This window comes from Cinclus cinclus, chromosome 3, assembly GCF_963662255.1.
Source record: "Cinclus cinclus chromosome 3, bCinCin1.1, whole genome shotgun sequence".
NCBI lineage: Eukaryota > Metazoa > Chordata > Aves > Passeriformes > Cinclidae > Cinclus > Cinclus cinclus.
Window position 1 is genome coordinate 97,961,811 of NC_085048.1, and position 144,179 is coordinate 98,105,989.

The window sequence follows — 144,179 nt, forward strand, 5'->3', positions numbered from 1 at the left end:
AAATCAGACTGTCTCAAGCTTGGAAGCAGCATAAGAAGACTTGTGCACCCCAGAACAGAGAGCTACGAGCAGTGTTCTGGTCTTCCAACTGCTGATTTCTGAAGTAGTTGTTTCTAAGAGATGTGGATGTTGTTCCTTACATGTCTGCAGGTAAAAGTAGATCACGTCCAAGCACAGACAGCACAAACCATCATTGTGGAAAGGGACAAGACGGGGCAAAGCTGAGGCAAGGAAGAGGCAAGAGTATAGATGTCTGAGGGGTAACGTGCCTGTCCACACAGCACAGCCAAGAAAAGAAACTGTGAGCATTTAAAGCTAACCAGGCATTTGTAGCTCACAGTGAATACACAGAATTGCAGTGCAAAGGTGACTGGTGCTGGTGCAGTGTGGCGCCTGGATAGCCCCTAAAGGAGCTGCTATCTCTTTTTTCAGAGACAGCACAAACTCTCTCCTTGTATCATCTTTTTGCTTTTAAAACCCACTGACTTCAATTTTACCTTTAAATTTTATCTCTCCATAGGATTTTTCCTGCAATTTTTGATTGCTTTCTTCCTGGAAACTATACTTCAGCTAAACTACCCCTTTAATGCAGAATTTTAGCATTGGATATTCAAATGACTCAACAGAAGTGTCCATATTGTTCAGTTGTGCCCTGCAACCTTCCACCCACTCACAAATACAGCATGTTCCCATCTGTGCACTGCTCTCATTGTGAACTTGTTGATTTTTCCTGTTCTTTTTTGGTGGGGGTACAACTTAGTGCAGGTGTCCAGGCTGGGGTAACAAAGACCCAGGTAACACATGGGAAACTCTGCATGAGACGGAAAACAGAAAATACAGTATTTTAGTTACAGCAGGGTTAAACAAAGCATATATCTGATGAGTTGCTCCTGGAAACATATTTTTGTCTCACCCAGTGTCATTTCTGTTGGAAAACCAATGCTTTGCAAAAGATTTGCAATGGACTCTGTGAACTGGAGGGAAAAGGGCTCCTCTGCAGTTTCTTAATGTTTGAAATCCATTCCTGAGTACTTTCATCCCTAATTAAAGGTCACCTACTGTTTTGTGAACAACTGTTAATGAAGAGTTTAATTATCCAGATGACAGCTATAAAATCCTACTCCTGTGCTTGAATATTTTAAAGCAACAATGCCCAGATTTTAAAACATGTGCTTGTAACCAAGTACTTAGACAAAAGCTCTCACGGAAGAAGAGTGTGCATGTGCAATTCCCATTTGCATACACAATGGGAGTTTGCATATGCTCATATTAAAGATGCAAATCTGTGAGGTGGTTTGTATATGCTTACTTGACCATTTGAACCAGACCTATCTTTCTTTTCTGTTCTTTCATTCAGGAATGGGAGGGATGGTTAAATTATTCCTTGAGGATAAATAATTTCACATTATTAACTCTTCTTAACAACAAAGCTGCATAAATTAAATGTAAGATTATCTGCTGTGTCCTCAGTGGAATGATTAGGAGGGAATCTACAGGAAAGAAATGTGGTCAAATTATTTGAAGACTGGCTAAATGGAATGCAAATTTCATCTTGAATTCTTAACAAGCTCAAACGCAGACCTGCCTTCTAATGAGCAATCTCTGCTTGGCATATCTGTGCAATCCCAGAGCAAAGCTGTAAAGAAAATGGATCATGTTTCATTTTCTCTACTGAGTCAAGTTTTTGTTTTTATTGGCACTTTTTACCAGGTCCTCCTGGTGCTCCTATTACCTTTACCTACAGTGACAATTTTCATGATGCTGCCTTTAGTCTGCCAAGTTGAAGTGGTCCCATTTCTCATTTCCCATCACAATACCTGATGAATGTTTCTTGGGGAGGTCAGGTTTGGGTTCTGCACAAGGGACATGCCTGAAGGAATGATGCTTCTATCAAAAATATCAAGAAGCTGCTTTTTGTGTCCTCACTACCCGTACAGTCTCTTAGTGTCACTCTGGTGATGGTATCATAAGGGCAAAGAGAATCGTAACTCTTTGAGTCAGCATTTTTGGGGGCTTGGTGAAGACTAAAATGCAATGAATGGCCACAATGAATGGCAAATTCTACCCATAATAGACCAATCCTCAGGTTTTCCCTGTGAATCAGAGCTAGGCTTTGATTCAGTTTCCTTGTTACCATTGTCCTGTCTCTCCTACTCACAAGACCATATGTGAACACACAGACACACATTTATTTGTCTGAACAAAATACTGAACAAAAGAGAATTACAAGCCCTGGCTCTAAAATTGAGGGGGAAAAAAATAGAATGCATCATGTAAGAAGAGCCATTCATATGAATTAAAGAGGAAAACTATGCCTGAGTGAATAAATGATTAATATCTTATTTCACAAGAAATATGGGTTAATACAAGAGATTTGTTAAAACAAAGACTGGTCAGTCTTTCTGGTTTTTTTTGTTTTTTTTTTTTTTTTTTGCTGAAGAGGTCTCAAGCACACCTTTCTGTGCTTTGTTAACTCTCCAGGAGGCTACAGGAGGGTTTTCTCTGCAGAGTCTCTCATCTGTAGGTCACAGTGACCTGACTGTGGGGGCTGCACTGCATAAATGGAGCTCTCCAGATAAGCAGCAACATTTATTGCATACCTTGTCAACATATCTCTGGCTGCACACTTGTTCTCAAGGCACTCTGTTTTGATATTGGTTTTATTAAAATAGATTTCAGGAACGGAAATATAAAATAGTTTAGAGATTGCAATATAAACATGTTATTCGAGAGCTGAGAAAATCCACACCAAACACCAGCAGTCTTTTATGTACATAACAAGCATGGACAAAATGTATCTTGATTTGTTTTTCTTATATTGCTTTCTTCAAATAAAAACACTACTAAAAAACTTATATGAAAAGACCAATATCTCATACAGGTAATGATACAGGTCCCACAATGTCCCTCACAATTTGGAGGATTATTAAAATTAAAATCAAAAGAACAGCTAAAGCCAAAGAGATCTAAGGACTAGGTGAGGGAGAATTTTGTCTTGGTAACTGCACAGTCAATCTCTCAGCTTTGGAGCTGCTACCAGAGTTCCTGAGCAGCATGCGTGGGCAGGATGACATGTCCTCCATGAGGCAAGGTGTCCAGTTTTGCAGGCTGTAATTGCTCCTCAAGTATCAGCTCATGTGTCCTCTGGAGGAAAACCCATGGGCTTGGTGGCTCAATCCCTTGGGGCCTGGTATGGCTCTGGCTACAAGACACAACCCTGCAAGGTCTCTTTACAGAGATGTTAATCACAAAAACATATTTTACTATATCTGGGAAATGGGTTTGCATGAAGCAGATGGTCTGGATCAAGCTCATGTGCCTGATGTATCTGTCAGAGGATTTACTAGACTGACTTTTAGACTACTGTGCCTGTGCTTTCCTGAGCTGCCAAGTCTCATTCTGGGTAAATGGACAGAGCTTAGGCAAAAAAGCGTGACATGACACACTGAAAGAATTTTCCCTATTTATAATCAAAAGTGGAATAGCATTTGCCAAAGAACATCCCTCATTTTTAGCCAAATAATAGATTCAGGACCCCTTTAAAAATATAACTATATTATTTGTCATTTTGGAACATCATCATTCCATTGGGATGGGTTTTAATGGCTGCACACCAGCACACTGTATATGATAAAAAGCATTTGTGAAAAAAAAATGATTCCTCTGAGTAGTCAGATGATCTTCCCAGAGATGAAGTGTCTTTCCCACTTTTCTCTTTCATTCTTCCTTTTCCTGGATCTTGGAGGGAGTGCTACTTGTGTTGAGTAATGAAATTTCCCCTGCCAAAACACACTGTCTTTGATCTCCCCTGTTTCATGCACTAGGGAGCTGATAGTTCTTTCCCTGGCTAGGACTGGATGAATAATCACCTCCTGTTGTTATTCACATAAGACTCAGATGCTGAAATGTGAAGCTGATGACAGGGGAAATTATGGATAGAAGCATCAAGATTTGCTACTGAAATTTTATGAGCTGTAGGTAGGCAACATTCAAAGCACATCACATTTAACCATGAAGACTCCAAGCTTTTATAATTTCATTGGGCAGAACTGTGAGTTGTTTGTGAGATGGGAATGAAGCCCAGACTGCTCCCCTGGTGGTTACTTAATGCCCACATATCCACACACAGACACATAATCATTGTGGGGAAACCCTACCCATCCATGAATCTTTGTTGCAATTTGGAATGATGAACCATGCAAAAATTAGATATTCAAATAATGTAAAAAGTCTGTACATTCATTGAGATGTTAGTAAAAGCCCCTGTAAAATCAGGAAATCTTGATTAAATTTTTCTTTCTTTTTTTTTTCTTTTCTTTTTTTTTTTTTTTTAGTAATTGTTGTTATTTCAACATATGCAGCTTAGGATTTATTTCAGGTCTTCCAATTTAGACCAGCATGTGATAATGTGTATGCGAAGGATTTAAAAAAAAAAATTAAAAGGGAAGGAGAAGTCCTAGAAAGATTGCACCAAAATTTAGGATTTCACATGAACTTTTGTGCAGGGATTTAAAAGCCACATCTAGATCCATTGCTCTTTGTGCAGCCCAGGCAGTATAATACACAAATGCTGTTGTATGGCAAACCTGACTCACATGACTTGATGGAGCAGCCCATTGGCCCATGCTGGCATATCCAAGGCTCCCAGCCACACAAATGAATTCAACTTTGTGAAGACAACTTTAAAGAACACCCCTTTTATTATCTTGCCCTCATTCTTGCTCTTTCTTACCCTGAAAACAAACTCTATACCTAACCAACTCTTTGATACAAATTCGGACGAAACAGGTTTCTCTGAGCCTGCCAATCTAAACTAACTCAAATACCACTTTGTGCAGAGTAAGGCAGGTCCACACAGTGTGGAACAGCAAAGATCCAGCATAGCTGGAGATGCCTCCTGCCTCCCTGCTGTGCTCAACAGAAATGGAAACATCACGAGATATTCTCATTCTGAGCAAGCCTGTGCTGGAGAAGGGCTTAAACTGGCCTTCTGTCTCCTGTAAGCAGGAGATACGATAAATGAAAAAATCTAATTATCTGTATTGTTATAACACAATTCACAGGAAAAGAAATTAATTCTACATATTTTTTGAAACTGTATATAACCACTGCTTAATAAGTAACTAACATGTCCTTAGAATGAAGGGAATCTATGCCTGCATGGTGGGAGATACCAGTTTATGATCTCATTTATTTCTTGAGACAGCTCTACATGAACACTTCGGCACTTTGTTCTTCAAGAACTGATGAAAATTATATGTCTGTCATCTCTGATGGTTGTTCATTGAACAAAATAGGGAAGCAGAAATATCTTTTCCTCATAAAACATAAGTTTGCATATTATGCTGAAGTCATTATTCAGATTCACATACTTGCAAGTGATTAGCACACTGTCTCAGACACAAGTTTATGCAGGCGTTTCAGTTCAAGTGATTCAAGGGAACCAAAGAATAAATAGTGCCCTCATTGTTTTTTGACACAGGAGGGCAATGGCCATTTCTTGTGTGGAAAGTATGAGCAGATGAGGAGATCTCTGTTCTGTAAATCTGGGCTTGCATTTCACAGCAACCAAACTTGCTCAAGAGAATAAAGAAATCCCTGCGGAAAGTCTTCGTGAAAATGGCGTAGAGGAAAGGGTTAGCGCAGGAGTTGATGGGGTAAAACAAAACCAGGAGGATCTTGGAATTGGACACTGTGATGAGAGGAACTTTGAGTGAGGCTGATATGGCAAAGAAAGATATTGGTGCCATGCAGAGGAAGTCGGTGAAGATCAGTATGGCCATGCGCTTGGCAATCTTGGTGTCACTGTTGGAAGAAATGACGTTGGGGTTTCGCACAGTAAAGTAGATGCAGGTGTAGCAGACACAAATAATGACAAAGGCAAGTACATTCAGCACTAAGAGAAATATAACGTAAGCCTGGGCAAACGGTGTTTCTATATCCATGGGAAGACAGATGCTGACCTTCATGTAGCTGCTGACCCCAAATATGGGAAGGAGTGCTACTGTGAAAGCAAACACCCAGCCAAAAATCATGATGATCACGGCATGGCGCAAGCGCATCTTGCGGTGCAGCTGCATGGCGTAGGTGATGGTGTGCCAGCGTTCCAGGGTGATCACTGTCAGCGTGTACACTGAGAGTTCACTCGCAAACACTGTGAAAAATCCTGCAGCATTGCAACCTGCCCCAGTCTGCCAGTCTATGGCGTAGTTGTAGTACTGGCTTTTGGTCTGGATGTCTACAGAGGCGATAAACAGAAGGTAGATCCCTATGCAGAGGTCTGCAAAGGCAAGATTGCACATTAGAAAACGAGGAACAGTGAGTTTGTATTGACTGCTTATTAAAACAACGAGGACAACAGTGTTCCCAGTAATAGCTAAAATGTTGATGAACCATATCAGGACTCTCAGAATGTTGTATCCCATGATATCTTCACATGGGTTGAAAGCATCAGGTTTAGGAGAGCAGGCTACATTAACCACTTCATTGCATAAACCATAGTCAAATTCATTCTCTGCCGGATCAAATCCTATGCCATAGTTGGAAATATCATCTTCAGCTGCAGACCTTCTTTGCAGTATTTTGCCAGGCTTCTCTTCGAAGTCTTGCTTCACCTGAGATATGCTACATATGGGATGTAATTCTGTCCTGAAATTGTAAAAAGAGTAGAGTTGGAAGATAAGACACACAGTGTGAGGCAAAAAAACCCACAAAATAATCCAGTTTCTAATAACAGCTCAGTTTTACTGGTTAGCTGATTATATAGATTACCCTGGAGCCTGAAATTGGTAGTGTGGCTGGGTCCTATTTATAAAATATTACAAAAACATGTAAATGGCTTGGAAACAACATAAACTGCACGGTAAAGGAAAACCTAATGTTTGCCTAACACTCACGATGCAGTTATCCACCTGGATAACACACTCTGTAAGAAGCCTCCCTCATTTGAAACAATTTTTTCACCTAAACTGTCACTGACAAGCCGATCTGTGCATGGGGGAAATGCATGACAATGAACACCTATGTACAACTGAGCTTTGAGGAATGAGTCAAGTCAGCTATGCTTATAAGGAGTCTGTATAACCACAATAATGCTACTGTCTCTTAGAGTTATTCTCAGATTCCCAAATTCCCTTTCTCCTAAAGGTTTTGGTCCCATCATCTTGTAACTGTGTCAGGGCACATACCTCCATTTTGTGCTGTTCACTTTTAGTGCTTCATATCATATTAGTGACTAGCAAGTAACACAAGTAAATAGCACAAATAAATATATGCAGCATTCCAAATAATCTTTAGACGACAGATGCCAACAGAAACAAGGCACAGGAGACCATTCTGCTTAAAAACTGTTTTTAAAAAGAAGTGCATTAGAAATCAAGTGAAGTGAAGCAAAATGAAACCAAACCAAACCAAACCAAACTGAATGTTTTAATGGAAATAGTAGTTGCTTTTGATTATGTGAGAAAGTACTTTTTAATAATTTTAAGAATTTTTAGTAGCACCGGTAAATACTATCATTTTTTATAGTTTTGTGTTTGGCTTTATTTTGTAGAGTATTAGCTCTGTGCCCTTCTCCGTGCCTAGACCTACAGAAGAAAAAATATTTTGGCTGAGAAAATAGAATGATGATCACCTCCAATAAGATTGTAAATATCAAGAAGTATGAAGTATAAACATGAAAAATACAGTGAATTTTTACAACAGCTCTTTGGCTGCCTTAGAATTTGGCTGTCCCATGAACTTCCATCCACAGTTTTGGATGCAGACCTAATCTGAGTTACCGAATAAAATAGCTGGCATTCTGTTGTAAAACCAGTGCAGTTCAGCTCTTCCTACATTCAGCTACAACCTAGACTACAGTGTACAATTTCTAAGACAGGACCCCAGCTTACCTTCCACCCTGACTCAGAGTACGGTTGAGAGAAGAACTCTCTGGGCAAGTAAAGTTAAAATTTTGAACAACTGGTAGCAGCCTAAAAGGAAGAATTCTTCTTTGTAACCTAATTCTACCCTTTGACTTTCTGCACTCACTACATCTTTGGAAAATTGAGTTTAGAGGGTCTGCAAGAAAGGAAAACTAATGAAGGTCCAGCACCAGAAGGTGAGGAGCATTTCCTATGAGATTCTAAACATCCTCTACTATTATCAATATTTTTTATCTTGCCTGTCAACTGAGTCGGAAAACTGATTTTCTGTGAGGTCAAATATGCACTGTGAAGGTCACAGTAGCAATAAGAAGGCATTACATTTTGCTCTCCTGTGTTCTACTCGCATAAGGATCAGTGAAGGGTCCAGAGTATTGATCAATATATCAACAGTTCTCTGGCTGAAAGGAAATATAGGCTTCCAAGGAGCAATAACAAGAGAAAAAGTCCCTCATGTTTTAGTGCAACAGGCACTTGGGGGCACTGAAAGCTACAGCAATTCATGGCTCTTTGAAAATGAACTGAGGGAAACGTTTGTAGCCAATCATTTCTAAGCATGAGGTAAAAAAATAAACTTTTTCTAAAATTTTGGAGGCACTGCCTAGACCTAAATAGCAAGAGTGCTATGTAAGGACAACTAAATACCTCTGATTGTTACAATTCATTAATTCTTGCCTTATTTTTACAGCCAGTGTCCAAATAAAACCAGGGTCTCAAGGAATAAGGTGTTTGCTCCAAGGAAGGGTAATGAGGAGTGTCCTGCTGGCTCCCTGTATTGTGAGCAGGTAAGATGAAACTCCCAAGGGAAGGAAGAACCATCCTCTGATACTGACTCCTTGTCATATCTTTGCCTGGTGTTTCTTACCCTTTGCCTGTGCAGTGCGCTCAGAGCAACAATTTAAAACATTATTTGCCATGAGATGTGTGGGTCCTTGCTTCATGTTGAGACTGTGGGTGTCGTAATGAAGTTAACTTATTCCCTCTCTTTGTGAACTTTTCTTACTGTTTAACATTATTTTGCTCAGGTAAACTAGAAAAATAAACTAGAGAAAGGGCAACTTAGAGAACAAAATTGAAATTGGCAGAGTGGTCTGACAAAAATAAACAATAATTACTACATTTGTAGGAGTTGTTATTTAAATTATTTTATTTGCCTCATCTAGATCTGGTGGCAGCAGAATCTTATGTGCTGAGGAACATGCTCAGCAGAATAGTCTTGACCTGTGCTCTGAAATAAGTCCTATTTCAAACCAATCATCCTCACCAAAGAGTGCCATTAAGTGAGTTGTGAGGAACTGATAGTATGTTCTTGTGAGACAAGGCCCAAACACCATTCCTGATGCTGCCACATTCTTTGAAAAAGTAGGATTTCAAGTGACAGCTCCTCCAAAGAATAATGATCAAGTGTAAGGAAAGAGTCATATCAATGCCATTCTTTTGGGCAGAAGGTGATCTTTATGTCAAAGAAAGCCAAAATCTTGCTGAAGTTCATAACGGTCTATGTCAAGTTGAGGGTTTTAAGATCTAGCCTCTGCCCTATCCACATTTCAAGGATATTATTTTCCAGTCACAGAAAAACGTGGGGGGAGTTCAACATACTGTCTGAGACTTGTCTTAGAAATGCAGCTTACCTTCTTTTAGGCCAGCACCACAATATTCAAACTACAGATCAATATTTAGAATGTAATCCTTATTGGAATGAGAAAAAGCATCAAAACTGTCTTATGTTTTAATGTGTGTCTCAGACTGGTGGAGCCATGCAGTTTTGTGGCATATGGCATCCTCCAAAACTTAGAAAGCACTGTTGCTGTAACAGGTTTAAGCTTTCCATTATCACAACGGCACCTGTTTGCTGGTGCAGTTTTGGAGAGGTGATTGAGTATGATCACTATGGTAACTTATTTTATCTAAGGTTCTGAGTGCTGAAAAAGTCGCAAAACGGGGAAATCAAACATGAATGGACAGCTAGAAAGGGGCTGCACATTCCTGTCTTAATTCCTTCCCAGAGTTCCCATGTGAATGCCAGCTGCTGCTGTGATCCTTAGAAATGCACTTCTGGGGGTGATGAGGCAACCTTTTTATACTACCTGGACTACCTGGAAGTATTTTGTGAGCCAAATGGCCACAAGGAATGACTGTCTCCTGTGAAGGTGCACAACAAGCCAGGTCACACCAGGGTTCCCACCACAACAAGCAATGCCTGCTGCTCTGAGCCAAGCACAGCTCTTACCAAAGGAATATTACACATTGTGTGATCAAGCACTGTGCAAACTATTAATAACTTTTAAACAGCCTGAGCAGCCTTCAGTGCACACGCAGCTTGTGCCAGCTGTCATGAAAACTGCTTTGAAATGAAAGAGGGTGTAGCTACTGTATGTGTGACTAATCTCTGCTGAAGTGTATGGAAATACTTTCAGTCTTCAAACCAAACACATGAATCCACTTTCTCTCTTTAATCTGGAGAGAGGATCTCAGTTTCGCACCAATTTTAGTACAAGAGACATGACTGTATGAAAGAAATGACAATTTTTAATTATGATAAAAAGCTGACTAGAAGGGTTCATCTAAATAATAGGTTCTCATAATTTTGCATTTATGCTTAATGTTTGGTAGCAAATACATCTGGTAACTATTTAAGATATGGTTAATATGTTCAACTTTGTTCTGTTGACCAGGGTGGTAGAGTTGTGACCAGACTTCCTCCAGAAGCAGCCCCACCATGGCATGGTGTTCCAGCCCAGCCTAGAACATCCACACTGGGGCTATGTGAGCTCTTCACAGACTTTTGGCATTTCTTTGCAAAATTACATTTACCCAGCCTATGGAAAGGGCTGTATTATGTTCTCCTTGCATTCTTGCTAACCAGAGAAAGGCTTCCAAAAGTGGGGTTGTACTAAGGGGGAAGTAAGTGCTGTGGACTTCAATTCTGTGTACTGAGTGTGTGGCATGGAAGTTTTTCAAAGCCCAAGTGAGAGGACTAGATACTGAAAGCTTACCACAGGGTCAGGGCTATTTCCTCCTGTAGATTCCCTTTAATAGCAACTTTTTGTTTTTGTAAAGTCCAGTTGCCTAACTTAAGGGGTAGATTCTGGGATTTGGGTCCTGATTTGGCCCAAGCAGCCCAGAAGCCAAGTACCATCAAAAATATGTATCACAGTGATATTAGTGTTCCTTTCCAGATCCAGAACTAAACATGCTTTCACTGGACTCATTGGAAAGTTAACACTTTGCCACCAGTTCTGGAAGGACTGGACCCATTTCTGCTTAGAAGCCACCAGGCACTATGTCTGCATAAGACTGCACAAGTGTGTCAAAATGTCACCTGCTGATCAACTGTTCTAGTGGAAACTTAGCATTTTGGATCAAAAGTGGGTGATAGGGGATGGATTCTTCCAGATACTTCTGTTATCACTACAGTCTCCACCATCACACTTGCACTCTTTACACAGTTTTGTAAACACACGTAGATGGTATTTATTAACTATCAGCAAACTCAGTTATTTTCCTTTGTCTGGTGACAATGCAATGCTAAAAGTAAAATAAATGGCTAATAAGGGTATTAATATAGAAGCAACTAACAGTTTATGCTTTCTCTGCATGGTTTTACTTTTCTTTGAAGTTTTATGCCACTTCTGAAGATGATGTCTTGAATTGTAACAATGATTCATAATTTTTCTTCTGCCATGGCAAAGTCCAAGTCTTTCAGGACACCCAGTAAAGGAAGAATTTCAAGCAATAACAAGGGTTTTCAAAGGTTACAGTTCCTCATGTTTTCCAGTGGCACTGATTCAGGAAGTTTATTAACTACTAAATATGGACATTTCAAGACTATATGACTGAGGTGAAAATACTTTATGAGAACCAATGATACCTAAAGTCTCACTGCAACTTGCTAACGGAAAATTAAAAACAACATGAAAAATTACATTTGGAGTCTAAAAAGACACCTTAGCTTCCTACCCTGTTGATTTGTGTGAAATGGATCTACTCAGAAAACATGTATGTCCCAAAATGCTGTAAATATGAACTCAACAAATAATGTATCTGTGATGCTTGGCTGGACAGTGTTCCAACATCAATGGGGCTTTCTGAAAGAAGAGTTTGGGATGACTCAGTGGTCCTGTTGCCCTCCTGGACTGATGAACAAGTGTTGACCAGCTTCTCTGCAAACACGGACTTCCCTCTTGTTACTTTCTGAAAAAGTTATCAAATGTTTTCTGTTTAATCTCTTTGGTGTGGTTCCAGGCTGGTGCCAGTGAAAGACAGATTTATGACAAGTGAGGGCAGAGTTGTGTCTGGGGAAAGTGCTGATGCTATCAAAATTTAATAATTCCCTGCAAGGGAGAGGCAGTGCACTGTGTAGCATGCATAAACCTGTAGGTATTGTGTATTAATTTACTTCCATCCATTTACCTACCTTCACTGAAGAGACCTTCTCTATCCACATTTTGAGGAATTTTATTTAATTCACTATCAACTGCTGAAAAGCACCAAAAAGAAAAACAAATTAAATCACTTACTTTTGTCTTTTCCAGTTTGTAAATGCACAGCAATGGCTAGGATAGGTGAAGTTTGCCTCAATCAAAGATCTAAATTTGCTTAAGTCAGGAAGCTTTTTTAAATTGTATGTAGACCTCGCTCTTAGCTTCTTAATGAGTTCTAATCCATGACTTGGCAGGAAACTGATTTTCGTGCTGGAAATATCCCTTTAAAAAAACATATGAAAATCTTGGTAAAAAGCAAATTTACTTCTGCTCAACAATGGATATGTGTTTTAGGCTGTCCTACTCTTTGTCAGAGTAGTGACTGGAAACAGATCAGCTGGAAATCCACACTGAAAAGATGATCCAGTGCTAAACTGGGTGCTCCTCCAGCAAACTGAGCTAATATCCATTGCAAAAAAAAATAAAAAAAAAAAATCAAGTGATGTTAGTCTGTGAGAAAAAAAAAAGTAAACAAATATCCCATAATGTTCAGGACAAAAATTAGCTGGCATATAAAATATTACTGCCATATGACACTGGGTTTAATAAATACACAGTAACTGCAGCAATAATCCCAGAATACTGTTAAAGGACAAAAAAAGGCTGAGGAAATCACAATACAAGTTTGTTATATGAACATCACACCATGGGAACGCTGCTGTGGAAAAGGCAATAAAACACAAAGAAAGAAGCTCACATGTGGATACAGATGTGAGGACAGGTTGGGGATATCAGATTTTGTACTCATTAGTAAGAAAAACAGATTAAAGAGAGACAAGGGTGGCATTGTTCAGGCTGTTCGGAACAAAAAAATGCCAACAAAACCTACTCGGAGGTTTAGAAAACAAATATAGCACAGACTGAAGCAAAGAAAGGGGCAGGATTGCAGGAGGTTAGGAGAGATGTGTTTGTGTGGAAGGCAATTACTGAGAGACAGGCTATCAGAGGCAGTGATGGAATCAGCAGTCATGCATGTACTAAAGAGAGCATTAGAGAGGCTTTTAAAGGGAAACATGTTCTGCAAACACTTAATCTTGACTTGTGCCATGCAAGTGAAGAAAGCGGTGAAGGACCAAGGGTGCTCCATCTCCAGGCTAAGAGATACTTGGGAATCCATTCCCATTGCTCCAGACTGTAACAGCTGGGGCAAAACATCTCCACATTTCCCTTACTGGGACACAAACTGTGTCCCTCAGATCATGACAGTCTGAGATCAGCTCCTTTCTCTGAAGAGCAAAAGTAAAAACGAAATGCACAAAATCACCTTCCTTCTTTAAGCCCCGTGCTCTTGCAGTCTGAGACTGATCCAGGATGCCGTGTTTGTTGAGGCTTCTCTGCTCTTTATTCTCCAAGAAAAGAAAAGAAAAGATTTCTCCCCAATCAAGGAATTGGACTGGCAATATTTGCAGTTTTCTCAATGTCCTCTTGAAGGTACAGTTTCCAATTCATCTTTGACAGTGTGATGTCAGAACGTGTTATTTGATCTCTACCACCCAATATGCACAGATTGTTTTTATTATCACATTAATACAGGAGAGTGAAGCCATGTGTGGCAGAGACCAGGTTTTAGCAGTATGTAATAAAGTGTAGACAGTTGCTATGTATCTCACACACATTTGCACCTCTGTTCTTTGGTCTAGAAAGCAAAATTAATACCAGGAAAGGGCCCTGCTTGAGTGCCAGCCAAGCCTAAGAAGTTCATAGGCAAATGATAAAGCTTGTAAAATTGGTAAAGCTGATCTTTGTGTCCCGGCTGTGCCCACAGTTAAGACTTTACATCAAGGCTCTGAAGGAATGTGCCACCTGCAACAAGTGGAAAATGGGCTGTGGCAGCAGAGGAGCAAACACAAATTCCACTCTGCTGCCCCAACTGGGGACTGTGAGTTTTACTGGAGGACATACTGGCGTATTCCAAAGTGCTGTGAACCTCTGCAAGGCAGGCTGAGAGGAGCCACACCTCTGACAGAAGAGGTCCTGAGGTCCTAGGCCTGTTTCTACAGGAGCTAAACCCGGCAGGGGATGAGAAATTTTAGCCTATGGATTTCTACCTTGGACCCTTGAAGAGGTAATTAGGTTGCAATGAGCAGCCTCAATTTTCACTTGTGCTGACTACTGCCCTCAGTGCTCTGCCTAATGAAAACTGCCACCCAGAGTATATGCTCATGTGTCAGAAACTAAACAGCAGGTTTCTGCTTAAATCTACAGACAGCATCACTCATGGCATCATTAAGAGAATGTGTAACTTCACAGTTTTGAACAAGAGCATAGAAAATGTTTTCTTTGGCTTGTTAGCTAAAAAGCATCACCGCATCCAAACTGGTTTTACACTGTGTGGAAATAAGCAAATATGATTAGGAACAGCACTTAAAATACATCTAAAAATTCACTGAATCTCTCACCATCTCTAAATAGTTTCAAAGTTATTAAATATTTTGTCCACAATTTTTTTTCTTCTTACTTAAGAAATTTTTCTTTTATGCAAATTATCAAACATAAACATAATTGAGTTAGGGAAAGTGCCTTGCATACCCCTGTGGGGTATTTTCAATATGTCTGTGAAGGATAGCTATGGATACACCATCGACAAGCCCTGAAAAGCAAACACAGACATTGTGCAGGTGGTTTAGTAAATTACTCCACTGAGTTACCCCAGGCACACACCTCAGCACAGAGGTTCTTTGGCATGCTGTTCTCTAGTTAGAGTCTTGATAAACTAAATAAGCCTGATGGACAAGATTATAAAGTGGCAGTAGGAGATCAAACCAGAAATCATCAGCAACTGAAATACATGTTCTTGTGTTATTTTTGCTTGGCTGTGAGACATCAACCTTGACAGCAGCCAGTGCAGGAACAGCAAAATTAATCTACCTTCTCTTCCAATTATTTCCTTTTCCCACTGGGAGTCTCTGTTGGATTAGCAAAAGTACTGACCAGATGATGAGGTCTGAAAGGCACCTACAGAAATGGCAAAAAAATAGCTCCTGGAGCAGAAACGAGAGCAGTGTAGGTGGATCAGGGAGAAAAATTTTCTTTGTGCTTGCATCTAAACTGATCTCTGGCTGCGCTTCAGGGACTCAGCTGTTGAGCTGGGGATCTACTGGAGCTCTCCTGCAGCCTCCATATGTGGGATTACCAATGAAGACAATTTACAAAGGTGGGATTGGCCACAGCCATACCTCACCCTGCATTGAGTCAGGACACAGCCAGAGAACTAAGGACACCAGCAAAGGCTGGTGCAAGCCACTACACATCTGAGAGGAGCACCAGACAGTTAAATGAAATAATGCGGCTGAAAATTGAAGCTATGAAACTCCAAGTTGGAAACAGAGTGCATATCTGTATAGACGGAATATGTATAGTTGTGGGATTTATTAGCTATTTGATTTACTGGCCTACTGTCAATGCCAAAATCCTTTAACTCAAAATCTGATGTCTTTCCCAAAGAGAGATTGTAATTCAGCCAAGAGCTGTAAGTCTGACAGAGGAATTAATTTATGAAACTCTGTAGCCTGTACAAGGCTATGATCAGTGCTATTTGGTTTTCTTGTGTTTCTTTCACATTAATATGATGAATTATAAAATAGAAGTTGGCATTAATTGACTCTATAACACTGGTTCAGGAAGATCAAGAGTTAAACCACTTTGATGTTCATTCTGTTAAAACACTGCAGTGTGCAGCATAGATTTGATTGCAGCAACGGCAAAAAATATGATTTGTCCCAGCAAAGATATGATTATGGGTCGATCATTTCCACAAGTGAAAGCACATCCCTGGTGTACACTACAGTGATGGATGAATAAGAAGGCTCTTCTTTCATGATCTCATCCAGGATAAAAAGGTAATTTCCCATCCACGGAATAGTGGATGTATTGGTAATGGAACAGAAAACTTTTTACACAAATAACTCAGTGTTAGAAGGTGAACTATCAAATGAATCTCAACTACAGGCAAATCAATTTGATAAACCTCCAGAATATGATTGTATCAAGTATAGCTTGCAAAGAAAATGCATTTACTTTTCACTACAGGAAACAATGATTTCCCAAAGAAGCATATGTGACATTACTGATGAAAAGATGCTCCAGTGTCAGTCAGTCTTTTTAAAAAAAAAAAAAAAAAAAGCTTTGAGGAAACAATAGAAGTGGAGCAGAATGCAGTAAACCCAGAAACCCAGGTCTTTATATCATAGGTACACTGACCATCACACAGTGGAAAATGAGGCCTTCAGAAGAACTCTGGACTCAACTCATTTTTTTTTCCCTCTTTTTCAGATTTGGAACAACTCTAGCATCTGTGTAAAATCTTCCAAGAGTTCCAGTGGCCACCTCTCACTTGTTCAGGTTGACTTTTAGACCTCCCTGGACAACCAGGGTAAGATGCAAAGAGAGAAAGGTTCTGATGAATCAGTGACACAAAAGAAGAAACCCACAGCTCTCTTGCAGCCCTTACATGTGGCAGCTTGTGCTCAGAAACACAGGCAGCTGTGCAAAGTCATATATTTTTGGACCCTATGGCAAACTGTGCCTTGACGTAATGGTGGCTGAGATCCATGAGAATTCTACTGCTGAATTTTCTACTGCTGAGTTCTCAATCCCCAGCTCTTCACCCACCACGGACATCCTGCAGTAACTCTGTGGGATGCATCTCATACCTATCCCAATCCCCATCCTCATAGGGTGGAATTTTGCTTCAGAATTAAGCAGGGACATATTTTCAGTTGCAAGTCATTCAGATTTCAGCACTAAGAACCACTCACCAGGTCTTGATTCTCCTCAAACAGAAAACCAAAAGCAGATTTTTCTAGAGGAAAAAGCAAAGCAGAACGACTCCTCTCTTGCACAGTTTAATAGAGTATGGAGAGGAACCTGGATCTAAATCTCTCACCCTCAGTACTCTCAAAAACTTGAGGACAAAGTGAAAATAAAGTTCTAGATTGAAATTTCAGTTATGGCTTCCTTTTATTTTATTCAGAACTAGACTCTGGTCTTGAACTCCATGGTTTGCAAGATGCTGAAATCCAGACTGGCATACATGTGTTATTCTCTGACCTTTTATAAAGAGTCAATAATGAGAAAAATGTTATCCAAGAACTACTTACAAAACAATGGGTCCATTGGCTCCCTGGAAGACCTCACTTGGTAATTTTTCTAGGTTGTGATTATCACTTAGATTTCTGAAAAACACAATATTTTATGTTGAAACAATCTGTGACTAATAAAAAAGTCTCGCAGAAGTTACTCCATTTTTCAGAATTGCAAAAAGCAGAAATAGTTACAGCTCATCCAGGTATGTTCCATTAAATGCATGATTCTCTATGTTCTGAATGCCATTTTTATTGAGCCATCTGCAATAGAGAAAAGAAAAAGAGCGTTGTGTTCTTATTTATGCTTCGTGACTAAAATGTATGCAATTCAAAACAGGGAATCTCAAACAAACAAAATTGTTAAATGGACAATGAAATGGTGAAATTTCTACAGATCCTAGCCCGTAAGATCCCAGTAGCTGGAGGAAGGCTTTGGAGGAGGAAGACATGAACAGGGTGGATGAGTGCTACCATGAGAGATGGCAGCAGGAGTAAGCTCCTGAAGTAAGGGCAGAGCTGGTGAAGATGCTGGCACTGCTCATGGCTCCACTGGGAAGGCAGCAGAGGAACCAGGGAGACCAGGGTCTTTCCTGTTGGTGCTGCCGGTGCCACTCGGTTTTACTCTTAGCAAGATGCTTTTGAAATGCTGGGCCACGGCTTCATCTTTGCCAGTTATTAGGGGAAAAAGCCAGCTGTGTGCTCACATCCACAGCCAGGCAGGTAGAGGGAGGGGGCTGGCGGTCACTGAGCCATGCAGGACGGCAGGAGGGGGCAGAACTGCCCAGAAAACAGGTGATTTCTCCTACACTGCTGCCTTGACAAATTACACTTCCTGTCTGCTCTGCTGCCCAGTCCTACCTCCCCAGGCTCCTTTCCTCAGGAGGAGACCACAGGTAGTGAACCTGGCAGTTGAAGCTCTTGGGGCTCTGCCAAGTTTTTACTCTGGTGCATTACGTGATTAATATTTAATGACCTTCCCTCTGTCCCTTTGCGGTCCTAAAAATTTACATTTAGGTCAGTTATATTTATCATCTTTATGGTGCAATCTTTCATCTCGCCTTAAACGTCACTTCACAGCTCACGCCCTCTCCAACAGGCAGTGACAGGTCTGATTGATGGCAGAAATGGCCTGATTTAATTAAACTGTCAGCAAACCTGGGCTCTTTTCTAATTCAGTTTGAAAGCTGAGCATGCAAGTGACCCACTTATCTGAGGTCTGAGGTGGTGAGCTAAGGTCAGCATGGAAATCAGTCATGGGTCTGGCTGAAAGGATTGCTCTTTTGACCATGACAGGCAGATGCACATAGTTCTGTGTCTATAATGTCTGTCAGGCTAGATCAGGAGAACTGTCACCGTCCCCTTCACTTGCCAGCACTATTAGACATGAGTGAGCAGGCACAGAGGAGAGACAGGTCCCTGCTTACAGCATTTGAAACATTTATTATATTACATTGATCTTATAAATTTGTAGCTGCCAGGCTGATAGATATGTTTTTAATCACACTATTAGTACTTAATGCATTCTCTCACTGAACATGATGTTAATGCAATGATACTAAGGTTGTAAAACAGAGTCACTGTAGCCACATGGTATGGACTATACAATCCTGTCACCTGGCTAATAGCATCTGAGTAGTAAGAAGAGCAAAAAAAAATACCCGAATCTCAAGACCTCATTAGAGTACACATATATAAATTCCTGTTATGCAAATTCTCCCCTCACTTCAAACAGCCTCCTTACTGACTCCACTAACTCTTACATTAGCAAGGCAACAATGGAAGTGGAGATACGGAGCTTGGACATCGGGGCTTTTCCTTATGATTTCATGGCTAGAGCAGATTTTTAAAACACTAAAATTCCCCCAGTGCAGAGGTCACTGCCCCTGAGATACCACTTACACTCTATTTCACATCTGGAAAGATCTACCTTAAAGCCTAAGTTGCATGCAGACCTGGAACCAAGGTGAATTTCTTCCATAAATTTCTGGCAATTCATTACCAAATGTCCCTCAGTTCCCACCTGTGATGATCCCATGTGCAGTGTAAGATCAGATGCAATCCAAATTACTGATGGAAATATGCTTCGAGCCTGCCACAGCTAAGCCTATTAAAATGGTTTCTCTCTAGAATGTGGGGGGTTCAGTGGGTTCTGGGTGATTTTAATAATTTTGATATACCTGCTTTCACTAAATGATATTGCTGTGAGTCTGTTGAGTTGCTGCAACTTCAGTTTTGTATAGAAAAATGGCAAATTTGTGCCTAAAATGAAGTAAGTTCACCACAGCGCAAGGAAAGCCTAATCAGGGACTGTCAAAGGACACACGCAGGGCCTCTGTCCCGAATTGCTCTAGGGAGAGCTAGAGCAAAGCCAGGACATTGTCTGACTATGGTGCTGGAGGCCCGGTCTGCTCACAGAGCTCCTGCTGCTCCTGCACACACTGGTGAGGAGTGTGAGGAGCCCGTGACAATGGGGAGCTGCAGGAGGAAAGGTGAAGCTGATGGAAGTGGACATGATCCCCCCGACCAGGACAATTTGGCTAGCAAGCCAGTCACCAGAGAGATATCCTTCAATACCCAGACAATAATTGTATCACAGAATCATAGAAAGGTTTGGGCTGGAAGGGACCTTAAAGATCACCCAGTTTCAAACCCCCTGTATGGACAGCAACACCTTCCATTAGACCAACCAGCACAAAGCTCCATCCAACCTGGCCTTTTGCACTTCCAAATGGGCAGCCAAAACTCTTCTGGGCAACCTGTTCCACTGCCTCACCCCCTCACAGTATAAAATTTCATTCTGATATAAGCAACAAAATATTTTGGGGAGAGAGGGGGAAACCAAGCTGATCAAGTGGCCCAGAGATGTCAAAACACAGCAAAACTGTGGGATATTTAGTTCACCCTTCGGTGGTATTATGAAAATAAACATAGTATTTGTTGTGCAGTACTTTGGAAATATATACTTGAGAGAAGTCTGCATGTATGTGTGTGTACGTGTTTAAAACTTCAGAACCTGAAGTAGAGAGAGGCTGTGCATAACTGATAGGGAAAAGTGAGAGATAAAGCTAAATGACTTGTTACTGGCCTCTCTTTATTATTGATAGTCTGACCTTGCTCCCCCCAAAATCGACGTGAGCTCAATCAGTCAATTCAAACCTTGCTTTTCTCTCTCACTGTGCCAGGTAAACCACACAAACACAGTGGGAAGTTTTTTCCAGTCTGACCACTGGCTAAGTTAAGGGAAGGCAGCTTGTTAGCAAACAAACAGTATGTTTTGATATATGGAGAGAAAGGATCAAAGAAGCCAGCTAGCTCATTAAAATAAATGACTGTTCAAATCAAATGTAGTCATCTAACCATGCAGCTCCAAACTGCATTGTGAACCCACCCATACCAACGCATTAACATTGGGTATAAATAAACCACATTTCCACAACATCTTCATACATTCTGCCCAAGTAATAAACGTCTTTGAGTGATGTGTCTGACTAAATATTTATGAGTCGTGCCATACTTTTGAACACAATTTGTATCACAGGGAACTGTAGCTGTAGATGTTTAACCCTGGCATTGGTAATTACTAAATTGTCTCGCTGATGTGCTTCTAAAATAAAGAGCAGGACGAGAACACAACAACAACAACAAAAACAACCCAAAAGCATTTATTTGTTTCATGGCAGGGAAACAGAATACAGAGATCTCAGGGGCAAGGAGAAATGTAAAATCTCAAATTGAATTTGGAAGTGTATGAAAAAGTGCCCAACTCCTGGTATCTTTGACCCTGTTCTGCAAAAGAAATGAGCTAACAAGGAGAATAATGAGGTTGCTTTGTCTACTCACAGAATCACACTTTCAGAACTCAGGCCCAAGAATGAATTTCTTTCTATTGTATGTATATTGATATTGTCTTGAATATCTCTGAAAAATAAAATACAATAGAAATGACACCTTTTTGTATTTCTGTGAGCCTTTCAATACAATATGCTGCTTCAAACACAGTATTTTTGCCTTATATTCAGTCTGAGGAAGTACTACAGACAGAGGGTAATAACCAAAGTTTCCAAGACATTTTTTTCCTGCAGAGCACAAATCTTCCTGATAAAAAAGGCTGGAGCAAAACATTTCCAACACCCCCATACTTTCCTCCCAAGTAGGCTGAAGACATTAAAATGCATAAAAGCTCAGGTCTATAACCCTGAGGTGGATGAAATAGCTCCTCCAGCAAACATACTCCCCAGAAAATGCAATTGGAGGGGCTGCAAGGCCACCCCTTCTCCCAGCCTCCCAACCAGAAGGAGGAAAGCCATTAGCCTTTTTGGCCTGATTCAGCAGGGTACTTGCCAGCCCATGAATCATTCCCTAGCTGATGTCAACAGGGTTGCTTATAAGCTTTCTATGTGCTTAAGAACTTAAATGCAGGACCCCTGTCAGTGCAGTTTGTTGAACGGACAAGAAGGAATCTCCGTCTTTCCTCAGTCATGGCTGACACAAAAGAAAAAAGGAACGTCCTGCTGCTGGCTCAATATAGGCTTCAAAGAAGTTAAATAGTGCTACTCATAATTTAGTCCAGGGATACGGCTGTTTCCATGCTGTTTCTGTTGGGAAGCATGGAACAAAATTAGTTATCTGCAAAGATTGAAATTAAGCGTCGTTCCAAAATTATCTCATGCTGACAGCTCCATACAGCCACAGCTCTGCACTGAGTGACACTTACACAGACGCTTCATTCAGCAAACTGAGGGCAGCAGAGGCAGGAATAGGGAGGGAACACAGCACCCATGCAAGTGAACTGTACTCCTCTACTAAAGATGTGCCCTTTATAAATTTCAAGACCTGTCTTTGGACTTAAATATTTGGCACAATTGAATCCAAGGGGAATTTTCTTACTGACCTCAGAGGGACCAAGGTTTGAACTGAGGTCTAAATCGGGACTCAATCAGTATCGAGGTCGATTTATTCTTACAGGGAAGTGAGAAGTTGCGCTTAAAAACTTAAAAGCTCCTGCTAGTACAGGACACAGTAATTCCAGTCTAGTTAAGACTGATGATAAACACAAAGGTGTACAAGTGAAAGTCTCTCTAGTGCCATAGCAATTGCATTTCCTTGATGGTTTTGATAAGCAATGAACTGATGTTCTCAGAATTACCTACATCAAATGTATTCCTGAAATGGATTTCTTATATATCTGTATACTATATTCAGGCATCTGCCTCTATGTTCTATACACATTTTTATTTATATTAATGACTATTACTAAGATAGTTATTAATAATTGAAGGATTAATGTTTCTGCAGGTTGAAATCTTCTAATCAAAGATCTGAGGATGCAGAACTTTGTGTGTGAATTAACAATAAATCTTGTCCGAAAGAATTCTTTCAGTTATACTAGGAACTGATTAAGAAATGTCAAAATATTTTTCAGTGGAAAAGAAACCAAGCTTTTCTGAAATGCATTTTTTATATAGAAGGAGAACTGCTTTAGGAAATCAACAGCCTGTTTTCACACAAAATTTTGCACAAATATATTTTTTCCTCGTTGGCACTGGAATGTTCCATAGTTAAAAAAAATAAAAATTCTCTGGACAGTTTTACTGCCAGGGAAAACAGAAAAGTGTATGGTAGATAATTCCCTGAGTTTGGTGGTTTTTTTTTTTTTTTCATTCTTTCCCCTTTGATGTGGCCACTTCTGATGGAACTCAGCTCTGAGACCAGTGACTCTTCCCAGGCAGGTCAGAAGATTTTCATGAGGTGGCAACAAATTTCTGCTGCCACTATCCTGGTTTGGATCTCAACTTCTGAAAGAGGAGTCCAAGGCTCTTATCTGTCCCCTGGGCCACCCAGACACATGCTCAAACTACAGTCAAAGAAAGAGTTTGAATTTTGCTTTGTAGAAGGGAGACCTAGAGAGAACTGAGACCTTCTGAGCCACATTATCATCAATGCCTGCAAAATTACAATCAACCCACCACTGCAGAGCCAATAGATGAACACGTGGAGAATCAGGTCTTGAGAGGATTTGCTGGAGCAGAAAAACACCCAAAGGCAGCTTTTAAAAATTGAAAAGCAAACGTTCAAACTTACAGCAAAACTTTCTGGAAAGAGTGAATCTTGTGGACAGCAGGTAAAAACCGAAGGCCAGTGTTTGATATTAACCTAAGGGGAAGAGAAGATGAAGATTATTCCATCTGTCCCTGGAAAGAAGGCAGCAATTAATGAAGAAGAAAGAACACTGGACTTAAAATGGTGGTCACAAAAGGCAAAATTTAGCCACAAAAGTGGGTTTTCCCAGTAGGAAACTTGACATTTGTAATTTGTAATTTACAAAGGTTTTTTTGCCAAAGTACAAGCTGAATTCTGCCCCACAGAGGTAAAGGGAGAAACCCTACCTTGGATGATAACACAGTCCCCCTGATGATCTCAGTCAATTGTCCATATTAATTTCCCAACGATATTCTAAGAAATCAACTGCACTGACATGGGATAATTATTTTCATAGTAGCTGTTTTAAGACAAAAGTATCAACCCACCACAATTTTAACCTTCTACTATAATAGAGGACACATTAATTCCAGGGGAAATTAATTGATGAAATTAGGAGAGAAATAGGATGTTTTACTCCCCAGCACCTTTGATAATGAGGACCCAAAACCATGGTAATGTTTCAGCAGTTTGTGCAGCTGGAAATGGACCCAAGCCTCTGTCCTTAAATACCTTCACCCTCCCGCTGCACTGTCCACCACTGGCATCTGCATTGTGGTTCCCGTCCATGAAACACCACCCCAGAACTGCTGACTCTGAAGGACAACCCTGTGCTCACAGCCAGTGACATCACAGGTATCCACAGAGCTGGACCACGTCTAATTTAGTAAAATTTTGTTGTTCAGAGCAGTGGCAAGGATAGGAAAAATGTGATGTAGCCAGGCAGCAGGAGATGACTGGTGGCTGCTGATGGCTGGAAGGAGAGCTGAGTGCTGGAGGGAGGAGTTGGACTGGACTGGCCTCTGAACAACTGGGAGCTTTTTCCAGACACCAAGAAGTCTCATGCTTACCCAACCAACCAAAGAGAAAATTTGGATTCTTGAAAGTTGGACTGTATCTCCCTATCTTTTTGTTTTTAATACATGAGATGGTAGAGAAGGTAACCTTTCACTGAGAATATTATTTTCTTAAGGAACATAGGTTTTTTTAATCCTGGCACTTAGAACAATATTCTTTTGTTACTGAGTATGTATTTTTCCTCTTTCTTTCTTTCTTTCTTTCTTTCTTTCTTTCTTTCTTTCTTTCTTTCTTTCTTTCTTTCTTTCTTTCTTTCTTTCTTTCTTTCTTTCTTTCTTTCTTTCTTTCTTTCTTTCTTAACAGAACCATTCCTGAATAGCTGAATTGTGATCAAAGGACTGGTTGAGACAGGAAAAAGGTAACATTGTTCATATAATGTTTTTTTATGAACCTAGATTATTTCAGGAGAGTTGCAGTCTTCCAGGTTTCATAATTTGAACTGAAACTGAACGCCTCCATGTGACAACCAAATCCTACATTTGGGAACTCAGGGTGACACGTAAGTCCATAAAAAAGTCATTCACTTGCATAAGTACTGCTCTGAGCTCCCTGAGATGGTATTTGGGTATCCTCAGATGCTGAAAAGCCAACTTTGATCTGTCTCATCTTGTAACAGAATGCAATACTTCATATGCAGGGAAAAATTACAGTAGTATTAGTGAATATTCAAGAAGCCAATTTGGGAAAGTTGCTGAAATATCAGGACTGTTTCGTCTCAGGATTCAGAGTGGTCTGACATTGCATCAACTTAAAGTAACAGCTGTCACACGTGACAAAGAAAGCTCCACAAAAATGCCTTTGAAAAACTATTACATATATTTAAATAGAAAGCATGATTAATGAAGCAGGTGGATTACACAAGGCCCTTGTTTCTTAAAACATTTCTACACTCACACTTCATAAAAGGACTTTGCTGAATAAAGTTAGAAGCAATAGGAGAAGAACCTGTAACTCTCCCTTACAGTATTTTAAAATACACTTTCTAAATTACTGGAGATATACAGGGTTTTAGTGGAAACGTGCCTTTAATTTTAAATGATTCACATGATCAGAATTCATGCAATCCTCTTTTACAAGCCCCTTTTAAACAAAAATTATGGCATACAATTCTCTTAGTAGAAAAATGAAGGAGGAGACTGCTGCCAAGTAGTGCGTAGAGACTACAGGACACAGAAGACATAAGAATCTTTTCTTTCTACAGTCCTTTCCTGAGAAAAATCTCAGTCCTCATGGAGCAGCAATGAAAGGTGACAGGACTCTAACATCTGCTATTCAAACACTGCTCCCAAGGGTAATTTACTTCCAGCATATCAAAATTCCACATTGGTTATCAGGGCTTTCACTATACACATGAGAAAAAACATTCTCAATGCCTTGGGTTAGTTCTGATCTTTCCAGTAATTCCAAAGTGTTCAGGGCTCAATTTTCACTGGTGTCAACTGAGCAGCAGGAGTTGAAGAGGAAAGCATCTTTGACAAATCATTAGATATTGAAGTAAATCTACAGGTGGTACAAGGCACTGATTGCACAGAGGCATGGAATGCTGTCTAGGAGCAGGAGAGAATGGTCTTTTAATTAAGCACAGAAAAAGAACTGAAAAAATATTTAGCTAGACTGCAGCTTATATCTTCCTTCTCTTTTTATTCCACCAGCAAATCTCCAGAGGCATTTAAGTGGATAATCTTTTTAGAATGCAGATAATCCAATTTGCTGAATATCTTTCCTGCAGGACAGCTTTGTCAATATATTTACCATACAATGTATACATCCTTAGTAGTCTCACTTTAAACAAGTGTCCTCTTTAATCTGGGTTATAACTGAGTTCCCCCTTGCCATGCATAAACAGCTTGGTGAGAACCTTTTTTGCAGATGGCTGATGGCTGCTTTCCAAGGTATTAATTGTTTTTCTGAAAAGGGTTACTGGAGTCAGCACTTAAAAAAACAGAGCACCACAATCAGCAGAGAAAAAAAAAAATCAGAAACTTTCCTGCAAGATTCTGGCTACTTATCTCCAGATATAGCAACATGACTGGTCTTTTTTGTGCCAAATTGTAGGAGCTATTCTGACAAATCTGGGAACGCAGTTTACCTCATCAGTTTACTGTGGGTATTTGCTAAATTGCAAACTCAATGCAGCCAGAGATAAACACAACTTCACTCAGGAAGCATTATCTTTGTGTCCCTTAATCACACTGGTTACTTGATGGTGTGTGTGAGCCTGATTCCAGGGAGACATTCCTCTGCTTCATGTATCCCAGGCTTATTAAATCTGCAGCCCCCATTCCTGGGGGAATGCTTTCCTCACATTCTTTAACTGTGAGGCTGCCAGGCCAAATGAAAGAGTGGACCATCACTTCTTTTAATTGAAGAATCAACTCTGAGAAAAGGGTTAGTAATTCTGTGGAATTGTGCACCTGCAGCAAATGCAGATTTGTGTTTAGGAAGCACTAGGCAGGTACCTGCAGCTGCAAGACTGGAGTAGGGCTTTGCTCCTTCTGCAGGCAAAACCCATAGTTTTGGGACCTACATATCCCCTTCCCTCCAACAATTCAGCTGTATGCCCTCGAAATTAACCTGAAAGGAGTGTTACGTTCAAATTTTTGTATTTTGAGATTGCTTAATACAGAACATTGACACCCCTCAAAAATGAACCAAAGGACATAGATTACATATGAGAACTAATTTTGGAAAGAAAATGGGTTTGAAAAGCCATCACTACATTATTAAAGGGACTATGCCACAGGTCTCCCTAATGAGAGCCAGATAAGTAATCTTATAATGAAAAGGTCAGTAAGTTACCATTTTGAAGCAGTCTGTCGGTCTGACATATACCCAAGAAGACCAATTAGCAATTCTCTTCAATGCTTCTGAAAGACTGGTGAGAAAGTTAAGGTTACCTGTTTCTAGCAGGTTTAGGCTATTCAGCACTGCATTTATACAGCATTTTCCTCTCCTTTGTGTTTTTTGCCATACTGGTAATGATGATGCAGAAGACAAAGGGAGTGGGCTGAGGAGGAAATATATCTCTCCAAGTTGACAGAGATAAAAGCATGTTAATATTAAACAGCTGGTGGACATAATGAACCCATGAAGATGATGAGGGGACTGAAAAGGCTAGCAAGAGCTTCTTGCCTGCCCATAAACATGACCTAGTGGCTATACAACTATTTTTGTAGAAACACAGAGAAAGCCTTGCAAACAATGTGTTGGAAAGGTCATTAAACTAATGGGCTGTAATACTTGGGCTCAATTTTGGGTGCTGAGACTGAATAATTTTTTTTTCTCTGTGTTTTCTAAATGAAAAGCACCAGTAAATACAATTATTTTTCTGAAAGATTTTCTGCATTGTGTTTTAAGAGTTCTTCTACAGCCACAGAACTGTGTAAGGAATCAGAGTGTGTGTCTTGTACCCTGCCAGACGATTCCCATAGCTGGGAGCTTCAGAAGAACCACAATGGTCCAGGGATGGGCAGGTACCCAGGTCCTTGTGCTTTGAGATGCTGGTTGCAGCTTAATCTCTCTGTACCTCCTTTTACAGTCAGACAGAATCACCTAATCTATTATGTGACAAGATATTGACAAAACCATGTGCTATTCCTTCCTAACTTACAGAAATTAATGTGAAAATTAGTCAGTGATGTACAGGTTTACAAGTTTCTAGGTTTTACAAGTTTCCTTTCATGGCCTTAAAATTTTTATCATTTCTGCAACAGCTGTTCCACACAGATGCTTTACCCTTTCATGAATTATTTTAAACTGTAGTCCCATGTTTACAACCTTTTGATTGTGTATTGTATAAAAAGCCCTGAACAACCACCACAACCCCCCCCCCAACTGAACTGAAAAACTATCAATCTATTAACCTCCTCAACATCTTACCTTATATTTTCAGTATTGCCTCTTCCTTGCATGTCACAGAAAGGTAAATACTAGGACTGAGTTACGTTTACCAGATGCTGTTTCACAGCCTTCCATCAAGGTTTCTGCTTTCTCATTAAATTAACTATCCTACCCTTTCAAACAGCAAAGCCTTCTGCTTTTTCAGTTTCCAAAAGGGCATGCACCAGTGAGTGAAACTGGAGGATGGAGATAATGGCATCTTTCCTCCAGAAATGTAGGAGAGAACACAAAGGTGTGGCTGTACATAGAGAGATGATCCAGGCATGATGTTAGCATCACGCCTGGCTCATTGGATGTAGGAAGTCCCCAATAAGAACTTTGTCTCCTGCTCCTGGTCCCTGTGTTGGGAAATGATGTAGCTTCACTGAAGCCAACAATATTGCACAGATTTATACCCCCAGCACACCTTCCTCAACCCTTGTTATTAGAAAGAAGCCCACATTCATCTGTTCAGATGTTCTGAGCCACGAAACCTGCACCTTTTCTACTATCTACAGTCATACAAGACTGAGGGGTTCTACCTCCTAAAATAAAGGCACAGAGGGGATGCAGCATAAATCCGTTAGTGGAGTAAATACCAAAGATTGATTTTATGGACGTAATTTGATAAAAGCTTTGGCACAAGGATGAACATGAACTAAGGGGCTGTGAATAAAACTAGAGGAAATCTAGTCATCAAATCATTGAGTTCCTGGAAAAGACTCTCCTGAAAAATGGAGGAAAGAAGGGAACAGTAAAGAGCATCAAGAATGTCAAAAAAGCACTTAATTAATGGGATATACAACATGGATCTGGGAAGAAATAGGATACAGCAGCTGAAGTCTTCTCTAGCCCTCCATGCTCACAAGAGAAAAAAACCTTAAAAAATTCAAAATGCGGTTTTGTCTGATATCAACTAGCAAGTCAAACTAGCTGAAGAGGAAAGGGGAATGGTCAGGTTGACAAGCAATCCTCTTCATTTTCAATCTGTTGCTTCTATAGGGCATAGGATTATTGCTGCAGCTGAATTTTTACAAAGACGGAATCTCTGAATGTTGAGTCAACATGCATGGAAGTGTGGAATGACAAGTGTTCAGAAGAGGTAACATCCATTAGTGCCAAGAGAAAAACTTTCACTATTTCAGATATTTAAAGATTTAAAGTGTGAATTTGCCTTCACCTATGATTTCTGTATCCCATATTTAAACAATCACTGAAATTAGTGTGTTCTTTATTGTGTCCACATTTCTTCTTCAATTTCATGTGAGATAAATGTTCTCTCATTCTTTCTACCCATCGGTACATCTGACAACTGTACTGTCCATGACAGCTTGTTCTGTGGATTTTGCATAGGATAAACAAATGCTGTGGTTTTGTTCTTAGGTAGCCAAAGTCACTGCTGAATGACATAGACTTGAATGGGGAAAAAAAAGGCATGTGATTTCTCCTCATGACAATGCAGACTTAGAGCTTTATTTCCCTGTCAAGAGAAAATCTGTGTTTTCAGTTTTGTGTTTGTTTCAGCAAACACAAAAGTTAAAGTCTACTAAGGTGCCTGATGAATTTGATAAAGTGGGAATAAGTCAAGATACTGGGAAGAGTGAAAATCCTACTCCAAATCTTGCTGCATATTCCAGTTCAATGAGGGTTTAAACTATAATGGCTTCTGTAGTGCTAAATACACCTTATCTCCTGAAGTCCAAGTCTTAAATCTCAAATCTTAAGGTACAAATTCAAAGCAATACCCATTGGTGCTTTTTTGAGCCCAGACCTGTCAGATACTAGTGATTTTCAGAGAATTTAAACACTCCTTGGCTTACTGGGAACTATGCTTATCAGACCACTGACCTGATTTCATACTGTCGTTATGAAATCTCTAACCAGACAATTAAATGCTTACTTTTATGCAGTGAAATGTAGAAACCATGACCAGGCTTCTTGCATGAGTAAGGAAAACAAGGCTTCTTGTATGAGTAAGGTTTCTTTTGTCAGTAAGGAAAATCAGACAGGGTTTATATGCTCAGGTGGATGGACATACAAAAGTTAAGTTGGTATCCTGCTCACCAAAGGGCAGGTACTATTTGAGCTGTATAAGCTGCTACCATTTAAACCAAATAGTTTTAAATGGTGTTCATTGGACTTCATTGGGGTTCTAACACAGAGGAGAGATTATCAGTCATATTAAAACCATGTGCTAAAAAGCTGTGAAAATGTATCTGAGTAACCAGCTTATTTGAAAGATGCATTCAGTCAGCACTGAATTTTGATGGCAATGCCACAGAAGCAGACGTGGCAACCACAGCGGTGCAAATGACATTCTTGATGAGGCTGGCTGAGGAAATAAAGCTGTACCATACATCAACATGTTTGTATTTTGGGGATCCAATCATCTCACATCAGGCATTTACGAAGACCTTTGCCAAAGAAAACAATAATACTACCTTTGTCAAAGAAAAATTAATTTGAATGCTTAACACCATGTATGTGACACATAACAGAAGGCAGAACCATAGAAAAGAGAAATGAGAGATTTTTCTTTTTGTCCCTAAGCTCTTAGGAGGAATTTCAGCCTACATTGGTTTCTATAAAAGTAAGAAAGGTCCAGCTCCTCTTCTCATCACTCATTTTCAACCTGTTCCTTAGAAAGGCTGGAGGAACTTGTGTGTGGGACTCCTCTGTGGAAACTTTTATCTTCAGCTTTTCTGAGGACTGTGCAGGCATGAAAATGTGTATTGACAATGTGCAACTGGTAGTAGGGAGAGGGAATCATCCTGTCTTATCACCCAAAGTGCTCAGCACCAGCTGGACAGATACACAGGTATGTAATTCAAAGTGAGTCTAGGACTTGTAAAGAGCAAAAGATCTTACAAATATCTGAGGCTCGGAAGGTGTTGGAAGGCATCTTTATCGATGTACACGAGGTTGTTGGCTTTCTCAATTCTTCTGCAGAGATGAAATGAAACATCAGAGAAAAATATATCAATATATTGATCTTAAAATTGTGTTTGTCCCACGATGTAGTGGAACAATATGCTGAGTTTCTCTTTTTGACAGCAGAATATCTGGATGATTTCAGAGAGCAGCCTACCATAGACAGGCAGACCCCACCACCTTTTGATCCTGGCAGTGATCTGAGGATAAATTTTCACCTGAGCAGGTAAAGAAAGGGACAGCTAGATAAGAAGATGAAAAAGACAAAGGGAGATTTCAAATGCTCCTACAATGCTACAAATTCTTCAGTGCTTACCTGAACCAAACTGCAAAACCTTTGATACTTGCCTATAATGAATCTTTATAATTGTCTCCTTTGCATTTAGATTGCTCATTACTTACATTTCATGTAGTTTGGGAAGGTTGGAAAACACATTTGCTTCTATGACCTCCAAGGCATCATTCTGTGAGATCTCTCTGAAAAATAATTTAGAAGTCAAGATATTTCAAGTCATGGTGAAGCAGAAAATGGAGAAGTAAAAAATTCACAAGGAACTTATTTTCAGATTATTGATGAGTTTTAAAAACAAGGGGGATGTCAAATAAGAAAACAGAATCACTGATGTGTACTGCTGTGGCAAGAAATACAACAGTAAGGAACAGAGATCTGAGGCTGCAGTTTGTATCTGCAGCATCAGCCCTGCATGTCCTGCTGCCACCATTCCCTGTGCTTCAGAAGTCAGGGTCTATCCATCATGGGCTACTGGACTTTTGACATTACTAATTACTGATAGAAATTTAATGAAACCTTTCAACTCGGTGAAGAGAAGAGGGGATGAAGGTGACTGAAAACAAAGACAGCTAAAAAGCTCCCAAAAAATATGACATAACTTCAGCAACAGGACACTGCTGTCTTGACCCAATGGGAAGTACAGAGATCAAAATTAAGCCACCAGCAGATGTACGCTTGTTAAAAGCAGCTGGAGACCACAGAAGTGAAGAAGTCTTCCACACATTGGAGTAAACTCTATTTGACATGGTCTGTACACAGTTAACGCCCACTTACAGCCAGAGAACTGCAGAATAATAAAAATGGCCAGTGTACTGCTATCACCACACCAGAATGCATCTCCTGCCAGTCCAGAGCACGTATTTCTTTGCTTGCCTAATATGGGGAATGGCAAAGACAGGGCTCAGGCTCTTGTGCAATTTAGAGCTCAGGAATTCTCCTGGTGAATCAAGTGGACATTACTGCAGTATCCCCTGTCCCAACCACATCACTTACCCTGGCACTGACCAGGAAGGTCGAGGTAAAGACAGCCATGCCAAAAGATTTCTCACTGCCATTTTGTTTTTGAAATGGTGCCAAAATGTTATTTTCTCAGGCTGAGGTCAGTTGTGGGAGGTAAAATTTGTAATACAGCTGTAATTCAGTGATAGTGTCATGGTCTATTGCATTTTAATCATAAGGTAACTCTACACATCTTTGGAATGAAACCTGGATAAATAGATTGCAAAAGGATGACACTTGTTCCTGGATATCTTGTTCTTTTGAAATTATGATGGTTGCAAATAGATTCAAATAGGCCTGAGGTAAAACAAGACATTGTAATGGCAGGTGCACAGCCAAAAAAACTCAAAAAAATTAATCAGTGAAATATAAAGGTATTCCACTCTCTTCTAAGTAACAGCTGAACCATACCAGACAGATTGCCTGCCCATTTAAGACAAACAAAAGCTTTGCAAAAGAAGATATGCTTTTCACCTGACCTTTTCGGTTTTTAAAAAATGCCTTAGTGGTGGCTTAAATATTTTTTAGTTTTCCCTCCTGTTTCCTCAAGTTTTTTATGGAACAAATCCAGTTCTGATCTGCTCCAGGAGCTCTAAACTGACCGGAGAATAAGAAAATAAAAGTACCTGAGTACATGAGTGCATGAGGACTGACAATAATGCCTGGTGCATTAAGGAGTGGGTTTGTTTAGCAGTGCTGAACCACCAGCTCACGTGTGACTGTGTTCCTCTCTATTACTTAATTTTCAGCAGCAACAAAATGTTTCAACTGAGACAGGGATTCTTTCATGCCACACGAGATACGCAGCCACTGCAAAGGATGCTTCAAAGACTTTTTATCATCTTCCTGTTTTCTTTAAAAATAATTACAGGGCATAAGTAGAAATGTCCGGAAGAATAGAATAGAATAGAATAGAATAGAATAGAATAGAATAGAATAGAATAGAATAGAATAGAATAGAAACAAACACTCCCTGTGAGGTATTTATATGACGGTATAAAATTCACTTGTCTAACTGCAGTCTCGAAAAATTAACAACATGGGAGGTGTCTTACACTTTTAAGGTTTGGTTTGATTTTCCTCATGCTCTTTTTGGGTGGTCAGGCATGTATTTGCCATTCCCCACAATCTAAAAATCAGTTGTCTAGAAAAGAATAAAAGTTTTGGAAAAAGCAACACGTTGAATACCAACAAATACATTTACTCAGAAGATACTTCATGCCACTGAGAAGTTCAGGGAAAAAATGTTGCAGATGTGCTGGCTTTATACAGGGAAAAAAAAAGGTTATTAAGAAATGATAACACAGTCCTTGCCCAGCAGATAGTGCTGCTGAGGGTAATAGATTTTTATGATCCAATCTGCTAACTTTAGAACAACTTGGATGACACAGCTTTTTTAACGGATTGCTTAAAAATGAATGTTTCTGCATCAGAAGAATGTTGGCTTCCTAGGTGTGTGATAGGTTGTTGGCTTTGTTTCGATTCAAGAAATGGAAGATACAGATCTGAATAAGGTAAGGCAGTAGCAGGCCATGGCACTCTGGAGGGCTTGGAGAATGCATGGTGAAGGAAAGAAATGAAGAGAGGTAGGAAGATAGGAATCTCTAAACTGTTTTTGCAAGATTAGGTTTTTAAAATAGTAAGGTTTTTAGAGATTAAGTTTTAAACAGAATTAAATAACACCTTTGTGAAGGGGCTTTCAGAGATGTGGGAAATGACCTGGCTTTCATTCTAACATTCCCATTCACAGGTACAATGCTGACAGTCTTCTATTTTTTTAAACAGGTAATGAAAATACAGACATATATAAATATGTCCATGTACAATGACTTTGTTTTGTCTTCCACCTGAAGAAAACCCTTTTTTAGCTGTTGAGGTTATGAGCATCTCAAGATCAGTAAAAAGAACAGAAGGGAAAATTGTCAGTGGCAAAAGGCAGTAACCCTTCTGGTGGTGGTCTGCATCCTCTGTGTTCAGGAGATTGCAGTGGTGAGGGAAAAGACCCTCTGTCCCCTGCAATGAACTGTACCTTCTGCTACATTCTCTCCAGGAAATCGTGTTGGTGATGACCTTACTTATCATTGTTCTTTGCAGATGAATCCCAGTTTTGGGCTGCACATAAACCTAACAGGGCTGTTGTTCAGGTAAGAAGGATAAATAAAATAAAACTTTTCTGTTTAGGAGATCAGTCACACACCGTGAACAATAGGCAGTACTAATCTGGGGTTTGGTTGCATAATTTGTGTGAACCATTTATTCCTACCTAGCAAAAAGTGCACACCTGCTCCTGGAAATCCCAAACAACACTGTCTTGGATACAGGTATCCATGATATTAAAAGTGCAAACCACTGCTGCTCACATCAAACAACCAACTCAGCAGATTCAGATCCTCTGTAGAGGAGGGCGAATAATACCTGAGGCAGCAGCTACAAAGAGAAAAAAGGGATTGCTGGCTAGTGTTTGTGCAAGTGATTTGTCTTACAGTATAAATACACAGAAACAGATGATTGCTCATAATGCAGATCTGATTATATGTCATCAAGAGAGGAGATGGGGCTGTTATCATGTCATTTGTTTGGAATGAATGACACTATTAGTGCTACTGGTAGCTATGGGAGGAAACCCAGCTGGCAATCCCAGCACCACCTATGAAACAGACAAGCCTTGGAATAGATGGTGTGCGAAACAGTCAGGGACAATTTCTTAAAAAAAACCCAAACATCCAAACCACCCAGTGGTTGCAAAGTGCTTAGGCATCTGCCTGAGCTTAGTTTTCACTGCATGCAGAGTTGTACTGAAATCAACAGTGATCCTTAAAAGCATAAATTCTTTATTCAAATACAGCCTAAAAGGTGAAAAAACACTCAGTAAACGCATTTTCCAAAGGCAAAAAGCACACCTGTTTTTATTTTTCTGCAAAAACAATGTAAGACTCTAAGATGTGACATCACACGATTAAGGGATTTCCTCTAATTTTCCACTAAAGCAGCAAACTGGGATAGATATTACCCATTCCCCAGCAACAGAGTGCACTGTATCATTTCCACGTGTGGCAGTCAGAGCCCGTGTTAGAAGAGAGAGAGATGGAAAGTCATTTAATCTGCCTGCAAAGCTGCCCTTAGGCAAGGCTGGGGGTACAATTTCATGACATCTGTGGCAGAGCCCAGTGCGATCCATAGGAAGGATCCCTCTTCAAACCAGCTGCACTCAGAGTGCAACCAGTAAAAATCAAGATACATTGAAATGGCCTTTTAAACAATTCTGTTAGCAAGGGACTTAGAGTTCATGGCAGTTTCTTTGTAGTCTACTAAAGAAAAAGTCTCTTAGACTAACAAAGGCTTACAGAAAAAAACAAGAATGTATTAAACCCACAAACTAATGACCTTGGGGCCAAGTGGTCCCATATTTCAAAATAATGAAAGAATAACAGACTGGAAGTTTATATCTTTTATGATAGGAATTCCTTTCAGGATCAGAGTGGAGCACACAGGGATAGGGTATAGGGTAATTTCTTCTCCTGCTTGGAAATATGACTGTTTTTAAAAAATGAGCATTTATATATGCATGCCTATATATAAATACAGAAGGTTAGTAGAGATGAACAATTGGTAAGTGGTGTCAAAAGAAAAGCAGAGCACATATGAGGCAGAAGAGAGCATAGACCAGCATTAGCCCCTTACACGATGCCCAGGGAGATGTGATTTCAAGCACGAAGACCTTGTCATTCCAGCAACAGGAATGACAGAAACTGCTGCCCACCTGGTGAGCTTGGCTGTCTGATGGCCACAGTAATTTATCCCACAGTGGGATTTATGGATTTCTGAATTTCCTCTCCCAGTGGTGGACTAGCAGAAGGGACTGTCCTGTCTGTCAAGGCTTCTCTGGTCCTTGCTTGGTGTGTGCACCTTGCTCACAGATGTGGCACATGTTGTGAAGAAGGGACTTCCACCTCTCCAGGGACACGGTCCTACTCTGTGGTCCTGGTGGTGACTCCATCTCTGTAAACTCCTACAGCATTCCTTAAATTCCCTTCCAGAGCAGTATGTAGACAGGCGGTACACTTGATCTGTTCACCCTGTATTTCCTGTGATACATTATAATTGGGTCTTTATTGGCTATTGTCCTTCACCTTTGATGCAGATTTTTTGTGGCATAGCTATCCTGTGGATTCCCGTGAATGCTTTTCTTTCACTCTATAGGTACCTGCAATCAGCAGCGATACTGGAGGTTTAAGGGATTGATCCCCAGAGCAGGTGGCCTCACTGTGCTCTCTGTACTGCTACAAATCAACAGCATTGTGTTCATTTAAGAGAAAAGAGAAGGGAAAAAAGGCCAGCAATGCTTATTTCCACCCTTTCTACAAATATAAATACACTTCAGAGCAATTTTCCAGGTCTGTTTTACTCAGAGGTTTGACTGATGCCACAATTTATGTCAAGCTTCAGAAGCTAAATGTGGTGTTGCCCAGGCAATCCTGCCCAGCATTCACTGGGTGAGTCCCCAAGGGACCAGCCTGAGACGTGTCTGAACTGAAAAATTAAACACCTCGCTACCTCTGTCTCCTCTGTCTCTCTGTCACGGATGGAGTGGCTCTTTTCTTCAGCCTGATCAGAAACAAGCTGGTCTAAAATCTACTTTTGAAAACTTCCCTCTGAAGTGTCAGCAAAATGCTACTACATTGATTTAAACAGGTTACAAAAGAAAAGCCATTTTTCTTAAAAATATTAGAGACTTCTGACCTTTAAAAAATAGATAGTTGACACTTTCTCCTGTCACTTTTCCTTGTGAACATGAAAAACTTGTCTCCCTACCATGATTTATTGAACACCAGGGAGTTACAGGGTAATATCTCTTAGCAGATATTGATGTTTCAGAAATGAAATCAAGGACTGACTCTTCTCATCATCTCTTTACTTCGCTGAAGATACACACACGTGTTGTACTGGCCTTACTAAATAAGTGGAAAACCCATTTAACCAACTGAACACTAATAGCAACTCCACTCTGAGAGCCAGATAGTGAATGCATCAGTGTTTGAGGGAGATTATTAGGAGATGCCAATGCTGTGCCTTCCTGTCTTCTCCAAAGGGCATGAAACCATGTTCTCAAACAAATCCCTGCAGGCATAGGAAAAAAATAAAATGCAAATTTCTGCATGGTAGACAGAAGTAAAGGGGATTTTATTTCTCTCGGTGCTTTAGCACCATGCCAGCAATCCAGATGAAAGTCTGTGGAGAGTTTGGTTGCATCAAATTAATTGTCCATGTAATGGTTTTAAATTGGTCTCTCTAATCTGAAAAAGCACATGATTAGTCTGTAGAATTGGGACTGATAACAACCAGATCCAACAGACAAAGCTACATCATTATAAGAATTGATTTTATAATCAGTATAGTTTGAGGGGATAGATATCTCCTCATACTCCAACACTATGGGAGTGTAATATCCTCCTTTTTATTGCTGAAAATGCATGAAACTTTGTAGGGTCTAACAAGAAAAAGGGTCTTTGGAGGAAATGGCAGCTTTCCACAGAAATCTGTCTCCACACAGGCAGCCCAGAGAGATGGTGCATAGAACTCAGTGCCCTCCAGCCCAGCCCCTGGGACAGACATATCTGCAGCCCCCAGCTTCAAGTATTACTAAATTTTATCTTTGACTTTGAAAGCTTGCAGGGAAGACAGAAAAATGTGTGTAAAATAGAAACACCCTCTTGGTCAGTGGCACTTTTCCCCTCAGGCATTATGGGCTCCTGAGGACGTTGAGACCATGCTGGCAGACAAAGATGGATGTTCAGGTGAGGAAGGGACCTTCTCCTTCAGAGATGCTGATATTCCTAAATTGCAACTCCTCCCATGGAAATGGACAAGCAGCATTTATTGCCACTTATCTTTTATTACCCCTCTCTTAGCCTTAGTAGGCAGCTAATGATGAATAATTTATTAAGATGACCTGGGCAGATGAAGAAATTACATTTGAGACAATCATTCAGGAGAGCAACTGAATGAGGAAGTGCAGCAAATAATTTCTGGGAAAAATCAATAGGCAGACTGTCTTGGACTGGGAGAACATGTGGTTTCCAGAACCCAGCCTTTCCAAACAGATCATCCTGAAGCAGATCCTCACAGATTCTTCAGCACACAGTTTTGAAATGCTTTAAGGAAGCACACATTCACTGGAGTCCTCTGAAGGACAGTTCATTACTAATTCAAATACATTACAGAAACAGGAATATCCAGAATAACAAGTTCCTGAGATAGGCACAATTAAACATTTTAGCTAAGAGACGAAATAAAAAAATCATTCTTACTCCTCAATTTTTGCATTAAAAATCCTCTCAGAACACTGAGTATTATTCACCAGAGCAAATCATATAGTACATACACCCACTTCAGTGAAAATAAATCTCCATGACTTGACCCATCATAAGAAAAATATTGGCATTTCCTAATGTTAAGCCAAATTATGAATATAGACATCATTCAACAGCTGCCAGCACCATGCACTACAACTTTCAAATGTTCTCCTGAAAGGATATAGGTTTCTCTTATTCAGTGTTAAGAGTTCTCCCTGTGAAATATTCTTTTCCAGAACAGAGATTTCCTTGTCTCTTTTCTATTTGAATACATTGTTCCCTTCCATAAAAGCTACTTACTATTCTTATGTTTTGTGTCTAACTGAAGCCTTGACCCTATAAACTCTTATCCTTGAGCTTTGGCACCAGGCTCAGCTAAGACGGTACGGCATAAATGTTTGCATGATTACATATAGCCTAACCAGGGAAAAGGATATTCTTTTATGCTTCCAAAATTAAATCCAAACCTCTGCCTTGCAACAGACTGCCAGAGAAAATGCATGCACCACCAAGAAGCTACTAAATCAAAAGCTTTAAAAACAAATGTGCAACAAGACTTGTATATCTAATTTTGATACCATCATGAGCAGAAAAAATTACCCTTAACCCAAAACCTGCAGGTTCTATATTAGAGGATGCAGAGATGACATGTGAACATGGGAATTACACACAATCCCTAACCTTTTGCCAAGTGGCAGCAAAAGGAGCCTGAATCAAAATACCTAGAGTCTTATTTTACAAATAACTGAACAGCTGTCCACTATGAAGCCTTGGAAAATCATATGCTTCCACCTGAGTTATAACCCTTATCAGCAAACACTGCAAGGCTGCACACAGATAAGAAAGTCTTAACAGGGGGAAGCGAAGATGTCATAAAACTTGGGTCAAAATTCACTATAATAGAATGCTTCTGTGTTTGTGTGTGTATACACACAATATTCCAATAAAAGCAATAAAAAATAATAAAACCATGCCACAGGATGGTTCTTATTCACTGAAAGGAGGCAGCAGCTGTCTTTCTTCACATCTCACCCTATTTACAAGGACGCTGTTGCCACCACTGCTCTGTAACCCACTCTGGAGAAGCACTAAACAAAGGCTTTCTGCTCTTGTGGGGTTTTCACAAGGAAATCCTCAGGCTGGAACCAGCCCTTTGATGGGGAGCCCTCAGGAAGAACCATTCCATAGGAATGAGGCAAAACCCTTGAAAACCCAGAGGCAATTCTCAGTCACTTGGGAAGAACTTGTTCCTCCTATGTCAGAGTACTTTGATCTACCTGGGACCCCTTCTCCTCCCCCCTCTACACGGTCATATATAACTTGGGCATATCAGGAAATCTGACCTAGAGATGATGCAAAAAGCCTTATTGGAATTAGCTGTTCCTTCTTCATCCAGAGAAAAGAGAACTCTTTCCCCCTATCCCCAGCAATAAAGAAGGAGGCTGAAAAAGAAATGTGGTTTGAGTAAAAAAAGTCATGTTTTCCTTGGATGTTGCTGTGTGTTCCTTTGCTGAATAGTATTGCATATAATTATTTTTTTTTTCTGTCAGACTTCCTGTATTGACGTAAACAAAATGGAACTTACACTGTTTTCACAGCATGCAAGCCTGGCAAAACATTTTTGTATTTGCAGTAAAACCCTTTGAGAAAATACTACTGATAAGGGGGAAAAACAACTCCTGAAGAGATCCCAAACCACAAAAATTACCATTTGGAAAAGTCATGCTGATGAAACACACTTAAAAATAAATAAAGAAAATTTAATCCATAATTTCTGATAAATATCATTGCTTTAGTTGAAACTGAAGATTTCAGACTCTGCAGCAGAAGGAATGAAAATCCATTGATTTTAATAGTAGATCTCTATTTGCATTAACATTCTACATTTTAGAGGAGTGCGTATTTTCCTGCAATTTTGAGTAAGTGTTTTCTCTAGAAAGCACACAGCTCAATATACTGAACATAGAAGTACACAAAGTTAAAAGCAATCCTTTGACAGTAAATTAGCTCAGATTTAAAGGAATGTTTTTTGCATGTTAAATACTGAATAAAAACTAAAAGAAAAATTATATCCTGTTTCTTTTTCCACCAGACTGGGGGGAAAGCATGCATTTTAAAATTATTTTAATAGCAAAATGAGGAAACAAGTACAATATTATGGAACATGATTAGAATTCCCTCTGAAAAAAGCTTTGTCTTGAAATTACTCAAATTTGGACCTGATCCCTGGACAGAAGGGCGTTTTTCTTCCATGAAGAAAGATACAGCAAACAGAAAGCAACCAGCAGCACCAGCACACACCACATTTTACACAAAGGTAGTAGAGTTGCATTATCCTGTTTCCACCAGTTTCAAGATGGCTCTGCTAAGAGATTCTGGCTCTGGCTAAGAGATTCCCCAAGTGAATCCCTTGTGCTCCACGTGAATGCCTTTTGTGAGGACAGATTATGCAGCATCTTAAGTACATGGGGTTTTTAATTTCTGTCTTTGCCCTGGGGGATGAACTGCTGAAATCATGCAATTGGTACTTCAGAATGGTAGGGTCAGGACAGTGACACCTATTTAACTTCAGGACCACACAAAGCCCCACATCAGATGTTTGAGATTTAGTTGATCCTAATGAATCCAAACATACTTGTATATTTTGATATTTTTGGGATGTGTTTTTTTTGTGTGTGTGTTTGTTTGTCATTGTTGTCTTTTTTCAACTTCTAATCAATTTTATAACTTATTTTCAGTTAAATGAATGAACATCTGTGAGCATGCAAGTCTCAATAAGCCACACAGAGAATATTTATCTATGAGACCTGTTAAAAGAGATTAATGCTACAAAATTACTCTTCTGCTCGCTTTTTTTCTCTGTGTGGTGCTAAAGACAATTTAAGTCACTTTCATCTACTGAAGACTGAGAGGGGCAGAGAAACTCCCCTGGAGTTCAAGTTATGACCTTGACTCAGGACAGGACTCTCCCATCTATGCCTGTGATTCTCCTAGATACATTTTGCCTTCTCGTTCAGAGTCTAGAAGGGTAGCACCAGGATGCATGCCCTTATATCCTCCTCCTTAAAGATGTGCAGATGGAGACCTGTTAGGAGAGCTCAGATTTGTCAGTGACATGATTACTTAGGAAGGTGCCAAAGGAGAAGAAGGAAGGCCCCCATTAAACAGGGAGAATGCACTTGACTTTCTTTTGGGTCACATTTAGCTAAAAGTGAGGTAAAAAGACTTTATTGATGCGAATGGCAAAAATCTTCCATTTATCCACAGATGAGGCACAGCACAGCCAAAGCAATCAAACCTTCCCACAGTGCCCCACAAAGGAGTGTGAACACCCACTGAGACCCCATTTCAAAGTCTGGCCAAAAGAGGCTGCTGCTGCTGACAACCAGCTGTGGCAGCCTCAGCTTGCAATGAATCACCATCTCCTGAGGGCACAGGCTGAGATCACCCTCTCATGGTATGCTAGCCATCAGCCTACCCATGTGAAAATAAAACATTCATCACACACATGCGGACTGGATATGAACAAATGACCCAGAAATCTGGGGGGTTCCAAGTCCTATTACCCTCTGCCTGAGCCATTCTCCTGTCGCATGAAACTTCTTGTGACATATTTTGTGTGGGCTGCCGGGTGGGGGTGGAGAACAACCCAAAGCCTACTTTGTCATTTAGTCCTAAAATTATGTATAACTCATCCAACATACAAATAAAAGAAAAAAAATACCATGAAAGAAGAAAATGTGGTAACAAGGGAAAAGCTTCCTTGTTGCATATTAGGTCTTCATTTGAATTCAAGCATACATCTGAATGAATTATATTTTTTAATTTGTTTAACTATGCTAATAGTCAGCATGCACTGGTGGTTTTAGCAGTATTTTCTCTTTATATGTCTGACTCAAGAATTGCCATAGCAACTCGCTTCCTAATTAGCCTTCAGTTACTAACAATCAATATGATTAGACAAGGTCAGTGCTGGAGTAAGAGTAAGTTGGAGTAAACTCCACAGATTTTTAAAAAGGCTACTGAGAGTGAATAACAGCAAGAAGAGGAAGAGGGGGCTCCTGGATGGTCTTTCTCAAAGAATGGTGGTCTTCCCCCAAAGAACAAATGCTCTGCCATTACTTACTCTCCTGTGAACCAAAGCAGTCGTGCAAATGAGAGCTTGGCAACTTGAGTGCAGAGAGCTTTCAGCCTGCCAACAGATTTACAAAATACAGGGAATAGAAGCATCCTTATATGTGCAGATAAAAAGACACCTTGCTGTCACATTGCTGGGACTGATGTTGACTGCACACCACCAAAATCAAGAACAAATACATCCTAGATTTTTAACAATAAGAAATCAACCTCCCTGTGTGGGAAAGGTGCCCGAAACCTGGAGACTGTCCAGTTCACAGGAAGGTGCTCCCTGGGAGTTAAGCCTGTGCAGTGCTTAGCTGAGATCCCATTAGAAGGCCCTCCCTGTGGAGACCTGAGTGATTGCCCACTGCTGACACAATTCCCCCTTCATTTTTACAGCCTGTTTCAGCTGTTAACATGTTATCTGTTACCCTGAGAGCATAGTGCCTGGCAGCACAGTAGGATGGAAATATAATGTGGTATTCAGAGCTACTCTAGGTCCTAGGAATACAAAACAGGATCCTTGATACTGACAGATGAAGGCTTGTGAAAAGCCACTTTACTTGTTAGTGTGTTTAGGTCTGCTACCAAGAAACACAGGCAAAATCGAGCTTATTTTTAAATAAACAGTTTGTGTTGTCAGTTATGCCTGGGCACATGGCTGTTGCAGATGAACTGAAATCCATTTACTTTCCTCTGCAGAAATTCATTGCCTCTTGGCTCTGTCCTCTGTTCCTCCCTGGAGGTTACTCCTGTGCTGCAACTGTGTCTCCAGCCTCAGCTCATAGTATCAGGTCTCCCAACAGAGGGTTGGGATCAGGGAATGGAGGAGCCAGGATGTGGCACATGGTGAAAATATAAAGACAAAACAGTCTCTGGACAGTGCTGTGTGAGTGCACTTCAAGCCATGAGTTTTGAGGCAATATGTCTTGACCTTCCTCTTCACAGGATGTCTCAAAGAAGGATGAAAGGGTTTTAAGCTCAAAAAGGGTAGCTTTTATTAGAATATCAACTAGGATAATTAAAGCAGAAAAACCTTACAGGATAGTGGAAGAGAACTGGTAAGAATTTATATCCTCCCTACCCTGACATCCACTACCTTTGGAGGTTTGGAGTTCACAGAATAGTCCAGGTTGGAAGGTACTTTTCAGTCATCCAGCTCACCTTCCCAGATGGACATCTACTAGACCAGGTTGCCAGAAACCAGAATAACCTGACCCTGAATGTTGCCAGGGACAGCTCATCCACCACCTCTCTGGGCAACACATTCCAGTGGTTCAGCACTCAAACAGTAAAAAGCTTCTTCCTTATATCTAATCAAAATCAACCCTCTTTTAGTTTAAAACCACTACTCCTTGCCCTGTTGCAACAGGCCCTGCTGGAAATGCTTGTCCCCCACCTTTGTGCAGTCCATCTCTAAACACTGAAGGGCCAAATTCCTCAATGGTTTGTTCCTAGTGGCAGTAAGCTATGCTCAGACCTCCTGTAAATCCTGTCCATGATCCCTGGGGCTGCTCCCTGCTCTCCAGGGCAGACCTTGAGTGACACACATTCATCTCTGGCCTCTAACTCTCTTGCAGCCCCTCAAAGCTGCAAAGCCCCTTTATCCCACACAGGAAATACCCAAAACCCCTTCCTCCAGGGACCTCTGCTGCTGCCAGCTCTCCTAAAGGGTCTCATCTAATTGGAAACAGAAATAATAAATAAGTAATAAATAAACAAATAAGATATTTTCACTGTGTCGTGCTCACCCCTGTTCACAGCACAAATGTGAAAAACATAAATCCAGCACAAGAAGCCTTAAAAATGTGGGGAATAAAGATGAAAAACATCAATCACTACGAAAACCTAATTCCAAATAAAAGATAAGATTGACAAAGGGATTAGGCATGTCTAATGAGCACCTTCACTTCATAATTACACTAGAAAGCATAAACATTTCCAGATAAAGATGTAAATCTTTGTGCTCTTCAGCAGAAAAGCAAGACAGAAGTAAACAATGCTTCCAAATAACAAAAACTGGTTTAATTCTGTCCCCCGATGAAATTCTGCATTATTCCTGCTTCTAGTGAGGAAACTTCTAAGCACAAGACAAAATGGAGAGACCATTCCTGGCGTTTGTGCTGAGAACCCCCCTATTTATTATGTGCATTTCTTCTCCTCAGAGGAGGAAACACCCTACGAGGTAGACAAAATATATTCTCCATGTGAACGAGCTATTCCATAGCTGTTCCAGAAATGTCCTCTCAGAAATGTCCATCCTCCTTCAGAAAGTGACATCAGCAGCTCTCAGAGGTGAGGTTCTGAACTGGGAAAGCCAAAAGACTGTCCTGTCCTCAGCTCCCAGTCTTCTGCTGACTACTCTGGGAAACTTAGAGACACCAAGAATTCTCTGGCTTTTTTCATTTCTCTCACAACCGTTTGTAATTTCCATCTGTGGTTTTGGCTCCCCAAGCATTCAAAATATTTTCTGGCTTAGTATCTGTCTACCATTCTAAATCCTAGCAATTTAAATGTTTCCCAGACTGCTCTCTATGTATATAGCAGCACACATGCCTGTATTTAAGTATATAAGTATATATACTCTGCCATGTGGTGAATAGTTTAGTCATAACAGGTACACCATTCCTACTTATTTTTAAAGAATCATACACATATATGGAAGTTTTTATCCAAAACAGGTTCCTGCTCTAGAAATCAAAACAAATATTCCCAGTGTTTTGTTAGCAAATTGTTCTTGGCTTGGTCACAGAACAATGGGAATGGGCAAAATGAATCTCTGGTTTTACACCTGGGATGAATTAGGGCCAGCAAAGCCTTTGATAGAAAAATCAAAATGCATCTCACTAATAATGATAAAATGCTCAGTTGCCTCTCCACTGAGAAAAGGAACCATCAAACTAATGATTAAACCCACATCAATCATTTGACATAATAAAAATAAAGGCTCTGTGATATAATGTTGTCAGAGAATCAACATCTCCTGCTTAGAAAATAAATGTCTCGACTTCATGTCAACATTTGTTTTCCATAAATGCTGAGGGCTATATCAGCATTTGTGTAGCAATGAGAAACACTCCTTCATTGCAACATGTCAATTCCACAAGCATTATTCCTAAAATAAACAGAAAAGCTGGATAAAATTAATATGGGAAGGTGTTCCTGAAATCCTCCTGAAATTGAATTGCCATTTCCAAGCTGGTGCCAGACTTTTTCTTTCTACAAACAATATTTAGTTGTAGCAGTAATAAATACTGAAGCAAATCCTATTTAGAGCAAACTGGGCACAATTTCAAGGAGGTCACACCTTTTGCATTCACTCACTGATACAGTTACAATACATTCAAAAGATTAATAGAAAAAAATCCTATAAAAACCTTTTTTATAGTTAGAAAATGCCTAATTTTTTATTTTTTTCTTAAAAAACCTTTATTTTGCATTTACAGTTCTGTTTTCAAGTCAGTACATTTTAAGTCTGAATTCTATTGAGAAATTTGGGAGTTAACCTGTAACTAACACACAAAAGGGAACGTATTTTGCAAATTATTTAGGGATATTAGAATGACTATACTGATTTTATCAAGAAAAATATAATTATTTAATTCAGGACAATATTCTGGCACATGACATGTGGAAAAGCCATGTATTTTGTCATGTATGAGTGATGAATTATATTTGATAATGTAAAATGCAAATAGAACCAGCAATTCTGGGTTCTTAGTTCCATGGTATATGCAAATAAATTTAATAAATTTACCACTCAACCACCTTAAGAATAATTTTATGTTAATTAGTAAATATGTATTTTTATATTTACAAAGTCACTTAGTCATTCATTCTAGCTTGAAAGCACATGAATCTCATAATAAGATACAACTTGAAACTTCCTTTATTTCCAAATAGAGTGACTCTTCTGGAGGAAACAGATGAAAACTGAAGAAGTGACAGATTTTGGGCAAAAAATTTTGATTTTACCAGCATTCATTCTTCCCCCTTGGACCACAAAAGCCACCCAAAAGTGCCTGAGATGAATGACAAAAAGCTGGCCAGAAAGCAGACATAGCAGCCTCCTCAGCATGCAGTGAACATATCCATGGGAGACAAGAAGAAAGATTATGGGATTAATTCTGCACCACAGGATGGCCATCAATTCTGAGGCTCCTTGCTAGGTTTGCCAGTCACAATAATCAGCTTCATGCCTCTAATGCAAGACCTGGAGTGGGGCTGCATTGCAAAACTTAATGATCCAGAGGAAGGAAATATCTCTGTGTGACACTGAAACTCCAGCCCGTCTGGCACAGCTCCCTGCTCTGGTGATGGCAGGGGAAGCCCAGCAAACTGTCCAAGAGCAGGGCAAGCCACCTGAGAAATAATCTTACTAATTGAGAAAAAAACTTGATAATATAATTCACAACACTTACAACTGCAGAGTTTGTTTGTTTGTTTTTGTTTGCTATTTGTTTATTGTGGGGGTTTTTTTTTGGGGGGGAGGGCTTTTTTGTTTGTTTGTTTGTTTTTGTTCTTGCTTTGTTGTGTTTTGTTTTGTTTTTTACCACTGGGCTGAGACCTTCTTTAAGAACTGCACATTTCACCCTCGAATCTCATTCTGGATGAATGAGGCACCTTGAGAGCCTACATTTATACAAGCAAAATGGCTATCTTAATTTAGCATGCACTTAGCTTTATCTGTTTTGTTAGCATGGAGGAAGGCAGAAGAACACTGGATAAAAGTTTCCTCCCACAAGAGAGTGGGAACTCACACAAGCATTTGCCCACATTTCATGTTTTATGAATTCAGGTAATCTGAACAGTATGTCACTGGGGAGAGGTATTAAAGCATTTAGCATACACTCAGACAGGTTAGTCCCCTTTTTTTTCTCTCTGTCTCTGTCTAGACAGCTGTAAAACAGGGACCTAAAATGATGTGCAAGATGATTCTTCCATTAAATACTTCAGTCTTTAATGCTGGCTTCACACCGATGCAGTTAAAAAATAAAGATTCTGCTAACAGCTCATTACCACAAAGCTCATTCTTGCTCAACAAAAGCAAGTAATGACAAAATGTATTTTCTTTCTAAATTTATTTTATCAAAGAAAGCAAGCATCAAGATACTAAACCACATAGAAAGAATTAGGGAATGTTTCTTTCTTGTGCTCTGATGTGTTTCAATTAAAATATGCAAATATTAGCGTGTTTTTCTGAGACATTTTGAACAGAAATTTTAGAAAATGTTGATATGGACACTATTAATTGATTCTACATTTTCTAGCTTCTTTTCCTAGTGGTTTTTACTTTATTTGTAATTTTGTTCCACCCAAGCATTAGCAAAAGACTGAGATCAGATTATCTTCCCTGAAATGTAGAAAAACTGTAATTAAATTTCTGCTCTTTGACATTGGCCACAACTGACATGGATAATAAATTTCTCCTTCAATTTTGTAATTGTGCAAGGGATGACAACAGTAACTGTAAGAGGAAGATCCTTCCACAGATAAGCTTTGGCAGGGCAAAGCAGAATACCAAGTGATGAGGCAGCAAAAGGTTTATAGATTATAATAATGCCACCCTGTCTTCATTCATAGCTTACTGTGTCTAGAACACAAGGCACAGCTTTTAGTAGCATGAAATAAATTGAATTTAGAACAGCAGGCTTCCTATATTTTCACACCAAGCACAAAAGTTTGCTATTCAGGGGGTGATGTTTCCAAAGGCTGCAGGAGGGTCACCTGAAACAATGGCACTGCCTGGATGTGCTGGTTTTGCCATAACGCTGGAGAAGCAGAAGTATTCCAGCAGCTCACAGAGAGACAGAGACAGGAGGCACTGCTCCATCCGGCTCCTCTGCCACCATGGGATACAGGACCCCTGGGAGAAGCTCCTGCAGCTGCTGTTGGGCTGTGACATGCACGTCTGGCAGAGGACAAGCTTTCTGACGTGGTTTTGCTGCTGAATTGGAGGCCTGAAGTGCCACCAACCCCTCCACTGAGGAAAAGCCTGTTCCAACCTCCTGATGAGCTTCAAACACAGACTGTCAGCTGGGGTGGGGGCATCTGGGATTTGCAAGTCCAGGTACAGGAGCCAGGAAGCCTCCCGTGATTGCTCCCTGCCCGACCACCAGCCTACTGACTTGTACAGAGCTGCAGGGAAAGCCCCACATCACAGTAATGGCCCCATTGAAACATTCTTCTTTGGGATAACAGGTTGAATTTCGAATTTCTTTGCCTATGTTGGTTACTTGCCTTATTGTTTTTGAACTGTAGTTCTCTGTTCCCTGAGAGAAAATGCATAGACTAATTTAAATGCAGTAAGTAGCATACTTATTTGGACGGCGTGCCCTTAAGATGCAGAAAGTTACACAGAAGTTCCGATAATGTAAATTAGAATTTAATATCCGTAGAGTTGCACCTTGAGAATATACCCTGGAGTATTTGCTACCAAAGGATGACTTTTACCTTACTTAGTATGTATTTTGGTACACAGCATGGTCTGTGTACCACTTTCACCTTAGGGATGTAAATAAATACTTTTATAAGCATGCACTATTTAACTTATATATCACAGCAGATACTAAAAATCCATATTTTTCTGCTTGCAAAAGAAAATATGGCAGGTTAATCCAAATGATGCAATGAAAGGTAGAAAGCAACTCTTGCCTAGATACAATTTCCAACTGCTTTAGCCACACTGAATCGTAACCATTTTCTCAAAATAGCTTTAATGAACTTATTTAAGCCCAGTCTTTTGCATATCAAATGAGGCAGCATACAATACAAGAAAAACTGGAGAAGCTGAGAAATGCTGAACAGCTTTCTTGGTAGCAGAAGCCACAGACTGCTCATCCTTAGGTGATCCTGTGATTCCTGCCTCCCCACCCTTCCCTCCCATGTCTTTGGGCTCTATGCTGAAAAGGGTCACAGATTCACAAGCAAGGGCTTAATGAAGCTGATTTTAGGAGCACATGGGAGGGGTTAGCCATTTGCTAGCCCAGGCAGCCTGACGGCTACTGCTGAAGAAGATCTGAATGATGAATGCATCAATTTGCCAGGCTATTGTAATTTGCTAAAGAAAGTGAAGTCTCTACATTATGCCAAATTTTCTAGGTGAGACTTACAACCAAGCCAAGAATTCTGGTCCTTCCCCAGACACAGAAAGAGAGACACCCCTTGATTCAAAATTCTGTCTTCTGGTCTCGTTGCCCGCAAGTAACTCCTCTGTTTAGATAAAACATAAAAGGTAACTCAGTGTGATCTAAATGAGCCAAAGGGAAGTGTGACTCACCTTTTAGCCTATGGGGCAAACAGGAGAGATTTTAGCATCCTTTATCAGGTTGGTTTTTGTTTATGAAGCTGGTGCTTGTGTATCTAGGCCACACAGCAGCAGCGTTTGTCCTTAGGAACTATCACTGGATCCACAGTCTCAACAAAGAGAAAACCAGAAAATTTGAATGAACTAAGTAATTGAGTAAATACATGATTCAGGGCTATTTTTCTCTACAAATTAGTGAGGAAGCAAGCAGTAGGTAGCTGCTGTCTTCCATGGGCAGAGAAGTTTTGTTTCCAGGAATGTCCGCTCTGGTGGATTCCTTCAACCCTAAAAACTTTAGCTGTCCCTGATCTCCAGAGCTCTTTAGCTCATCAAGCTCTGTCATCCATACCATACTTCATGCTCTTAAAATGGGACTTTGTCAGTATCTGTTAAATAAAGGTCTCCCTCCAATTACTCCAAAATAAAAACAGGGCCAGCAATGGTGGGTTTCTTCTCCCCTGTGGCATCTTCTAGTTCAAGAAATACTTCATCCTCACAGCTGAGTTGCCTTAGGCTGCACACAGGATGGGTTTGAGAGCAAATGATGAACCAAAGCGTTATGTTTTAGCTTAAACTCTTCAAAAAGAACAAGTAACTGATGATGAATTTTCAAAGGGATTGTGCCTCAGGGTACAGACATGAAGCCTCTTTTGCTTGCACAGGGTAACACAATCAGACCAAACTTCTATAAATATGATGCCCAAATCAGGCCTTGTTGGATCAAGATTCACAAATCTACTTTGCAACTGTGTAATAACAGCAGAAACCTCAGCAACAGAAAAAGAGAGACTTAGTGTTGCTTCTGACTGTCTGTACTCCAAATTAAGCTCTTTCTGTGCAGGTTGAGGATGACATAGATGCTGCAGAGCATGTCAGATTGATTTTGCCAGGTATGTGCCTGCATGGGACTGCTTTTTAATTTAGTAACTGGAATGTTAATAAGTTCTGGGAGAGTAAATAAGTTGGGTAAGCAGAAGTCCAGAAGAAGTGCCACGTTCCAGTTGACTAAGATCTGGGAGTAGACTAAACGTAGCAAAATTAACCAATCTGCTTTCCTGAACATCTATTTGCTAAATTAACATGAAGCCAGAGTTGTGCAGGAGTTGGAGAGCTCCTGGCAACAAGATGGCAAGGCTGTTCCACAGACCTGTGTGATTCTGAAAGAGTTTTCTGCAGGAAAATTCAAGTTCCATGTTTAGCAAGAGAAATCTCTGATAAATAGAGCCCATAAGTTTATTTCATAACTTTAAACATTTTATTCAAAAAGAAAAGATCCTTCTCCCAGAGCATACTTCAGGAAAGTTTTTGCACCATATTAAACAAATAAAAAAATAAAATTTAAATAAAAACATTAAATTGTTGCCAATTAAGCAACAACAACCCAAACAAAAACACCAAAAAACCCACCACCACCACCACCACCACCAGAATAAGATGAAACCCAAAAGATTTTGTCTTGGTAATTAAAACTGAAGCTTCACCAGGGAGCTCAGATCAACACCTCCATGCCAACATTTCCAAGTCATACTAGTTCTTCCATTATGAATCATGGTCCATAGTGTCCATTCTGGAAAGTCCTTGGACAGTCCAAATAGAAAATATATGAGACCTTTCCTGGATACCCTGACTGAGAAGTATTTGACATTTTCTGGAAAAATACATCTATTTAAAGATCTCAGTAGTTTGAGTGTTTGGGAAGATACTAAAATGCACAGTTGAAAGCAGGAAAATATCAAGGAATTATTTTTCTTTGAAAACCAGAAAATTCAAAACCCTTCATTCAATTTGAAGGGAAATATAACAGAGTTAGGATTCTTAGGGAGGACTAATCTCTGATTTAACCTAGAATCATAGAATCATTAAGATTGGAAAACCAGATATTTCACAGGATATTCTGAGTTCAGAGGGTCCCTCAAGGATCACAGAGACCTCCAAAATCATCATGTCAAACTTTTGATCAAACACCACCATATCAAGTAAACCTGTGGTGTCCAGTCATTTCTTGAAAACCTTCAGAGGTCGTGACTTCCAGGGGCAACCCGTTCCAATGCCTTAAAACCCTTTCTGGAATGTCTGAAATTTTCCCTGGTCCAGCCTTGACCTCCTGTGGTACAGTTTGAGGCCATTTCCTCTTTGCCTGGGAGAAGAGGCTGAGCCCCACCTGGCTACAACCTCCTTTCAGGAGATGTTCTGAGGATAACCAGTCTTTCTGTTAAAGCCTGAGGCAAAGAAAGCATGAAGTACCTCAGTGTTTTCCTCATCCTTGGTGCCAATGTTTCCCCCTGGGTCCACTAAATGAGATGTTCCTTGGCCCTTCTTTAGTTGTTAATATACTTGTTAAAACCCCTTTTATTACCTTTCAGAGCAGTGGCCAGATTGAATTTTAACTAAGCTTTTGCCTTTCTAGTTTTCTCTCTACATAACATAATGACATCCTTGTATTCTTCCTGAGTTGCCTGACCTTTCCAAAGGTCATAAACTCTATTTTCCCCCAGATTCCTGAGAAAGCTCCGTGTTAGCCAGGTTGGTCTTCTTTCCCAAAAGCTCATCTTTCAGCACATAAGGACACTACTTCTGTGCTTTGAAGAGCTCCTTCTTGAAGCATATTCAGCCTTTCTGAACTTCTTTGTTATTAAGGACTCTTTCCCAAAGGACTCTCTGAACCAGTGTCCTAAATAGGCCAAAGTCTGCCAAGACCAAGACGGCCTCTGACCATCACATTTCCAACTTGTAATCAACTGTCTCATCCCCTACGGATGAATCCAAGGACCACAATTTCCCTCCAAATTCTGGGCTTTAACACCTACCCTGTTCTCAGAAACACACTTAGGAATGATGCATTAGTGATGAAAATCACGAGTACAGCTAAGATGGACTGCAGAAGATACTGTTTTTCTTCAGTAACACATTCAGGAAATATTGTCACTCTTCATTTATATCCTACTCAGTTCTAGGGGAGCACACACATACACTACATTGGAGTGTCTCATTTGTATACATCAGGCCATCCACATTTTACCATATGGAGGTATCACATCATTAATAGCTGTTTTCTTTAAATAGGCTACAGTTTGCTTAATCTCTCTTTGTGTGCATGATCTTGCAAGAGTAAAAAGGCTTTCATAGGAAGGCTGTGTTTTTATATGCAAATCTATTATTTGCTTACCCACTTTTTTTGTCCCTGCATTATCATGAATTTCTGATGAATGTTTTATGGGTTAGGTTTAGGATTTGTGAGCTGTCTCAAATTTGATCTGTTTGCTATATCATCTGCAAACACCACAGGGTTTTTCTTATGTTGATTGGTCTCATTTACATATTTATCACACTTTTATTTTCAAGGATGTTTTGTTATAAACTGACTGTCCCCGTTTCTCATTTCTCCTTCATATACTACTAGTAGATGGATGTATTTTCAAATTGAACCCATTTCCATACATTTTTTTTGGTTAATACTAAATGACCACTTAGAAACATCCCATTCAATGCCTTCATACACATCTGACACATGGTTTCTGAGTAATTAAAGATAACAGAAGCATTGCACAATACACTTTTCAACCCACTTCACAGTCCAAAGTGCTCAATGATTTTCCATAAGGACTAGGCTAAAATGAGCCCTCACCACCTTCTCGCTAAATTCCTTATTCATGCAAGAGTACAAGGGAGAAGATGCAGAGAAATGTTCTTTGGATTTTTTCCCATTACACACACAGCACTGAAAAAGATACTACATTTTAAGTACATTTCCCCACTTCCACTCAGACTGCTCTTGGGTGAACAGCTTGTCTCTGACCCTCTCCTATCAGGGTGTAAATGCTGCTCTGTTTCTGAGCAAAATGTGGTTTGCCCATATATGAAATATTTCAGAAAAATCATACACAAGGCAGAATAGTTAAGGTTGGACAGTGAGGGTTATAATTTCTGGTGCTAGTGCCAGCTAAGCCATAGATTTTCTGTCATTAAAGAGAAGTAGGAAGCATTACTAAGGGTTTCCCTTCCAGTGGTGCAACTGCAATACCTCCACAATAGTGTACTAATGAATGTGAGAGACATCTGTTCATCACAGGTGCTCACAATGGTATCTCCAGGCTGATCACTAAAATTAACAGAAATGAGATGCTCACACTCTTTGTGTACTAAGATTTTTTGATCTTTCACCCATAAGAAACTTCTCTGTCACATCCTGCCAGCTATCTATTCTTATATAAATAAGATTCTAAACAATCCTATTTATTCCTTAGTGAAAAGAGAATTAGCTGACCTATTATTAACAGGAGCTCTTTCCTCCCTAATCTTTCCACTGTTTCATTCCAAAACTCACAAAATAATCAGTTTCCTGTGATCTTCTGTTATGGCACTGTATTTATTAACTGCAATGACACTCCATGCTCAACCAGCCCTTTGACTGAAGACTGATTGTTGATATGAAAGTGTATTTATGTCAACATTGTTCTGGAAGGTGTCAATGAAAAAGCAGTCCATTTTTTCTTTAATCAGAAAGAAAAAATGATATGAAGCTCAGTGATAGGGACTTGCTCACAGGCTGTAAAAGGAGCTGCAATCAGAAAGTGCTGCTTGGAGTAAAATAGTTGTTTCCTAGTAAATATTGACAAAATACGTACATTTTCTCTAGGTCAACAAGTCCTGCAAAAGATCCTTTGGGAATGACTCTCATCTTGGTGAGGACAAATCTCCTGAAAATACAGAAAATGGGGTGATTATTTACTATTCACAACATAGAACTGTGCAGTAGCCTTGCCAGCACAGGAGAGGCCTTTCTCACAGGCATAAGAATGGTCTCCAGGCTGAAGGCTTTGCCATCTAAATACAGGTGTAACATCCAAAATTACAGCACAGCACTGGGGCTCCTCGGGGGAAAAAAACATCCATCAGTAGTTGCCATTTTCCCATTTGCTTCAGGAAGAAATCCAGACTTGCAGTTTCTCTGCTGAGAGGGAACAACACCTTGCTCATCTCAACTCCTCTTTTGAGTGATGCTTAAACACAGGATGAAGCACCCCTGTGGAGCCAGACTGGGATGAGGTGCTTACTCAAGGCTGTAAAGTGGTCCATCCGTGCTCATGCAGGAAAAGTCTTTAACCTGCTGCAGAGATAATTTAAGGAGTCAGATACTGTCTCCCATCATTGCAACTTTAATAACTTTATGGCTTTTCACATTCTCTCTTCTAATTAGTTTAATATTTATGCCACAAATTTGGGCTTTGGAATACTCAATTACACATTCATCAGGACAATATTTTAATCATTTTTAAAGGTCACGGAATATGCTTTACGAAGAAAACCCATTTGGAATACCATGTAAGCCTTTTTGTTAACTTGGAGTCATCTCCTTTAATTGCAATAAACAAAAAGGACTAGAAAACTTCTATTGACACTCAGCAAATGACATGTAGGGTTTCTACTGCTCCTCAGAGATATAAGGTGTTATATGCATTATTGTTTTCTTTCACACATTTAATCATTGATAAGCAGCTAACACAAACAAATGCATATATTAACATGACCTGCTCATCACAAGACAGCAGAAAATATTGGTTGCATTGAGAGACAGTTGTTAAAAAGTTTTTTTCCCCCTTATTTTAAAAAACCCCACTCACCCAAGTTACACATATGAACATGTTACATACATACATACATCACACCCTGTGATTCTGTTTCTCAGTCTATTTTTCCATGGAAATGGAGACGCATTTTTTCTGCATTACCATGAACATATCTGCCAGACAACCCCAAATTTTCATAATCACAGAACTGGTTATGCACGGCTGTTTGGGATCACTTTTCAGCCCATATGTTGTCTCATTGTAAGGTCTGCAGGAGGACAGGAATGAGAACTCAGCCTGATATTACCTGCTGTGCAGTCCTGCAAATTTTAACACAATGCCTCGAAACTAGAGACTTACTTCCTTACCATTCACATAAAGTATTCATGCAATCTTCATCTATGTTTTATTTCAGATTATTAGCTGAGAATTTTCATGGGAAATCATCAGGTTTTAATCAAAATTTTAGAGGAAAATCTATTACTCTGTCACAGTACCAATGTGACAAGTTCACATTTTAAAATTGTACATTTTTAATAGAATCTATCCCCCCCTGAGTTAGTATTTACTTAAGCAGGACAAAGTCAATGCACACCTCACCTAGTTCTAGAGATGTCACTGTGATTACACCAGGAGTGAATTTGATTCCACACTTTTTTTTAAACATTGAACTTTATGGTATTCTCAGTTGTGAAAGATGATGAAGTCAACTTGGTATTTCATTATTCTTGTACTATCGTTAATGTAAATCAGAAAAAGCTTCAACACACTGTCACACAAGAATTACAGTATTGAGATCATTATGCAAATCTTAGAAGGATAAAAGAGCTTCCAGAAAAGGGCTAACCTGGATTAGGCAATTTGTAAAACCCGACTGAAAACAGGGCTGGTGTAAGGCATGCAAAGCTGTGGCTGTGCTTCAGAGTGGATGGGTACAATGGATCCTTGCAGAACACCCAGCAGACTTAGTGCTACAAAGCTGAACCATCAGGAAACCCTTTAACTTTGATCTGCTTTGAAATCTCTCTCAAACTCTGCTTTGTAGAAATGCACGCCTAATTTCTGAGCCCTAGAAAAAGGGCTTTGTCTGAAAAGCCACCTATCTTTTCTTTTTTTATGTCAATGCGCTAAAATGAATCCTCTCTGTGCAGGCACAGGTCATCAGGACATTTGCAATTTTTAATTAAACACTAGCCTATGCCATGCTTCACAACAGCAAGAAATTGCAGTCTGATACAGAAACTAATGAAAATAGGAGAATCTCATTCACAGATGGGGTTACTGATATGAGAAAAGCCACATCTGCATAGAACTAAAAATCAGACCTTGAATCTTTTGTTGAAGACCCTGGTATCCTGTGTTAATAAGGTGTCAGAATTCAGGATTCATGTGTCTAATGCCCTGAAGCAGTAAAAACAGAATTGAAATTTAATAGCTGAAATCTCATATTCCACTTAAAAACAAAATTAATTAAGGTTAATTGTTTTTAAACATCTATGAGTAAGCTATATAAAGCCAGACTTATAGGCATAACTAACAGTGAAAATTAGAATCAGTTACTCGTTGAATTATCAACTGTATAATGAATCTATTATAACTAGAAAAATTCTCTACTGTCAATAAATCTCACCAATTAGTCTCCAAGAATCAATCTGTACTTAACATGAGATAGTGGCTGTTCAGTATCAATTCTTTCTGAGGTACATGGAGAAAATAAATGAAAAGCACTTCCTCGGTTTTGTTTCTGGCACTATTTTAGGGTCAAATAAATGGATACAGCGCACCTTTGCAAAAGCATGTTTCATGTCAAGAGAAGCAAGTAAAGAAAAGCTTCCTTTAAAAAAACGTGTAGTTAAGAGAGAGATGCAGTATTTGGTCCTAAAAATGTATGCTGGCACTTAGGTACCAGCAAGGAAAGTAGTGAAAGGCCTGAACATTCAGCTAGCAGTGTGGAACTGAAAACCCAGAGGCAGATGCCCAACATAATGCATGAGAAAGTCCTAGAAAGGACTCCACTGTTGGAGCCACCCAAAACTTAACAAATAACACAGCAGGAAGCACAGAAAAAGGAAACAAGCCCCAGCTGGTTACATGGTTATCCTGCATTGTGTGAAGGCAATATACATAGCTGGAAACAGAAAACCAGCAATATTAACTACTGTCATTCACTATGTAAAACGATAGATTTAAGTCTGGCCCATTGCTTCAATACATGCCCTGATGTCCAGAAGAGGTTTCTAAATCCTGACTTAAATATCTGTTGAAAGTGATTATTGAAGAGTTTTTTTGGGAGGGACTGAAGCTGTCTGCTCCAGTTTTGCAATCGCACTCATACTTTCTATGTTTCTCTGGACTGAACATGTAAAATTCCCACATCCTTTTTCCATTTCTGACTTTTAATTGTTTTACATATCTCTTTATTGTATTATTTTTGTCTGTCCCATGAATGGGTGTGAGTAAACTCCTCTATTATGAAGCTACTAAAAATGTTGCTACTTAAAGCCAGACCTGTCAGGACGAGGACAGAACTATCTCCTGTGGACTTGTTTATTTATACAGGGGCATCTAAACCCGATGTCTAAAACAGTGGCATCTTGGTTAATATGAAACCACTGACACAGATGACTTGTACTTTATACCACTATGAAGAGCAAACAATTGACATGCAAATGCATCTTGTCTCAGTATGGCTGTGTCCAGTATCACAGAAATATCACAGAGACAAATTAAACTCAAAGCCTACAGGGGACATGATGCAAAGAACAGAAATTTGCAGGTACTGCTAAAATGTTCCTGAATAACCCTCTAACATTTCCAGTTATGACGAGATTTATTGATCTTTTCTTAAAATAGAGTCTTCTTCAGCTGAATTAGTTTAGACAGGCTGAGTATAAGACATGAAGGAAAAAAAAATCTTCAGAAAAATTAATATTCTCTCATGCAGCCCCACATGATTCCAGTGATAGAAAGGAGATTGACCTCATCATGAAAGGATGGAGAACTGGAAGTCATTATTCAAATATCTGATGCTCAAGGTATGGGTGATTAAAAAGACTTGTCGAGGTAGAAGATAAAAAAAAGTGGACCTATACAGGTCATTTCTGCTAATTGTCTCTGAAAAAAAAGTGCAAAGGACACCTGCAAAGTAAAGCCAATGTAACCTCACTGTGTTTGTGAGGTTAGCCATTTGTGTTCAGAATGCTGTATTTTAGATATTCATCAAATGAATTCTCAGACCCTCGTCCCACAGGTTTTTCTTGAACAATTAATAAGGTGCTCTTTGGCATAAATTTTTCACCACAACTTGCTTCCACACTGCTTTGGCGTCCCCTCCTCCCAGCCCACTTCCTGGGCAAAGGCCTCCCCCTGCCGCTGGCAATAACCTTGAACAACAAAGAACTGCACTGATTATCAGAAATTAGACTGGTTTAAAAAAAATAATAATTCTGCATCATAAAGCCTGGCTGAATGTAGGTCTTTCAAAACACTCATTAAAACCCATTTCTTAGATCTACTTAAGTCACACACAGTTAATCAGAAAAGTGTGTGCATTGTAGAATTATCTTCCCTGCCTCATGTAAATTACAAATTCTTGATGTTAAAATGAACTATATCAAGCAGATACTATAAACTTTATAACTTAAAGACAAAAGGAAAATAAAATAAAAAGCTAAAAAGATTCAGTGACCATAATGCTAAATCACCAACTTTGGTTCCAAATAAATAAATGTGATAGGATTTTGAAGAACCTTTTCACTTTGATCTGCGAGCTAATAGACTGATGCTATCACCTTCAAATCCTCTGCAGCAATGTGCATTTTGTCAAACAAAGATTTACTGTGAAAATTAATTTACTCTCTGTAAATCTTTTTGGTTTTTTCCTTTGTTGTTTCTTTGTTTTTGCTTCTTGCTTTGGAGATGTGCTGGAGGTCCCAGCACAAGCAACAGATGAATTTTGCTTTACATCAGGGGAAGACAAAATGATTCTATGACCTATTAAATGTGCTCTTGATTAAATGGACAAATCAACAAGATCCTGCATCCTGGTGGGGTTTTTTTCTGTTTTTCCTTGATTAGTCAATGCAACAGTGAAGGACTATTTTGCTTTTCATGCTGTAATAGGAGATAAATAAATACTACAGACCTCATCCTGGATAGTACAAATCAATTTGATCTGTGTCACTTTGGCCCTAAACTTCTGTCCTAATTCTCACTAGAATGAATCATGAGATTCCTTAGAGCTAAATGTGATTTAATTTAAATTCATGAAGAACATTTGTAAGCCTCCAGCTCACTAAAATGGGTCCACACTGTTACATGACTTTACTGTGACTAGGGTCTGGTTGCTATGAACATCTCACTGGGAAGAGGCACACGTAGATGTTTGTGAACATTATTTTTCCTACTCAGTTGCCTAGGTGGAAAATCTCTGGAATCTATTAAGTAGGTTGTAGGTGCTTTCAGAAGAAGCTATACTTTCCCTTTCAGCAGGCAGAGAGGAGTACAAAAGTAATAAATTTCATGCTAAAACATCAGGCTTCAAAAACCATCAAGCTAAATGCAAAAAGCTTGGTTTTATTTGCTTTTGGGTTTTAAAGTCTTTAGAGAGCATACATATCATGCTCCTAAGCTATTTTCAATACTCATGAGGCTTTAATTTAAGAATGGGGAAAGATTTGTATTAGTCACCTAAGTTCCATAGGATCTTGAAGTAGAGACTGTAAAGCTGAGTGAAGCAGGATCATGAGGAATGGCGCAAGCAGTGACAAAAACATCCCCCACCATCCTACTGTCTTGTCTTTTGAGAGAGAGATGGTATTATTTTAAGAGAAAACCAATGCCAAGTGGAATTTTTTTTTTTAATAATGACTATTCATGTAGCTATAGATTCATTTCAAAGGGTGGACCCTTATAGCACAGGCACACTTGAATAATGGAGGGTGAGCTCTGCAATTCATTTGTTCAACTGAGACATGATCCATGGATTTGTGTGTCTGAGAAGCCCTACTTCACACACGTGTAAATGGATTTATGAGAGAAAGACCATAATCCCTTGCTAGCATGCACAATCTGGATTGAAGCATCTGATCACTGCACCCACCTAATGTGCTTAAATCAGCTGTTCATCCCTTTTAAATGCTTGAGAAAGAAGTTATCTAGACAGTGCAGCTGGTTTAATTCCTCCTGTGTGATAATAAAAGCCAGTAAAGGTGAGTATTCCAAGGAAAATTTAGAAAGTGCTCATTTCATGAAGAAGACAGAAAACGTAGGGTTTATCTGGGAAGGAAGGCTACTTGGGAATCTCTTCAGGTCTGTGAGTGATGTAAAGAGCATCTGTGAGAAAGAACATATTTTGGTTTGCGAGCTATTAAATATTGTCCAGGCACAGTAAATACAATTAGAACTGTGATGATGATATCAGTGATGTCTGTCTGCTTTGCAGGTCTGAATCTAAAATGCAGTAAGTGCAGCAGCTGATGAAAAACTCTTCCTTAATCTTTATCAGTGGCCTCCCGTAAAAATCTGTTTCCTTTTCTTTTTTGAATTAGATTAAAAGGATAATTGCATCCTTATTCTAAATTTAGTTAAGACTTACTCAGTGTAATAATGCCCCCCAGCCACAGAAAGCTGCAGGGAAGCATTTTAAGATCTCATCCCCAGTGTCGTGTGGGTTTTTCACTTGCAGGGTGCCCACAACACCATGGCAAGGATAACAACTTGCCTGTTTCCCCAACAGATCTGTGATGCTGCTCACACAGGCACACAGCAAATTTGCTGTGGGATTTGTTTTTCCTCGAGGACCTTGCTTAGATCAGCTAATTAATTGCACACAGTGCCCGTAGGCAGCTAACAGCTGATAAGGAGAGATAAGGAAACAGAAAACTGTTGAGAAAAAACAAAACACCAACCAAACAACCAAGCATCTAAAAGATTGTAAAAATGGTCAAGCAATGGGCTTGTAAAGCTTGCTCTCCCTCCTCCCTAACTTAGTTTTCCAAAGCCATGGCATGTTTAGTCTCAGCCCTGATAGCCTTTTCATTTCTGGACAAAGCAGACACTGTCCTCAGGAGCACTGCTACATCCCCCCACGACACAGCAGATAGCTTCTTCTGAGGTCACGCGTGCAGCCAGTAAAAAGTAAAGCTCCAAGGCACTTTTAAATAGCTCTGCTCGAATAGGGTGGGAGGTATCTGGATATGGAAGAACAGAAAGAAAAGGAAAAAAAAAAAAAAAAAAAAAAGAAGGCAGGATGGCAAAACTCCCAATTAGAAAAAGGAATGCAACACCAAGACTTTCACTCGTTCTGAGATATTTAATGGCCTACACTTATTGTAGTTATTTCAGTGTATTTAGGTTGGGTTGATTTACACTGAGGTAAAGCTGGAGAGGCACAAGAGTTGTGATTATTCAGACCAGCTGCCTGTGTGTGTTAACTGGTTTTGTAAAGTCCCTGATGATCAATTTTGTTGGAGATTTAGGTGCAAGTAGCAGTAGTGCACAAGTTATGTCCCAGACACAAAGGACATAAGGTAAAGCAGGCAAAACAATGCAGTCTTGGCAGAAAGGATCTTTTCCTTGCTTTAAGTTTACTCAGAACTGTGATAAAGCAACGCCGGAGCTCTGGATTCCTCTACAGTATACACACACACACACACACACAGAAAAAAGGGTTTGCTGCCGAGCAGAAATGGCAACAAACAAGTCCTGTTTAGGCCTCTGAGCAGAATCATGGTTATGTTCACATCTGGGAAGAGTTTAACCGCTTGGGATGAGTTACCACAAAAAAGGCCAGCAGTAAGCTTGAAAGCACAGTTGAAATTGCTCTATTAATGTCAAAGGCATGCTGTGAAAAGTGTTCTGTGCAAGATAAGTGACACAAGTGAATGAAGTTATCCCATCTTGGTTACAAAGAGCCAGGACGATTGCTTTATTTTTACAAATAACTATACTTTTATTAGTATTGATTATCCTGCAAGCTTATCCTGTATGCTACTTTTAGAAGAGCACATCCTTGTTCCTCACAGCTTACTCACAGGGGTCTTTGAGAAATATACATCATGTGATGAATGTACAGCTTCCTTAAAACCTGACCTTGATATCTTTATGGTGAGGAAGAGCCATTAAAAATTCATTCACTCAGAGCACATTCTTGGTGTTACATCTATTTATATTAATATCTCTGCATAATTTCCTAACAAAAGGAGCATTGTACAAGCACTGAGTATTTTTTTCTTCTATAAAGAATGTTTTACTTCGTGTTCTTTCCCATGGGCAACTTATCAAGGCAAATACAGTTCTGGAAAATGTCCACAGACCAATCAGATGGGAGGCTTTTTAGGTATTGTCTTCACAACTTTCTTCCTGTCTTTTGATTCAGTGTTAAGAATAGCCATCCTGCTCACACACAGCTGGTCACTTAGACTCTTCCTGTCCCAAGAATGTGTCAAAAAAGATCTTACTTCACAGCAGGGAGAGAACAGGGGTTTGTTCATCATCTGAGATCATACCCGAAAGGTGACAAGTGTTCTTTGTGCATAGTATTTCTACATCGAAGACTTTGGGACTTTTCTCTGCTGGCAGGCCCACCATACCTGATGATATTTTTATGGACTGAGATAAATCCTCCAGGGACAAAATTCCTTAAGTTCTGAGTTGGACGCCTTAGGAAAGGTAAAAGAGAAAAGGAAGCTTTTCTGCAAAACTCCCTGAACCATTACTGGATAGCAAAACACCAAATAACTTCCCTGTGTCACTTTATCTTGATAAATTCATTAGAAACAGCTGGAGTGCTTTTTATCTCCTTTCTTACCCATATCTTCATAGGCACTCTACCTGTGCTGCTTAATGGTACACAGATGAAATATCCCAGAATATTAATGCAATGAAAAGAAAGACACTCACTGCTGCATTCCCTACTTCGCACACAGTCGAATAAGTAACAGGGTCCTCACCAAATATTTGGATTAATTTGGATACATGAAAAGGCTTGTTTGAAGTTATAATGAGATATCAGATACTCCTGATGCCAGAGTAGTCAGAAACCATTTAAGAAACAGCACTTGGAGACTTGACAGTACTCCTCTTTCCTATCTGAATAGAAGCTTTGCAAAAGTAAATATCCTCTCTGCTATCTACAACGTGCTGTATTTTCCAAAGAGCAGCATGAGTGTCAAACACAACTAACTCACCTGGAATTCTTGGGAAAACAGCCTCTCTGATAAGAGGGGTCCCAGAGGCAAACAGCACCTACTCTGCTCTTGCCAGGGCACCAGCCAGACTTGTGCTAACACAGCTCTCCTGAAATACAGAAGTTAACTGGGCCTGTGCCACATGCTCTGCTTCTCCAGCACCTTGGCAAGTGGGGAATTTAGTTCCTTTTAACTGCTGAAGCACACATTGAGATTTTAAGTCCTTGTGTTTTGAAATAACACTAAAAGTGAAAAAGTGGGAAAAAAATCCTCAACTTTGGTCACTCCAGCACCATGCAAAGAAAAGGAAATCTCCTCTGGTCATGCCTTTCTCTAATCTGAATGTCTCTGCTGACTCTTTCAGGGGCTGGCTCCTTGAATTACTGCTGCATGTGAAAGCAGGTGAACCACGAAGCACACTGGAGAATGGGAGGAGTCATGAGATTAAAGTGAGCAACAGGTTCCTGTAATTGTAAAAGACCTCACTGTCCTCACACTTTAATGCACTTTGTGCATTTTATTCAAGTCCTGTAAACATTCCTGTTCACTGCCACACACTCCCATACCACTGGTCCTTTTCCCAGTCACAGAGCACCCATGTCAAGAACTTTTCTCAGCTCATCTTTTGGAGACTGCTGAGGGAAACAATCAAAGGGATATCAGCTGCACATGCCTAGACTCTTCCAATATTGTCCTGCACTCTACCAATTGTATCTCTTCTCCCTCACAGTCTTTGTTATTGAGGTAGCTTCCCCATAGACATCACCAATTTGATATGGAATGAAAAAGCAAGGAATTCTCCTTACTTCTCCTTGTACAAAACCAAATAAATAATTACATTTCCTATTATTTTATCAGGAATTACCTTGCCACTGCAAAAAGCTGAATTTATCTATCTACCTTCCATTAGGGATGGATTTATTTTCACATATTAAAATGATGCTTCTGACTAAATATAGCATGGCAGCTAGTGTGCCACTATCCTTAAAAACACCAACTGTACTATTTCCTTTAAGACTGCCCAGGTCTCTTCTCAAAAATACACAGGACAAAGCCTTCACTGTTGTCAAGCATGGATCTTTATTGCATTTGAGAGTGAGCAGTATTGTTTCAGAAAGAGGCCATCTTGACCACACTAGCAACTGAAATCCTAGGTTGTGCTCAGAATAAAGATGTGCTTTGTGTTTTCGCCTTCAGAGTGCTTCTCAAACATGAACCCTCCATGGAGCACTTAAAAATAATAAACATACATGGTCCTCCTAAAAGGGGTAATAGAAGAGTGAAATAGAGATGGGAGAAACTTGACCTGCTCATGGCACAGCTGCAGATTATGGAAGACCTCTAAGAAAGAATTTAGCAGTTATGCCTGGGAAAATATATTCTTTCCAACATCTAACCTCAGTGGATGAGACTTCTGCCCCCTTCCTACACACCCTTCCATCACATTTCTTGATTTGACTGTGACATCAGCTCTCTAAATGACTGTGAAAGGCATCTCCTTGCATAAAAATGGGTAAAAAAAGGCATGTGGATGTGGCACTTGCTGATATGATTTAATGCTTTCAGCACCTCTTTCAGACTCCCATTTCATTGCACAGAATTGGCTCCACAAGACATTACCAAAAATAAATGTGACAAGAACGCTTCAGCATTCCTTAATAATGAAAATATTAAAAGAATGTTTCAGCTTGCCACAAATTCTTTTCCTAGGTCAATTTGATAACCTTTGTAAAATCAGGCAAATTGAACTGCCAATACAAAATCTCAAGCTGTCCCTTACTCTTCTCCCAGGCCCTCTTTGGGAGGTAGACTAGAAGGCAAACTGAAGCTCATAATACTCTAAGTGCTTAAGGGTTTTGTATCACTTGTTTGCTGCACTCCTTTTCTAAAACCTTCCTCTCCCTTCTCTACTGTAAAAACAGAGGATGCAGTTCTGATCCCTTCCATCTCAAAAAGGGTATTTGAGATTGGGAAAGGTAAAAAAGGAGGGTGTTAATGCTGATCAAAGACACAATACAACTTTTTAAAGAGGAGTAACCAATTTGACTCTGACTTTTTGGCATGGAAAGCTTAAAGGGATGCTAGAAGTTCTGGAGAAGGTGGGCAAGGACGGATGCCTCAACACAAATTTCAGGTAACCCCTCGGGCTGGAATTATTTGGAAGCTGGAGGACTATTGTGTTAACGTATCTTGAATATTTGTCTGATTCTTAAGCTAACCTTAACAGATCCTAAGTCTTCCTGTTGTGCATAGGATACTTGATTCACTTACAGCCATAGCTGATATTGCAGGGAGAGACAGGCAAAGGAGGGGGTCCCTTCATGCAGAAGGAAAAGCTTACCATGATCTGCCTTTGCTGGGCTGTAACCCTGTCTGCAGACCTGGGGAATAGCACGGCCTTAGCTGGAGCTGATGGGTCAAATTTGAGTTGCTGACCTCTTGCAGAAGATGCTCTCTGGGCTATATGACATCTCTGTGAAGGTTTGGGGCAAGATAATTTTGTAAACAAGCTTCAGGGAGTTCTGAACAACTGTGGTTTTGTCTGTTGGTTGTAGCAAGTATCCCTTCAATAATCTACCTGTGGCTCTCAAGTCAAAACAAAGATATCTTCCTAATGCACTACATAAGGCATTTCTAACCCACAAAGAAATATTCAGCGACGCTGACTTCATCTTGCTGTGCCCATATTGATTCTGAAGTAAAGCACAGTGTTTTCAATCCAGACCAAGGCTTCAGAGGATATTACTCTATATTACCTTGTGCCTGTTTCCTTCATGACAATATCAAGGCTTATGTTTTGCCTGATTGATTCCAGCTGATAGTCCTGACATACTGCAAAAGAAATTGCAGGCTTTAGATTGTGAGAACGACCAAGCAGACCTCAGGATAAATTAGGAACTGACTACGAGGTTGTTTTTTTTTACTGTGGAGAGAATACATTGCAGCATCAAACACTGAAAGATGCAGTAGGCACAATATGCAGTCCCTGCATAAGCAGGACACTCAGAGAGCTTTGAACCAGCCAAATAATTTGGAGGTTAAAGATTTAAATAATTACATTAAACTGGGGAAAAGAAGGCCTAATAGCATCACTAACAAAATGCACCAACAGTAAACAGAATATCACTAAGTTACTAAATGCTGATCTTTGCCCAGAAACTCAAAGCCAGCTTGGTGCTGAAAAGTGTCTATTTCCTTCAGGTTCCTCTTTTAATCTGTTTGGAATAATAAGGTTTTCATTCAACTTATCTAAGTCTGAATAAGGGTATTTATTTTTAGAGAACTATCAACCAGCCCTTAGCAAGCCTGTGCTTCCTAGGAAGTCCAGAAAAAAGATTTCCTCTGCTGGCCCTTAGTTTAGGAACATGGTGACTCCCATGAACTGCAAGATGGCAACACTGAGTACATATGAGTAAATACTTTGTTTTTGTTTCTAGCATAAAGGCAGTGCTTTGATTTAAGACAACAGAGAACTATACACAGTGGGCCACCCTCTGAAGAAAATCTGCATGAAAAAGAGTTAGGTAAACTTTCCTGAGTTCATTTTATATATCAGAAGAAGGAATCTAAACCACCCTGCTTGCACTGGAGGTGTGAAATAATATGCCTTTTTTCTCAGAGAGAAACAGAGGACCAAAAAAAAATACGAAACAGAACAGAACTCTGCTTGAAAACAAAGTGAAAATAAATCAGCAGTGAATGGATTAGCTTCAGATCAGACTGCCTGAAGCAGCCTGATCTGGAACAGCAGAGCACTCAGGGCTTGTGTTTTTTAAATTAGTTTTAATAAATAGAATCAATAGCTCGAATTATGAAGAAGAACAAAAGCACAGATCAAATCGATCAAGGCTGTAGCTTATCATTAGAAGCCAAGGGGTGTTTCTCTTGTCTGAATGTGATAAGATGGCAGAAGAATCCACTTGCAGCTTTTCAGTATCTCTCCCAGAACAGCTGTACACAGGGCTGGATACTGAAAATACTCCAGGTTATCCAAACATAAACACAGACTCCCTTTCCTTTTCCCCAGAAGGAAAAAAAACAACCCCAAAATAATAAATAAAACCCAAAAATATACTTCCCCCCCCCCTCCCGAAGATAAATGCAGAATTTTACAGAGAGGACAGAATTAAACAGATAAGCAAGCACCATGTATCCTGCATTATATACAAGATTTAATTCTCAGGTGAAGAGATTCTAGGTCAGATCACTGGAAAAGTGTCTTTCCACAGAGCAGGTCAGGAAAGGGTGTTGGAGAACACTCAGAAGTTCTCTCTAACCCTAGTGCTTAGCCAAGGGTTATCCACTGGAGGGGAACAAGGGAAGTGATACTAACTTCAATCAGGCTTTGGGAAGTGGGAGGGGATGGTGCACACAGGCATCTCGTTTTCCCCTTTATGCTTTTTGTTTGTTTAGCTGGATTCTTTATTTTTTTTCCAAAGGGACTTTGCTCTGAGAATCTGCAGTGTCTTACTAATGGGAGGACCTGGTCACTGAGGAGCTCCCCTTTCATCACAAGGGTTTTATCCTGAACACTTGTTGGGGGTTGGTTCTTTCCCTTTTCCCCCTGTGGAATTTTCCCCATTGTCATGCTAAGATACCTGTTGACTGGGCCCTGGTGACAAGGGGGAGGGGTTATAAAAGAGGGAAACCCCTCGATATCCAAACATCCAGAAGAGGAAGCGGAAGGCCCTGGCTCGCCCCATTTCCCCTGCAGAGTTCGGACGAGAAGGGCGATCGCCGCCTGTGTCCCATCCCTGCCATCCCAGCACCGGGAGCCATCCTCTCTGCTGTCAGACCCTGCCCTGCTGCCTTCTCGCTGTAACCTGCCACCATCCAGCACTCTGCTGATCACCAGGACCCACACCGTGAGCGGAGAGCTCTCTCTCCATCTCTCTCTCTCTCCCCCTGGGACAGCGCTGCCATCACCCCCAGTCCTCCTGCAGCTCTGCGGGACCCGCCCGCCCCCAGCACCGGGAACTGCAGCTCAGGGAAAAGGTGCCTGCAGCCAAAAAACACTGGGACTGAGTTACTGTTCTGTTTGTGGCTAATTTCATAGCTGCTGTTGTTCTTGTTTGTCTTGTTAGATATACTTGTAAAGAACTGTTATTCCTATCCCCGTACCTTTGCCTGAGAGCTCCCTTAATTTCAAAATCTTAAAAATCTTAATTTGTAGGAAGGAAAAATCACATTTTTCTGTTCAAAGGAAGGCTTCTACTTTTCTTAGCAAATACCTGTCTTTCAAACTAGGACAAGACTCCAGTATGATCTCTGAAGAATAAATTCCAAACAGAAAATTAAAGCACTTAAACATTCCCCCCCCCCCCAGTCCCTCCTTCTTCCCCCCCCCTCCAATAAAACATTTTGTTAAATTGAAGCCAAGTGCAAACTACCAGTCCTGAATTTATTTTATCAAATACAGTAAACTGAAGAGGTTTTTAACACACTCTGGGAGAGCACCCTAAATGTGTGAGAACAATGCAAGGTGCTGATAACCTCTGCTAACTCCCATTCATCCTCAGGTTGAAAAGCTGGCATCAGTTATGTGGGCTTTGTGCTCATGTAGAGCACATAAGAGTATTTTTCATTCATTGTTGTAGTTGAATTACGGATAAACATCAGAAGAGGAATCGTAATCATGTAATAATAGAATATATTACAGGTGTACTACTGAAAGTCATTCACATGCTCCAGTAGTGAGCATGATTCAAAGCCTATCTGGAATAGACTTCCATCTTGCTAATAAATATTCAGAGACATTATAGTCTTCAAGGACATAATATTGAACATCTGACAGAAAATTCAGTGTAGATCCATAAACGTTTTTTATTATACTTTGATCTGAAGTAGATTCCTTAATGTTTATCGCAAGCAGTGCCTTTGCCAGAAGACACAGAACTTTCCTGGGCAAAGTAGCCAGTGGTTAACTTCAAGTCCAACAAAATAAACAAAATACCAATTATGATTCAAGTATAGTGTAATTTATTTTCTATTCAGTGAGGAAGAATTGATTTTCCCAGCAGTGTCACTTACAATGATTATTGCACATAAGACAACTTAAGAAAATGATGGAAAAACAAATTAGATGGGCTGCAGATCATTGGCTTATCTCGACTGCTCACCTTGAAGAGAGAATTAGGGAAATGTAAGATACAGTATCAGATGTCAGGGTGCTTGAAACCTCTGCTTTCCTTCCACATCCTTGATGTATCATATTAAAATTAAAACAAAAAAAAAAAACCAAAAAAACCCCAACATTTCCAGCTGAGATGAAACGGCACATCTTTCCAGTCTGAGGGTGTCTGCTAAATTAAAAACAATGATAACTTGCTGTGACAGAAGGTAATTAAAGGGTATAAGTTGTATAAGAACTTGTGTATTTCTAATGCTCTCATTTTATTCTAAACATCCATTCATGAGTCACATGAGAAAAACATTGCCACAACTCCTTGGCTTCTGTTAGCTGACCCTTCAGTGCTGATGGCCAAGTGCTAAAGCAATGCAGTAAAAGACTGGGCCCAATATAACGGCACATTCGAATGGAAATCAATAGGAATTCTTCCACTGGTTTTTCAGTATGCATTGGACAGACAATTTATTGCATGCACAAACCTGAATAATGGGAACAGAGGTTAACCAATCAGTGGTGCAGTGATAATCTCTTCATGCTAAGGTGGAAGTTTCCCAGTCAGAGTTTCTAACAAAAAAATGAGTTGGCCTCACATTCTTCTCCAGCGACATCCACAATCAGCCAACGTTCCGTACATTAAGTGCTGCACATCTTATCTAGCTGATAGAATTTGCTGTAAGATGCTTGGTTAACCATGTTTGGTTTAGCTTAAGGGCAAGCAAAAATGACAGTCAGCATCAACCACTAAACCTGAAATGTCCCTGCAAAGTTTCACACTTACTCTTCCAGAATCATTATGTGTTCCCTCAGATTTATTTCAAAGGTCTGCATCATTACTCTACTCTAATTGCAGCTTCCTTGCAGAATCTTCTTTTTCCATGTTTTACATGGCAAAAAATCTTTTAAGTTTCAAAGACAAGTTGGCCTTGCAAAGAAATGTGAGAATGCATGGATTTTGTAGCTGATTATTTAGTCAAGAAAATGTGCTGCTAATTTATACCCCTTGACCTGTTGGGTGAGATTCAGTGCTTGTTATTTCAGCCCTTTTGATTATTTCACCTCAATCGCCAACCACTTTTTTTTTTTTTAATATGACATTCATATCTATTCTTGCAAATAGATTGTTCAAAGTATAGGTATGATCACAGTCATTCTCTTTCACTTTCTCAGATTAAGAAATGCTTCTGGCAATGAGAAAATGAATATTTGTTCCAAGTTTGACAGTTGTAAAGGATGTTTATTTTCAAGAGCTTTGTTTATAAGGCTTCAGTGTTTAAACAAATATTCTCTGCTGCTTTTAGACTCCTTCTCCAGTCCCTTCCCCAGCTCCATTGCCCTTCTCTGGAGTCTCTCCACCCCCTCAATGTCTTTCTGTAGTGGGGAGCCCAGAACTGGACACAGCACTTCAGGTGTGGCCTCAACAATGCCAAGTACACAGGGACAATCAGTGCTGGTCCAGCTGAGCACACTATTCTTGACACAGGCCAGGATGCCATTGGCTTTCTTGGCTACCTGGGCACAAGCTGGCTCATGTTCATTGCTGTCAACCAGCACCCTCAGGTCCTTTTCTGCTGGGCAGTTTCCCAGCCATTCTGCCCCCAGTCTGTAGCACTGTACGGGATTGCTGTGGTCTAAGAGCAGGGGCAGCACTTGGTTTTGCTGAACCTCATACCGCTGGTCTCAGCCCATCTATCCGTCTGTAGAGCTTCCTGCTTCCAGCAGATCAGCACTCCCGCCCAGCTTGGTGCCATCTGTCATCGAGGGTGCCCTTGATATCCTCATGCAGATCATCAATAAAGATACCCGACAGGACTGGCCCCAGTAGTGAGCCCTGGGGGGACACCACTAGGCATGTACTGGATGTGGCACCGTTCACCACCACTCCCTAGGTCCAGCCATCCAGCCAGCTCTTAACCTAGCCAAGAGTGCACCCGTCCAAGCTGTAGGCTGCCAGCTTTTCCAGAAGAATGCTGTGGGAGACAGCATTAAAGACTGTACTGGAGTCCAGGCAGACTATATCCACAGGCTCTCCCTCATCCACTAGGCAGGTCACCTGGTCATAAGGGATAAGGCTGGTTAGACAGGACATGCCTTTCCTAAAGCCCTGCTGACTAGGCCTGACTCCTTAGTTATCCTGTATGTGCTCACACTGTGAGCACTTGTGATCACACTCAAGATGATCTGTTCCATAACCTTCCCTGGCACTGAGAACAGGCTGACAGGCCTGTAGTTTCCTTGATGCTCCTTCCAGCCCTTCTTGTGGATGGATGTGACACACTGTGCAACCTCCAGTTGTCTGGGAATTCCCTGGTTAAGCAGGACTGATGGTAAATGAGGGAAAGTGCCTTGGTGAGCCCTTCCACCAGCTCCCTTGGTGCTTTTGGGTGAATCACACCTGGTGCCATAGACTTGTGAGTTTCTAGGTGGCCCAGCACATCACTAATTACATCTGCCTGGATTAGAGGGGTTTTATTTTCTCCCCAACCCTTTTTACCAGGTCAGGTGGCTGGTTACCCTGAGGAAAACTGGTCTTAGCATAAAAGAGGCAAAAAAGACATTAAGTATCACAGCCTCTTCTTCATCCTATATAGCAAACACTGAAAATAATGGCAGCCACAACCAAAATATCTTCTGCCTTTGTGCATGCTTTTTGATTTTCCTATCTCCTTCACTCAAGGGTAATCTTCCAAGGCACACAGATGTTTTGGCTGATTTTCCTTTATCTGACAGAAGTAGCCTCTCAGTGAGTATTGCCATTTCAGCATGGAGATAGCAGGGAATGATTAGTGATTGGTTTGACACTGTTTTCTTTCTGGATAGTATTTTACATCACCACTTATTCAATAAGATCAGCAAGGGCAAAGACCATTCAGATGACCATGCAAGCTAAGCACAGCTTGGAAAGCATGCTCCAAGGCAGGCTGGCAGAGGAAATATGGGCAGTAACTTCTGTTAGGCAGCTGCTGAAATACAGATACTGAGGCTGGAAAACTTTCCTCTAGGAGGAACTCAAAGCCACAGGAACTCCTACATGGATGCTATAGCTGATGTTGAAGGTGAAATTTAGACCTCCATGTAGTCTGGGTGAACCTTTTTCCTTCTCTGGGCCATTTTTAGAAAAGCAATTGGTATGTCATTGAAGCTCAAGTCTTTTGGGACTTTTGGCTTCTAGGATTGAGAGCCATCCTGAATCACTTGAGTTCAGCCTAACAAAGCTGTGTTGTTATGCAACATAGGCTGAAACCCTAAGCTGTTCATAAATGTAGGATACCAGCATGTGGTGCTTTACAGAAATCTATAAACTCCTTTATACAATGGACATTGTAAAGATGTACCCTAGCTGGCAAGTTAGGCTAATAAAAATAGCAGTCTGCCACCCCACCAGATCAGAGGTTACGAAGGTCCCTGTGGAATGCAAAAAATCTTCAAGGAGACGCAAGCAGGAACTTCTGAGGCACCCTCATTGCCTATTTTAGCTGATAACCTCAGCCTGGAGGACACTAAAGAGATGAATCCACACCTAGAACCAAGGCCGGCTCCTGGCAGCCTGACACAGAGGGCAAAAAAAAAGCCAAGTCTTTCAAAGCCTTGAACAAAGACCCCGTCTCCCTGATTTCCAGTGCCGCCAGAGCGTCTCTTCCAGACAGTATCCATGCCTCTGACAGACAAACAAAATGACAAAGCCTGAGCTGAGGCTGGTCTACAGCCCTGAGGCTACGAGCTGTCCCCACCAGACCAGGGCATCAGTACATCCAAGGGCAAGCACTTCTCAGTGGGAAATTCATGGAGGCTGCTGGCTCCATGTCCAGCCTGTACAGTGCTCTGTTAAGCTCTGGATGGACATGCTCCAATTTCTAGGGTAAAGTGTTGCAAACCCAACATAATATCTGGTGTGTGTGCCCAGGCAGCATGTTCAGCCACATGGACATAATACAGCATGTGTAGAGAAATGAAGTCAAAGAAATACTGTTTTTTATATTCACGCATTTGTGAAGATCTTTAGCTAAGGAGAAATATACAGAGAGCAATTAAACTCGTAAAAGGGTGAAAACCTTCCAATTAGTGCTCCATAGGCAGCCCTACAGACCATAACAGAGCCAACAGTAAGCCATAATTGAAATACTCACAAAAATCTCCACCTCAGCTGTCTTTAAATTACTGACTGTAACACTACTGAGAAATGCTGCTCTTCTAATATAGTGACAGAAACTGATACAATAAAAGTGCAGAAATGAAGAAAGTGGAAAAGGTGATGATGCAGATGCACCAAGTCAATAAAAATGCATCTGAGGGAAAAAACCCTGAAACTTTACGCCTCACTTGACATTAAGAAATAGTGGAATTATAACTTTCTCTGCTGAGAAATAGTTATTAGAAAGAAATACTAATATGCAAGTTTTGTTTGCTATTTGGAAAAGGGAAACATATTGCCATAGAAGAACAGTCTATTAAATAAAGTGGGGCTAAGCCACTGGGTTAAACTCTATACTCTTGGGAAATTGCTCGTCTCTTGCAACCCATAGCTTTGCTATTACTGCAATGGATAAAATTACATTTAGATACTTACCAGGAATGTTGTGAAATCTGTTAATATTTATAGAAAACTCTGTGAGCCTTAAGACAGTCTTATCAATTCCATGTGGCCCATTAAAACAATGAAAATCTCCCCTAATAATTTAAAATAAATGCAAATTTTTTTTAACCTATTTCATTTGTGCTTTCAAAAACACCCATTTTATTTTTCCCCGCAGTAGTTTCCTGTCTACTGCAATAGCACGAAGTCCTGAATCTGCAAATATGTGCAGACAGGTACTTTTGCACCTGTGATTTGTCCCACTGGGAAGCAGCGGAGCTGCCTGAGCAAGCAATTAGGATGTGTATGAATGCCTGTGGAATCAGACCCTGGATTTTCTCGTAGGGTGTTCCCTCACGGAGGCCACTAATGCTGATTTCAAAGGACTGGAGAATGAGGTCGGGGTTTCATCTGCCATGGCAACAATATACTGCAGATAGGAAATTACAGCTCGTGGGATTCAGATACAGCGACTGTTTCCCCAAACCAGTAATTCCACCTAGAGAGAATTGTTCTGCCAAGGCACTTCTTGGTCTGCTGTCACTTTCTTGCACAGTCTGTGCTTCTTTTATGACTCTTCACTTACCAAAAATGAAAAGCAGAAATTTCCATAGCAGTGGTGTTGGCCAAAGAAGACTTTGGGGACAAGAGAAGTGTTTTAGCATCAATCCACTGTCTTGCCATGGGTTTATAACCCTTCTACTTATACTTTGCTTGTTCAGAGATTTATGTGTGTCTATAAATATTCCTGCTGTGCGACTGGACTCCAAGGAAAGGCTCTTCAGAATTGTTTGCTTCCCAATAGTTATCAAGAAGGAAAAAATGGATTTGGCTGGTCTGTGCTCCTTTTTTTTAAAGCCGTAGAGAGACTGGAGACACCAGAGAAAGCAGCACAGGTGGTGCTTCCACTGCTGGAGACAGATGTGCTTTCTTACCTCAGTGAATGTCTGTGGTTGTCACAGGCATGAATGTTTCCCATGGAATAGGATGCCCTTTTACAAAGAGCCTGGCCATCAAAAATGCCTATTGGGCAACTAAAGGCAATAGCCTGTGTTTATACCATGTGATGGTACAAGTGGAAAAAGAAATCAAAGCTTAGCCTAAAGGTAAGCACTGAAATCCAAACCTCTCAAAGCCAAGTGTAGGCAGGACTGTTACACCAAAGATTATTTCTAAGCACAAGACATAGCACAGAATATGAAACCATTAGGAGGCTTTCAAAGGTGTGTTCAAAATAAAACCATTATAATTCTTAACCTGGCTATGTGACAATCCTTTTCAGTGAAGTAAACCAGCCTCAAATAACCACGTATCACTTCTTCCCATCCCATGCTCCTGGTTTTGGGAAAAAGGGAGAGGCAGAGGGGCCCTCCTTCCATTACTCTCTCTCACCTTAGCCTGTGCCCTGTTAGGAGTTACAGCTGCTGTTTTTCAATGTCATCCTCTTTGCCAGAGCCAAACTGGTGAAGGAAGAAGTTAAACACAGACACCCCGTACACATACACAGGTGTGGGGACACACTTCTTGGGGTAGGATCTAGTTTTGGGGTGAGAGGGAGGGAAGATGTCTTTATAAATATCCCATGCCATCCCAAAGTTTTATGTTTAGAACATAAATACAGGACACCAGAAACTCTCCTGAGAAAACAAGCACCATCTTTTTTTCCAATCTTCACACAGTCCATCCTGTTCTTTACTGTATACTACTATTTCAAATTAAAAAGAAAAATCTTCTGATCTTCATTTGAAAGTATATTCCCCCTTTGCTCCACTCTCAAACAAAAGATGAATCAAACACTGAAAACTTGGAAATTTTCCCCACTGCATATTTATGTGCATGGGGGTTTTGGAAAATCACTGAAGATTCACAGATTCCTGACTAATAAATATTTACAAATGAATTCCAATTAACTGTCTGTATTTGGACAAGGATTCATATCAGAATGTACATCCTCATGCATGTGGATATGGGGAAACTTTATGTCAATAGGATCATTCTCAGAATCATCCTCCATAGGCATTGATAAAACAGAATTTCCAGGCAAATATGTTAAAATGCTGACTAGTAATAGCATTCTTGAATAGATAAGAGTAACCAGAGCTGAAAGCTTCAGCCTGCAACTCACCTAGTGGGTATATGCTTAAAATTGAGGCTGTCCTGCCTATAGAAAGATCTGAGTATGCTACATTTAAGGATATAGCATTATTTAGTTAGTCTAGGCAAAGAGGGAGGCTCAGCAAGCTTGATATATTTATGAAAAGCAAGGATTCGTTCAGCTGAGTTGGGTTGGAGGCTGTTTTTGTTTCACTCAGACACATATCTCCCTCTGCATATAATAACAGTCTATAAATTCTCTTCTAGCTACCCAGGAGCAAATGATTGTAGGTGACTTGATAAGGTAATGGGAGATAAAAAGCATCCCTACCTTCCAGGCTGAACTTCTAAAAGACTTAAAGATAGTTGAAGGAAAACATCAAGCAAAAGTAAACAAACCACAAGCTTTTCTGACCCTAGACCCTCAAGATCAAAGAAATTACACCTAAATTAAAGGCAGAAATTTGGCTCCTTCTTATAGTGTACGCGAGACAATTAGAAGAAATAATTTTCTATACTCTTACCTGAAATCCAAGTTTGGTCTGACCTATAATTTGAAATAAGCTGCATTTTAATGACTTAAATTTTACTGCTAATAAGAGCAGCCTAATCAAACTACAGGCAAAGTGTGTGAAATAATTTACACATTTTGTCTGAAAAGGTCAAGGTCTTAAACAAAGAAAAGTGGATTTCCTACCAGAGTGCTTGCCCTTCACTGTTTAAAAGTAATAAACTACTATGAAAAATAATACCTGTCTTTTGTGCCCAAACTACTTTTTTTTTACCGAACACACACACACACATAGAGCATACAGATAGACACACACAGTTATTCCCAATCAGCTGCTGCCAAAATGAAAAACACATGGCTGAGAGAAGTCCCCGTTGCCAGACAGTGAAAATGAACGGGGTTCTTTCCAGTGAAGTTAATGAAGCTATGACAATTTAAATTAGCTGTGAGTCTACCCCAATTATCCGTTAACTTGCCTGCACAAGGAAAAGTTAAGCAGAACAAAGCTAAACTGCCAACAAGAGAGGAGTGAGACATGTTGAACTCTTCATGGGTTTCTTTGGCTCCTCAGTTGGATGTCTCACAGGTTTGCTTATTTTTCTGTGGCAGATAACTCTGCTTGGCTCTGCAGGGCCCCCTCCTGCACACAAACTGCTGGCAGTTAGAGCAGCTCTCCCTTTGGGATGTATATTCTTATTTAGCACCTCTCCTCTGGGCCACTCTTTTCCTGTTTTTGTGGCATTCCTCATCCACTCTCTTCCACTGTCACCCTTGTTAAATTCTCATACAAGCAGTGTTTCCAGGGACATGTCAGCCTGATGAGACCCACCAGCATCAGCAAAGAAAACCCTGGAGGTGCACAGTAGACTTGCTCCTGCTGGCTTATCAGGTGACACGTTTTATGTCTGACACTCTTCCAGAGGAACGTGATTTGCAGTTTTTAAAGACACATCTCACTGGGGATTGCTTCTCCGAAAATCATCTCAGAAATGTATCTGGGATTATCAAGTATTTGAGAAGCTTTTTTTTTAAATTTTCTTTTTTATTTAAGTTGCATGGCCTGGGATATCGAGGGAGATAATTAGCTTTACTCTTCAAGATTGCAATGCTGATATGAATCTGCTAAGTGTCTGATCTAGAAAATTATGAACTCAAATTCCCAAGATGCCATTTATAAACCTGACTGAGGAGCTGAAAGCACAACTGCATGGGCAAATACAGGGATAACAGATGAACTGTCCTGGCTTGGTAGCCCTTACAGTACAGCAACTTGTACCCTGCTGGTCAGAGCACTAGTGGCACCCACACGCATACCCCTTTCTGCATCCCTTCTTCATAAATACTCTGAGTTCCCTATGTAAGGGATGGGAAGGCAGCTCATTGAAGCTGAGGCTGAATCACATAAGAACTTTAATGTCACTCAAACTTGTGAAAGCATTTCCCTAGAGCTCTGACTATGCTCTGCTCTCTCAGCTAGCAGTAGTCATCTTTGAGTGATACTCAACAGGATTCCCTGTGCCAAAGTGTCCCCGCATGGGATGAGAAATGGAGTTAATACATTTTAATATTACACACTAGAAGGCAACAAAGTCTGAAATACAGTGTTTACTTCTGCGGAGTGAAAACTGATGAGTTGTAAGAAACTGTTGTAAGGGGAGTAAATGAAGCTAGGAAATCATCCGTACTGTTGAAGTGTTTAGCCTAACATACCATTCAGAGCAAAGGAAATTAACTGCTGCATGACACCAGTGAATTCATGAGTCCTCAAATCTGCTTAGTGATTCATGTTCTTGTTGGAGAAGTAAAAGATAGACCTCCATCCTATTTTGCAATGTCCCCTAGGCTTACCACTTTCTTAATTTTTACCACATTTTAGTTTAAAACTACTGATTTCAGATCTTAGTAGGGATTTTCTTTCCTGCTGTGCTTCAACTCTAACTTTGGTATTTACCAGATTCCATCTCTTGAATAACATTACTGTCAAAATCTCCTGGGTTTTTAACTATATTCATGACTTGAATTGAGAGACAGACAAGATGAAGACACATTTGAGACAAGAAAATGTAATTCCTACAAATTACTACTTTAGTCTTCCAAACACTGCAGAGAAACGTTTATTATTGTCTCATTCAGTAGGCACGTTTTGATTCTTTGTAGGAACTGAACTAGAACATATCTAAAATGTCTAAGAGAGAGGCTTTATTTCAGGACATGGAGCCCATCAGCCCAGAAGCCCATTTTGCATTTTGCCTGGTTTCCGATATATGGGGATGATATAAACAGGCTGCTTTGTATGTGTGTGTGTGTAACAGAGACTACTGGAAAAAACAGAATTTATACATTGAGAGAATCTCTCTGCAGCTGACCCTAGTGAAGGGAATCATCTTGGCACCCCCTACATCCCCCCCCCCCCCCCCCCCCCCCATGCTCCATGCAAACAAAACCAAGTCTTGGCTTTCACTGTTACTCTGCAAAAAGCTCAGTGATTTAGCAAGTTGTTAAATTTTAAGTGAATACACTTTCATTTCAGAGATATATTTTACATACACACACACACAAACGCATGCATATATGTATATGTATATGTATATGTATATGTATATGTATATGTATATGTATATGTATATGTATATATGTATGCACACACACACACAACTATACATCTTCAGACTTGGCCATACTTCTCTCATACATGCATCAAGCTGCAGACCCTGTAAGTAAGGTGAGAGTCATGTGCAAGTATTTATTTATAACACCAGGAAAAAGTCAGCAGAGTACTGCACTGCAAAGCAGCATCCATTATGAGATAACTCCTTGTGTTCAAAAGCTCCTGAAGGTTTAGAAATGGAATGTTTGTGTAAAGATATATATTTGGTCATTTATACCAGCTAAGGATCTGTCCTGCTGAGCTTATTATCCTTTTGTGTAATTTTCTTCTGTTTCTTTCTCTTCCTCTCCTATGATCTGCCTATTTCTTTTTATCCTCCAAATTAAAATGTCAAATACAGAATCCAGCCTAAGCATTAGACCACTGCACTGATATACAGACAGCAATCTTACAGCAACTGTGTTGCTTTCTTTCTCAGGGTAGGAAATAAATATAAATTCAGGAAGAGAATAATGTAACCCTAACAGATGCAAAGCTTGCTTGAATTAAAAACTAAAATAATTAAAAAGGCTTTAGTCAGCATGTAATATGTTCTCAATATGCTCGGCTGTGAAAACATTCTCTTCTCATTCCTGAAAAAAATGTTTAACTGTATGTAATGTTTAACATTGATTAACTGTATGGTGAACCACCACAACACAGAGTTCAAAGCTTCATGGGTCTTCATTTTGTTAGTTTACTTTATCCTCTCACACCTTGCCTTTAAGCTAGGGTCAGTCCATTAGTATAAACATCCAAGCAAGAAGTGTAACTGTTTGCAAGTTTCAGTGTAATTTCAACTCTAACTGTGAAAGAACAACAACAACAACAACAACAAAAAAAACCACAAAACAAACAAAAAAACCCCAAACCAAAACAAAAAAAACAACAAACAAACAAACAAACCCCACAACCAAACAAAAAAACCTAATTGCAGCTGGCAATAACAGTGCTGCAGCTACAATTCACATCATTTGCAGCTTCAGTCGCTGGGAAGCACATTTCTAGGCAGCTGATGTTTTAGTGCTCAGACATCTACTCAGCCTTGACTTGATAGTCTAAAGTAAATATCCTTGAGCAATTGTACAAAAACACCTATGCAGAGAGCAAGTAAAAAACGCTGCTGTCTATAGTTTGCAGATGCTTGGGAGAAAACACTCTATATAACATACCTCTAAACTGCTCTGACATTGGCTAAACTGCCTCCTAGAATCATGGAATCACTATAGGTGGAAAACAACTCCTAAATAATTGAGTCCAACTGTGAAGCCAGCACCACCTTGTTCACCACTAAACCATGTCCCAAAGTGCCACATCCACAACACTTACAAGGATGGTGATTTCACTTCCCTGGGCAGCCTATTCCAATACCTGATGACACTTCCAGGGACAAAATTTTACTTAATATTGAACTTAAAAAGCCCCTGGCACTACTTGAGGCTATTTCCTCTTATCCTGTCACTTGGTGCAATTCAAATACTTCTGCTTAAAGTAGTTTGTAAAATCTTAAGAAGATCCCTTCTGAAAATTGTTATTTTTGTCTGCATTACTATATCAAAGCAAGACCTCGAATAAATGAAATCCTGCTGAATACTGATGATGGATTACAAAACTTCACAGTGGATTTTAAGGCTAGAAAGATCTTCAAGAGGCAAAGTGCCCGCAATTGCTACTGAGTCACTCCCTCCCCTCTTTCCCTCCCCTCTTCCCCCAAGGCAATTAATTGGTAATACTTGACACAGGTGATCCTCTGGTTTCTAGTGCATTGACTCCAAAGTTGCGAGTCAGAGCCATCTCTCAGGCATTTTGGTATCTATAAAAAAATACCAAAAATTCTTCTATCCAGGCAAAGATTATAAAGCAAAACAGCTAATAACTACAGCCTCCCCTGTAAATACTCAGAATATGCCAACTGCAGACTGTTTGGAAATCTGCAAAAAAGCAAGGTACAAACCAAGCTGTAATTATCCTCTCATGAGGTTTTGGCCTGTTAAGTGAAAAAGAAGATGTGGCAGAAATTAGAGTGATGAAAGCCTGTGGATTTTGGTCCCTGCTCTGTTTCCACAAGGTTAAGTACAAAATGAAATCGCTCACCATAAGAGGCTATTGTGGCCTTCCCTTTGCAACACCCCTGCTAAATCAGATGCCAATCCAGCCAGAATCATACCCCTGTCTCATGCACCACACTTCAGAGCTCATGTTCCCTTTAGAGCCTAAGCTCTCTCTGTTGGGAAGCCAATCACAAAGAAATCCCTCATGGCAGCACGAGTTCAGGACCAACCCTCAAACACTCAAAAATAACAACAATTTAAAAAATCTGCAATGGCAAAGAGATAATTGCTAGTGAGGGCCCAATTTTTACCTTTGTCATGGGTTTTCCTGCCAAGTGCAGAGCTGGCTGCCACATGCCAGTGTCCCAACTTCAGACACAGCTGCAGCAAAATAGAAACATGCAGCAAAGGGAGAAGTGCTTGAGGCTGAGCAGGCTCCTGTTCTCACGCTAAAGCATTCACCAGCAGGCTATTCAACATTTTAAATGCACTAGGAAAGGACTCTAAGGTAACTTAGGAAAGCTATCAAGATCATGGAACGGAAGGTGAAGAGCTGTAAGTATACCGAAGAAACCCTTGTCCTTTATATTAAATAAAAACAAACTGCATCCAGACTCCCAGAATGAGCACTTAAGTGAAAAAAAGCACCTTACAGGAGCTGTATGTAGCAAGAAGTCTCTGCTTGTTTCCTGTATAGGGTTCTTAGACACCATGGCCTTTTGTGCTTATGTTGGTGCACTGGTTTAATAACCCTTTTCACTCACTGAGAGTTTCTGAGAAAACATAAAGCAAGATTTTTTTCTGCCACCAGGAGTGCACCTGCAGTGTCATCTGGAGCAGTAAAACCTATTGTAGTCACCTGAATCACCCCACTGGGCACTCAGTGGAGAGATGCAGAGGAAAGCACTTTTCTAGAGTTCCTCTTTGACAGTGAAGGAAAAATCTAAGATTCAATTGTCACTTGATAGCTAATGTATCTAGCTTTGGTAATGCTAAGGTTTGGTAAATTAAAATCTGCTCTAGGCAGTTTCCAAACTTTTAAGACATGATGAAATCATTTCCAGGGCTATATTGATGGAATGGGACCTGAATTACCTCCTGAGAAACCAAAAGCTGGTTTATTTTGAGAAAGTGAGAAGAGAGTGAAGTTGAGAGATTCTAACTGAAGTATTTGCACAGCACTGGCAGAAGAAAGGATTTGTTTGTTTGTTGTTTTCAGTCACACTAATGTTATATACTGCCTGTTTTAGGGAAAAAACACTCGTGCTAAAAACCCACAAATTAGGATCCTCAACAAACTCTTGAGAAGTTAACTAGGAGAGAACAAACTCCATTTTACTAACAGGTACTTTTCAGCGATACTCTGCTTCTTTGCAGAAATATTTTAAAAATGTTTTTGCTTAATCCCTAGAAGGCAGACCTTAACTGTGTAATCTAAAGAAACAATCAAAGCAAAATTAAACAAAATTAGCCATATATGCCTGGAGCACAGTTCACTCAGGATTCAGATGACCTAAATCACAGATGGATTAGTTTTTCCTCTAGTTGTGAGAATGATTTAAACTTTTACTGACCTTTTGTGGTTAATTCAGACTTCTCTCTCAAGTTTTCACTGCAGTCTGCTTAGTCAGTGAGCGTAACTCCTCCTCCTGAACAAAACAAAACTTCTGCCCTAGGAAAACTGTGGCATAGTAACCATGGATATACTGTGGTGTGTAAAACTGGGATGGGGTATATTTTCTAACTAGCGACACATCATTCTTCATTGTATCCTCCCTTCAAATTTGGCAGTTCACTTATTAATCAAAGGCTTTATCCAGGACTATTCATTTTGTTTTTGCCTTAGGTTGTAACAATGCCACATGTCTGTGGGGGTAGTGGCAAAGGGTGATATAACTTGCCTTAAAACTACTAAAATGAAAACAATCACTTGCAGTTACATACTTGCCATTGTGCAAACTCCTTTGCTCGCCTGCACTACTGACACAGAAAACAGCAGCCACACGCTATTGCTCACGTTACTTTTATGACAAATAATGAGAAGCTTTAAGATAGACAAACCCCCTCCTCTATCTTCACATTATTCACTCCCTCCAGCCACAGCCATGCTGCTCCTCTGGTGGAGGAGGATCTCTCGCTGAATGTTTATCAGAGTCCTTTCTGCAATGCCTTTGAGATTTCAAAGGGAAAACATTAAGTTGCTTCTTCGCAAACAAGCACAAACCTCTGGAAAGCTGCAGTACAAACAAACACTCATCATCAAGTTGTTTGGGGCAGACAAGTTGCTCTGCACGTTCCAACAACACTAAAGCAAAGCTGTAAAGAAAGCTTAGACTTTATGCTTCAAACTATTGTCAGAGCACCAAGGATGCTTGCTTTGCATTGTAACGTGCAAACTCCTTTCTTAACAGAGATCTTACAATGAGCGCGATCAGAGAAATGGAGAGAAGTTTCAAGGTGTAATTAAGTGAAGGGCTGTGCTCTGCAAACAGCTGGCATGGAGTCCCCCAAGTGACTCCCTGCAAACCTGACCTTTGGCTTGCCAAGCAGCAGCTTTTTTGGAGAGCCAGCCACAAGGCTGCTGCTCCCAACCGCTCCCTTTCCCTACTTACAGCTCAGTGGTGTTGGCAGGGATGTCCCGGGGAACCTGGACCACCTGGCTCTCCTGACAGATGAAGACCCTGCCCAGGCAGTGACAGGAGTGCTGCTGGCATCCCAAGCAGCCAGCCAGGAGCAGCAGCAAGCTGGCAAGGGCTGCACACATCTCTGCCTTCACATGTGCAACCTTCTCCTTTATCTGGAAGGGAAGAACGCAGATACCTCCCAGGCCAACTCCCTGGGTGGAAGATCCGCCCAAAAAGCTGGGACAAACCATGTGGCTCTTAGGGGATGACTTCTCAGCAAAGTCATTAGGACTTCATGACCCCAAATTCCTTATGGCGTGTGAGTGGGGTTAGAGATGAGCAACACTGATTTTTAATGACACAAGTATTTTGTGTTTCAAGTGGTGTTGAAATCAGGGGGCCCAGCTGTACTAACCCAGGCTTTTTTAATATCCTGAGAAAAGGTTCTTCCTTCTCAGCTACACTGTTTATCATGTCTTGCTTGGTGAGGGACAACAGAGTATTTTTACTTTCTACAGCCCAGACCCTTTTTGGCCCTGAAGGAGAAACACTCTATTTATGGCACTATTTATGCTCCCATTCATGGATCCAAGGGCCCCTGCTTTTGTATTGCTCCTAGGCAAAAGATGTTATTATTTCATATAGTCTGCTTCATGAAGTAAAAGCTCTTTAGACCAGAAGCCAGAACAAAATAATGCTTTTTTTTTTTCTTCCACAAACTATGGTTATTTTTCATGCAGTTGCTGATTCATCTCCTTTCTTTCTTTGGCACCTTTATTGGAACCCAAACAGAAGAGAACTCCACAATCCAAATTGTCCCTGTGGACTGGTAAACTAGTTTCATCATCTGGAACAGAAATCCCAGAACTATTGCCAAATGACTATTTGTGACACAAGAGACGGAAAACAGCTTCAAGAATACAATTAGAAGACATAGATATTGAATCTTGTCTTTGAGTCCCTATTGGTTTACTTTTTTGATGGAGCTAAAATATCTCACTACAAATATTAATCCTTGAGGAAGGGACCCTGTGAACTCTTTGCTGTCACTGAGTCAAGCTGCACTTCTCTACAAGACACCTGAAATGAGCATTTTGACATAAAGGTGTTGGGGGGGGGGGTTGTTTTGTTTTTTGTTGTTTGTTTGTTTGGGTTTTTTTTTGTTTTGTTAATTTGTTTTTTTCTTTTAAACTGCAAATAGCTGTTTCAGACACACAGAGCTTATAAATCATGTACATTTTAAATAAGTGAGGGAGCCATGGGTGATTCTGCAGAACCTGACTCACATTTAATCCTTCCCATTGCTTAGAAGGATTTCTTAGTCTTGTTAAAAGCTGCTGTTAACTTGTTTGTAATGGATTTTTTAATTGTCGGGTTTTTTTTCTTTCATAATCAAAAAGCATTAACAAATTACAGAATCGCAGAATAACTAGGTTGGAAGAGACCTCCAAGATCATCAAGTCCAAGCCATGCCCTAACGCCTCAACTGGACCATGGCACCAAGTGCCACATCCAGTCTTTTTTAAAATACATCCAGCGATGGTGACTCCACCACCTCCCCAGGGACAGCATTCCGATACTTTATTATTCTTTCTGTAAAAAACTTCTTCCTAATTTCCAACCTTTTTCTCCCTTGGCACAGCTTGAGACTGTGTCCTCCTGTTCTGTCAGTGCTGCCTGAAGGAAGAGACCAACCCCCCCTCCCTGACTACAGCCGCCTTTCAAGAGTTATAGAGAGTGATAAGGTCACCCCTGAGTCTCCTTTTTTCCAGGTTGAACAACCCCAGCTCCCTCAGCTAATTCCTCACAGGGTTTGTGTTCCAAGTCCCTCACCAGCCTTGTTGCCTCTTCTGGATGTGTTCAAGTATCTCAATGTCCTTCCCAGACTGAGGGGACAGAACTGGACACAGCACTCAAGGTCTGGCCAAGTACAGGGGAAGAATGGCCTCCCTGCTCCTGATGGCCACACTATTCCTGATTCAGGCCAGGATGCCATTGGCTTTCTTGGTCACCAGGGCACACTGCTGGCTCATGTTCAGTCACTGTTGACCAGCACCCCCAGGTCCCTTTCTGCCTGGGCACTGTCCTGCCACACTGTCCCCAGACTATAGCACTGCAGGGGGTTGTTGGGGACAAAATGCAGGACTTGACACTTGGACTTACTAAACTTCATCCCATTGGACTCTGCTTATCCATCCAACCATTCCAGGTCTCTCTGCAGAGCCCTCCTACCTTCCAACAGATCCAACCTTCCAACATGCTCCCAGCTTAGTGTCATCTGCAAATTTACTGATGAAGTACTCAATACCCTCATCCATGTCATCAAGAAAAATATAGAACAGGACTGGCCCCAGCACAGATCCCCGGGGAGCACCACTGGTGACTGATCCCCAGCTGGATGCAGCACCATTCACCACCACTCTCTGTTCCCGGCCATCCAGCCAGTTCTTAACCCAGCAAAGAGTGCTCCTATCCAAGCCCTGTGCTGCCAGCTTTTCCAGGAGTTTGCTGTGGGTGACAGTGCCAAAGGCCTTGCTGAAGTCCAGGTAGACACATCCACAGCCCTTCCTGCATCCACCAGGTGGGTCTCCTGCTCATAAAAGGAGATCAGGTTGGTCAAACACAGCCTTCCCCTCCTAAACCCATGCTGGCTGGGTCTGATACCCTGGCCATCCTGTAAATTCTGTGTAATGGCACTCAGTATAAACTGTTCCATAACCTTACCTGGTACTGGGCTCAGGCTAACTGGCCTATAATTACTAGGATCCTCCTTCCCACCCTTTTTATAAGTGGGTGCCACATTGGCCAATTTCCAGTCATCTGGAACCTCACCAGTGAGCCAGGACTGTTGGTAAATGATAGAAAGTGGCTTCGCTAACTCATCTGCCAGCTCCCTCATCACCCTGGGATGGATCCCATCTGGTCCCATAGATTTACGAATATCCAAGCAGCTCAGCAGTTCTCTGACTGCCTCCTCTTCGATAACAAGGGGAGCATTCTGCTCCCTGACACCATCTGCCAACCCAGGAGGAGAGTTATCCTGAGGATAAGCCCTCTTCCCACTGAAGACTGAGGCAAAGAAGGCGTTAAGCACTTCTGCCTTCTCCTCATCTGCAGTTACCAAGTTCCCTCCCTCATCCAACAGAGAACAAAGGTTGGTCTTATCCTTCCTTTTACCATTAATATATTTGTAGAAACATCTTTTGTTATCCTTTACAGAAATCTCCATTTTAAGTTCATACTGAGCTTTGGCCTCCTTAATTTTTTTCCTACATGCCCTAGCAGCCCTCTTAAATACTTCCTGGGACACCTGACCCTCCTTCCAAAGATGATACATTCCCTACTTATTCCTAAATTCCTTCAAAACCTTGTTGCCCATCCAGGCTGGACATTTGCTTTGTTGACTCATCTTTTGGCACAGAGGGACAGGGACAGTTTCCATCATTCTGACTTTCAAAGCAAGCCTCATGATATAGATGTTTCTTAAGGGAGCTAATTAATATTTTTAAAATAATTACAATAACTCTTAAACTTAACTTGAGAGTTGTCCCTATTGTGCTGAATATTTTTTATTTTTCCCCCAGTCATTTAAGCCTACTCAAGATGAGAATTTATATTCACATAGAAAAAAAGTAAGGAAAAATCATGACAATCTTTTTCTAACAATGGTAGGCTTATAATTTGTAAGAGTGTTATTTTAGTTTTATGTGTTAAACAGAGTCTATTTTTATAAGTTTCATGAGAATGACAGTGGCTGCCAGAAAAAAAAAATTCTGCAACCTTAGTGACTTTTTCCTTATCTCTCTCTCTTCCCTTGCCTTTGAAAGATCTTAAACCTACAAGGTCTTCTGAAATGAGTAAAACCTTCAGTCACCTTCATCCTCAGGGGGATGAATATTTCAGAATTACACCCTATGATCAAACAAATTCCTATTTAGTTAAACTTTTGCTGTAGCCCGCTGAAAGTTGGAATAATGACACACTTCAGGATTTAAACAAATGCCAGGAAGACAAATAATTTTGGGGGTTTTGTCTTTTCAATACAAAGTGTTTAACTCCTGTAGTCATAGACTAAAAGCAGGCTGAAAAAATCCCCAAAATACAAAATGTTGAGCTTGAGGAATATAAAAAGCACAAGAATATTTGGATGCAGAGGAATTTAAGCTGTATCTCTGCATATGGAAATGCATCAATATAAATGGTCATGATGGATAGTGATATTTATGACATAGTTGAAAGATTGGTAACATTCTCTGAATGTCAAAACAATTTTCACTGATATGAAGACATTGCAATTTGATTGACTTTGGGTTTCATATATCAAACCACGAAAGTTGTTTCAGATGATAGCAATACTTCTATATGAAAAAGTCAGGAGATCAAAAATATCACAAGGATTACAAGGCGTTTTTCTAACTATTAGTGGAAAACAGAACTGTAGTAAGTATGTTTCATTTTAGTACAACTAGTAAAACAGAGATACTTTAAAACACAGGTCAGGCTCAGTAGCAAATCATGAACATAATGAACAACAATTGGAGGGAGGTTGTCTCTTTTCCATTTTTGTCTGGTGAGGCCATTTTATCATTACAGTACACACTGCTTCACTTTCACTTACATCAGTTAAGAATAAGAGGACAATTATTAAATAATATAAGCCCCTTATCCAGAATACAAGTTTCTCTTCTAATACTGCAGAGATAAGACTTTGATGGAAATATGCAAGTATCATTACATTCAATAAAATCAGGCTAGTATGCTAAACAGAACTGACATTTCATTCATATTGGAACAAGCTCTAAATCAGGACCACACTAAATTCCCTGAGGATACATGAAGATTCAGAGGGATGTCTGAGTTGTTTTAAACATAGGATCCAAGTCCTTAAAGAATAGATTCTAGTGTCTATTAATATTTTGAACTGGGAAACTGTCCTGTTTCTTCACATGGCTGTCAAATGGCACACAGCCACCACAGTTATCCCCTGCATGGATTAATCAGCTGGTGATCTTCTCACTCCAAGTTCAGGAGCACAGTTATCTCCTCTTGGGAAGAAAATTCTTGTAAAGGAGGGGAAAAAATACTTCCTGGTATCCTTCTGTGAAATTTGCACTCTTAAGTCGTTCCTGAGTGCCAGATTGGAGCTAAAATCATGCCTGAAAACCCACAGGACCTGTTGCAGTGGATCACCATCAGAGCATCACGTGCTAGGAGCAAGGATGCACTGTCATTGAGATTCATGCTGTTGAATGTGCAAATGCAGAGATGATGGTGCTTTCAGATATTTGTGAGAGCCTTATCTTTGCATCCATTTGCAGAAGAACTATACTCCAGCTGGCAAATTGGTCTTGAGAGTGTAAACTGTTTTCCTGAGTAAGAAAACAGAAATTTCCCCAAATTGAAGCACTGTAGCAACAGAAATGCAATTAAGTGAATTATGACAGATATTCAATGATGTTGTTACCGATTATGAAATTAGATGGTGTCTGGGACAAACAGTTAATTCAAGGTTATATAGTCAACAGGGGATCTTTTTTAAGATGGTACTAAGGGAGTCTGCTTGATAGGACTGGCCTCTAAAGTCAGTGCTGGCCTCTAAAATTAGCTCTGGTTGAATTTTGCAAGTACTGAGCCAGAAAAACCAAGGGGATCTGCAGAATCCATCCTCTGACCAAGCAGCAGTGCCTGTCCTTGGCTGTACTGTTACCTGGATTGATGAGATTACAGTGGGAAATAAAATAAGCCATCCCAATTCTCCCTCCCTCTCTCTTGTCCTCAATAAACTTGCTTCAAAGGCACCTCTGAGCCCTTTCACCACAGTGTAGATGTGGCCAGGTCAGCACCTAAACCTAGCTGTTGAATGTGTGGGAGCAGCTCTTTTTCTTAAGGCAGGAAGGTCACCAGGTGCCCGAGTGCATCAGCCTATAGGCAAGCAAGTTCACAGCAGCATCTGCTTGTGTTTCTCTCCTCTGAAACACAGCATGACAGCTAATTAAGTAAATACTGTTTCTGCTGATGTTTCCCAGCCTCAGAACAGTGTTTAATTACTGAATGCCTCTTTATCAGTGGCTTTGCTTAACAATAAGCATTGTCTAAAAATGTGTAGGCTAATCAATCACCCGCATGAACAGATGACATAAAAAACACGTCCAAAAGAGGTTTATCCTTTCAGGGTGGATATGCTTTCTCTTTTGATGATTTCCAGCACATAGTTTCTCCCTGTGGCTTTACAAGCAGCAATAGCCTCTATCGTCCTGGCTGCCATGCTATGAGAAGTAAAAGGTGTTTTCTATCCCAGAAAAGCCGGCAATGTGAGCTGGAGCAGGTCCTAAAAGGAAATTAGAGGAAATTACTAAAAAGAACTTTGAGACATCACTGATTTACACCTTTTGTTAATGACCAACATGGGTCTTAAAACAGCAGATCATTGAGGCAAACAGATCATTGACCTGATAAAAATATAATGTTTTAAGTACTTTCTAGAAATAGGTGGCCTGAGCAGAATATTTTCAGCTTCACCTTTTTCTGCGAATGGGGATTATTTTTAAATACATTTGAATGTACAGAATTTATCTGTGACCTCGGTGTCGAGAACATACAGTGATAAAGAAGCCCAATAAAAGCAGTGTTATTGCTCTCTCAGTTCCTTTATCCATCTGCTGTCGTGAAAGCTCAGCTCCAAAACGGAGAGAAGCTGAGACAATAAATCAGCCACCAGAGGGAGTGCACCGACTCGGGAATAGAATACACACGAGTAAGGGAAAGGATTAGAAATTGCATTAAATTATGCTCATGACGATTTCCTGTGACTGTCTGACTCTTGACAACACAACCTGACTGTGATGAGTTGCTCTCTTGTTAAACTGCCCCCCTGCAGAAACCAGAGCTGCGCATCACATGGAGCACATCCAATGCAGCAATAAGGAGCTGCTCCGTGGCTCTTACTTCCCTCCTCCCTGAAGGCGAATTGGGGTCTTGTGTGAACAATCCAACCTATCTATTTAGCTCAGGAAGGACATTGCCCAGCATGGAAGGGTCTCAGACACTTCTAATATTTCGGCTGATACTTCCCAGCTGTGAGCTTGTGCCTGTGCTATGGACTGGGGGAACAGGGGAGTTTTGACTTTCTTTATTTCACTCTGCCCCAATACTTGTATGGCTTTAGCGGCTAACAAGCTCCCACTCAGCTCTTTATCTGTGTGATTTTTCTGAGGCAATCTGAGGATATAAGCAGCTCATGTATTTTCAGACCACAGGAGACATATGCAAGAGACAAGAGTGAAGCTAGAGAATAATCTTTGTCACTCCATCTAGTGCTGCTCCTTGGGTTCAGGTCTGTTCATCCCCAGTCGATAATAAAAGACGCAGCCCATCTGCTAGGTTTCTATCACATGTCTCCAGAAGCACAGTTATAGAAGTACTTTTTCTTTGCACTGTCCATGAGTGGGTTTGACTAGACCAAAATAATGCACAGGAGACACCAAAGTCTGCCTAGAATCACACTTTGCATCATATATTCTCCTCTGATGCCTTTCCCAGCCAGCAAAAGGTACCTGAAGGTCAAAGATGTGAGGCAAGAGAAACCTTGCCTGACTATGGAGTCAAGGAGCCATGCCCACGGACATCAATAATCATGCACTGCTCATGTCAGCACCAGGGGAAACCCATGGAATCCAACAAGGACAAAAATCAAAGCCCCAAACCCATGGAGGACAAACTCCCTGCAGTGATGCAGGCTGGGCGCTGCCTTTTCAGGGAGCAGATCTGCTGGTAAATTGAGAGATATGATTATTTTCTTTTAGTCAGGACTTTTGGACGACATGGACAGCACTGCATCCCTTCTGGGATGCCCAGTAGAAGGCAGACATCATTTAACTGAGGGAAGAACCAAAATGTTCAGAGCAGGAGTGCTTGCTCTGTGAACTGAGGCTGTTAGAACAGTGCTTATTCAGCCTAGGGAAGGGATGGCCAGTGGGCACCTAAAAGTAGCCCCCAGTGCCTATGAAGGGATGGCCTGTGAACATATAAAAGCAGTCCCCTGTGCCTACAGGATGGGTAACAGATTTGGGTTGAAATAAATGGCATTCAGTGTAGTTGAAAGGAGATAATTTTTCACCTTGAGAACAGTGAAACAACAGCACGGGCTGCTAGAGAGGTTGTACTCTCTCCTTCCATAGAAGCTTAAAAGATCAGAGTGAATAAATCCCTGAGCAACCCAGTTTGACCTCACATGGAGGAACACGTGGGACCTCCCTAGGTCTTTCTTTCACCTGAATTCTTTTGTGATTCTACTTAGGGCTTAGGGAGAAAAAAATCTCCCTAGGATATTTAAAATAGAGACTGGCTATTCATGTTTTTCCTCAAACCTACACTGCCACTTGCATTTGAGCATGGTTACACTGTACTACTCAGCTATTAGTCTTTAATCCCTAAAGAAGGGAGAAACCTTTGTCAACATGAACAAAGTAGGCTGGCAATGCTTTCTGTCCACCATTTCAAAGTTCACAAACCTACCATTCAGGACAGTTTAGTGACGAACCTGAAGTTCTGACTCATTAGAATTCAAGATGTTATTAATTCTTCCAAGTACAATTTATTATGACATAAAATGAATTAAAGAAACTTTAATGATGCCTCCACCACATGCCATAATTATCATCTCATATTAAGGAAAGAGAGAGCTGCCTGGCAGGGCATACATGAGAATTTTCAAAGATTGAGGTACGGAGATATCTGTAAAGAGAAAATTTGTTTAATTCCTCTCATACTTAAAACTGCCCCATAGACAGTGGTAACAACCAGTTGTTTGGCCATTTGGAGACCATTCCTTAAATACACTCAGGTTGGGTGAGCATTTCCAGCATTAAAATACATTAAAGAGGTCTGAAATGGAAATACCTTTACAATATACCTTTTTTTTTTTTTAAACTCATACAGCCTAAGATAAACCATCTATGCATGAGGAAAGGAAGAACTCATCTGTGATTGATACATGAAAGACACTAAATATCCTTCTGGGAAATTAATTTTGTTCTGACACTTAATTAAAAAAAAAAGGAAAAAAAGGCAAGAGTGAAAAATTAACATTTGTTCATTTTTAAGGCCTCTGAAGAAGATGCGGATGACTAATCCCTATAGCAGATTGAAGAAGAAGGAGGAAAGAAAAAAGGAAACATTGTGCAATTAGAGTAGGTTATTAATATTGATAGAGGGAGGTTAAAACAGTGGCTCAATTATTTTGCAGGAGTTACAGTGTTTTGTATACTTTTACCTTCATGACAGGTAGGCTAAATAAGCTGCCTGAGGGGACAATTAGGAGCCAAAGAGTCACTGAGTCTTCTTTTAGCACTATACAGTGAGAATGAATATTGCACATTTGTTTTAAAGCATCCTTGATGGTCTTCCGAGGTTTTTCCTGCTTTTTCTGGAGATTTTACAGAAAAAAAAAACAAAAACAAATCAGAAAAAGAAGTTATTTTACTTCACTCAGTGGTTGATATGGAATGACATTAAAACCTAAATGTTGTTCTGATCTCTGGCAGCCATTTTCTTCTTCCACTCCTCCCTGAGCTTCCTGCTGGGACTCTTCAGCTGCTGATGAGCAGTACTGTTTTCCACAAAAAAATCCACTGGAGTTAATAAGATTATTTATGCAACGAGGTTCTGCCAAACATGGCTAAAAATTTCAGGATCTGCTGCTTAGCATATAAAATAATGCAAAATGACACATGCACTTAAAAGCAAGCAAATGAACATTGAAAGGAAAGCTGGGCATGTCTAAGTTTTTACACAGCTATAGCCCTGGAAAAAATGAAAAAGAACAGCTCCAAGTTGCTTCAGAAAGCTCAAATTAGTGCTGTAAGACTGTCCAGTGATATATTCTTCCTTGGAATAATTGTCCTTTAACACTTTTTCTGTCAGGAAGCAGGTTATTGCATGGAAGGTGACAAAGAGGAGCCTCCGTTCCTTGATCTGCCTGCAATTGCTCTCAATGCAGAGGGAGCAGGTCAGGCACAGGTTTCTGCAAGAGAAGAAGAAGAATAAGGGCCTGACATTGCTCTTAAGGTACAGAATAGAATGGCAGGTAGGCTAATGAGATTCTGCAGATGATGAAAAAGAAGCTTGTCCATCTCTCTGAGGTGCTTCATAGCCCTCATTACCATGTTATCAGAGGACTCTGCAGCTCTAACACCCATTTTTGTCCCCACTTTACAGATGATGCCACGGAAGCTAATGGCACATTTACTGCCTGATGGTGGGTAGATCACCTGGGGTGCACCCAGAGAGGTGCAGATTTGTGCAAAAGTATAACCCCCCAGAGATGTGCCCAAGCTGGGAAACTGCTTTGGGGTGCTGAGCTGCAAACACACACGCAGAACTTCTGATCTCCCCTCGACCCACCTGCAGCCAACTTTGGTACCTGCACTGCGCTTCTCTGCACATCCAGCTGTGACTTGACAATGCAGAAGCATCCATGCTGCTTGCAGGGATTCACTGGCATCCACCATGGGAAGCTGGAGAAGGACAGAGATGCACTGTGGTTCCTCCTCACATCCCAGTCAAGATCTCAAATTTCCCTTTTCTCTGAAACCCCATCCTGACTTTTCCTAAGATTTACTTGCTCTTCAAAGGATTCAAACAAACTTTACAAGCCTCAGTTAAGTCCTAACAGATGTATAGCTACCCAGATTGAAATCTGGCCAGTTCCGAAGACTCTGACCTGTGTAGGAACAGCAAGTGCTAACAGATTTGTGTTAGCCTGCCCACCCTGACAGATTGCATGCCTTTCACTCAGAAGGGCTCCTAACCACCCTTGTGACAATGCTGGGATACAGTTCACTGATGGGTTAGAGAAGAAAAGTTTTAGATACTGAAAAGACATTTAAATCTGTTGAATGCTCTAAGCTAAAAGCAGAAAGGACATACTCCACCACATATTTCAAATTTCTTACTTCAATATATATATTTTTTCTTGTATCTCCTACAATTTTCCTAACCCTTCCACTCATACAATATGGTTTAGCATGATACAGTTTATCAATAATTGACACATCCTGTTGTATGAGATGAAAAAAACAAATACTTTTGGGACTAACTGACTACAGTTTAGGCATAACAATGCAAACCAAACTGCAAGACTGTTTCACCTTTCATGGCCACCTTCCTTTGGTGTTTTTAAGATGGACCACAAAGGTGAAACACAATATTTTAAACACTGTCAAATGAAGTAATGATGACCAGACCTTGAATAATTTTTGTTTGCCCAGATAAAGTTCAAAGTGCTTGGAGACCCCAAAGGTCTGAGGTGAAGTTTTTGTACTGTCTCAGAAAGCGATATGATTATATTTTACAAGCCTGTTCTGCATGTGCTCTGAGCTGAACAGAAATCTCATTAGGGCTCATTAGCTCGTGCTCAGTGCTAAGCAGTGTTTCTCCTGACTGGCCTGGCCTGTGGGTAAAGTGATGTGAACTTTGCTCCCAGAGTAACATTGGTGTGCCCTTGGAGGCTGCATTGTCACCCCTGGGGACATCAACATTGTTTGGCCAAATGCAAAGCAAGAGAATATTGTTGTACACTGTCCATGGCAGCTCTGGGAAGGGGAAAGAAGGTATCTTGGCCACATATGCATGCCCTCTTTGGAATGTAGGAAGGCTGAAAATTCCCTTACAGATTCCCAGCTACTTATCTTTTAAGCCTGGGCTTGCTGTGCTGCCCATCCTTGTGAGCCTCTTGTGCTTGCTTGCTTGCTGCTGTGCAGGAGCAAAGGAGTTTGTATGCCCTCAGGATGTGGGGCTACTCTTGGGTCCAGTTGAACTGTCCATCCCTTCCATGCATGGCAGCGTAAACATAAATGTCAGGGAAGATTAATTTCCAAACTCTATTGACACCCACCTAACTTTCAAGGTTTTCTATGTTTGTGCTAACTCCCACAGCCCCCAGAAATATTTCAGCATCATCATGTAAAAAGCATGATTCAGGCCTGTTTCCAACAGTGGATCCATTGAGTAAATCTCGACATGGGATTTATACCCGCTGAAAATGAGTGCAACAATAAAGAAATGAAAAAGTGCCAACAGGATACAGCTCACATTGCAGAATATGAAGAGATGTAAGTGAGAATGAGCCAGGCCATACTGTCCTTGACTTCAGTGCAGCTATGCCAGAGCACCACTGCTGAAGGTTTGAACTGCAGCAGCCTGGATAAACAGCTTGCCTCTGTATCAGAGCAGCAGCAGAGAGACATCAAAAAGGTCATAAATCTCAGAGAATGGTGGTAGGGATGTGCTGCTGGGCCCAAATATAATCAGCTTTTATGGAGAGCTTTCCATAGCTTGCTCTTAAGGCCTAATTGCAAGACATTATCTGGCCAAACAGAGTATGAAGTAGCAGGTAATAATGATTGCCTGCAGGAGCCTCAGGTAGTGCAGCACAGAAGATGAGGAGCTACTCTTACCTCACTTATTACCCAGGAGCTGATTCAAGGAGTAGTTACAGTTGTGCCATTAAGCCACTGGTCACCCTCATACATCTCAATTCAAATTCATTATAGAAGTGATTTTACCAAATGCTAGTAGTGACACTGAACTATCTGGAAGAGGATTGAATTTTAAATGAGGAATAAAATGACTTACAAAGACTCTCTTTGGAGAAAAAAAAAAAAAAAGAAAATAAAATATTTAGCCTCTGCACGTTGTTCAGCAACCTTGCCATCCTGGCATTAACACTATGGACAAATATGCATCAAGAAAAAAGAATGAGTAACAGTCAAGGTACACAAATCAAGGTACACAAGTCAAGATACACAAGTCAGCCACTACAAAGGTCTATAAAGCTTTTGGGGAAACAGAAACCCAGACCAAATATGCCCTTCAGATAGGATATTTGTCCAAATCTAAAAGCTACATTGGTGGCAGAACACCAGAAAACTAATCCAGCTTCTGGGCAGAAAGCTTGCCAGCATCAGAGCAGCAGGAAAAAGTTCCCAAGGCTGATCATGGCCAATGTTCACACTTTCACATCCTACCACAAACTCTGGCTTTCATCACTGACAGACCACAGCTGTTGTAGGGAGCATTCTCCAATATGTGTAGGAGAAGGTGACATTTCTGCCATGTATGAAGGTGACAGCACCAAAGTTAAGCATCTGTAAATAGCTCCTCTTTCATCTCTTTCCTTCTTTGTCTTCAACTGATCTGTCAGTGTCATGTGGCACATTTCTGACAGCAGGTCAAGGCAGAAGAGTAAATAGTGTTTGATCCTACTTAGTTTTGGGATCCTGTGATGAGATTAGAGCTCCAGATTCATTATAAAAAATCAAACATTTGTCAGATACTTAACTCTGAATCCATCCCATTCTGCAAAAAACTTGAAACAATAGCCGTCCCAACTGTACTTGATCTCTTAGCTCAAGCCTAATGCTGAAGCCAGAGCCACTTACAAAGGGAACTGACTATGGCACAGCATGGGGCAGGAGCAGACTTGAAGCAGAGAAAGGTCCAGTATTAACTTTTCTTCCATTTATTTTTAAGTGCATCTTCCCAGGAAGAGGATGGGGAGAGGATTGTAGAGGAGGATTAGCTCCAGAAACATCATTATAACAGCAAGAGGGGCACAGGACCACACTGAACCCCATCCAGGTAGCGGTAAGGATGTCCCTTAGGAAGCTGCTTGCAGTGACTGCTCTGTGCTGAGAGGAATCAGAGAGCCAGTGAGGGCAGATAATACAATTACACTGGTTAACTTCAGCTTCACATGACCAGTAACCTTTGCAAAAATCAATGGCAGTCACCCAGGGGGTGTAAGAGAACACACATCAAGTACTTGAGTTATTAATGGCAATTTGCAAGCAGACCAACCACTTAAAATATCCTCTAATCTAAATAATGGATCCAATATCAATCCTTAAGATAAGGTTCTGGGGAGATCTGAGGAATCACAGGCCTGTAATCATGGCAACACTGGGCAAATTAGCAGAAACTGTAATAAAGAATGCATCTACAGAGCATGGAAAAGTGCCAGAGCTGTGAGAAGCTGCTAAGGGAAATCCTGGCTTGCAGATCCTTGCAGAAAAGGGAGATCTATTTGTATTTCCAAAAGGTTCTTGACAAAATTCTTCATCAAAGTCAAATAGCTAAGGGAGAAAAAGTGGACTTCTGACCATGTTGAAAAAAGAAAAAAAGAAATAGCTAGGGTCAAAATGAAGACACTGAAAAAATGAGCTGATCTGAAAGAATTTGGTATTAGTCTGCAAAATAAGGGTTGACATGGAGTTAAAATATTGGAATCAACTTTCTATCTCTTTCATTCCAAGAGCTATGGGTTATCAAATGAAGCCAGGAGAGCTGGTTTTGAACACAGTGGATAGTAGATCTGTGCAATTCCTTGTTATTGTGGGATCGAGAGTGACACTGATTCAAGGAAAAATAGTATGATTACCTGAAAAAAAAGATGATTTAGGGTTCCAAATGAACGAGCCACAAGAGACTTAGGAAATCACCAGAGAGGTAAGAAGTTGGAGGCTGAGAGAATATTAGGGGAAGGTATTACATAAGTTTGCCTGCTTTGAGTGTCCTTTTATGAGCATTTCTAGAGACAGAATCACAAATCCTTGGTTTGAATATTGTCACCAGCATAAAGACTTACAACAGGCAGTCCTTGCTTAAAGAGAATTAGCTTTCTGCAGTAGCTCAAGTAGCTGAAGACCTTCTACTATGATAATAAAAATACTTAATATATGTTAATCTCCAAAATTTTCTCTCCAACATTTTCACTGTTTTGTATAGAAGTTATAACAGTGAAGTATATTGGAATGACAGTTCTGGAAATGGGAAACACTTTCTAGGAGTGAGCTCTTTTCTAGGAGTGAGCTCTTGAGTCATATATCTCTACTGCCTCCAGATTCATGTAAGGACAGTGGTACTTTACCAGGAGTTGAAATCATTGCTTACCAAGTAGATGTCTAATTTTATGAATTTGAATTGTTTTATACATACCAAAATCACAACTCATGGTTAAGCTTGGAGAATATTCCTGGGTTAGGGACTCCCACTGGCAAGGAACAACTTGCCCTGTTCTGAAGAGATGCAGCAAAGTATTCATTTTTTGCTTCTCTGTTAAACAAATCTAATTCTGGGCACCTATAGCCAACTGGTGGGTTTTGTTGCATTGACAAATGCAACAAATGGTCTTTTGTTGCATTGAGTAAACAAAGGAGAAAAGATGTTTCACTAACTGTCAACTTCAAGTTAGCTTGCAGATGAAGGAAGCAAGAGCACCTGAACTAAGAGGTAGAACAACTGCATCCCTGCCTTAAGCAGCATTGCTAGCAAATTATCACAACTGAAGAAACCAGAGCAAAATTCAGCTGTGAAACACCTGATTATATGTGTTTGCCACCCTAGGTTCTCTCACAGAAACAGAGGACATGGCATGATCTTTTGATGGTTTCTTTTTTCAAAGTGGTAGAGAAATATTTTGCAAATTGTCTTTGCTTTGGAGGCTTTAAAATTTTCACTGTTCAGTGAAATATCGAGATAAAACACTAATAAAGAGGTTTTTTTTTTTTCTTTTTTTTTTGGTCCTAAAAGCTATTTGTGATCATGAAAAAGAAAGAGTTGTTTTTAGGAATTACAGAGTTCTCTGAAAGAAAAAGCCTTAGCAAGTAAAATATTCAGTGGCAAAAGCCTTGATTTAGAACTTCTGATGTATTTTAACTTAACATTCTTTATCCTTTGATAATGATTCCACGAATTTTAGTGGATTTCCAAAATAATGCATTCATAGCAGCCTGTATAGAAAGAGTTTGTGAACTTGCACATTTCCCTACAGACCTCAGCACTTGCCCAAGTCCTGCTATGTACCCAATGATCATGACATTTGCTGTGCTTAATAGTCAAATGCCATGCTAAACTATGAACTTTTTGTACATTAATATTTACCTTGGGTTTTGGATTTGGTTTGGTTTAGCCTAATTTTTACTTAGTCCTTTGAATCTATGAGACATTTTGTCAATAAACAATGAGGGCATTTTGCACATGTGGTACTCCTTGCCCTTGTCTGTCTAACAAAGTGCATTAGCAGAACACTGTCTGTTCACGGCCTCTGGGAAACTCTGTGAAAACTAGTTTGCAGATAAAATTCTTCCCTTCCCAAGGATGCTTCAACTTCTAGAAGACTCCCTTGAGCTTGATACATCAAGCTCTTAGGAAGAAGGTTGATATGTTCCCTGAAATGGAGGTACTCAATAATTTTCTGTCTATCCTATTTATTTTGATGTTTCTCTGTTAAAAACCAACAACAACAACACAAAATAAAACAACAACAACAAAAAGAAAAAACAAACCAAACACCAAAAACCCACCAACCCCCCAATCACAACTGAAACTCTAATAAAATCTGTTCTTTTACATTTTCATTTTTTTTTCTAATTTCTCACTATCATGGATGCTGATAACCCTGACCAGCTGCAATTCTCATTGCCCAGAGGCTGCAGAACCTATCTCAGGAGGTACAAAACTGATGCATGCACAACCTTTGGCTTTTTCACCTCTCCATCTTCTGCTTGTGGAAAGTGTGGACCTAAGCAGCACACAAAGGATCAGACAGAGCTCCATGTTGTCAGCTCCATTTTCAGGCATTTTTCTCCCTAGCTTTGCATACTCAACATTTTTATCCTTACATAGTGCCCCTCCCAAGCTGCCTTGGAATTCTGTCAGCTTATGCAGTTCGTCTGAACATGAATTAAAACACAGTGTCACAGAAACTCATAACAAGAGGATGTGATAAAAAAAAAAAGATCATATTTGACAGAAAGACAGAAAGAAAAGGAAGGCTGGTGACAAAGAGTTAATGTTTAGACTCCTCAGAAAAATTGAGTCATCTGGGTTAGCAGTTTCTAGTGATTTTGGTGATTCTATTTAGCACTGAAAATGTTGTTTGCTGCTTGGCATTTCAGCACTTACATAATTTATAGTCTATTATTTGATAATGTATTGAAGCAGGTTGTTGTCTTTGGCACCGTCAAAGGTGTCTGCTAATTCACTGCTTGACCTCCCCTGCTTGCATGTAAAATGGAAAAGAAGTGGTGCAGGGCACACTGCGGCAGTTCCAAAAACAGCTCGGTGTACAGACAGTTTGATTTGGCTGAACCTTACCCCCAAACTACAGTTTTATTTGTCTGTGCTTGGAAAAAGTAGCAAAGAGTAAGAGAAAAGGAGTATTTTAAGAGATTGGTGCATTCTGTTCTGTCTGGCTTCTCCAGACAAGTATCATTTTGTACCCAAGGCAGTGAAAATGTCCTGACATTAGGGTGTAACTGGACATGTTGTACTTCTACCTAACCATGTCTGTGTAGCCAAAGGCATCCTCTCCTGAGTGCCCAAAGGTGTTCATCCCTGAGCAGAAGAGGAGATATGCTAATAGCCAGCATACACATGGAAAGAAGGATTCTGCTTGTATATTGGAACATTTATGGAATTATTTCAGCTTTTTGAATGCTGAACACAAACAGTTTTCATCCAGTTTCCCAAAAGGTTTAAAATGCTAGATAAAATGGATTTACAGAAGTCCTCAAAGTACTGGGAAAACCAGACAGAGATATCAGTCCTGAAGAATGCTTTGTTTTATACATTCCCTGTAATGGGAAGGACAGAACACGTTGTGGGAATGTCATAAACGGAAGAAAGTTCCAAAGCTATCCTCTGACAGGGGCTCCCCAGCAGTGCCCACCTGCCCAGCAGACCCTGCAGTGACCAAGTAGGGGAAAATTTGCTTGTGCCACAAAGTCCCAGTTCTTCAAATAAGAATCAATGATTTTTAAGCATCAGCAAATACCCATTGACTTCAGTTTGTACTGCAAAGCCAGGGACTTGATGTAGAGATATTAAAAATATATATATAAAAAATTAATACCTATATTACCCTGGTGGTGCAGGCTCATAGAAGGGAACACAGGAAAGTTCACACAAAGTGGCAGAGCTGTCACCTGTCCCTAATAGCCCACACTACACCAGCTGATCTCCAGCTGTTCTAAATCAAAAGCACATTGCAATATTTCTTTTCCTTTTCAATTTCTGTTATGTATCTAATCTTGTAGAAAAATAAGTAGAGCAATGTACTGGGAGAGGCAAGGAAAATTTAAATAACTTGTTAGTGCCAAAGTCATTGAAAGGGTTGATTAATCAGAGATGCCTGGTAGGGGCATAAGATGGAGAAGGCTTCATTGTGGCAGGGCTTTCTTGATGCTCTTTTCCCCAAGCATGACTTTTCTTTTCCCCTGTGAGCCACTTTTATGTTATGGAGAAAGAGTTGTGAGCCACAAATACATGTTAACTGCAATTGATCAAGGACAAAATGAATAATTTACTTTCTGAAGAAGAGATCATCTAAATTGCTACAGACTTTTTAGGAAAGAACTTTTTCCCTGATGTTACAGCCATTTACATGTGGCAAGAGTGCTGCTTTGTTTCTAAACTGGCACATCCCAGCAGAATTGCCCACCTTTTTTTTTTTTTTTATTGTTTCAGTGCTTCTGATCTTAAAGCACATGAATTATTCACAAAGAATTCCATACATCTTCAAAACATTTATGTTCAGTAAAACTGCATACTTAATTCCCCCCACCCTTGATTATCTACAGTGAGGAATAATGATTTGAATTGTTGAAGATGATGAATCCCAGGAAGCTCTCTACATATGGCTACACCCATCCCTGTCTTTGTCAGACCTGTTCCCAGGTCTGACAGTTTGTGCTACTTTGGCACAAAAATTTATAAGTTTATCGATTGCTATATTGCATGTATTTCTGTCATAGTAGTAGCAAAATCTTTTTTAATAGTCAAAACACAAAAACAAACTAGCATAAAAGGTTGAATAAAAGGTTAATTTCTCCAGGAAATTAAAGAAAATATGTAAAGAGCTAAACACCAACAGCTTCACTGAACATAAAATATGTATAAGAATAGTCAGGTCAACAATTCTGCCTTTTTTCTTGATTCTCTTTTAAACTTCTCATTTTAAGATACACATAAATTCTACAACTACAGTTAAAAAAAATGTATATCAATGTAACTAAATTCACCATTTACTTAAAGAAACCCAAAAATCCAAACAGATTTTAAAATCCTTCTCCTTTTAAAAAGGTGGAGCTTTTCTAGCAGGTGGGAAAAAAGAGAAATTTTTTTCCCAGAACAAGATACATGCACAACTCCAGATGACTGCCTTTCTGGCATAGACTGTTTTCTGGATGAACAGTGAGCTGCCTTTTCTGCAAAGAGTAAGCATGCTGCTTGCAAAAGTACTAAACACTAATGGAAATCAAAGCTTAAGTGACTGTTTGTGCCCTACAGATATTCTCCCTATTCAGTTGTGAAGTGCAAAAAAGGAGAAAGACTCTGAGGGAGGAAGCATGACATCCACCTATTTATTGTAGGAGGAGTCTGTGCTGCATTTGCAGCAGCTCTGAAGTAAGCTGCTAAATAAAGAGCCACTCAGATTTGCGAGCATGAAGCCCTCTTGTTTTATGACCCAACTTGTGGTGTGTGAAATGTGGTGAAGGCAGGCCAGGAAGATGTACAGGAAGGCAGGGAAGGTGATTATTATAGAGTGACTCAGATCACTGGCCATGCTGAATTTCTAAGAGAATCTGGCACAAACATAAATGCAGGGAAAGCAAAGTCTGTATACAGATCTAGTGATAGATGCTAAAAGATAAAGAATTGAAAGCCAGAAGAGAGATGTGTATTAGCCATCACGTTGGGAAGAAAAAAGAAAAGTAAGATAAAAAACATTGCTAAGAACAATAACAGGAGCATCAGACATCTGATAGAAATGCTGCATAAGCATTATGATCCCCCCCAAAAACGTAAGCCAGGAGAGACATATCATGTCCTTACACAAAAATATATAGGAAAAATTTTAAACTTCCTTATTTACGTGTAATTTTCAAGGTGACTCCCTGCCAACATAGGATCCCAGCCACAGGAGAGTTTGCTGAGAGATCAGTTCCTTCTCTCCAGAGAGGCATGTCTAGGGGCACCACTCAGACCACTCAAGTGATTACAAAAACAGCAAAATGGCTGTTTGGGGGGGGCAAGAAAAAAAATCCCAAAAACACAGCCTGAAAAAAAAAACAAAACCACCCACTAAAAACCTTCACACACACAAAGAAAGAGATTTAAGTTAAAGAAAGCTGTGAGGTGTGAGAAAGGGAGAGGTGCGAGGAGAATGTGAAATAGAGCCATCTGTAATCCCCAGTGCTGCAGCTTTTCCAGGAAGAAAAGAGTGAGCAGCACGTGCACACCCAAGGATGCAGAGGGCTTTAGTTCAGAGGATGATGACTGTAGTGCAATTGCAGGAAAAACAAGGAGTGTATGCACAGCCAAAGCCAGGCACCTGTCACTCGGTTGCCATATTTGCAGCTGTACTATTAAATGAATGTTTTGATTCCAGCTGGGCTGTGGTGCCAGACGCAATATTGTTAAAACAACAGTGATAAGCAGAAATCTTAGGCTGGGCAAGTGTGACCAACTGCAGGTGATGGAATATAAGTCTTCTGAGGCCAGCAGGCAGCAGCAGTCAGTGGTTAAAAGCTGCACAAAATGAAATCTGATCTTGTTTAGGATTTGCACTTGTCTATAGAGGTATTGCATAAAGCAAGCAGCTTTCTGCAGAGGTGTCAATGACTGGGGACACCGGGCAGAGCTTGGATCTGTTTTGAACAGCTGCTCAAAACAAAGGCAAAAGGAAAACTACAAAGAGACTGGTCCATATGAGGCAGGTAGGGACTTTGGGCAGCAGTGGAGACTTTAGAATCCCAGTGCTCCTTAGTTAAAAGTTTGAGTGAATGTCACCAGTGGCAAGAAAATACTGAAGAGCTTAAACTTGGGTAGAGGAATTAGTACAAAACAATATGAATGATCCAGAGGACCAAAAAAGACTGCCACAGGACAAAGCAGTGCTCCTATCCACATGCTGTGCAGAAGCAGCTGCTGCCATCCCAGGATTAAGACACGGTGGGATGTGAAGATGTGCCAAAAAAGGCTGTGTCCACAGTACAGGAATTAGTAATGTTCACATCAGCAACTAAGAAAAGGATCAGCAATTAAGAAAAGGCAGGCTAAAACTGGACCCAAATTTACAAAGATTATCATGGTGAAAAAAAAGACGTAGCACAGCTGGGAGGGTTACAACTGCTCACTGCAGAAGTTTCCTGAAGGTGCCAGGAGAGGCATCAGAGCCATTCCCAGACTTCCTACAGTTGTGGCATCTCTACAAATAGATTTCTTCCCAAACAGCTCCTTTAGTTTTATATGCTTAGGGACCATGTGACACCTAAATAGTGCAGGAGTGCTCAGTGCTGACACTTTTTGTACTGTATCTTACTCTGGTACCAAATACCTTTCATTGAGGAAGAGGGTGTAATCTCAGTAGGATTCCAGAAATTTATTTTTGTTATATTTATTGACAATAAATAATAAAGCTTCTTCCAGCATTCATTGGCTTTTTGACTGCCTCCCTTATAATTGCAGGATTTTTTTTCCCTATTTTTAACTTTTTTTTCCAGTTTTATCTTTTTCTTGATTAAGAACCACAGGAACTGCATACTTAAGAAACAAACAAGGCACAAGCCTTTCACAGAATGATTAGCTAAGGGAACCACTCATTAAATTTCAAATGCATGTGAGACCTAGTACGGACGGACAGAAGGAGGATGGTGAAAGTATTTCAGTGATTGGTTAAAGAGACTACAAAACTTAAAAGCAATGATAAAGACAAGATGTGTAACCATAATCTCATAAAACCAAGCATAAATAATGCTACCAGTTTGCTACAGCATCTTTGAAATTTCTAAAATAGGATTTGTAGAATTCAGCTCATTCTGGTCCCACTGTTGGAATAGTTCATAAACTCTCAGGGGTCTTTCAAGACAGCTGGATAAGTACCTTCATGAATATTCATGAACTTGCTTTGAGGGTATGTGTTTGAGTTAAAAAACATTTTACTTTGGCTTTACACATTTTCACATTTTATGTTCGCATGCTACAGATTGGCTTTAACCAGTTCACCAAATTTCAGACTACTGTTTTAAACCACAACATCAGCACAATGAAGCAGTGCTGCCTTCCTTCTGTGTGGCAGGAGGGACATCAGAGGACAACGTGAAGCCAGCAGGCTTGCAGAAATCTGCTTCACTCTGCACTGACTTTGAATTCCCCCTCATGGTGTGACCTGCCATTCTCATTACCATACCGTTCCTGGTTAGCTGCAGCACAAACACCTTTAAAATTCAGTTCCCAAGAGCTCTCCACCCTTGCTCAACACAGCAAACCTCTGTAACAGAGCTTTAGGACAATGAGGAATTAAAGTATCTATGGCACAACAAAATGAAACAAATATGAAAAAGAATTGGATTCTAGTGCCTGTGGAGGTGCTCTGCATGGAGACCTATGGACTTCTGGTTCATGAGAACTAAGGATGCCTCTGACAAAGCCATTTAATCCCATGCTGTTCCTGGAAGCTCAATGTGTCTTGTTAACCATCAAAGTAAAGGATGTAATGACTAATCCACATTATCCATTAAAAAAAAAAAAAAGCCGAAGAAAATCAAACACCTTGACTTTCCTCAACCACTATACTTTTGTGCCATGAATAAGCTTAATTGCTTATCTGAAATTTCAATTATTACAAAAACAGGTCAGGTGGAGTGAAGGGATTACAATTAATTTCTCTTTGTGCGAATGCAGTTCATAATTATTAAAGAAAAAACAAGAAAAGAAACAAAAACCTAAAGGTTTTATCCTCAAACAAACCTGCTGGATTTGGGAATTTGCCAATCCTCAGTCAAGGCATGTCAGAGAATGGACACAAATAGTTTTCCTAGTCAAGCCTGACTGTCCTTGAGCATGTTTTCAAATATTTTTCAGGTAACCTGGAGGAAAATATGTTATTAAAGGAACCATGCTTTATCTGTGAGCTGTTTGCTTTGACTGTTGGCTGCTCCCTCCTGTGGGAGTGGTGTGATAGAATGGCGACCAGGAAAAGGAAAACACAACTTTTGTGAATTGAGACAGATAATGTCGCTCCCTGTATAAATAAGCATCTGGTTTGAGAGCCCCTGTGTTTTACATAATTTGCAAATCTTTCTACTGGACAAGGCTGTGCAGGGAACGATGTAATGACACAAATGCTGTGACTTGTGCTGATTATTTAGGCACCACTGGAAAATCAGACAGCAGAAAAATATCCTAAAAAATAATAATAAAAATAATTTGTTTTCTGGATAATGTAAAAATAGAGAATGTACTGAAGGACTTCTTTATATTTATAAAACCTTCTACCAATCACCAACTTTTTCAGGGATACCAGATCCCCTCCTGGAGCCAACAAAATAGTTGCCAGTCCGTTCATTTCATCAATTTGTTTAACGCCAGCAAAAAGTTTTCTGTACCCACAGGTTATAAGGGGAGCCTCGTGGTGCAGCCACTGTAACGTCTGTTCACAGATACCACATTCCTGAGGACTGAGCCAGAGCAAAGACAAGTTCCAGGCTCTGCTAAAAACATGTCACACAAGTGCCTCTACTACCAAAATGATTAGCCAGAACCAAGGATGGCTCAGTGGGACATGAGTCCGTGCCACAGCAACACTAACTTACTGATGAGTTTAAATTCCCAGCACCAACAAAAGTCAAGAGGCTCAAGAAATGAAAGTGAGATTTCCAAGTCACATTGCCCAAGCACCCCTTGTACACAGAATCAGCTAGGAGCATCTTACCCAGGAATAGTTGGATCTGCTGGAGGATGTTTGTCAGAGAATTCACTCACCATTTACTCTGAAGCTCTCCTCCTTCCCCCTCCTGCCTTTAAAGTAAATGATGTCTCACTGCCAGAAGCAGTGCAAATAACGAGAACATAATTTACTTCACAGGGACTATGGGTCACCAATTGGCTACAGCTGTGAGAAAGGTAAATGTGCTCTTAAACTCCATTACCAGAGATATTCCAATAGAGATCTAATAGAAAAGCTACTCTGCAAGACATTCTGCAAGGTAGGTTGTATATAAACAGGTATTTGCTTAACCCTGTGTTTCCAGTTGATCATTAAATTGCTCTGAATCTTGCCAATATTTTGCGAAATATTTGAAATTTACTAATTCAGAATTCAAATACAAATGTAGCCTCATTGTAGACCAGATTTCCAGTCCTGAATACATTCTTATGGGAGAAATTAATAAATTGAGATTACTGGCAAATGGGGGGGAGGGGGGGAAGGAGCATTACAAGGTAATAAAGTGAACAACTTTTACATTTTATTCAAAACAGCAAACTTCATGATGAAATGTAAGATTCACTTCTTTTTCCCAGCAAGTCATGGGAAGATTGCCTTTAGAAGTTGTTTACATCCTTCTACTTCAGCCCCTACCAGAAATAACAAACCAAAAAATCAAGTTTTGAACATCCTATGTAGACCTGACAAAGTAGAAAAAAGTGTTTTTTTGTTTTTTTGTTTTTTTAATATTATTATAGGACTATAGTATATCTCTCTGGAGGCTTCAACAGAAAGATACTAAAGGAACCTGGACAATTTAAAGAACCTCTCATTCTCTCCACAGAAAATTATCTTTATCATGCAGTTACTTGCTGTAAGTTGCTAGACAAGAGTGAAATAAAGTTGCCTTATTATCAGATTGTAATCATTACTTCGGTCTTGTGACAAGATGTGAATCAGCAGTGTGCTGTGTGTACTGCAGGGTAGGTGTCAAAGACAAAGGAAAAGCACTGGGAGAGTTGTAAAAATTGGATGTGCTTGCTCTCCTCCTCTCCCCTCTCTGCCCTTATCCTGGTGTTTGTCCCACTCTGTGGAGATGCTCATTCTCTGAGGATGCATCAGAGGCCAGGGTCCCTGCTGGCCCAAGCCCCAGGGCACTGCAGGCTGCCAGCTGTGGCACAAGTCGCTCTACACACTGCTGCTCTGATGGTTACAGTGGCCCAGGGACAGATCACTGACTTTTTTTTAATCCCCTGTCCATCTGCTGATAGTGTTTGCATTATTTTCCTTTCTCCCCCCATTTTAGGACAATCTTTTAAATTGTACTTGCCATAATGAGCCAAATCTGCACAGTCCCTTCTGTGCCACGTGCAGCAGTACTGAATGATGCACTGCAGGGATCACCAGGGTTTTTTTGAGCTTTCAAGCTGAATAACAGGATCTGTGTGTTCTCAGTGTTTAATTTTTCATTTCTTGCAGCCATGAGCAAGACCAGAAGGACTTTGGGAAGGAAACTTTGGGGTCAGCTTTCAATATTTGATGCTATTAACAAGCTAGGACACCTTCAGAAATTCTACTTCAGCTTTGAAAGGAAACAGATACAAATGTTAAAGTTGCTATACAAATGTTTATAGAGATGGCAAAGTTATGCTGCAGAGCCAGTTTCACCAAGAAATATTGATTGTGTTGGGGCTTATGTGCTTAACTATTTCATTGCATGGATTTTATAGGTGACATTTGAAAAAGGTTAATGCATTCATCTTATTTTGAGCTAAGGGGGACCACAGGCTATCATATAATAGGCTGTCATCATATATATAAGAATAAAAGTAGTTTTATAGAAAACTTTAAAACTATATCAAATGTTAATACCTATATAAAAATACACATTTTAAATCAATATTTTTTGTTATAATCTAGTTAAACTCAAGGCGGTGATAACAGGAATATTGAAGTGCGATCTCTTGAAAGTTTAAAATTAATGTAGGAAAGAAAATTTCATAACAACTTGCCTCTGCCTCATTGAAACAGCACTTTGGGGTATATGTTCTCAGGCAGAGCCAGTACACTGTGCTGAATGCTTTCCAAAGGTACAGTAATCATTGTGCAATGATCTCATAACTTAGCTATAGATGGTACAAAACATGACGACTTTAAAAAAAAACACAACAAACATCACACAACTCCTCAGACAGAGTTAGGACCCTGTAAAGAATCATCAGCTGAATGTTATTTTCAAAGTTCATCTACTGCACCTCATACATTTTCTTGTTGTCCTTTGCAGTTTAAAAAGGTACAGAATAGCACGTCCTGGAAATTACTCAGTAGATCCTCTTGTTCCCCATGGACAGATTGTCTAATAAATAGCCTGTGTCTACACCAGCAGAGATACCACCTAACCTAGTCAAACTTAAGAGCTGGCCAGGCTGACCTAGGTTAAAATGAAATTCCATCTTAACTTTCCTCCAGAGGAAACTGGTGCTGTCAGTCTCTGGTGAGGACTCTAAAGCACTGTGCTCATCTCAGGGTTTGTGGGGTCATTTGATTTCAGCTCTGACTTGAATATGAACTACCTTACCAGAAGCCATTGCCACTGTGTTTCAGGTAAAACTCAGGGAACACCTGAGCCTGCTGTCCTGCAGGTTTTGGTTCAAGCTTTAGTCAAGAGAAGAGAAGGTCTGTGGAGGCCTGTTCCCTTCCTCTCCTTTCAACAGCAGGAGTGCCAGCACTGTGACATGGAAAGAGGGCACTGACTGATCCATGATGCCCAAGTGGTCCTTTGACAGCAGGGAAGGAATCTCAGTTCCTAGGCCATGCTCCCAGCCCTGTTCTGAGTATTCTGAAGCTGAGTTGATAAACTAAGATGAAGTATGAAAGTTGAATCAGCCAAAACAGGCCCTAAAAGTACAAATTTCTGGATGAAAACACACCTAGTGATTAAGGGCTCTCGCTCTGCTTTGCAAGGCAAGGCGCCAGTGTCAAGAAGTTCCTGGAAAAGGCCATGAGGTTGAACATACAGATATATGTAGAGTTTGGAGGGTGGGATATCATCAGCTAAGTGAATCACTGTTACAGAAAAGAAAAAAAATGAAGTTCTCACCCATGGTAGCACAGATAATCTCTTGCATTTAATAAAAGCTTTGAAAATACTCGACTTTTTCACAAAACCTCCGTGCATCCCTCCTTTGACAAATTTTAACTGCTTGTACAGACCTCACAGGCAGATGATTTCATACAGGACAGCAGTCTGCTTTACTGTTTTACTCTTTTGAGCAACTGCTGAGGTTTTGCAAAGCCAAATTGATGATTGTTATCTCAAATGGCCTCTTAATAACTCTTACACATCACATAGCCCACAAAGTTCTGAAAGTCGCCATTTCAGAAGGATTTGCTGCACATATTACTTTTGGAATAAGGATCAACTTATGTCTCCTGCAAAGTCACTGCAAATCTCCATTATAGCTCACTTTCATCAAAAATGGAACGTTTCTTGACACATTCTCATGACTGCTACATAACTCATATTGACTACTTGCATTTTTTATATTGTAATCTAAATATGACATAAAAAATAATTTACAGTCAAACATTTCATTTTTACCATCCTGTAGTGACATTCAGCTTTCCTAGCTCTAACTGCCCGTATGTCCACTGAGACCAATCATTCTCTACTGACAGATCCATTTTTAGAAAGAAATGAGAAAAATCTTTCATATGACTTGCAACGTAGACACATGTAAAAGTTTCATCTTGATGCTCTTTCTGTCTGCAGCAGGAAAGTGCTCAAAGAAACGGATCCCATGTTAAATCACTACCAGAAACCAAAACTGAATCTTCTCTTTGCAGAAATGTGGATAATACCTGGTCTTCATAAACAGCAAACTTCCTACAATGAAAGTATGACACAAACAAGTGAAGTCCAAGCAAGTAGAGACTTGGGGCACATAAATGGTAGGACAGCTCAGAAAAGACAATCCACAGAATCCAGAGCCATCTTGTTTTCCATCTCTGCCTTCTTGTTACCCTCCTGGGTAATAGATATCATGAATTATGTTAAAAAATGATGCCCTGTCAACTCCTCAGGGTATTTTTAGCGTCTGTGGAAGTGTGTGCACATGGGTGGGGAAGAGGAAGGAACCCAGAGAAATTTTTTTTTTAATTTCACAAAATCACAGAATCACAAAATCACTAGGTTGGAAGAGACCATCGTGTCCAACCCACACCCTAACACCTCTAAACTATGGTACTGAGTGCCACATCCACTCTTTTTTAAAACACATCCAGGGATGGTGAATCCACCACCTCCCCATGAAGACCATTCCATTTTCTTTTAAAGATTTTGAGGTTTGAGATTGTCAATCTTGAGATAAGCACGTAAGCTTACCTAATAAAAATATAATAATTTCAAGTATCTAGGAAGTGTCTTTCACAATTTCTGGTGAGTGTACGATTGATTTCTAGGGTTTGGTACTTCTATGCAGGCCCAAAATTTGCTAACACATCCCCTCACGTACATATCTATGACTAGAGAAAGAAATGGGTAGATACAGATGTATACTACTAGGATAAAATCCAGTGGTACCAAACCTGTTTGTCTGTGTGCCAGGACTGGCGTTTAGCACAGCCCCAGTGAGAGCAGAAAGGGGAGGAGACGGTGGCTGTTGGCTGAATTGGGTTTTAGCAGTGTTCATCCACTGCTTATTCATGAGCAGCACAGTAGCCTCAACTCAGGTCTGGCTGATCAAATGATTAAGTTCACTTTTTGTTTAACCTGCAAATCCAAAATATAGACTTTATTAGCCTAGAGGTGATATCAGAAAGGTGAAAAAAACCAGAAATGCAATCATTATCCTTGAAGTCTTGCAAAAACTGCAATGCTTACAGAAACAAGTTTAGAAGAAGAAACTTCTTCAGACAAAGTGAAAAGGAATATAAACATTCTGCCTTTATACCTGAGAATGAAGACAAGTGATGTATCACAACAGCAGATGCAGCAGAAAACAAAACCAAGGGTAAAACATGATTGGACAAAACAAGATCTCAACAACTGTATGTATTTGTTACTGGTGGATGCTGAATCCTGCCACATCACTGAATGTTTAAGAATAAGTCTGTATACACACTCTGTAATTGAATGTCAAGAAAAATGAAAATATATTGTTTTATTGCTACTGTTCATTGATTTATTGAAGTGATTTATTGTCATTGGACATGAGGACCAACAAATCATTTTGCTGACACCATCAGCTGCCTTAACTAGGTTGTCAGTTCACGACATTAAAGGTAATGGATGGTGATTATTTTACTGTAATGGGTTTAATCAGTGCTTTGAATGACTTAGCAGTCATGTCATAGTATAGCCAAGTCATCATTCATCAAACGGCATTTTGTTTACCAACATCATCTATAATTCATCTGATTGTTGACAATCATCAACAAATACCTCTCAGGCTAAAATTTTATCAGAAATGAAAATCTGTGTGTCTGCAGCATACTAACAAACCCTGGTTTACAACCAGAGGAGAAACATGGGAAGGTGCTTGCTCCTCTCTGAGAAGAGGAATTGTCAGCCTGAAAAGGCACTGCCAGCTGAGGCTGTATTCCCCTGGGCTGTGTTTTAGCCCAGCACTAGGATTTACAGCTTTCTGAAGCACACAGTGCTTGCTCTGTTGTACGTGAATGCTCTGAATTGAATTCTTCATTGCACAGAAATTTGGGCTTATTTTAGAAAAAGAGAAGTGCAACCAACCTGTGCTGTATTCCCAATAGAGGAAAAAGTGCAAGGATAACCTGTCCGTTTTTCTCTCCAGAATGGCATTGAATCATATGCTTATTTATACTATGATTGAGTTACTTGTGGAGAACTCCAGATTCATAAAAATTCCTGTTAACTTTGTGGAAAAAGGTGCAGTAGTTGAAACATTATCATCTTAAGACAGGCCTTTAGATCATTACTTGTGTTATGTCTTTTATGGGTAAGGGTCAACACGCAAATTGCTAAAAAAGTTTCATATTGAGCTGACAGGGTAACAGCTTAATTACCCACAAAGATTATTAATGCAAACTACTTGGAAATTTATAGAGCTCTAGTAGCTTCCCGACTAGCTTTTAGTGCAAACTTTTCTCTGACATTTGCATCACAGATCTCAACATTTTTATTCTACTTATCTACTGGTGCATGGACAAGGAGCTACTTTAGATGTAGCAAAAAGAAGAGTATAAAAGTTCTGCCTTTCAGATGTGGGAAAGACCCTGGCTGAGTAAAAGACAAGTGGTGGCTGTTCCAGACACCTTAATGGAAAAGGAAATAATTTCAAAGTTATGTGAAAATATTTTACATTTCAAAAACATATTTCATTATTGTGTATAAATATGTAAGAGGCAGGAGAAATGGAGTTTAAAGAAAAGATATTTTAAAAGAATATTTAAAGTAAAAATAATCCTATTTTTCTTATTCCATACTCAAAGTTTGCCCTATGAATCTTAAAACTATGAGAAATGAATGCATTTTCTGAATAGGTGGAGCAGATTTTGAGGGTGCAAGTAGGATAAGGAATAAAAGTTACCTTCAAGGCCAACAGCAAACACAAACCAGTGTTCCAGTTCAAAGACTAGACTAGAGCTGTCCGATGTGCCAAAAAGAACCCCAAAAAACATCCAGATGCCTATAACACTATGGAAATTATTAAATCACACCCTCCATGGTCATGAGAAAATGTATGATCAGATGCATAAGCACCCATAGCCACTTTGTAATCAAATTTGTGAAAAGATACATTGAAATACAGAGAGCAACACATAGCATTAGGAATAAGTTATCATGCAAATTAACAATATCCTGACAATATCCTAGACTGGTATATCCATGGATTACAGATGGTCTGCAGTGGGGAAGTTATTTTTATTAAAGTTAAAAGGAGATTAAATAATCTGTTGGAGTTTTCTTCCAACCCTAATAGTCTTTCACATGCAGAAGTGAAGCTGAAGTGAATAGGAAGAACTGATAAAAAATGACATGCACCCAACAAATGTCATTAATATAAAATGGAAAGATATCAATGCTGGTGCAAGCCCAAGACTACAGCAATCATTCTCAGTAAGGATTGTTTAATAATTTTAAAAGCAACTGATATTAGTACAAGGAAATACAAGACAAACTCTTAAAAATATTTGGAAAACTCAAAATATACAGTCCTTAAATATTAAGTATTTTCACAGAACATGATCTTGAAAACTGTAATGCTGCATTTATTAGCATCCAGGCAGTTATATTTGATTTCTTTACCAGAAACTCCTAATTCAGTCAGACATTGCATTCTTAAAATTTTGCAGCGTTATTGCCTAAATACCTTCTTTGACATTGCAAGATTCTTGAACTAGTTGTCTTCCTGGAAAGGCTTTTTCACAGAGTTCAGTTTGCATGAATAATGTGTTGGATGTTTCTTCATGAATTTAGCAACTCCTGTGTCTTCTAAATCTCAGGCAAATTTAGCTATGTGGATATAGTCCCTGCATTTAGGATATGAAACTGAAGCTTAAATGCTGTAAGGTCTGGGTTTGCTGACTTGGCAGGCAGCAGGATACCTCATCACAAAGGTGTTATGACATTGAGCAGAATATTATATCTAAAAAGCAATTGCTAGATCTTTCAGGAGATGAAACAAACCTTAAATACATGCAAAGAGAGTATCTAAGTCAGAGAAGCTTCATATTTGGTCTATCCTTAAATATTTTCTTGATGAAACCTGGTTTGGGAAGGAGTTTTTTTGAGTTTCTTTTTGGTTTGGGGTTGTTATTTTTTCATGAACTGGCTGAAGGTGAAAACTCAAATCTGGTTGCTGCCAGGAAAACTTTCATCTATGGAAACATTCCCTTAGTTCCAGCACCTGCCATTGCCCTTCCATGCTTTGACCAAGATATTAATAAAGTCTCCCCTTCTCAAAACTGAGGAACAAGAAATCTGTGCAGTTAGAGAGCATGTACCTACAGCTTTCCCCACTGATATTTCTGAGGTGGTGAGCCAGCATGCAGAGCCCCCTTTTAAAGGAGCATTTTCCTTGCAAGGTGTTTTACTGATGCCAGTAGCAGCACTGGGCATATTAATTGCTAAAGAAATGAGACACATTAATAACAAGTGCCTTCATGGAGCTACTTTCTTGACATTGATTTCAGAACATACTCAGATAATTGTTAGAAACCATGCACACAAAGTGAACTTTGAATACAGTGTCTGGGTTTGGAGTAGTGTCCCTGTAAGGTGACGTGTCTCTGACAGCTGGAATGGCAAGAAGCCCTGCTGTAGGAAATGCTTGAGTAATGCCTGCACTGCAGGCAGGAAAGGAGGCAGCAGATCTGCTGAGCTTTAATCTACACATCTCCAGCAGTGCCAGCACTGAAGATACAGCAGCACTGACTTCAGCCAGCAACGCATTGGCAACAGACTGAAGCCCACGCTGCTGTGTCTTCATTTATCCTCATGTTTCATCAAGTCTCCAGAGAAAGGTGGGGGATGCAAAATCCCTCAACACAGGATTGATTTGAGTGTCTTGCAGAGATAATTCACATGTCAATACTGTTAACCATTACATTTTTTCTTATGAAGGAAGGGAAGAATGATAACAAATCACATTGGAATCTAGTTTGGAGAGTCCAACAAATCAAGAACTGGAAGCTATACTCAGCTGAAGAAAATGGTAAAGGGCATGTTAGGGAGTCAAATCTGAAAATCATAGTATGGCCAGGCAAAAGAGATGTCAAGGACCAATTTACAAAAAGCAAAGATTTTCTTCCAAACCATGTGTCAATAGAAGCGTGTGAAGAAGAATTTCTAGAAGAGACTATTAGTCAAAAGGCTTGTGCTTTATTAGAGGAGTGAAATCAGTGCAGTCAGTGGCTGTTAGGAGATAATTGAGAAATGACATATAGCTTCTCTACAGGAGAAAAGCCAGAGCAACTGCCTCAAACCAAAATGTAAACAAGCAAGGTTTTAGATCAGAAAAAAATAAGTTAGTAGTATTTCAATAAGAGTCCTGAAAGAAACCGCACGTGAAAGTACTCCTAGCTTAAAGAGGTTTCATACACACAGAATCCTGAGTATTCCTTTAACAGATCAGTGGAAAACTAGACCAGCAAATCTCACTTTTTATACCAAGTGAACTAATAAAAATTGTAATAAAGAAATAAGCAGCACACAAACAAATAAATACAACATAGGAAAGTCAGAATGCAAAGCCACATCTCACAAGGCTTATTCAGGCTCTCTGAAAGAGATGATAAGTGGGGATGAGACCATTTACATTGATCTATACTTGGATTTACAATGAGGTTTTGACAAGTTTTTCACAAAAGGGTTTTAAAAAAATTAAACTGTATGTAACTACAAGGAAGGCCCTTTCGAGGATAAATGACTTATTAAAAGGCAGAATGCAAAGAATGAAAGTAAACAGTAATTTTCATAATGTAGGGAAGTTAAACTGTGAGCCCATATGAATTGTCCCCAGTGCATTTAAAGCTCAGGGAAGGAATAAATATTGAGGTGGCAGAGTTTCTTTATGACTGAAAATTATTCAGGGCACTAAAAATAAAAACTGATTACAAGAAGCAGCAGAATGATCTCACAATGCTGAATGATGGGACAATCAATCAATGTCAGGTGAAATTTAAAGCACAGCATTTGAGGGGAAAATAGTATATATATAAACAAACATACTCTAAATTACCCCCCAGCCTCCAGGAAAGATCTTGGAGTCATTATTGACAGTACCTTGAAAATGTTAGTTCATGGATCAGGACCAGTGAGGAAGGAAAACAGAACAGCAAGAATCATTAATGAAGGATGAAAAGCAAGAGAAAAAAACATTGTTATGCCAGTTTATAAACCCAGGGTGTTCCCACAGCTTGAATTCTGCACATGTTTCAAGGCACCTGACCTCTAAAAGGATAGAGGAGCAGAAGAAAGCAGATAAAGACAACCAAGCAACCCCAGAAAAAAATACAGTATCCATACAAAGAAGGATCACACAGACAGGTATTTTAAACCTGGAAAGTAATGGTCAAGGAAAGGTAAGAGTGATTTATTGAAAAATAAGGAATATCATTGCAAAGGAGTTTAGAGATCAAATTACTCATTATGCCCCAGTTTGATTTGATGTTTCTTAATTTAAATATTATCAGAATTTTACAGCAGATTAAATCTAGGAAAAGAGAGCAGATTTTTCTTTTTTTGACCACAGTCTATAACTAAAATGTCAAAATTTATTGCCAAGGACACTGTGGGAACCAGCATCCAAACAGATCTAGAAAAAAAACCCTAAACAACCCACATAAAGAAGAGATAAATTAATGAAAGGAATGACCTGTGAGAGCCTGAAAAGTGTGACTAAAAGACCAGGCTTGATCTGTAGCCTGTCGTGGCATCATAAACTCTTTTTCTTCTTCTGTAGTAAGCTCAGATCTCTTTGCTTTCATTTATATCTTCCCTTTCCAAGCTGACAAATTTTGACTATTATATTTAAAATATGATTTCAAAATACAGGAAGCATAGGGGTTGTAATGTTAGATGGAAGTTTAAATGGAACTAAAATAATGATTCAGGTTTGATGAGAAGATGTCTTCATGTTATCTCCATGTTGCTCTATTTACCTGAATCTACATATATACATATAAAGAAGCAGGATAATTTTTTTTTTTGCATCCTTTTATGACTCCCACATGCAATAAGGACCTTAACCCTGTTGAGGAAATATGCCTGAAAATTGAACCATAGAGTTGACTCTGCTCTTCTGATCAATGTAGATCATCTTGCACTCTTTACTTGACCGCACTAGTTGGAAGAATACAGCAAAACCTCGAAAATGTCCATTAGAGTGTAACATATCCTGATGTACATAGAGGGGCAGAGACTCTCTAGTCTTCCCACTACTTTTGGAAACTGCACTGGACTTCCAAATATTGGTTCAGTGGCCAGCCTGAGAGAAGAGAATGATCTTATTTTTACTTCCCAGTGAATTTCATGCTTTCAAGTTCACTCAAACACAGTTAGGGCAAATTGAGCTGAAAAGAACCAACAAAAGGTACCTCTAAATCAGCTGAAGGAAGCTCCAGTTCCATCCTCCATGGAAATTGCTCTTTTTCCTCATTTTCCTGAATTTGGTGGCAGTGACTGCACCAAGTTTGTAAGGAGCTCTGCCTGGCTTAATAATAATACACTGGCAAAAAGAAACGCATTCTTCCTCTGGTTTTTATTGCCTGCAAAATGCCATGAGAGTTTCAAATTCAAGCAATCAATGTGAAGGAGAATAGACCATAAAAGCAAAGATTATTGCCTCAGAAATAGCTCTACTTTCCCTATCTCTCAATAACAAGGCAAGAACTTTATGGAAGATTTGACAGTGTCTGGTGCACGGTATAAAGGAAAAAGGAGCACATACATGATTTAATACCAGGGAAAAAAAATATTGGATTTTAGACAGCTTGCAAGAGACAGCTGGAAAGAGCAGCCTCTTGTCTTTGCAAATAATTCTCTTAAGTTAAAGTCTGATCTTAACGCTTCTATTCTGCACCGAGAAAATGAAATGCAACCACCAGAGAAAAGTGCAGAAAGTCAAACGTATTCCTGCAAAAAAGCAGTGTGCAAATTGCATGCAAATGAGTTGTCATTTTCTAAGAGCACATCTCCCATTAGAAAAGGAAAACTTAACTGAAAAGCATGCTGTTCACATGCTGTTTGTAAGCTATTAAGGTAGACTGAAAGTAATGCTCTGTAAGCTCCATTTTCATCTGTTTCTTGCTGATGAAATACACTCGAAGACCTACTTTTAAAACATACACAAAGTTAATTTATTCTTCAGTGTGAAGCAGAGAAAGATTCTGGGGTGTCTTTGATCATGAAGACATAACTTGTTAAGAAATATATGACAGATGCTTAGATTCAGAGGGACTGGGTTTTTTGGTCAAACTCTGTCACTAGAATATACTTTCTTTACCTTGAACATTTTAAAACATCTGTTATCAAATTCCTTCAGAAATTATTTCAAATGTATTGGTGCTGGTTCAGATTTTTTTTTTTTTACTTTCCCATTATTATGCATATGTCAAAATTACATCAAACTCAGCTAGACTACTAATATGAATTTCTTATATTATCTACTCTGGAAATGTTTAAATAGCAGATATTTAAAATCTCAAACATACAGCACAAATAGAGACAGCTTAACATAAAAAAAAAACCCTACCTTCATTTCCCCAGACCAAAATGGCTGAACCTCCACTAACAGCTAAAGGTACAGTGTCCTTAAGGATATTAAAACAAAACTTGAAAGAAAATGGTTATTTCCACCCTGTTCATGGTGTCCATACTCAGAGTGGTATGCCATGAAATGGTGCAGGAAATATCTATATTTTAGAGCTTCTACTTTATTTTTTCAAAATTGACTCTTATTTGGGGGACAGAGGTAATGAACTTCAAGGGAAATTTTAATAATTTTTTCTTCTTTTTTGAAACAGATTGAAAACACCTATTGACATATCAACATTCACCAGAAAGAGAAACAGTCACTGAAAACAGCTCTGCCTTGCAATGCGAGAGCCTTCAGAGATTCCTCAGGCTCTAAACCAATTTTGTAAGAGATTCAGTGTTTGGACTCATGCAGATCCTGCAGCACTGATGGGTGTGAGGCTTCAATGGCTGGAAAAACCTGGGACATAAAGCATATGGGCCACTGCTCACCATCTGCGTTACCCAAGTGACAGGAGGGGAATATTCTGAAAAGCAATATATCTGTGTGAGCAAACTTGGGCAGTATGGCAAAAAGTCATTTGACAGCCAACCTCACCAGAGAGTAATTACAGTCCAAATTAGAAACAAATACAGTAAATGTGCAACTTTAATGGCTAAAAATTTCCTCTCTTTTCAAATATGTTTTTCATGTTGTATTTTTGGGACACAAATATAATATCAGTCTCAAAATATCCTCATTCCCTTTTTAATATAACATTTATTCTGTTATGTTGATTTTTGTTCATCTCTGAGCTGGAATTTAACAGTAGATTAGACCACTTTAGAGCTTTTGTTACTATGGTAACACTGCACTGCTGTTATATTTCTTCACCTCCAATCTTGATTTTGAGGTGAGTGGCTATATTTATTCCTGTCCTTTATAGGATCTCAGTGTGATGGAAAAGCATTTGGTAGAAGAAAAATGTTAGCATAAGCTCCCACCGTAAGGTGGGGGGTCCACAGTGGCTAATTTGTGCTGAAGGTCAAGTGTGCAGTGGGTTAAATGCATTCACTTAACTTTTACAGTCTTTCAGTTCTAAATGAAATTAAATTGCAGCTGAGTAAAGTTTGTGCTGGTCACCCTTGAGTTGCCTCTCTGCATATCTTAGGAACAGTATGGCATTAGAAAGGTTTTCTGAGAGGAGACCAACTCCAGCTCCTCTGACAGATGAGACATTTATCACTCAACACAAAGATGGAGAAAGCCAATCCAGCAGCATCAAACAGTTGCTTTATGCTCTACAAAACCTTCTCCTTCATTGAAGCTGCAGTCCGCACTGCAGAAATTTCCTGCAGATTAGGACTACAAGATGTGGAGATTGTCCACAGCCTCAGAGAGCCCAGCTGTCCTCCATGCAGCTCAAACTGCCCTTGTGCTGCTGCTCTGTGGAAAATTAATTTCCCACCTGTGTGCACTGCTCCTGGCTTTATTGGCCTATAAGAGTGGACACCTCACATGAGCACCAAACATTCACAGAAACACAGATAGTATTGGAAGCCGGGGTCATTAAAAACATCACCTGACACTTCCCACTGGATAATCTTCTTTCATGGTGCTTATAATTTTGTTAAATTAATCTGAAGCTTAAAGACAGGATGTTTATTTATGGAATGTTTAGATGTGCATCATAGGATGGTTTGGAAGGAACCTTAAAGATCATCTAGTTCCAACCCCCTGCCATGGGCAGGGACACCTTCCACTAGACCAGGCTGCTCAGCGACTCATCCAGTCCATCCAGGAGCACTCCCAGGGTGGGACCATAATCTCCTCAGTCTTCCTTGGCAGAAGGAGAAAGATTTCTCAGGTAAAGTAGCTTACGATACAGAGAGCCTCCTGAATAAAATTGCTCTTGGGAGGCAGGGCTTTCTCTCAGAAAATTAAGGAAGTGTAAGACTACTTTCTTATTAAGCTATGACTAATGTGAATAGTCCTTCTAGGCATTTATAGCATGCTTATATTTTCAGGGGAAATTTTAAGAAATACGTTTGGGCAATTTTTGATGTAGAATTACAGAAAAAATAGGTTTCCCACATGGCTTTTTTTCTGGGACATGTCTTTCATCATCCTGTGAAAATCAACCCAAATTCTGTCAACTCAGGAACCTGTAAAATATATAGCTCACTCACAGAGGTAAGACTCCTCCACCTTCAAAATAAATCCTCTCTTCCCCGCCATGTTAGAATCTCACCTCTCAACCTCCATTCCCAAGAGAGCAGGCAGCATTGTTCCATCACCTCTGAGCTCCCCAAAAGTGCGTGCAAACCCCTTCGCTTTAGACAGCAGGCAGGATTAATTGCTTTTAAACTAGGCAAATTAGGCACCTGCCTAATTCTCCCTGCAACCACAGGGTGGCGATCGTGTTCTGCGCTATCAAATTAATGGCTTTTGGCTCGCAAGGTCACTTTGCACAAATAAACATCATGCACACCCTCTCGAAAGATTCTTCTGATTCCTTGTCTTAACGCTGAAAAATTGCGGGATTCATCATATCCCACCTGCACCTGATTTTTTAAAATGTAAATCCCCACTCTTAGCTTGTTTCATCAATTGGTCTCATTTCATTTTTCTCCTCATCTGGCGATGAGTCCAATGAAAATTATTGCATGATGTCATGTAGGAATTAATTTTTACCCAGCAATATTTTTAGGGGTTGCAGGCTACCTCTCATAAAGATATCTGATTGAATAGTAACTAGTAAACACAAAACTGCATATCAAGTAGCATAACTCATTCCAGCAGCTCACAAAAGCTTCATTGGGTTTGTCCTTGAGGCAACAAAAGTAACTACTTAATATTTCACCATCTCTTTGATCATTTTTATAAAATTTAGCTAACAAAGAACAGTAGCTGAAATATAGCATCTGCTTGTCGAAAAAAAAAAGGAAAAGAAGAAGAAAAAAACACAATTAAATTTTTTTTACCTTCTCTTTCTAATGAGATTGATTGAGACATAACGATGACATGTATTTGCATAGAAGCCAAGAGCAATTCCACAGGAACAAGTGAATCTGCATTAGTAATAGAAGGAATATAATGAAAATACAGAAAACATTCAGTGCACAATAACAGCCATGGTTGCATTTAACAATTACAAGAGAGTGAATTGATCATATCTGGAGAGAAAGGCAACATTCTTTTGGGATTAAAGCACTGGCAATTTCTTGCTAAAGACAACAGCTTGTTTTGCCTGTGATTCGTGGAATTGTTTCCCTGTGTAAATTCTCTCAGAGAAGACCAGATTGGCAAAACTCAAGCCTACTATGTACAGGACCAAGGAAGTGTGCATAGGAGAAGAGGAGAATCAGATTCTGCAATATCCACTCCTCCTGGATGTTCACAGATTTTCCAATTTGGTTTTAAAATAAAAATATATTAGCATCTAGCTAGGCAAACTTAAGTTTACATTTAAAGTAGGCCAGGTTGATCTTGATGGAGTGAGAGAACCTGTCTGGAATAAAGATGATTATGCTCTACAAGAAAAATAAGAATGGGCAGCTTATTTGGGATGCAAATATTTTGACATTTATTCAGTGCTTTACTTGGCATCAGCAGCAGAAACAGCTCATATCCCTTTCTGTGCCACTCAACAGAGACCTCAGGAGAAAAAGCCAAAAATACTGAAAAAACCAATGGCTTGGTGTAGTGTTACTGGGCAGAAATCTTTGATCCTAGAATCAGAGTACCTTGACTTTCACAGCCCTGAATCAACACTTGGGCTGGTTAAAGACATGTACCTCTCTCCAGAGAAGAGTGTGATGTGTGCTGGTAGAGGAAAATTCAGTTCACTTGGTATATATATATATATAATTTTGTCACTAAACCAGGCAAAAAAGATCCATCCTTTCCCAGTCTTTGGTTTGAAGCATCAGATTTGCATTTGGGATCAGTGCTAGCTGGCTCTTGGGGAAGAACTTTTGTGGACAACATGTGGCTGGCTTCTATCCTCATGTGAGTTAAGACAGTACAACACTGGCAGGAATTGTCTCCCAAATTCCCAGGAGCACAAAAGTCATAGCTCACATCAGTACAGTCATGATACAAACCCATCTCACCAGCACTGGCATTCAGCAAATGGAGAGAGAGGCCAAGAGAGGACAAAACCTGCTACTTTGCTAATCTCCAGGACAACTCAGGCTCACAGGAGGCTCCAGTAAGTGGAAGCAGCTACAAGTAGGAAGCTTCCTAGATTTGGTGGCTGAATCAGTCAGTGCACAGCCAGGGCTGAAAGGTCTTTCCAAATATGCCAGCACTGGAGTGAGCTGACGGAACATCAGGAAAAGTTGGGGTGGGACACTGAAAGTCAAGACACACAAGTATTGTGGTAGCCCTTCAAGGAAGGTCATTGAAGAAACTGAGAAACAGAAAAAACAAGAACAAACTCACATCTGTGACAATGTTTTTCTCTACTCCTGGTGAAATTCAGCCTTGGTTCTCAGAGAGGTTCAGATGCCATTAAAGGGAAAGAACACCTTGAGACTGAGGTCTTCAACCATTTAAATTACTCTGTCCTGCTCCTATGGGTAGGCAAACTTACTTGGCAGTTTGTTAAGTTCTAACCAAGCTGTCAGACATACCTTTCCTGGGTGTCTGCCCCTGTGAGTTTCAATTTGATATCGGTAGGCAGAGACAGACACAGAAATCCTCCTGAAATGGGGAACTTGTCACTTGGGAGTTAACACTGGGAGAGGAAGACATGCAAAGGGAGGTCAGATTCTCACAGCCCTTCTTCCTCAGGGTCTGGCAAGTCCCTTCATGTAAAGAGACTTGCAGTACTCACTGTGTTGGGGTCACTACCCCAGAATAAGCAATATACAGATTTGATGCTTTGACTTTGTCCCCTCCTTTAGCAGAACCAGAACAGCAGTGTGAGTCCTCCACCTCCTCCTCCCCCACCACCTCCCCCCCTTTGGGAGTGTAGCAATAGGTTTGTGCTGCCTGGTCATGGTATTTCAAGGAGACAGTCCCATTTTACTAGGAGAGCAGGAGCAGCCATCTGCTCTTGGATGTGAGAGAGCAGTTCTGAAGGGTAAAATTTGTATGCAATCCTCCCTCAGCAGAGAGATGCTTTCGGCTTCACTGCAAAAAGGCAGCTTGTTCTTCCCAGCACAAGTGCATCTTAGCCACCTCCATAAAATCCTGATGGCAACAGAGTGCCTTGTGGAACTTATCTGGATACAGAGAGATCAAGTTAAGAGTACTTGTGGCTCTCCTTATCCCGTTGTGTCCTCGTTAAAAATGAGAGCTCTCTCTAGGACTTGGCAGTGAGTTATGTGAGACTTACGGGCTGTGACACATCACCCCTTGCCCCATGACAAACACACACACTCCATCCAGCACAGGTCATCTGAACAGAGAGCTGTTAACTTGGCTGCCTGCTGAAAAGTTTTGCTTCCATTAAGGAAAATGTATGAATTTACCACATAGCAGAGTTGAAGATGACTATGCCTTCCTTAAAAGGATTGAAATCAACCAGTTCAACACACTAAAAGGCACACACTTTTTCTTGATTAGGTTTTCAAAAGGGGTTAATTAGACCAGACAAGCTGGCAAGTGCCTTGTACTGAAAACTCAAATTAGACCAAGCATTTTAGAAGAGATTATCAGCCAGAGCCCATTACCAGGAGAGAAGAGAATCAGAATCCAGTTCTGTTCAAATAGAAACTTTGAGGCCCACTAAGAGGACAACAATGATATTCTGTATGAAGAGAAATGATAAAATGATATCATTAAGCCTGAAGTCCCAAAATTATTAATTTTTTTACTCTTCCTAGTGTTTCAGGTACTTAAAGGCAGTACTTTACCATGTGTGAGGACAAAATCTGCAGTTTTCCTTATTACTTCTGATTTCAGACAGGCAATTCTTTTCCACTGTAATATTTTTCTAAGTTCAAGCACACAACAACAAATAGAGCATCAGCTGTATTTCTGATCACAGATGAGGCTGTGTCCTTTTGCTGACGTATTTTGACTAGGAAAATTTGGCTGCCTTCACACATTTTTTATTAGTTTCATTGCATTTTATTTCTAAAAGAGATTAATTCCTTTAAGGAATTAATAGAGACTTATACATGTCAGAACCTCATCTGCTGGAAAGTAGTGGAAGTTAGAAAGTCTCTAAATTGGCCAAGTAAAACCCAAGATACTTGACAGGAGAAATAATGTAGAAACAATCTAAAATGCCTTTCATTTAAACTCATGCTTTTTAGTAGATAAGTAAAATTTTTCCTGATTTGCATGTAGACCAAAAAGATTCTATATTTATGTATGGATATATATTTATGCAATTTTTTGCATTATTAAGGTGAAGAAAATAATTTGCCTTCCAATATTTATTCTCTTCTTCATTCTGTTTCAGTTTTGTACTGCATGTTCCCTAGATGAGGACATTAAATTTCTATTCATGTTTTGTTCCTCAGTTTTTTGTGTCCTTGCAGCTGATTCAAAACAAGGATGCTGAAGAAAGAACAAGAGGATTTTTATAGTAGTCCTCTTTTTATATAGATAGAAGTCACAGCTGATCACATGATTTAAAAAAAAATCTTGACGTTAAAGAGAGTCTGAATGTGAGACATTTGAATTTTAATTGTAAATGTTGTCTACTGATTTGATAGTTTGTTCTGATAAAGACCAGGCTTTCAGTGAAGAATCACGCTCAATGAATCAAACACCCAAGTGCAAAATATTAATCTTCGAGACCCTTTTATATAAGAATTACTCTTACCAAACTAATGAGAGCTGTTTCAGTCCATTCATCCCTTGAGTTTTTAGAAGAGAAGAGGTTAAGGGAATTTCATGCTGCTTTGTTTCTGCCAGCACACGTCCAGGGGCTATGAAGCCCATCTGCAGCAAAGCACTCTGCCACAGGCCATGTGGTTTTTGCGCTTGTTTTACATGGCTTAAGATGTTCCACGAGGGTGATAATAAGATGAGCTGCAAGAAGCTGAATGCTTGACCCCACACTGGTGTAGCTGTGTTTTATATACCAGAGAAGTGTTAATTATGAGCAGAGAATCAGTAGCCTCTAAAGGCTGAAGTATCAGATGGAGATGTTCCCATATTTGAGACCATCTTTCCCTCTTTGACAAACATGTGCTGTGGATAAGAATGAAAAATCTTCTTCAAAAGGAATATTTTGGGCCCTATCGACTTAAGTATGGGGTTGCCCCGACTTAATGAGCCATCCTCTCCTACTGAATTGAAGGTGTGGTTCAGTGTTGAAACTTTATGCTCGCTTCACATAAGTTACCATGCTTTGAGTCAAACTAATTATTATTACGGGCTTCCTTTCATAATCTTTTATTTCAGCTGACCATGGTTTTATAGGAAAACCCAAGTGCCATAATTTACAGTTAAAAATTTTACCTGCCATCTATTACTGCCTCCATGTGTTAATCCACTCCTCTCTTGCCAGGATCACCTCTTTCTCCCAGAACTGCGATTTTGCCTTCCTAGTCCATGGTGACTCACTGGGATTGCCCTCATAGAGCTGACCTTGGCACAAATACTTACTTGCCTTTGTGTTCTTTCAAGGGGCAGTAGGGGTGAGAAACTGGACCCCCATTAGCTTTCAGAAAGCTCTGTGTCACTCTGTATTACAGACAAAGAGTAAAAAGAAAAATTTTATCATAAGTCCCCAACCCCCATATCCCCCTATGTGCTGCACTTATCAGCTGTCATCATCCATCATCCATTAGGTATCCTGACATACACAGGCACAAATTCAGCTCACTGTCTCCATTCCAGTCACCCCCTCCTTGTTAGCCTTCACTCATCACACACCATAACATTCACTCTTTGTACCTTCTTCTTCATTGTTTGTCTGGTGTCTTGAACTGACCAAGCCAACACATGCAGTCTTCACCCAGAGGAAAACTTTCACCAGACAACTTGACCCAGAGAGTGACTCAACTACTCATTTGTCTTTACAGTCAAGAGCAAACAGACAAAAAAGAAATGCACAGAGCACTAACGGAAGCTTTTTCTAAATTATTTTTTCTAATTATCATTACATTTTCTTCCTTAAGCCACGCAATTTGAGATGGACACCTTTTAAAAGCAGTTTCTAGGGTGTCCTGGTGAGCCAGGTTTTTTAGGATGTTTTCACTACTCTTCTGCATTTATACTGAGAGGTTCAAAGTACAGCTGAAAAAAACCTGGCTCTATTTATAAAAGATGCAGGCTTTTGTTGTCATAGCCTGTTCAAACAAACATAGTTTGTTTGACATGAGTGAGTTTTTCTCTGTCTGCAGTGTGCATGACTGAAAAAAGCCTCAATTCAAAACGGTACTTACAGTTAGGTTTCAGTGAAACTGCTCCTACAGAGTTGGTGAATTTTCTTGATGGTTAACAAGCTTTGCATAAAATTGACACTGCTAATGAAACCTAGAGTCTGCATATAAACTTCAGCAGCATTCCTTCTTTTCCATCCTCTCTTCTAGGCCAGTTTCTTTATTACTAAAACTGCAAGGATGTAATTCAAATGACATTTTGCTTTACTTCTTTTATATCATGCAATGCAGCTGTCTCCTGAATTGTCCATTTCAGAGAATATTTATGGAATAGAGGGTAAGTACTAGCTTACCAAAAATCTGAGGTTCTTTTGGCACAGATGCTGTGGTGAAATGAGATCGCAGTGACTCTGGAAATTCGAGGTTCAGTAAATTAAGTGAATTTTGGTTAGCTACGTGCCACAGAAAATGGAGGAGCTGACTGGTCCAGGAATTTACTTTTTCTCCTATCTTTTAAGATATCAACCAATGTAGACCTTCCAATACAGACTTTCCAGAAAGCAGGTAGGTGTGATGAGCAGTAAGGCTACACCTACACCTGACCCCAGGCACCAGCTAATCTTGGGAAGGCTCAGTTTTGCCATGAAGATGTGATCCACAATGTTGTTTCCCATCTGATCAATCCCTTTACTCCGCTCTCCTTTCCCTTTAGTTTTTTCGTTTCTTTTTCTCTTTTTTTCCAACTTTCCTATTAATGAATTCTCTTTAAAGCTGGTCCAGAAGAAGGAGAGGTGAGCCCAGCTGCAGCCCAGCAGGTGCTGCATTGTTTACAAAAAACTACAGAATTAGTACAGACACTGACAGTGCCTTTACTCCTCCCTCAGATGTCCTATGTGCTGGTGGGAGCTGACAGGAACTTCTCTGTTCCTGGGTTCTTATTGAAGCATAACTCTCACTTGGACTAGAGGGATTTTTACCCAAATAATGAAAATACCATGGCAGGTTCATGGTATTATATTTCACAAGCGGGCCTTTGTGATGGTTTTGCACATATGACATCTGGTGAGGAAGGAAGGAGACACCCACGGAAATATATTTTTTTTTTAAAGAAGCTGCTGAGAACTTCCTCTATGTCTGACAAAAACCAATCAGTGATTTATTTTTATAATTGACAACCTGTTAAACCACTGAGAAGGCTGAACACGCCTCTGTGAACGCACATTTTAAAAGTGAACAAGGCCCACGAGAGGCCCCTTTCCCTTCTGGTCTGAAGCAGGTAACACCCTGGCCGGCCCCTCTGCACAGCCCAGGCTGGGCTGGCTGGGCTGGGCTGGGCTGGGGGGGGCAACCTGTCCTGGCAGGATTGGGCCCCCAGTGATTGCAAGGTAGAGGAAGGGGAGGCCCTTCTTCCACTGAGATCCTGGCTGCTTCCCCTTCCCCCCAGCAAGGCCAGAACGGCCCATGGCTCGGCTGGAATGCTGCTGCTGCTGCTGCTAAGTCTCACCAGAAACCCCCGGGCAGGAAGAGGGGGAGCCATCGACCCTCAGGTGCTGCTGAAGTGTTCTAGCTGGGCTGCTAAATGTTCTACCTGGGCTCCCCCTCAGCATGGCTGCCAATGAATGCTCCATTGTAAACAGCTCCAGCCAGCCCAGCAGGGATCACAGGACCATCTGCAAACTTCAGGCAAGATATTAAGTTGTTCACTGCCCAGATGAGACTTGCAGACACTTTATTCTCTCTCTTGAGTGAAAGAAAGGGACAGAGATGAAGACACACAAAAAACAGCAGAGAGACACCGAAGTCATATAAGAAGAAGTCAGGTCTCAAATGAGGGAATGACAAGAGTCATGGACTAAAATTCTTTTTTTAAGCTATGAAGAAGATTATGATTGATAAAGCAGACACTCCTGTTTCCCTATAATTTATGAAATATTTATGGGGTGGATGAAATGTACCAACTATAGATATGAGCAGAGGTACTTGTGTTAAAGTAAACAGATGTTGAAGTAGCTGTGATCCCGTTACAAGTTTGAACAGAGAAAGAGAAGCGTAATGAAGTCCCTTGCCCCCAGGGAAGAAGAAGAGAAGCATGATGAAGTCCCTTGTCCCCAGGGAAGAAGAAGAAGAAGAAAGACCTCTGTTTTCAAAAGATGGAGAGAGCCCTTGCTTGAACTGCTAATCCTTACATTTATGTGCCCCATAAATTGAACTGGTCCTCGATAAGAATTGTGGGAAAACGGTTAATCAGGGAAGGGACTTTTGCAAAGTGATCAGATTTCCATTCTCCTGGGTGGCTGATCACTGTGACATCAAAGTAATGAGAGAATGGTTTCTTGTGGAGAAGTCTCCATAGACTGAAGAGATATACCACTCTCCCTTAACTAAATTCGAGAAAGATTATTTTAGAGATGGTAAACTGACTGATTTCTTTCTGTACATTGTCAGTGTGGAAGAAAAGAGGTTTGAGGGAGAAGTGTTCTGAAAGTTTTATTCTGATTCTTTTAGTTTCTGTTAATAAAGTTCTTCTTTATACCCTTCAAAGTTTGAGCCTGTTTTGCCGTCCTCCTAATCCTATTTCACAGCAGGAAATGAGTAAATAATTCTAGGGAGTGCATGGGCAATTTGGCCAGCACTATACCACAATAATTGGTGCATTGACTGGGAAAATCTCAAATTGGTGAATCAAAACCACTACACCTTTCAGAGATCAGAAGATTTCAGTGACTGTAACATATATATTACAGGATAGAAGAGCTTGGTCTTTGGGGAGTGAGAGATTGGCACCCAAAAAAAGAAAAAATACAGCATATCTGGGATAAAGAAAGGCTGCTTCATAGAGAGCAGACCTTTAAAAATTATGTGTTAATTCTAAAAATACACACTGGGGGCTACCACAATGTTGTAGTTGCACGAGTGGTTCATACAGAGACAGGCATTTATTATACTACAGATTCCTCGTCAGGGGGAACATGCTGTGCTCAGCTCCACAAAGGTTCTCTTTCATCTTGAGTGCCTCTTTTAAGAGTGAGACAGTGTTACATTCATAGGTGGGCACCAGCCACCAGCCCAGGGACATGGCACACAGAGCCTTCACACAGATGTTTAGTCATAAATATTGTCCTTACAGAAAGGTGCAAGCTCCTGTGTTTTTGTGATGGAAGTGCCTGTTGTGGGTCCGGACTGCTGTTCCAAGGGTTGAGCCTTGGAACCCAGTCTTGACCCACCTGATACCTGTCTGATAAAAGCTGGAGTGTATCTGGTATCTGTCCTCACAGTGGAATAATGCAAGGAGCCTGGTCATACAGCTATACAATATATTCTGTATTTAAATACAGCAATTAGTGCCTGCAACTGATAACAAATGACGCACAGCCTATGCAGAACAGGATATTTACCACTGTTTTCCTCTGCTAGCTTCAGGAACACTAATACTGTAATCTTTGGCCTAAAAGAAAAAGGCAGTGAGTTCTGATATAGTTCAGCACAGTGCAGCACAAAGCCAAATCATGCTGCCTATCAAAGCTACTTAGGGGTAACCATCCACTACTAACCATCCACTCATTACTCTAAAGGTGCAGCAGCTGGAGATGGGTCACCACTGTGAAACTTCATGGCTCTTTCTTCTATCAGCATGCCTAGGTCTAGTGAGTGTCTGAAGAAAAGAAAGAACTCAATAAACTGCCACTTGCTAATGCTAAAAGAAGAAGAAGAGAAAGAAACAGATAAGGGGGAAAAAAGGTGAAATTGAGTGTAATGACTTCAATGCAAACCAAACATTGTCAATACCTCTTCTGAACTGCCAGAACTTTTAGGAGCCATACATCAACAGTCCATTAGTGGCAGTAGATTTTGAAAAATTATTAAATCCCATGTTACGAGAAGTGACTTTCATCCGTTGTCTCAGTGGATTAATCCCTCTTGTCATTTTTAATCCTCATTCCTGCACCTTGTAAGCTTCATCATGTTTTCTATGTAGTTAGGTGTTCTGTTGAATAAAGATATTCAAAAGGTTTCTGAAGCCTTGTGAGAGCCCTTACCTTTACTCAGAGTTTCTTAAGTAACATTTAATTTCTCAAAGGATTGGCTGCAACGCGTCTCAGAAAACGCTGCATTTTGGCAGCTGCCTGCTGGGCTGTGGATAGGAGTGAGGTATTGCCATTCCAGGTAACTAGAGGGCACCGAAAAGGGAAACACCATCCTATTTCAGAAAAAAGGAGAATTATTCAGTGTTATTAGATGAATTATATGCCTTGCTTGGGTTTCACAGTGCTTTCAGAATTTCTGTTCTAACCTCATTTTATGTTGCTCGCAATTTTCTGATACTATCAAGCCTCTTCTACCCTCCCCCTACCCCAGAAGGATTTAAGCTTTTTATGCATTTTGGGATTAACAGACAAAAGTCTTACTCACTCCTAGAGAAATTTAATGCTTTATCCCATCCCAAGGAAGCAGTTTGGTGGGAAGGGGAATATACAAACTTTGACTTCCTCACAATTATTATCCTTTTGGATTGTAGGGCATTTCTTAATTTCTTGATCACAAAATATACCTGGCCTGCATTAGTTATTAGACATGTTGTAGTTTTTAAAACAGAAAGTAAGGTTTAAAATCTTATTTCTGCCATAAAGTTGTTGAAGCAATGGAGAGGACTTGTGAGCTCTTTTCTGCTACCAGCCCTGGATGGGATAGACAGCAGTCCTGTAGAGTGAGTGTACAACCTGCAAGTGATGAAAATGTACACTTTTTAATTCCCATCTCTTTTTCCAATTTAATAAAGGAACAAAGCATATCAAGGTGGAATGCTCAGACCAGCTACCATAAGAAAAATCTCTGCTATTTGTAACAATTACACTATGCTACGTGTAGCACATAAAAGTAATTCACGGTAGAAAATGCATTGCACTAATCTGCGCTAAGGCACAAAAAATTGACTTAAGAGTGAATGTTTTCTTTATGTTTGTCATTAGAGATGCTTAACAATGTCAAAAAGATGTGTGGAGATAACTTTGTCCTCTGAAGTTACTGCTGAATTTGCAACAAATTGCAAATATGTCAATGAATTTACACTGTTTGCTTCTATTAATTTGCTGATCTGTTTTCTCAATGTCAGAGCAATTTCCCCTCTTGAAAGGGAAAATTTACACCAGTTTGTCTCTAATGTCCTGTGATAAGAATCACTTTTGCCCCATTTTTGACACCTTGTGGAAAGCTAAACATATTAATCTCATAATCTGTTATTACTCACTTGAAAATACACCACTGATAACTCGACTTTCATCTGTCCACACCTTGCATTCACTGTTTATACATCTCCACTGTCAGACTCAGTAATTAGTGTATGAATTAATCAGTGTTAACTGAAGCAACAGCTGAGAGTCTAAAGTTACTACACTAAATACAAAATATAAGATCCCATTCTATTAAAAAGTTGTTTTCACAGGCATCTTAAAGTTTTATTTTTCATTTTCTCTCTCCCACAGTCCCCTGAAAGGTAAAAAGAGATTAATATTTTAATGTTTAATGTTAATGTTTTTACAACGGGAGAATTTCTCTAGTGATGGCTAATATTTTGTTGTAGAGAAAGGATGATTATCATTGACTTAAGCACTGCTGGTTTTTGTTTTTTTTCACAGAATAGGCATCATTGTTATAGAGAAACACAAATTTCAAAGTCATGGAGAAGAAATGCCTTGAGGAATTAATATCTGTGTGCCTTGTGAGATGAACAACCATGAGATACCCCATCTTGTGAGCACAGAGCAGCAGCACTGAAAGGCTCTGCACTGTCCTGTCTCAGATGTCCACTCCTGTGTGACAGTGACACTGTGGTTACAATCCTTGATCAGAAGTGTATGAACAAAAACAGAATTCGGACCACACACATCTCAGTATGGGCAGAATTGAAGCATATAGCTGCTGAATTTCCTTTTTTACTGTTACTTGCTTATCTACAAACAAAATTGTAATACTATCCATCTCATCAAAACCAATCTCACCTTTAAGCACTTATTAGTCCTAAGCTAGAAAATACAGAAGGGCTGTTACAGGCAAGATGACACATACCTCCTCATCTGCTTGTTGCCCAGCAAACTCCCCCTGTTTAGTTTAATTCATAATCTAGGGGGTGTGTTTTATACTTATCTTTAACTCCTGAAAGGCTGTTGTGCCAACTTTGGAGCTGCAGTTTTCAAAACCATTTGTGAAGACAACAAACACTTCCTGGATTCAGTTATTTTTACCACCCCTATATTTAATTACTCAAGTGATGAGACAATTTAATAACCAACCATGCAAGCCAAAAATGCATGTGAAATGTAGTCCCAGGTTCAAATACATTTTCCTCCTTTGTTTCCAATGCAAATTACAAGAGTGTAATCCTGAAGTGTACACGGTACAGCTGTGAAGCCTTTTCCTTTGGATGAAAACTGGGGAGCAAAACCAACTCATCAACAGAAGGCCATCCCCTACAAGCCCAAAAACAAGTTCACAGTAGACATGCAGGAAAAGAGTTGCTGGTTCAAGTACCTTTTTCAGGTATTAACCACCTTCAGTCTGAATTTATCAGCCCATGAGAATACAAGTTACAGATGCCTTCTTGGCCAGAATGAATAATTTGTGCCGTAGTAGCCACTTTGACGGTGGTATTCCCTTTTGTTAACATGAGCTAACATTTAAATTATAAAGTTATTTCACAATTCAAAGCTTAGTGCCTAGAGCTACTTTCTGTGCTATAGAAAGCTACACTGTGATTTTCATGAAGAATAATACCTGTATTGTTTACAGAGCAGGGCTGGAGACAGCTCTGCTCACTACCACCTGCGGGCACTGAAAATTAGAACAAGTACATGCTTAATCATTTACCAAGAAAATGAAACAGTTTCAACAGTTACAATAACAACTACAAAACAAAACCAAAACAAAACAAAAAAACCCAAACCAAACCAACTAAACAAACACAACAAAAACAACAAAAAAAACCCCCAATATGCTATAAGAGTGTCAAACATCAGCACTTTTTGACCTAGCTCTCAATGAGTAGTTTCTCAAGCAACGAGAGAAACTGGCAGGAGAGACATTTTTGCTTGCTGGCTGCTCAGAGGCAGCTGAGACAATATGGTGAGAGTCAGTCTGACAGGAAGTAAAAGCTCTGCTTCCAGAAAATAAATAGAACTGCATTTTGATGAGAGCAGTGTGCTGAATTGTAGCATTATTTGTATACGGCAGTCCAGGAAGGAAAGGGACTGCTGATTCTTTGCCTTGGATTTAGTAAAAGGAGTTGATTTGATGAAGCAGTGATGCACCTGAAAGGTCACCAGGTGTATGCAGATGTCACTGGCTGCCTCACACACAAAACTCTCCAGAGGGGCTCCTTTCCCTTTCTGATTGGAAATCCTTACAGCAAAGGAACATTTTAATCTACTCATAATAGAAGCTTCTTCTCCATGGACTTAAACAATAATGCTCAAGGTCAGACCCTGGCTAAAGTTTTCTTCTGGTGGGTTTTTGGTGAAGTTAGGTGAATCTCATGGCGGTGCCAAAAGGAACCTGAACATGCATGAGTAAATGAGATAGAATAAATGTATAAATATTTCTAATTGTTTAGCTTGTTTGCATCTTTATTGGTTTAGCTCTTAATGGAAAGCAAAATATATATAAAGTGAACTAGATTTAATAGAGAGCATAAATTTATTCAGTTTATATGCACCACATCCTGATATAAAATACATCCAATGTACCTGCTGCCTCTTCAAAATACAAATAAACAGCCACAATTATCTTATTAACTATGTTACAAGAATTTAGGGATTCGTGTCTTTCACTTTAGCCCCAGTGTTTAAAGGCAACATTTCTCTTGGCAGATTAGCATCCTTCAGGATGTACAATTCTTGCACAATAATTGTTTCCTAGGACACCAGGAGCACCTGTAGAGCCTCATGTTCAAAAACTTGATGCCATGAATGCAAGACACTATGGGGTGGACACCATAGTGGACAAATCTTTGAAAACGCTTCCTCATGTGTTCCAGGGTGTGAACACACTGCAGCTAACAAGCAACAATCAATATCCACCAACAACCACGTCCCTGAGCATTCCAGACTTGGACAACCATCAAACCCAGAGTTTCAAAGTACATTGGATGAATTTTACCCAGTACAAGCAAGAACTTCTGGTATTGCATACTCCCAAAAATGTCTCTCCAAGGGAAACCCATCTGGGGCTGCTACTGGAGTCAGGCAGAGAACATGGAAGTGAGCTGGCCCTATGAATTTGTGTCACCCATTTCTACAAATTTCTCCAGGAAAACTGCCTCTCGATTCCCAAGTGAGGAATAAATACAGTTCTGAGTCACTATTCAAAGACCAGATGCTCATGCAAATCCGTGGATAATGCAGTTCATATCAGGATCATCTGGCAGAGGTGTTTCCCAAGGGTACAGCTGCACCACTAGTATGCTCCCAAAAGCAAACCCAGCCCACAAGCAAGCTGACACTGGCCTTGCAACTCCTGCAGTGGGTTATCCTGGCATTGTTGAGCAGGCTGGGGTTAGCAGTGCACTTGTTTTCACACCTCTTTGCTGTGCTGAAGCAGCAAAACTGGAAGAGGTCTCCAGCTCCTTCCTTGCTTATCTGAACTATTTGTGTCCAGATTAATTTTAATGCTCCCCAAAGGACCAGGCAGTGGGTGTTTCAGCCTGTCACCTGCAAAGATCAGTGCTAAGCCCCTTTCTTGCCCTGTTCTCTTTAGATTCTTAGGCCTGGGTGGGAGCAGGACTCCCACCATCACTGATCACTGTGATCATGAGAGGGTAATGGCAGATACCAGGTCACTGCAACAGACACAGGCCATCATCTTTGTGCAGGCCTTCACAAATGCTATACTCTCATGCTTTCCTAGCCAAAAGAATAAGAAAGAAAAGAAAAACCTGGTAGGAATTATGTATATCATGAAAAACCCAAGCATACAGGGAGACACAATGAGCACTCTTCTTCGTGTTAAATAAAAGGCTCTGTACTTTTTGTCTCAAGCGGGTGTCCAAATAGTGTCTAGTCTAAAATCTTGTATATTGTGTGTGAAATATTTTGTCTTCAGCATTCTCTGAGTTACTCATATTTTGACATTGCAAAGCAGCAGCAGTTTGTGATAAAACATCCCCCAAGTAATTCAGGGAGCAAATGCTGCAATAGTTATGGAGAGGGGAGAAAAAAAGTGCTCAGAAGAGACACGATTCTCTTTTTTTCTTGATCACATGGTTTACTGGGGAAAAAAAGGTTTTGTTCACCTGGTTTCATGTTGTAATAATGCCAAAATCTCTGCATTACTGATATAGGTATCAGAGCAAAGAAAAGTCTTTTGAGACCTACATGAGTCTGTGGTAATAAATGGGACAGTCTGGGTTCAAAGTCAGGATCTGTGCCCAGCCACTACAGCTTCAGCGTGCTTGGGAAACAAACAAACAAAAAGTATAATACATCCAAATAAAGACTGCTAAGAACTCTCCTTATTTCCTGTGAGAAAGTAAGAGCCTACAGGGTTAGAAATAAATTAGGTAAAAAGTAATGACTTTTTAAATTCTAACTAGTAAGCATATCACCCAGGGCTAGGCAAACTGCTCAGAAGAAAAAAAAAAAAAAAACTAACTGAAACCCTATGATTTTTGTTTTCCAGTAGCTGGGAATACTAATGTAAGAGCTCAAGGCAAATACATTAATCCCCCCCTAGCTATGCAATAATAAATTATGTTCAGCACTGCTTTCTTCAATGCCATTTTAAAAGGGTTTTTTTTTCCCCATCTGATTCCTCTCAACAATAAAATTTAATTTCATTTAAATAACAAAATAATGCCCCAAACAAACCTCATGAAAGATGGACATTAATTAGAGAGCATTTAGTTCCTGGCTTTGAGATAGATCTCTTCTTTTTTACTGTTTCAAATACGGATATTTTTTTTTTTTAACTTGTATTCAATGTTGCCAGTGAAATACTTTGGCACTGAAACAGGAGGACCCTTGTACAACAATGCAGGCTTTTCCCTGCATCAGTGCAGGTGCACAGGCACAGAAAGCAACGATTTACACTAGTAAAACCTAAGTTTGGCAACCAAGCAAACGTGCTGTAATACCATGAGTGCAGAAGAATCTATTTAATTGCCCCTCTGATAAACTTGATTTCAGTGAGAGATGATAGAAGACTGTCCTTGAGAAATGAGTCAGCAGGATTAAGGAGTAAAGGTGTTTGAGTTCCTTTCTGTTCAGAACCACCTGCAATGCTGTCACTGCCCTTCCCAGCATTGTTGGAGGATGCTAGTATTTCCAGTATGGATAATATATTGATTTTAAATGCAAAGGAAAGTTACCTTAAAATAATCTGTCATGAGCATTTCTGACTTACTAGAATCAAGGATAACCTAACAAGCAAGTCTAATCAGCTATCGCTTTTCTCGTATCTGAGTTTGGCTTGCATGAAATTTCTCATGTAGATGAGAAGGTAAAACACATTGTAGCCATCCATCCCAACAGTTTTGTAAATGCAGGATAAAGCTAAGAAAAACAAACCAACCAAGAAATAACCATCAAAAAATGCTTCCCATGCCTTCTTTCAGCAAAATAAGTTCTCAGAAAAAGCAACAGTTCTCCCTTTATTTTTGTGTTATTCGACTTGGGAAATTTCCACAAGACATAAATCAGATTAATTTTTTTTTCAGGGACTTAGAATGAAGATCAGTGTTCTTGGTCTTTTTAAACACTGTAAGATCTGCAAAGCTATCCAGACATATAAACTGGCACAGAAAACCTTACCCATGTTGCAGCTCATTCTTTTCCTGTTTCACTATGATTACAGAGGAAGTCTAATTTACTATATAAAAAAAAATACTAGAAACAGAGTGCACCAATGAACATCACATTAATGGGGCTTTTAAGAACATTCAATCTTTCAAAAGTGCAGAGAGAACCAGGCTCAGATGAGACCTCTTGAGAGAAATCTGAAGAAGGATCCACTTCAAAACCTTGATTTAATACAACATTTCCCTCAGATCAGAAAGTGAGGGTGAAAAATCTGACATCAAACAAGCAGAAGATGGGGAAAGTTACAATGGCTGAATACAGTTTCAGACCTAAAGGAGTGGCACATTTGATAGGAATGTTTTCCTTCCCTGCTTTCTAAAGAAATCCTGTGAACAGCAGCAAGTCTCTACTGATGTTGAGCATTCCCTGGACTAGGACCAGGTGTGCAGCAGTGAGGAAACCACCCTGGTGAGATTTCCCGAAAATCTTCTGAGGATCTTATGTGCTCCAAGCTCCTCCTGGTTACAGAGAAACATCTCTGTGTGATGGCAGACGGGCACCAGCTCTGCGGGGGTCTGCTGATCTAATGGCACCACAAGAGCACTTAAAAAAAAAAAAAAAAAAAGTTGAAATTTTGTTCCCATCATCACTGCAGCTTGAAAAGCTTGAAAATGTGAACTGGAAAGGGCTGAAGCTTTTACCTGTGCCTTCAGAAACTTGATAAAAAGAACTCCCAAACTTATATCAAATACTTTACTGACGGAACTATACAGGAACCATGTCTGTTATAGGAGAGGAGGAAAAAAAATTATGCAGGATAATCATGTGTGCACATGTCTGCTCTCTCCAGCCATGATCCTGCATATTCCTTTCCCTCTCTCCTCAAGCACAGCTCAGCACTGACCAGTACCTCAGTAGAAACTGAGATCCCTTGGCTATTGCTCCCTCCTTCCCTGATTCTCTGCTCTCAATGCTTCTTCAATATTATGCTCCTCAAAGACTGAGATTTGTATGCCCATGCATTACACACCAATAATCTGGTAGCAATACATAATTTTGCACATTCATGGTTGGTATTTGCTATATCTTCAAATGACTAGCAAGGATTTTGCATTTCAGGAGGAAGAGATTAATTTACTGGTAAGGCCAGTGTGGTTGTCACAACATTGTGGATCAAATATAGCCCTGGGATGAAAATATGCAAGTACATTTACTCTGCATTATGTTTTCCTCTATGGGAGAATTCTTGTTATTTATACAATACAATTAAGACATACATCCAACAATGCTTGTAACCTAAATATTTTAAGATGAAGGAAGAAGGACAAAAAACAAAAATTCACTGTCACTCAGTAAACTCCCTCAGAAATGAAAATAAACTTAAAACGGTATAATTTTCCCAGATGAAAAGCACATCATGAAAAGAAACCCGATTAAAAAACAAGCAAAGAGGCAGGAAAACACCTCTTTTCACCCAGATTTTTCTTACAAAACATTAAGATCTAGTAAATGCTTAGAAAATTCCAAAACCTGAAAATGACAAGACACATAAGGGACAAATACTTTTGATTTAGTGCATTCCACTCCAAGTGCTCTGAATGTCAGAAGGGCATGACTTGAAAGAGGAATGTGTAAGTGTGAAGAGACCTTAGGTTTTCCAGCTCTGGGCAATCCCAATTGTTAGAATACAAACTGGTGTGATATGTACCAGAGCTGCAGAAACCAAGGACTAATTGGTTTAGGCTGTGCCCTCAGCCTGGCAGGTGTATTTGGTACATGACAATTCTAGCTGAATTCCTCTTATTTTGCATCACAGGTCATGCTTAAGTCATTTCTCTACATGTGGGCTATAATTCAGGACATAAACAAGTATTTATGATTGATGGAAAAACTGATAGGCAGGTGGTAAACCCAGCATTCCTTGCCTTCATTTTTTATTCATATTTAATTAGTACCCAAAAAATCCACCTCCAATTATGGTCTGACTGCTGCTTCTTTAAGGGAAGAGCTGCAGTGAGGAATCCTTTCTTGCTTTGAAAAAAATTGATAGAAAAAGTAATAGCAGTGAAAAAAAAGAGTCTAAATGGAACAGAGTCCTTTCATATCAGCCTGTTGTTTGCTTAGAGATTTTTTTCTTTTTATTATTGGGTTTTTTTATTGTTTTCAGAGAATACTTTATGTTACGAAAGCCAGGATCCCTTAAACTAGGAAGACCTTGAGATGAAATATATAACAATATTTGTTCATTTTCCCAGTGAAAATGGACGGATAATGATGACTTGAACTCTTCCCTCACCGAGATTTATATTTCTAGTATCAGTCCCAAAAGAAAGGTTCACACCACAGTCTCAATGTTGACATCACTTGGCACAATACAGTGCTGCAGTAATTTAATTGCTACAGTAAAAGAACCATAAAGCCTAGCCCTTTTGGGTTTTACTTTGTTTGTTCTGTCTTCCAGTTGAACTATTGGTGAAGAATGTGCAGCAGGCTGGGAGAGAGGAGAAAGAAGTAAAGTTTAAAAGAAAAATCAAGCTTTTCTCTAGGAAGGTTCGGTCATTATGTCATTAGCCATAATATTTTCAGGGCAAAACCAGTCCAATTTGTCCCTGACCTCAGAGCATTCAGCCTGGCAAAAGCCACCGGATCCAGAAGAGAGCCTCGTTATTGAGCCTTCCAAGATTCAAATGTGCTACAATTTTCATATCCCTTCTCCTGGTGTTATTTAAAAGATACTGTCCTGGTTTCTGCTGGAACAGAGTTAATTTTTCTCCCTAGTAGCTGCATAGTTCTCTGATTTGGATTTTTGATGACAATAACATGTTCATTGTGGGAGTCTTCTTGTCTGACATCCCAGGCCAGACCAGTGTTTTTGATGAGGAGTTGCCCCTTGGCCCCAGGCCTTGGAGGGCATTTGTTTAAGTTTATAACAGTCCCTAAGAAAGAAGGTTGTCGAAAGTTTTGAACTGTTTGTAATGATATTCTATAACCTCTATTCCCTATTGGTTGCCCCTATTCCTAGTTATGTCATCCCTTTTCTCCTTCCAGTTCTGGACAGTTCTTACATCTCTGTACCCCCATTGGTTTATGTTCACTGCACTGTTTCACCCATCCTACCTTATTGGCCCCTGCCCTGCATTGCTCCTCCCTTGTACCACTTTTCCCTTTACCCATTGGATTCTGAGCCTGGACCCACCTCTCACCTGCCCTTATATATACACTGTGGATTTCCCCTCACCCTTGTCTTCGACCTTTGACTCCTATAGCATGTGGACGTGTTTTGGGCCTCGTCCCACATTTTCTTTTATAGTTATTAAAGTATTTACTTCCAGAGTTGTGTCATGGACCTGTTCCTCATTTTGCCACCTTTGCCCTGATATCAGGGAACCCTTAGAGGTTGGTTGGGGAGACCGCCCTCGAGTCTTGCAACACAAATAATAAAAGCCCAACAGTTCATGATGTGTTTTAATTGTTGCTAAGCAGTGCCTAAACTAAGACAAAGACTTTCCACCTTGTCATGCTGTCCCACCAGTGAGCAGGCTGGGGGTTCACAAGACTGTGGGAGGAAAAAGCTTTGGGACAGATGACCCCAAATAGCCAAAAGATATTCCACATCGTATGATACCCTGCTCAGCCTGTAAACTGGGGGAAAGCTGCTGCTTGGGAACAGGCTGGGCATCAGCCAGCTCGTGGGGAGAAATTGTCTTTCATTCACATCACTTGTTTTTCTTGAGTTTTATTTCACTCTCTTTTTGTGACTTTTCTTTAAAATTCGAAATTCTAACTGTATTTCAGTTATTGCACTGTTTCTATCTCAACCTGCCCTTTTACTCACTTTTACTCTTCTGATTCTCTCCCTTGTTCCTCCAGTGGGAACTGAGTGCATGGGGCTGAGTTGCTGGCTGGAGTTCAACTGTGATAAATAATCCATGTGTAATCCTGTCCAGATTTCAGATGCTGTGAGAAGGAAGGGAGTGGCTGGGGAGGGACATCTTTTGCACATCTCTACATGAGGCATTCTGAGCATTTCCTCTTGCTCCACCTGCACATGAGTTGAAATTGTAAAGGAGTGGCCAAGTCTTTGCATGGCAAGGGGAGTGGAATGAGCACAAGATCAAAACTAACCCTGCCCTGGGAAAAAAACTGTGAGCAAGTATCAACAGGTACTCCTGAAATCCTGTGTGAGCCTGGGTTCTGGCTGTTCTACCACAGACCTAGCTTTCTGACTTCAGAAAAACCCCTCTGTCTTAGCTTGTGAGCCAGAATAAAGCAAAAACCCTGCCGGGAATCTTTGACTGCAATGTTCATTCT

At 40.1% G+C, this 144,179-nt stretch overlaps 1 protein-coding gene across 1 annotated transcript; it reads right to left on the reverse strand.

The window, feature by feature from the left end:
* Positions 1–5,420: 5,420 nt before the first annotated feature.
* On the reverse strand, positions 5,421–85,062 carry FSHR (follicle stimulating hormone receptor). The gene is made up of 10 exons (XM_062489369.1): positions 84,800–85,062; positions 55,054–55,125; positions 31,762–31,836; positions 31,297–31,371; positions 23,575–23,646; positions 21,334–21,411; positions 17,686–17,754; positions 17,509–17,583; positions 12,446–12,631; positions 5,421–6,648 (listed from the first exon to the last, which is right to left on the reverse strand). The coding sequence occupies exons 1-10, from the start codon at positions 85,060–85,062 to the stop codon at positions 5,421–5,423; spliced, it is 2,193 nt and encodes a 730-aa protein (XP_062345353.1).
* Positions 85,063–144,179: the final 59,117 nt, after the last annotated feature.

Bases quoted from the DNA above. Each gene is read 5' to 3' on its own strand.
- FSHR (XM_062489369.1), bottom strand. From the start codon at position 85,062: ATGGTTTGTCCCAGCTTTTTGGGCGGATCTTCCACCCAGGGAGTTGGC. The intron at 17,584-17,685 runs GTAACTATTTCT...TGTGTTTTTCAG, and splicing joins GGAACATACCTGGATGAGCT to AAATCTAAGTGATAATCACA. The intron at 6,649-12,445 runs GTAAGTGATTTA...TTACAATTTCAG, and splicing joins ACAAACTGGAAAAGACAAAA to GACAGAATTACATCCCATAT.